This window comes from Erpetoichthys calabaricus, chromosome 2, assembly GCF_900747795.2.
Source record: "Erpetoichthys calabaricus chromosome 2, fErpCal1.3, whole genome shotgun sequence".
NCBI classification, from domain to species: domain Eukaryota; kingdom Metazoa; phylum Chordata; class Cladistia; order Polypteriformes; family Polypteridae; genus Erpetoichthys; species Erpetoichthys calabaricus.
Window position 1 is genome coordinate 136,391,020 of NC_041395.2, and position 131,564 is coordinate 136,522,583.

General features: G+C 38.7%; 3 protein-coding genes across 4 annotated transcripts; 1 reads left to right on the forward strand and 2 right to left on the reverse strand.

Moving 5' to 3' along the window:
- Window positions 1–8,725: 8,725 nt before the first annotated feature.
- Window positions 8,726–28,962, reverse strand: LOC114646370 (thioredoxin reductase-like selenoprotein T1a). The gene is made up of 6 exons (XM_028794544.2): window positions 28,767–28,962; window positions 20,399–20,509; window positions 15,853–15,979; window positions 14,845–14,932; window positions 10,275–10,427; window positions 8,726–9,129 (listed from the first exon to the last, which is right to left on the reverse strand). The coding sequence occupies exons 1-5, from the start codon at window positions 28,904–28,906 to the stop codon at window positions 10,303–10,305; spliced, it is 591 nt and encodes a 196-aa protein (XP_028650377.1). The 5' UTR covers window positions 28,907–28,962; the 3' UTR covers window positions 8,726–9,129; window positions 10,275–10,302.
- A 2,504-nt stretch (window positions 28,963–31,466) lies between these two features.
- eif2a (eukaryotic translation initiation factor 2A) lies at window positions 31,467–102,471 on the reverse strand. The gene is made up of 14 exons (XM_028794545.2): window positions 102,365–102,471; window positions 101,285–101,354; window positions 94,302–94,373; window positions 93,964–94,082; window positions 88,122–88,221; window positions 86,553–86,635; window positions 80,106–80,179; window positions 79,847–79,991; window positions 54,773–54,889; window positions 48,909–49,480; window positions 48,545–48,658; window positions 48,298–48,426; window positions 38,528–38,593; window positions 31,467–31,858 (listed from the first exon to the last, which is right to left on the reverse strand). The coding sequence occupies exons 1-14, from the start codon at window positions 102,390–102,392 to the stop codon at window positions 31,793–31,795; spliced, it is 1,755 nt and encodes a 584-aa protein (XP_028650378.1). The 5' UTR covers window positions 102,393–102,471; the 3' UTR covers window positions 31,467–31,792.
- A 5,064-nt stretch (window positions 102,472–107,535) lies between these two features.
- LOC114646372 (stress-associated endoplasmic reticulum protein 1) lies at window positions 107,536–111,696 on the forward strand. Of its 2 annotated transcripts, XM_028794548.2 has the most exons (4): window positions 107,536–107,672; window positions 107,778–107,870; window positions 108,173–108,248; window positions 110,896–111,696. In XM_028794548.2, the coding sequence occupies exons 2-4, from the start codon at window positions 107,787–107,789 to the stop codon at window positions 110,934–110,936; spliced, it is 201 nt and encodes a 66-aa protein (XP_028650381.1). In that variant the 5' UTR covers window positions 107,536–107,672; window positions 107,778–107,786; the 3' UTR covers window positions 110,937–111,696. The 2 variants fall into 2 exon arrangements, with proteins under 2 accessions (XP_028650381.1, XP_028650380.1); XM_028794547.2 differs by having other exon boundaries at window positions 107,563–107,870.
- Window positions 111,697–131,564: the final 19,868 nt, after the last annotated feature.

The window sequence follows — 131,564 nt, forward strand, 5'->3', positions numbered from 1 at the left end:
GCCTTTCAAATTAAGAATATCTAGCATTCCGTTATTTAGAGTTACAACCCACAAAGACATTTTCTTAATTTAAGAATATCTATCATTAGTGCACTTCATTAGGGAGGCAATTGAAGTATTATTTCGACTAAATGATCAATACAAACCATTGTCATTACCATACAAATTAAACTCCTAAAAGGTAGCAGAAATTAGAATCCTAAAAAAAAAATACTCTCTCATTTCAAAGTCAAAAATGTTTACACTCAAAAATAGACTTCAGCTGTCCGAGGAACAGTGTCCAAAGTTGCACATTTGTGATGACGCCTATGTAATTCAGTAGTAAAGCTTATGGATGGAGCTGCTCTTTTTTACTTTAGAGTAGTCCGCCCTTTATGCCAGCATCCCCATTTGAGATTTCAGACCCTGTGATGTTACTCACTGATAACTGGTTAATTGTTCTAAGGATTGATTGCTTTGCTTAAGATATAAACCATGAAAGTATGCACAGAACATGTTATATTGTCAAGAGTATTTTTGTCTACAATGTATTCAACGTCCCTATGATAGACACATCCCTCCTGCCTTTGGAGTTTCAAACTGACCAGTCATTCTAACCTAAAAAAAATCTGAAGACCTTCCAAATATATCCATTTCTCCAAGTCAAAATGTTACTGTTCATCCACAACTTAAGATAACACACATATTGTAAAACAGAATGTCCAATTTGTTTTAAGAAAAAAAAAAAAGTAAAAAGCAAAACATCACTCTGAAATTCAGTCATTTTAAAAGCTATACCCATGCCACCTGGTGCCACTGTGAGAATCTTGAACCTGACTTCACCAATAATGTTTCTGAGTGAGGAGCCAGCAGATGAGGACAAACATATACTAAGGCAAGGGGATGGTGTAAAAATGAACAGTGCTTTTAATAAACAATCCAAAAAAACAAAAAAAAAAAAACCCCAAGTGTCCAAAAAGTGCAGTGTAAAATAGTCAATAAATAAATACTATTTAAAAAGAAGGTGTCTCTGTGGAGGTTAAAATCCAATAAAATAAATATTCCATTAAAACAAGGTTAAAAACCATGGGGCAGGAAACTGTCCTTAAAAACCTTAAAATCCTGAGCCCCAGTGCAGTCATTTAAAACTCGGCCGTCTCTGTGACTTACCCTAGAGTGGGACCTTGCAGTCAAGGAGGTGCCTATCCAGCAGTTCAGCCCAACTCTATCCCTTCTAGCTCTCTCTGACTGCAGGCGGTGCACCCCATCAAGCATCCGACTCCCACTACCAGGCATGTGTCCTTGTGGTCCACAGCACCACCTGCTGAATACCTCTCTGTCTCTCCTTCTCCTGCAAGTCACTACAACTGAGCAGCGTTGCAGCCACCCTAACTACCCAGGTCACTCAGCTGGATTGACCATCAACCCTGAGCACCGTTTACACACTCCAAGGGACTTCCTCATGAGTGTCTGCCCTTTCCACTTTCCTAACACTCACTTGCACCGGATCTCCACCTACCACATTGCCTTTTTCAATCTTTTAACCTCCTTTCGTTTTCTATCTTTTTCTTTCCTTCTCAAATCGGCCTTTTTCCTTCCCTCCAGTTCTTATGACGGCTCGTTCTTATAAGGCTCCATGGGTGCAGAATCTCAAGTCACATACTGCAGGAAGCCGATGAAGCAATTGAGAAAGACAGCAGCTTCATGTGCAACTGCGTCTCACCCCAATTACTCCACCAACTTCCCTCAGCTGCGTGAGCGCACACCCATGGAGAATGAGTCAGCCAATTGTTTGATTCATTTATTAAAATGGACACTTTTTCCTGGGTCGTGGACCCGCTATACCACAACTTGTCACTTTGCTGCTCATCTCCCTCTACGGCAAACTTGAGGTGCCGAGGCATGGATTCCCATTGGAAAGTCACTGCTGATCTTGAATGTTGATGCCCAGATGAGAATTTGTCTCAGTTCTGTAGACAACTAGACAAGAACAACCAGAGACTTTTGTTATTTTACAAAGATATTGCCTGCTGCTGCTGGATTGAGAGTGCACGTGTGCTTTGTTGAGAGAACATTCAGCATACGAAAGTATATAACCAAGTGACAAGAGCAGAACAGACACTACAGGCATACATCTGTTCATCTTCCTAACCTGCTTATCTAAGGCAGGACCACAGTGTGAAAACAGGGCAAACACACACGCACATGCACACACACACACACACCCCACTTTAGAAACCTAAGTTTAATCAGGTTGAGGTTTAATAATGCAAACAGTTCTGTTACTTCCAACTTGAAAAATACCAAACTTTTCCTTTAAGATAAAAGTTAAATGTTTATAATTTTTTATTAAACTTTAGAGTGAAAATGTAAGTTGAAATTGGTCTAGAATTTAACAGTATTTGGATACCTCATATTTTTGGTTACAAACTAAGCATTACCAAGAGAAGAAGCAAATTAAAGGCAGTCAAATAATGCGAAGTATTAATCCCATTAATTCCAGGGGAATTCTGGGCGTTCCCAGGCCAGCCAAGAGACATAGTCCTTCCAGCATGTCCTGGGTCTTCCCCGGGGCCTCCTCCCAGTTAGACGTGCCCAGAACACCTCACCAAGGAGGCATCCTGATCAGATGTTTGAGCCACCTCATCTGACTCCTCTTGATGCGGAGTAGCAGTGGCTCTATTCGGAGCTCCTTCCCGATGACCGAGCTTCTCACCCTATCATTAAGTGAAAGCCCAGACACCCTGCGGAGGAAACTCATTTCAGCTGCTTATATTCAAGTTCTTTCGGTCACTGCCCATAGCTCATAACCATAGGTGAGGGTAGGAACATAGATTGACTGGTAAATTGAGAGATTGGCCTTTCGGCTCAGTTCCTTTTTCATCACAACAGACCGATGCAGAGTCTGCATCACTGCGGACACTGCACGGATTCGTCTATTGATGACAAGCTCTATTCTTCCCTCACTCGTGAACAAGACCCCGAGATACTTGAACTCCTCCACTTGGGGCAGGATCTCGCTCTCAATCCTGAGAGGGCAACCTACCGTTTTCCGGCTGAGAACCATGGTGTTGGATTTGGAGGTGCCAATTCCCATCCCAGCCGCGAACCGATCCAGAGAGAGCTGAAGATTACAGCAAACGGGACAATATCATCTGCAAAAAGCAGTGACCCAATCCTGAGCCCACCAAACCAGACCCCCTCAATGTCCTGGCTGTGCCTAGAAATTCTGTCCATAAAAGTTATGAACAGAATCGGTGACAAAGGGCAGACCTGGCGGAGTCCAACTCTTACTGGAAACGGGTTCGACTTACTGCTGGCAATGCGGACCAAGCTCTGACACCGGTTGTACAGGGACCAAACAGCCCTCATCAGGGGGTCCGGTACCCCATACTCCCGGAGCACCCCCACAGGATTCCCTGAGGGACACAGTCGAACGCCTTTTCAAAGTCCACAAAACATACAGTTAGGCCCATAAATATTTGGACAGAGACAACTTTTTCTAATTTTGGTTCTGTACATTACCACAATGAATTTTAAATGAAACAACTCCGATGCAGTTGAAGTGCAGACTTTCAGCTTTAATTCAGTGGGGTGAACAAAACGATTGCATAAAAATGTGAGGCAACTAAAGCATTTTTTTTAACACAATCCCTTCATTTCAGGGGCTCAAAAGTAATAGGACAAATTAAATAACTGGAAATAAAATGTTAATTTCTAATACTTGGTTGAAAATCCTTTGCTGGCAATGACAGCCTGAAGTCTTGAACTCATGGACATCACCAGATGCTGGGTTTCTTCCTTTTTAATACTCTGCCAGGCCTTTACTGCAGCGGCTTTCAGTTGCTGTTTGTTTGTGGGCCATTCTGTCTGAAGTTTAATCTTCAACAAGTGAAATGCATGCTCAATTGGGTTAAGATCAGGTGACTGACTTGGCCATTCAAGAATTTTCCACTTCTTTGCTTTAAGAAACTCCTGGGTTGCTTTGGCTGTATGTTTTGGGTCATTGTCCATCTGTATCATGAAACGCCACCCAATCAATTTGATTGCATTTAGCTGGATTTGAGCAGACAGTATGTCTCTGAACACCTCAGAATTCATTCGGCTGCTTCTGTCCTGTGTCACATCATCAATAAACACTAGTGTCCCAGTGCCACTGGCAACCATGCACGCCCAAGCCATCACACTGCCTCCAGCGTGTTTTACAGATGATGTGGTATGCTTTGGATAATAAGCTGTTCCACGCCTTCTCCATACTTTTTTCTTGCCATCATTCTGGTAGAGGTTGATCTTGGTTTCATCTGTCCAAAGAATGTTTTTCCAGAACTGTGCTGGCTTTTTTAGATGTTCTTTAGCAAAGTCCAATCTAGCCTTTCTATTCTTGAGGCTTATGAGTGGCTTGCACCTTGCAGTGCACCCTCTGTATTTACTTTCATGCAGTCTTCTCTTTATGGTAGACTTGGATATCGATACACCTACCCCCCGGAGAGTGTTGTTCACTTGGTTGGCTGTTGTGAAGGGGTTTCTCTTCACCATGGAAATGATTCTGCAATCATCCACCACTGTTGTCTTCCGTGGACGTCCAAATCTTTTTGCGTTGCTGAGTTCACCAGTGCTTGCTTTCTTTCTCAGCATGTACCAAACTGTAGATTTTGCCACTCGTAATATTGTAGCAATTTCTTGGATGGGTTTTTTTCTGTTTTCGCAGCTTAAGGATGGCTTCTTTCACCTGCATGGAGAGCTCCTTTGACCGCATGTTATCTGTTCACAGCAAAATCTTCCACATGCAAGCACCACACCTCAAATCAACTCCAGGCCTTTTATCTGCTTAATTGATAATGACATAACGATGGACTTGCCCACACCTGCCCATGAAATAGCCTTTGAGTCAATTGTCCAATTACTTTTGAGCCCCTGAAATGATGGTATTGTGTTAAAAAAATGCTTTAGTTGCCTCACATTTTTATGCAATCGTTTTGTTCACCCCACTGAATTAAAGCTGAAAGTCTGCACTTCAACTGCATCTGAGTTGTTTCATTTAAATTTCATTGTGGTAATAATGTACAGAACCAAAATTAGAAAAAAGTTGTTTCTGTCCAAATATTTATGGACCTAACTGTATGTAAACTGGTTGTGCAAATTCCCATGCACCATCCAGGACTCTGCCATGGGTGTAGAGCTGGTCCACTGTTCTGCGACTAGGATGAAAACAACACTGTTCCTCCTGAATCTGAGGTTCAACTATCTGACGGACCTTCCTCACCAGGATCCCCGAACAGACTTTTCCAGAGAGGCTGAGGAGTGTCATCCCTCTATAGTTGGAACACACCCTCCGGTCCCCCTTCGTAAAGAGGGGGACCACCATCCCGGTCTGCCAGTCCAGAGGCACTGTCCCCGATGTCCATGCGATGTTGCAGAGGCATGTCAACCAAGACAGTCCTACAACATCCAGAGCCTTGAGGAACTCCGGGCGTATCTCATCAACCCCCGGGGCCCTGCCACCAAGGAGTTTTTTTGACCGCCTCAGTGACCTCAGTCCCAGAGATGGAAGAGCCCACCTCAGAGTCCCCAGGCTCTGCTTCCTCAATGGAAGACATGTTAGTGGGATTGAGCAGGTCTTCGAAGTACTCCCCCCACTACCCACATCATCCTGCGTCCAGGTCAGCAGCACACCATCCCCACCATATACAGTGTTGACACTGCACTGCTTCCCCCTCCTGAGACACCGGATGGTGGAGCAGAATCTCCTTGAAGCCATCCGGAAGTCGTTCTCCATGGCCTCCCCAAACTCCTCCCATGCCAGAGTTTTTGCCTCAGCAACCACCGAAGCTGCATTCCATTTGGCCCGCCGGTACTTATTAGCCGCCTCTGGAGTCCCACAGGACAAAAGGGTCCTGTAGGACTCCTTCAGCTTGACGGCATCCCTCACCGCTGGTGTCCACCAACAGGTTCGGAGATTGCTGCCACGACAGGCACCGACCACCTTACGGCCACAGCTCTGTTCAGCCGTCTCAACAATAGAGGCACGGAACATGGCCCATTCAGACTCGATGTCCCCCACCGCTCTTGGGACGTGGTTGAAGTTCTGCCGGAAGTGGGAGTTGAAGCTACTTCTGACAGAAGACTCGGCCTGACATTCCCAGCAGACCCCTCACAATACGTTTGGGCCTACCAGGCCTAACCGGCATCCTCCCCCACCATCGAAGCCAACTCACCACCAGGTGGTGATTAGTTGACAGCTCCGCCCCTCTCTTCGCTCGAGTGTCCAGGACATGTGGCCGCAAGTCCGATGACATGATCACGAAGTCGATCATCGAACTGAGGCCTAGGGTCCTGGTGCCAGGTGCACATATGGACACCCCTATGCCTGAACATTGTGTTCGTTATGGACAATCCCTTGACGAGCACAAAAGTCCAATAACAAAACACCACTCGGGTTCAGATCAGGGGGGCCATTCCTCCCTATCACACCCTTCCAGGTCTCACTGTCATTACCCATGTGAGCACTGAAGTCTCCCAGCAGGTGCACCCTCTAGCACCCCCTCCCTCCAGGGACTCCAAAAAGGGTGGGTACTCCAGACTGCTGCTCGATGCATACTTGCAAACAGTTAGGACCCATCCCCCAACCCGAAGGTGGAGGGACGCTATCCTCTCATCTACCAGGGTGAACCCCAATGAACAGGATCCAAGTCAGGGGGCAATAAATATGCCCACACTCGCTCGGCACCTCTCACTGGGGGCAACTCCAGAGTGGTAGAGAGTCCAGCCCCCCTCAAGGAGACTGGTTCCAGAGCCCACATTGTGCGTCGAGGCGAGCCTGACTATATCTAGTCGGAACCTCTAAACCTTGCGCACTAGCTCAAGCTCCTTCCCCTTCAGAGAGGTGACATTCCACGTCCCAAGAGCCACCTTCAATAGCCGAGGATCGGACCGCCAAGATCCCCGCCTTCGGCCACTACCCAACTCACACTGTACCCAACCTCCCTTGGCCCCTCCTACAGGTGGTGAGCCCATGGGAAGGGGGACCCACGTTGCCTCTTCGGGCTGTGCGTGGCCGACCCCCATGGGTGCAGGCCTGGCTACCAGGAGCTCGCCATTGTGCCCGACCTCCAAGCCTGGCTCCAGAGGGGGCCCCCAGTGACCTGCATCCGGGCGAGGGAAAATGCCATCCAATGTTTGTATGCATCACAGGTGGTTTTCTGAACCGGTCTTGGTCACGTCCCTTGCCTAGGACCAGTTTGTCGTGGGTGACCCTACCAGGGGCATAAAGCCCCCGACAATCTAATAAATATATTAATAGAATTAATCTAATGGGGAATTCAGTTTTCACATTGGTGAATATTAAAAATCACACAATATGACTGTTCATAATTATTAGTTAATTCAGAAAAAAGGCTGCTAAAAATCAACTAAAAATGTGACATGATGATCAGAAGATCTGCAAGTGAATGTACTTCACACATCACCAAAAAGTAAACATCTTGTATTACAATTTAAAATCACTTCAAGTCTGCCTCATTAGCCTTTAAAAATGTAACTTAAGAAGACGGGCCAAACTATCAGAGGAAAAATTAAAGAAAAGATGTCAAAGTTTCAGTAAGGAAATGGCAGTTTGTGCTCAAAATGTCTAATCCAAACTGCTTTATCTCCTCATTTTTAATAAATACCATTAGAGTATTCAATAAAACTAGTTTTTGAAGTCTTTAATATCTAACAAGTTATTTACATTTCCTCATTTAGTAGAGGTCTAGAGGTCAACACAATTGAGTAAACATCGTGGGGAGACTATTTGAAACAAATGATTCAGGACAAGGTTTTCAAAATTGATTATCACAAGTGGAGAGCTTTAAATCATTTCTCTTAACACAAGTTGTTTTTTTTGGTTTTCAAGCTACAAAAGAACGTAGCATCTAACTTACTATCAATTAAAAAGATACCAACTACAGAAGAAGGTCTTCAAGCACTTCTTAAACACAGTGAGGTGGTTCAGATGCAGGTGGGTATCACATTCCACCAACTAGTGTTGCACCTGGAATCTGGATAGAGGTGTGATGCTACACTGACATTATATTACTTAAAGCCATTTGTTAGCATAGTGTCTACTAATGGAAGATTTGACTTTAACCCAACATTAAAATGTGGCCAGTATCTGGTGGTTTCAATTTATTTGTAACTTATTTGGAAACTACAGCAGAAAGTGATTTCTGACATGCGTAACAACAAAACAGCAGAAAATCCTTTAGGAAGTCAAATTTCAACCTAAGCTATAAACATAATATTTAACTTTCTCAGTAACCACATAAAATAAAAAAAAAGTTTTAACTAAAAAGGATAGTTTGCCCCTTTGAATGGTCAGAATCTACAGCATGTTAAAGCTAGAAAATAAATCTGTTTTATCTTAAAATCTGGCACACAAAATAAAACTGCCTGCCTATGTGCCATCTTTACGTGTCTGTAAGGTAAATGCAAATGCATTTAATGAAATTTTCTCCTCAGGTCCTTTTAACAGTGAAAGTGAAACTGACTGAATATGCTGTTTGAAACTTTATTGAAAAAATTTAGTTTTCTTTATCATAAATAATGCAGACAAGTATGTAAGTTTGACATATTATAGAAGAAACAGTTGTAACAATACATTTAAGAAGCTATTTAAATATATAATAAATTGCACATTTTACTGTAACTATGTACTGAGTAACACGTAGACATACAGTATTAATGGTAACATTTATCAAAGACACAGCTATCTTGTAAGAGTATCCAGTTTATTTCCATAGTTGCACTGCATGTTATTCAGAAACATATACAAAAGTCAACTTATTAGAAATTAAAAATGATCTTTAAATTAAATTCTTACACGATTCTTTAGATTCTGTAAAATGCAAATACAAAATACAATTTAATATCTGTACTGAGTTATCTATATACCATTTTAGATCAGATAAAGACAAAACTATACACTTTATTGCATGTTTAATGAAAATAAAATTAACATTGTAGACAGCACAAGATCTCTGTCTTAAACGGGCAATTCCAAAAGTGTACCATGGGCTGATTAAGAACATCCAGGCCGCACCAGCTATGATGTGCTTTCAGCGCAGTCCTTCATAACAATCAGTTTGCTACCTTTAGGAAAAACCAGTCTAATGCCTGTAATAGACATTAAAAAAAGTTATGAATAAAATGGTAAATAAAAATTAATTATTGCAGTGACAACCCTTGGATGTTTTCACATTTTATCTCCTTCAAGTAAGTATAGCAGAAGTAGTTTTGGTAGCCATTACAGATTTGAATCTGTGTGGTCCAACTAACTGACTTCTGATATCCACTGGCTGCACTAACGATTTAGGTGTGTTGTATTAAATGAGCAAACACTTATGGAATCTTTTTTTTTGTTTTAAATTTGTAATTAATTTTGACCATTTTGCATAAACTCTTTTCACTTTCATATAGAGCCATTCTGTTTATCAGTGTCAAAAAAGCCAAATTAAAGCCACAGTGATTCAATGTTACATAAAAACAAAATGTGAAAAGGTCCAAGGGGTGAACACAAGCCCTGTACTGGAACAAATGTCTCACATTTGGTATCCAAAACCAAAACGCTCAACACATACTAATGTTACCAAGAAACATTACTACCATTTCTAGTGTCTTTCTACTGCATGTGGTGCTTTCTTGATTGACACTACAAATACCTTTACCTGCGGTTCTGAAACAATTATTTATTCTTCAATGCCCATTTTGTTTTTTCCCCCAAAATTTTCAATTTAAAAAAAAAAAACAAAAAAAACCAATTATATATATATATGGAAGGTGAAAATGACACACTTTTTAATGCCTAAACAAGTAAAACATAGGTTAAATCCATAGCAGACTAAGTACTAGGGATACAACTCACATCGAAATGTACCTGGAGTCTAAACATCAATGTCATAAATACATCTCTTCTGAAAGTCTATCAGTAATATATACATAAAAGCAAGTACAATTATTATTTTACATTTAGGTGATAGCGATATGCAAGGCGACATAGAAGTATAAGATACAACTGTTTCATCATCGAAGTGTTCTGTCTTTAGACAGGTCTAAGGAATATAGATTTTTTTTTTTTTTTTTTTAAATAAACAGTTTTTCCCCTAAATAAGTGATTTTCATAAATACAAAAGGTTTCAACGACCATGGCGTTACCCACCTTCCACCGACTTCAGTCATGTATCTTTTAAATTGTAGTTTTCAACATTAGATGGACAAGCTGAAAAGAATAATATTCACTATAATAACATCAAAGAACTTACAGAAGATCTTCTGCATCTGAGGTTTTGGTTATGAACGATGAGGAGGAAGTGAATCCATGTGTACATTAAGTTTCATTTCATTTTCTAGGATTTGCACAAGCTGCTGCATTGAAGGGAGATGACCAGATTCCAGTTTTGACCACACTGGAACATCTAAAGAGAAAAAGATTTCTGAAGTAAAATTCAAGTAGACACAGCAAAAAAGCCAGCCTACACAAAATAAAGGCTTCTTTTCATGAGACTTTTGACTGAACACCAACGCAAAATAAAAGCTTCAGACAAATGAGACTTCAGAAATAAAAACCAAGCTACAGGGGAGTTTGTCAACTACTTCTATACTCTACCGTTATCAATTTCACATCTGATGAGCTGCTATCTTTAGTAAACAAATAACTCTGTTTACGTTACAATGCATTTCTAGTTTAATTTCAAACTTTAGTCTACTTATTGTTCCAATGCAGACCCTGAAAACAAGATGCACAAATAACTTATAACCAGTTGTGTTTTATATTAAAGGAATAAAGAATTTGCTTTTGAACTGAAGACAGGACTCTCGAACAGTGAATGGGGGGGTGGGGGGGAAGGCAGATTTCAATTTAAACACAAAGTGTTATAGGAATGCATTTCCTGTTTGTGTGCTTATTTTTCCAGCAGTAACCATTACTAATTTAGTGGAAAATGCAAGCATTTTGCAACATTTTACACATAAGACAGGATTAAGTGACATGCGACATGAGCAAAGTTTTTCATTTTTCCATGAACGTTTTTCACATCATTTGCTGTTGTACAGTGCTGGTTACAATTGGGTTCTATTACAATCACTTTTCTTTTTCTTGTTTTGTGTGAAAACGTGAGATTAAATTTCTTTCTTAGCCATCACTACAAGCTAACTGGGGTAAGTAACATTTAAAAAAAAGTAATTTTTGGGTGGAGTATTTCTTTAAATAAAGATGTGTCCTTATTTTGATGGAAGAAATGTAAGCAAAGATGGAGAGAAGCAAGTCCATATATAAAACTGAAGCACTAGGACTATGCAAGGCAAAGGTCAGCTGCTTCATCATTACTTTAATCATTTCAGTGTATTTTGTAAAATAAAATTTTAAATGAGAAATTCTTAAATTGAGCTGTTAAAGACAGAACTTCAATGCAATTTTATTGGCATAGTTTACTTCTTGTTTATGAAGTGATCCATCATAAAACAAAAATTGAACTGAGTATGTAAGAGGACAACTATGAGTGTCAAGTTCTTTGTTTTATTAAAAAAACAAGGGGGCTCCGCCCCCTGCTCGCTTCGCTCGCCTACCCCCGGTGTTTTGAACCCGTGCCCGCTGGTCAGCTGTAGTTTCAGACGCGCGTTGTAGGAGCTTGCGTTGTTTTGAACCCGTGCTTGCCCTGCTTCTGCGGTTTGAGACGCGCGTTGTAGGCGTATATCCGTCAGTTGAGCTCGTTCGGTTTGAGCCCGTGCATGTTTTGCCTCCGCAGTTTCAGACGGTGGATAGGAAGTAAAGAACGCATTGTATGGCAAATCACAAAGATTTATTGGAATATCTCTTTATATACAATATTTGTAGTAAAGATGGTTTGTTGTCCTTGAATGATTTTTTCTTGGTATTGGAGTATTTATAACTTTAAGTTTAATGTCAGATGAACGCCGAACTCATGAGAAGGCGACATAAAGTTGTCCATGTCCAAATACGCGCTCAGAGAGGTATATACCAACTTTGTCCATTGTCTGTGCTTGGGATTTGTTGATTGTCATGGCAAATGCAGGTTTACTGGGAAATTGGCGTCGCCCAAGTGTAAATCGCAATTGAAGGGCAGAACTTGTAAGGTGAATTCTAGGAATTAAAACAGTATTGTTAGTATTTGATCCTGTAAGTATTTTTGCTTCAATAACATTGTTTGACATGGTGTTGATGACTAAACTTGTACCGTTGCATAAACCCTGTTTAGTATTAACGTTTTTTAATAGCATGACAATTTTTACGATTTTAAGGTTAAGATTGTGTTGTGGCAATCCGGCTGGGTTAATAGTGTTCAGATATTGTAAAGGGAAATTAAGATGTTCAATGTCGTCTGCAGAATCAATTTTGTCAGTACTTAGAAAGAGGCGGCTTTCTCCAGGTAGTAATGCAATGACTTGGTTAATTATGTGATCCACATCAATATTCTTTGGACATAATATAGCTCGTCGCGTTAACAGTGTTATCTGGTCTATTGTTTTGGAGGCGTGAGCGCAATTACATTAGTTCTTCCTTGTTTAGCGTTAGTAACATGGATAATGGATTGCACTTATTGTTAATACGTAGCGTTTTCTGTGGTTGAATTGTTAAAAATGTATGACTGTAATGTGATGATTAAGTTATGCTATATAGTCTTCACGTGTGAGGATGACGAACCTTTAATACGGAGTGTTCGTTTATTCTTATTGCCCATCAGGTGTTGTGCCTGTGTCTTGTGTGGTTGCACTGTAAATATTGTATCACTGTAATGTGATTCAAATATGTTGTGGAGTCCGTATTAGTGTGGTTTCTGTAGTATATCGTGTTTTTGCTTGTGGGTTATTAGAGGTGCATGGATCATGCATGTGTAGTGTGTTTGCGTACTGTCTGGCGCTTTCCGTATTCCAATTGATTTGTGACCCTTTCTGGACTCCGTAGTCTGTCCCGTTTTGCTTTGGGGTGGCGTATCATGTCGGGTTTGATTTGTGAACCTTTCTCGACTCCGCATTCTGTCCCGTTCTACTCTGGGGTAGGGCGCTGAGTCCTGTTGTTTGTGTGATTGTATTACTGTAATGTGATTCAAATATGTTGTGGAGTCCGTATTTGTGGGGTTTCTGTACTATATCGTGTTTTTGCTTGAGGGTTATTAGAGGTGCGTGGATCATGCATGTGTAGTGTGTTTGCGTACTGTCTGGCGCTTTCCGTACTCCAATTGATTTGTGACCCTTTCTGGACTCCGAAATCTGTCCCGTTTTACTCTGGGGTGGCGTATCATGTCGTGTTTGATTTGCGAACCTTTCTCGACTCCGTATTCTGTCCCGTTTTACACTGGGTTTGGGCGCTGTAATCTCGGGCTTGATGGGTGACACCGTGTGGAGTCCGTAGTCTGTCCCGTTTCACTCTGGGTCGTGTGTGTGACTTGGGCTTTGAGTGGCGCCTGCATCTGACTCCTCCTTTTTGTGTGCTAGTTAGTGGAGGGGGGCTTTGTGTCTCAATTCTTATTTATGTTAGTGTGTGTACTCCGTGGTCTGTCCCGTTTCACTCTTGGGCTTTGTGTGGTGCCTGCGTGTGACTCCTTTTTTTTGTGTGCTATGGGCGCGTTGCATAATTTCTTATGCGTTGCCTCATTTCTTATTTCTGTTAGTGGAGGGTGGCTTTTCGTCTCATTTCTTATTTATGTTAGTGTGTGTACTCCGTAGTCTGTCCCGTTTCACTCTTGGGCGTGGGTGCGATTCCTCTTTTTTGTGTGCTATGGGCTTTGTGTGGCGCCTGCGTCTGACTCCTTTTTTTTTTTGTGTGCTATGGGCATATCCGGTTTACCATTCTTGTTGGGGGTGGGGGGGGCATTGTGTGGCGCCTGCGCACTATGTCTTTTGCGTCCACGGGCAGGTCCCTGCGTCCATATCCGGTTTACCATTCTCGTTTAGTAATATGGATTACACTCCAACCAATTTATTAAAACAGAGTCATTCAAACATGGAGAATGTGGCAAAATTAAAATGAAAACCATTGCGATCTCGCCAATAATAATAAACCTGCATTACATCAGATGTGCCAACAAAACATAAATCAAACTACCTTAATGACAAGTGTCCCAAGTATTTGTAAACTTTAGTTAAGTGAAAAGCTGCACAAGTGAAAGGATCTGTGTTGGATATGCTACCTTACAACATACATTTTAATTACTCCGGCAGCAAGAAGGTTAAGGCTTCTGTGTAATATCTCTTCATGGAGTTTACACATTGTACTTGCAATTTCCTAGAGTGACTTTTAAAGTAACACAGTTTCATAATTTGTCTAATATTTACAAAATAAATAAAATATCCAAATAATATAATGCAGAAAACAATCAGCTGATTTATTGTCATGTGCAGTAAGCAAAGATAATTTTTATTAGTTACAGTCAATTAATAGTTGAGAATGTTGAGTGGTGGTAGAATATATTTGTACCTTAGATGGAAGGAGACCAACATGACAGCCAAAGTCATCACTGAGACTTGGACAGAACTACAAATTGATGATCATTGTAGATAACCATCTCTTCAATAACCTTAGCATACTCCGGCCAGTGTCACAGGGATCTGGTGCCTATCCTGAGAGCACAAGGTGCAAGGCTGGGTCCAGCCTTTAACAGGTACTGGTTTTCTGTGTCTCTTACTGTGCCAAATATGATTGTCAATTAACCCAATAAGCATATCTTGTGACGCTGGGAGGAAATCCCAATAGTACTGGTAATACATGTAAAGAGTAAATGGGCAGTGCCCATACTGATACTCAAACCCAAAATGCTTGAGTAGCATTGAATATAGTCACTCTGTGCTGCGCACAAAATAAAGGCAGAGACTTACCATTCAATGTGATTTCAAATGCACCAGTGGACATACACTGATTTTCAATCATGTTGCTAAGGAAGAAAACCATCATACACGCATAGACCTGCAAATAAACAAAACTTAAAATATAATTCATAAAAAAAACTATTGCAACTAAAAACTAGTATAAAAACAAGATTTTTTTTTTTTTGTCTGTGAAGAAAAATCTGAGAGCCAAGAGATTTTAGGAATAAAGGTAATGATGCATGTGTCAACACTTCTTGGGTAATGCTAGTAGAATGAAAAATCATTAGCTTAGGATTGTAATGCTAATACTAAACAATGAACCTGTTACATAATACATGCTATCAACTATAGTATGTTTGTACAATGTCATTTTGAAATGTTTTTAGATATGGGGGAAATGAGACACTACGTACTAAATAGCATATGTACTAAACGCTATTGTTTACAATTCACACAATCCTCTGCAGAGATTAGATGATGTAATTAATAGAAACAGCATGCTCTCGTGGCTTCATTAGTCTGGCTAAATAAAATGTTTAATTTTAATGTGATTTTAGCTTGAGGAAGCCAACACACACTGTGTAAGTTATCAAAAACTAAAGCAAAATGGACTTTATACATATTTCCTTAAAATATTAAAATTTGGTGTCTCATTTCCTTGTACCTTAAAGTTATTATAAATACACCAGTAACTCCGAAGATTACAAAAAAACTAAATGTTATCAGATTAATGTATCTGAATTTAAACAAAAAAGTTAACATAATAGTTACTTTTATTATTTTCTAGTAAGTTTATACCAAAAAAAGCAACATCAATATATAAGCAATGTTCACCAATATCCATGTTTACCCTAAAAACATATTAAGACTACTGATTAGCAGAGCATTTGGAGGTAGGTTTCTGGCTCAGGTACATAATTTTGGTAAAAACCTTAAACCAGTAAAAATACACATTAGAATGATAACAAAATAATCATTATTTAAAACCAAAATTAAATTGTGTAAACAGCAACCTACCTTATTTTCTTGGCCCCACTGCCAAATTCCAGGGGCTTGCATTCCAAAAAAAGCAAATGGATCTTTCCCAAGAATAATTAGTCCTATTATTGCCAGCTTGAAGACTGATAAGAAGGAAGCAATGTGTCTGAAGGAAATTCAAAAAAAAAAAAAAAAATCAGAAAGATTTGATAACAAAAAGGTGTAACAATGAAACCACGACCACTGACACAAGAAAAGAGGGGAAACAGAACCTTAAGACTACATCCACACTACTGTACTTTCATTTAAAAAAAAAAAATCCATTCACATTGTCATTTTCACATCGTTTATGCAAGTATTTTCATCCATACTAAAGTGATCAAAAATGCATACAACAATTATTCACTTACACTGGTCATGTAGAACAGACATCTTAAACCAGGCATACACGATGCAATTCTGGCATGATTTTAAGCCTGATTTGTAGTTGCAAATTAGTTTTGATACAGCCTGAATTACGGCTTCATCAGACATCATCACAGCTTTATCAGACATCATCATTTCATGTGCAGTATGAAATGGTTGCAATGTCCGATTGCCTGTCACAAAGGGGCTGTCACCCGAATGGTAGAAATTTCAATAGGCTGTCTTGTAGTGTTAAGCAGTGTCACAAGCCTATTTTCTGGTCTTGCCATCAAATTTCACAAAATTCTTTGGGTAGCATGCGCAATGAGTGTGAATTGTACAAGTACATTCTGAGCTCTCACGAAGTGGCATGTCAGTTGGACCGAACATGCTCATGGAGTTTAAGTACATTTATTACGGATTACCAGGATTTCTAAAAATAGCACAAAACAACACAGATGCATACAGGTAAGCAACAAAACAATTGCCATGGACTGCAAATCTCCAATGCTCAATATGTTGGAATATGTTTTTCTTCTATGAAGGGTGACCAATCAGGGAACGAGAGATTGCAATGAGCAGGATCCAATTAGGGAATAGCTACGTAACATGCATGAACCAACAACAGCGTGATGAAATCTGCACTTACAGAAATCTTTGTTTTCGCCTATCCCGAAAAAAATGATGTGCTGGTATTTTGAAGAGTCTTTGGCTCAAGAGTTTTTTCAAAAGTATTCATTATATTCAGTTGAAAACACCATGGTAGTTCAGACAAATGGCGAAAAATGGAAACAAACATCTATGCTTTTAAATAAAAGTGTACTTGGTTTGGACTGGGTCTAAACCACAGATTACTCCAAGAAAGGTTAAATTGGAAATGCAGGTCTGTGGGGCTTTTACAATGTAAAAATCATTGAAACCTACATACAGACTACTTCTACACTACTGAAAATTATGTCTATCAAAGAAATGACACAAAGATATATTTTGTACCACTACGTTTGGCCTATTTTCTTACATAAAAAAATCTTTGCATAACACTAGTTGAATGAACTAATTAGCAAAGTAAAACCACTTCTTTGATATAACTTTCATGAAAGCAGTTCATGGCAAAACTGCCATTTGCCTTTTCATATTAGGATCATTCATATACCACATTTAGTTTACAGTCATATGAAAAAGTTTGGGAACCCCTCTCAGCCTGCATAATAAATTTACTCTACTTTCAACAAAAAAAAGATAATGATATGTCTTCCATTTCCTAGGAACATCTGAGTTTTCCGAACAAAGATTTTTAGTGAAGCAGCATGTAGTTGTATGAAATTAAATCAAATGTGAAAAATTGGCTGTGCAAAAATTTGGGTACCCCTGTAATTTTGCTGATTTGAATGCATGTAACTGCTCAATACTGATTACTTGCAACACCAAATTGGTTGGATTAGCTCTTTAAGCCTTGAACTTCATAGACAGGTGTGTCTAATCATGAGAAAAGGTATTTAAGGTGGTCAATTGCAACTTGTGCTTCCCTTTGACACTCCTCTGAAGAGTGACAGCATGGGATCTTCAAAGCAACTCTCAAAAGATCTGAAAACAAAGATTGTTCAATATCACGGTTTAGGGGAAGGCTACAAAAAACTCTCTCAGAGGTTTAACCTGTCAGTTTCAATTGTAAGGAATGTAATCAGGAAATGGAAGACCACAGGCACAGTTGCTGTTAAACCCAGGTCTGGCAGGCCAAGAAAAATACAGGAGCGGCATATGCGCAGGATTGTGAGAATGGTTACAGACAACCCACAGATCACCTCCAAAGACCTGCAAGAACATCTTGCTGTAGATGGTGTATCTGTACATCATTCTACAATTCAGCGCAATTTGCACAAAGAACATCTGTATGGCAGGGTGATGAGAAAGAAGCCCTTTTTGCACTCACACCACAAACAGAGTCACTTGTTGTATGCAAATGCTCGTTTAGACAAGCCAGATTCATTTTGGAACAAAGTGCTTTGGACTGATGAGACAAAAATTCAGTTATCTGGTCATAACAAAAAGCGCTTTGAATGGCGGAAGAAGAACACCGCATTCCAAGAAAAACACCTGCTACCTACTGTCAAATTTGGTGGAGGTTCCATCATGCTGTGGGGCTGTGTGGTTAGTTCAGGGACTGGGGCCCTTGTTAAAGTTGAGGGTCGGATGAATTCAACCCAATATCAACAAATTCTTCACGATAATGTTCAAGCATCAGTCACAAAGTTGAAGTTATGCAAGGGTTGGATATTCAAACAAGACAATGACCCAAAACACAGTTTGAAATCTACAAAAGGCATTCATACAGAGGGAGAAGCACAATGTTCTGGAATGGCCGTCACAGTCCCCTGACTTGAATATCATCGAAAAATCTATGGGATGATTTGAAGCAGGCTGTCCATGCTCAGCAGCCATCACATTTAACTGAACTGGAGAGATTTTGTATGGAAGAAAATACCTCCATCCAGAATCCAGACGCTCATCAAAGGCTATAGGAGATGTCTAGAGGCTGTTATGTTTGCAAAAGGAGGCTCAACTAAGTATTGATGTAATATCTCTGTTGGGGTGCCCAAATTTATGCACCTGTCTAATTTTGTTATGATGCATATTTTCTGTTAATCCAATCAACTTAATGTCACTGCTGAAATACTACTGTTTACATAAGGCATGTCATATATTAAAAGGAAGTTGCTACTTTGAAAGCTCAGCCAATGATAAACAAAAATCCAAAGAATTAAGAGGGGTTCCACAAACTTTTTCATATGACTGTATATTCAAACGTATAATTTGAAAAACGCTACTACTAGGATTTGGATGTTGCAAGATAACACAATGAGACAGAAGGCGCACTGTCGCTCCAATAGGATCCAAGTGCCTGCTTCGATGTTTGATGAATGGTTTGATGCGGTGAAGCAAACAATAAAACTTAAATGCTGACATAGAAAGTATTTGCGGTGCCTTTCTTCATCCATTTCTCGCATGGGAAATATACAATGCTTATATTGCCTATCATAATGATGCAATACATTTAACTCTTTTAGGGCGGATGTCGACTTTTGTCATCAGCAGGGGTTGAGGGTAGATGTCAGGGGCAGAGTGTGATAATCAGCTGTAAACATTGACAAAACTCACCGTTACATTATAGGCAGACCCTCTTTGCTAGGAGGACTTTTAGACTTTAGATTTTTGAACGGGCGTGTAAGTCGGATTCTGAGTTTATGATTGATTTTTTGGGTTTCAAGACCCTGAATTGTACGCAAGTACATACGGTATGTAAATTTACTTATGGTAGAGGCTCATGGAACATAAAACACAGTGAAATTTGTTATAAATAAATATTTTATGTTGATTTACTGTAGGTGGGAAACTACTGCTTTGTGGGCTCTTTAAAAAACAAAAACAAAACATAAGCTGTTTTTTAAATATATACAGCCCTGGGAGAAAAGAATAAAAATAATTAGCCCTAAAAGAATTAAAGGTCTCACATATCATCTTCTGTGTCACTGTTACCATCTTTTTTGTACCTTCACAATAGCATCAGAATGCAAAGAATTTTAATCTTCAACATCTTTATTCCCCCAACTTACAACACAGCAAAACTGAACATTGTTTTCTCACCGTGAAGATGTCACACACTGCCACGAGGTGGAATCCTCCAAATTTACATAAAGTATGCACACAAGTATAGACAGTACACTATTTGTGTAGGGGTAAGGTTCATAAGTGTACGTGGTGCACAGCTTTAAATATATCCCAGCCCTTTTTAAAAATCACCACAGGTTTATCTGAAAATTACTAAGTATTAATATTTACTAATTTATAAAATGAACAAGAAAAAAAAAAAGAAGCTATAATGCAAAAATTATCTTAATGGAAGCATGAACATCTACAGAAAATAAATTACTATGTATAGTCAAAACATTGTTTGGATTTAAATATGGGAAGAAGTAATGAGGATTTGGTACTGGTAAAACTCTAGATAGACTGGGAAACAAAGAGCCGTGTAAAGCGAAAAGCAAATATCGAAGCAGCCATATTGACAGGAGATTTAAGAACATCACACTTATATCAGTTGAAAGATATAAATGTAATATTAGAAATAAAGGGTAATTTTTAAAATACTGTCAACTGTAATTCAAGAATAAAAACCACTTACCGATAAATGGGTTGTGGAAGATAATTTTCTCCCTCAATGCGGATGTCGGGGTACCGCTGATTAAGTATTCGCGTGTACTCCTCAAACACCCGCTTGTATCCTCAGGAGACACTACAAGAAACCAAAACTTGCTTTTAGTTAGTCACGACTTTGTAATCCCTTTTGTGCACTCACACACGCAAACTGCTTTAATAGGAGGAAGGCACATTCATGTCACATTACATGAATACAGTGGAACCTCGGTTTGCGAGTAACTTGGTTTACGAGTGTTTTGCAAGACGAGCAAAATTTTCACTTGATAAACGAGCGAGGTCTTGCAGTACGAGTAGTTTGTCTGCTGAGCGTCATGTGATCACAACTGAGCTGATGGTTCTTCTCTCTCTCTCACTGCGGGATTGTGGGCAATCGTCTCCTACTCTCCGTCGGCGTGCCTCACTCATATAGTCAACATCCGTACGAGCGTATAGTGTTTACTACAGCATTAGCATTGTGACTGTGCGCGCGCGTGTGTGTGTGTGTGTGTATATGCTGTGACGTGCGAGTCCCCATCTTGCACCCTAAAACACGAAGCTGAGTCTCAGTACTTTAGCAACACAAGCTTTATTCAGCTTGAAACAGCAACAGCACGGTTATTTATACACAGACACAGCAGTCAGGCAGGGCCCTGCACATTTATAATGTTCCTTGTATCACCCATTGACGGCAGGCGCTTATAGCATGTCTGCGATCTTTTCGGATTCGCTTTTACGGAGAACTGCTACAGCGCCGGGAGACTGCGATTGCTTTGGGATGCTCCTCCCGCGTCTTCCCGTTGGGTGGAATCCCACAAGAGTTTAGAAACTCACTCACACCAGCCATGATTCTTTTCAAAGGTAAAGTGCAAGTTAATATAAAGGTAAAATACATAAAACAAGTTTTGTATTAATCATTTTTATATGAATAGTTTTGGGTTGTGGAACAAATCATCTGAGTTTCCATTATTTCTTATGGGGAAATTCACTTTGATATACGAGTGCTTTGGACTATGAGCACGTTTCCGGAACGAATTATGCTCGCAATCTGAGGTTCCACTATATATGATTGGTAAAATAGTTAAATGTGACCATAATTTTATTTGTAGAAGAAAAGCTTAAGAGGATAAAATTAATATATTTCAATTCAGTGTACTCTTAAGAAAGTTATTTCTTCACAATCATATTAGATTTCTACACTGTGAAGAATATTTTATGAAAATAAAAAATAAGCTATTCTTGTATTTTATGATGGAATTTTTTTAATTCAGTGGCACTTGAATCTGCTCTATTGCAAACTCTGCATTTTTTGGTTTTTTAATCATGCACATGCAAGCTACAGACTGTCAGAACTTCACCCATAATGGCCACTTCAAGCAGAAAAATTAACAAGAAACACACCCTTAACTTGAGAAGCTAGGACCAAGAATATGTAATAAAATGTCCTTTTTTTCCCAGTTTACTTTGTTACTATTTGGTAAGTTTTACAGGTATTCTTCACATTGGGAGAGCAGTACTCATTAGCTCCATTATAAAATGCAAGAAGGGCATAATTGTTTTGTACAGTTTATAAAAAATGCTTCAGTTTAGAATGCATTTTCATTAAAGAAACTAACATTAACTATGATTATGAAGAAATAACCTTTGATTTAAAAAACACTCAACTTTACCCTTTAACTTTTTTAAACTGAGAACACAAACAAAAAATATTTATTTATAGTCATCCCTCACCTATCGCGGGGGTTACGTTCCAGAGCCCCCCGCGATAGGTGAAAATCCGCGAAGTAGCGACCTATATTTATTTTATTATTTATACATATTTTAAGGCTTTATAAACCCTTCCCACACTCTTATAGATAGATAGATAGATAGATAGATACTTTATTAAACCTTTCTCACTCTTTTGTTAACCTTTCCCACCCTCTTATAAACACTTCCTATGCTCTTAAACACTTTCTGCATTCTTAAACACAGCAGACCAACACTGCACACTGCACGCAGCGATCAGTCGTCGATGTGTCTGCACTCGCTTTGTGAAGGGGGGCAGCTGAACTCTGAGCAGAGCAGAAATGGACTTTGTGCTGCTTCTGCCAAAATGCCTGCTTGTCGCTCTGCGCGTTCGGAAGGAGGAGGAGGAGTGGGGTTGTGTGAGGGCTGAACGCACGTTCACTCAAACCCCCCCTCCCCGGAGGCGCAGTACGCTCCTGCCACTTCGCATTGTCAAGGGGGTGGGGAGCTGAATGAACGCTAAGGAGAAGTGGACTTGGTGCTGGCTTTGTGCTGCTTGTCGCTCTGCGTGTCAATAATTTAAAAGCCTGTACAGCACCTATTTTCCTGTCTCACTGTCTTGTCTTGCGTGAAGATAAAATGTTTTATAATAGTGAGATGTTACTCATATCTTTAGCCCGACATCCACATATCATATGTGTTAACAAAGTGTGTTTTTTAAGTTTACATGTGTTTAAAGCATGTGGGATGGGTATTTTAAGGCTTAAACTATAAAAACGTTTATTTATATGGTCTTTCTATATCGCTGATTTTCTCCTGTTGCTGATGGGTCTGGAACATAACTTCCGCGATAGGCGGGCAATCACTTGTATTTAAAAACCCGCGAAAAGTGAACCGCAAAGTAGCGAGGGATTACTGTACTCAAAAATATTTTTCCAACACTTCCAATGTTTTAGTCAAATTTAACTGTAAAGTTCACAGCTATAAAATCTTAAACGATGGCACCACAGAACAACTCCTTCTCTAAAATATGTGCAATTGGCCTCCAAAAATGGCATTGTGCGTTGGGTTACCATTATAAAATTTCTTGTGGTTGAAGAAGAACCAGAAAAAACATTCATTGGCAGTTAAAAAAATGAATACTGACACTAGTGCTGGGCAGTATACCGGTTCATACTGAAAACCGTTTTTTATTTTTGTTATGATATGGATTTTTCTTATACCGCAACACCGGTTTAAATTGCCTAAACAACGTTTTGGAACGTGGCACAGCGGGAAACTGTTTAAGGGGGACCTTTTTCACTGCTAAACACATGCAATGGAGTACATACATTAGTGGAGGTGTTGCACGGGGGCTCTTTTTCACTGCTACACCGCTAAACATGCATACAAACGGGAGTACATGCATTAGTTGGAGGTATTGCGCGGTGAAAATGGACAGAGAACATTCCGAAACTGAAGCAGACGATAAAGTTGAACATAATGACACAGAAGAACTTTTGCTGGAAAAAGGAGTCACATCTATTGTCTGGAGATACTTTGGATTTAAAAGGTCGGATGTGGACCATTATGTTCAAATGTGTGAATACTGTTTCTATACTACTGGATAATACTGCAAGCCAAGTTGTACTTGTTTTATTTTTTTCAATACTATGTAATGTACCTGGGTACTGTGTAATAATGTGACGACATGTTGACTTTATTCTCGACATTTCCACTTTAATCTCGACGCTTATGACGAGAATAAAATTGACATTTCTACTTTATTCTCGCCGTTTGTCAAGATTAAAGTCGACACGTTGACTTTATTCTCGTAATTTGTTATTAAAGTAGAACATCGTAAACTTAACTTCATCTTAAAATGAATATTTAATTTACTAGATTTTCTCAAACCCCATCATAAGTTATGTAGCGCATTAAATGCTTTGTGTTGTAGCAATTAACATGGCTCCGGGAACACGTGCTTCTTAAACTGACTTCCTCTTGCACTAAGAGGAGGAGCAGACAGCACACAGAATACATTAATTTCATGATATTCCTGCTCCCTGAACATTTAGAATGCTAAGATAAATACTTGATATAATTTTCATGATGAAATGCATTAAAGCATGTATTCATCATGTGGGGGCACGGCAGCGTGGAGGCTGCACTGCTGCCTCACAGCAAGGTGGTCCTGGGTGTTCCATGCTTTGAATTTGCATGTTTTTCTGGTGGGTTTACTCTGCATGCTTCAGTTTCCTTTCAAAGTCATGTAGGATGGCGGGTTTTGTTATGCTATATTAACCCTGCTAGTGTATGTATTGCTCATATTCACCCTGCAATGTGCAGGCACCAAGTTCAGGATGTCCTCCTGCCTTGCACACAATGCTTGCTGGGATGGGTGCAACCCTGAATGGATGGCATAATTAAACATGTATAACGAAGATTTTTTTGTTTTTTTTTATAAAAGTTCTGAACACTCTGTGGTCTAAGTTTGTAACTAGTTTTAATTTCACAAGGATATTTATCATGTGGTGATTGGTTATGTGGAGAAAGTCAAAGGAAGGATAGGAACTGGGGGTTTGGTACATCAGAAAGAGACAGCACACATGCAATAAACAAAGCCCGCTCAGAAGAACATCCATTGATGTCTTCGACCACCAGATCACAAACCCAACATTTACACAATATTTAAGTTAAACCTGTGCGATACCCATTAATACATCCAGTTTTTTGAAGCCTCGTCACACCTGCCATAAAGTTCTCTACACTGAATGTACACCTGGGGACCTCTTACTGTGAGGGAGCAGCACTACCACCACACTACCATGCATATTTAATACCTGCTTTAATGCATTTCATCATGACAAATTATCTTCGCATTCTACATTTTCAGAGAGCAGGAATACCATGAAGTGAATGTATTCTGTGTGGCGATCGCTGCCTCTTAGTGTAAGAGGAAGTCAGTTTAAGAAGACTGTAGTGATTAACAACTGGGTCGGGGGACACTTAATACAAAGCATTTAATGTGCTACACAACTTATGACGGGGTTTGAGAAAATCTAGTGAATTAAACATTGACTTTTGGATGAAGTTTAGTTTACGACATTCTACTTTAATGACAAAATAAACTACAGGAATAAAGTGTAAATGTCAACTTTAATCTCAACATATAGTTTTTTTTTTTCTTCACCGTGGCCCTAACACGCTTCCGTGGAACTATGCCACCAATAGCATTACAAATGCAAGTTGCAGGTTTATTATTTATGTATATAGCTTAGCTTGAAGCAAGGTCCATATTAATGCAGTTTGCCTTAATGATGGTTCAGTTAGTACAGATGTCATCACAAGTTGCACTCATTTTATTTTAATTTGGTGAATACTATGTAATGCACCTGGGCTTGAAGTCTTGGAAGTAATAGTATTATTACTGGAAGTTGCACTATTATTTATTTTATTGTTATTATTTATTAGTTTAAATATTATGCAGTTTAATGATGGTAAAGCGGTTTAAAAAGTCACTTTAACATGTCAGTGGACAGAGATTGTTAACATTAACAAAGTGTAGATGGTTTACAAAAAATATTTACTATTTATTCCTTTTCTAAGACATGTTCAGTGCAATACAACTTTTGACAAGCACCTCTGGATATTTTACTAAGTCTAAATGCCTCTTTGGATGGTTGAAAATATGTTGTCAAAATTTTAGTTTAAGTTGTTTGCAAACTTTGTTCAATAAAAAGGCTCTATATTTTGACTGCATCTGTCATGCAATGTGATTCCTTCTCTTCATTAGTGCCACCCCCTTGAAAACTATCACTTTATGGGGCCATGCAAACCTGTATTAATACTTGTGTGCACATTAAAATGTTTTTTTGTGCTATGTACAATTCTCATGACAGTGGAATTGGTTACTCTTAGCCATTAACTGCAGTGGAAAATGTGGTTAACATCCACTCATTCATTGGAAAAAAAATAGTCGGTATAATTTTGAAAAATACCATGATATAGAATTTTGGTCATACCGCCCAGCACTAACTGACACCATGTATTTCATAAGTGCTCTTAGGGATTCACAAATTGCATATTCTGAAAAGAATTGCCATATTTTAAAAACAAGTGTAAATAATGTGTTTAGAAACATCACTATAGCATCAAGAGATATGAAATGCATCTTCAGTGATTTCACTTATAAGCAAGTGTCCTACTATGCTATGCATTTTTTTATTCACACCCTTACCATCAATGGTCTGAAAGAGAAAAACAAAAAATTATCAAACATGACAAGTACATTTAGGACTGTAGCCAGAAAGCACTATTTTACTCAAAGAGCCGTGGAACTCTGGAACAAAGTGTACCTGAAACAGAAAACTTGACAACCTTTAAAAGATATTGGTAGAGCTCAGTTATGTTAACAAATGGGCATGACTGACCGAATAGTCTCCTCTCCTTTATCAAATTATGTTTTTATGTAAACATTTCAGACTGGGCAAAACTGGCCAGCAACAAGAAATCAGTACATGGCAGGACACAAAAATCACTGGCCATGTCTAAGTATTTATAGTTTCACTTAATACAATGTGTGTTTGGGATTTAGGAGTGCCTAAAGAAAAGCTAGGTCAACTTGGGGTCACATGCAGGCCTCTCAGGGACAGTGGGATTTATTTCAGGTCTGACCTTGTGCCTGGAGTAGTGCAACAGAACCTAAAACTAGTGCAGCTGAGCATCATACAAGATACAATGTAGGCAATTCCCAATTCACAAACATACTCAGCATGGTTTACATGTCACCTAAATTTCACCTTAATTCAAACATCTTCTCTAATCCTGGAGTCACAGCACCTTTAATAAATATTCTTATGTAGGAACACCGATTACTAATTTAGTTGAAAAGAATTTCTACACCCGTCCAAGATATTAAGAGTCAAACAGGAGACCTAATTAGGAAACAAGTCAATTAAAGGTGTGAAAAAGCACCAGTTTAGATGTGCAGCAAAGATGGTATCTAGCAGGCCCTCTAGATTTGAAGAGACCAGACACTGGATTTAAGGTTTCTTAGTTTATTAGATACAGAGAAACAACAGGCTCACTTGAGTATGCAGTTAGAAGTACAACATAAAATGCAAGCAGTCTGATAGATTAGAGAACATCACTGGCAGTAACTGTAGTCCTGTGGGAATGTTCCTCATCTAAAGCAACCATACTCCATTTTTCCCTCTCTAATATCCTATTTTTACCATTACTAAGTCACAAGAACACAATTTATCCTATCAGCAAATGTAAAAAGAAAGGCACACAAAATATACAAAACACATTGAAAAATTAAAAATTAAACCAACAAGCACGTCTTTGGAGTATGGTGAGAACTGGGACTATGTCAAAGAAAACTGACAGACAACATGCAAATTCAATAGGGCTGGGAATGACACCCGGCTGCCAAGGATTGTAAAGTATCAGCGCTAACCGACTAAAAACACGAAATCCATTGCTCTGCACTAAGACATACTAGGCATCTCTGAAGTTATATGAAGTGTAAAATCTGTAAATTCTGACAAAACAAGCACAGCCAAACGAATGAATTAAAAACTACTAATAAAGACACCGGCAAGAACAAAAGCATGTTTCTAATACGATCGTACACACCTTTAATTTAAGAGTCCTTGCCCGGGGAACTCTGGTCATCACAGGACGAATCCAAGTCAATCTGTTGAATGTGGAGTGTATGAGCGGTGCTACAGAAAGTTTACCGGCATTAAAAAAGAAAAAAATCGAAATTTACTCGTAAAATGATTGTGCTCAGCTGGATCATATTGCTTCAAACGGCTCTGTCGTTTAATACGGAGCAGAAAATGGGCTGGTCAATGATTCTCGTATATTTCGTCTTCTTCCTGTCACTACAATATTCACGTTTTTCTAGGGGTTTACTACAATCTATCTTGATGAAAAATACAGATCACACATTCGGTCTTTTTCATTTACATTTCTGGACGAACAGTGTAGCACCTGACTTCAAGATACCCGACAGGTTTCTACATTTTAGTGTATGTTTTTGGCCAATTAATCTTTTGTGATCGACTTTTATGAAGAATCGGAATTACACTTTGCACTTTAAAATGTTTTGTTAGACAAAATAGCAAGATGCATCGTTTGCCGGTGTTTGCTTAAATCAAAACGTTAAACGAACACTTCAAATAGAGGCCCAAACACGAAAACTCTAACATGTCGACTTGACAGAATTTCATTTGGCCGATAACAACGGACTTCATACTAAAAGAACTGGCTGCGTGGCCGAAGGGGCAAGTTTCGTCTTCAGAGACCCTTGAAATGCACATAAAGGCGGTTTTTAAATCCATGTGTCTCAGAATATTCAAACAAGAGGAAGCTACAGTCTGATTACATAACCCAGTAATTAAATGGTAAATGGTAAACAGCCAAGTGTTTAACAATTTACATTCTAAGTGTTCGCGGAAATGGCATACATCTATTTTAAAAGAATCGTTCAAATTTCAAGATTTCAAAAATTGAGTTACTAAGGCGTTTCGCGTATATGACAAAACGAGACTCGCCGCTTCCGGTGAGCTTTGAGCCTTGGCCTGTTCGTGTTCCTCAAACAAACCGCATGCAGTGCAACATACAGAAACCTTTCTTACCAAATCTGGAATTTCAGGAGTGGTCCCGCAGTGAACTGCATTTTTAGTTTCTTTCCTGTACCGCCGTTTTCCGCGGAGATGGAATGCACGAAAAGCACCCCAAGAAATAGGAGAGAAAAAGGTAACCACCGCTTCTCCATCCTCTTCCAGGGTCAATAAGAAAAATCAGGCGTGATGAGAAACAGAAAGCGGAAAAAAGATGTACCCGAATACCACGCCTCTGGCGCGCCGTACAGCAAAGGCTTCTGGGAAGTGGAGTTCAGCAAGCACGCGGAAAAACGTGTTTACGCGTTAAAATGGTAGTTTGCCATTGACAATCGTAAATCGTTTAAAACGTACGGTTATATTTTACTTTTTTATCCGATTAAGGTGGAAACATGTATTAACCCGACATTAATGTATGTGAATTTCCCCTTGGGATTAATAAAGTATCTATCTATTAATGTGGAGACTGAGTGGTGATTGGTATGTAATGTTTAACCCAATCAAGTATTAAGCATTGCAGTTTCCGTAAGTAAATGATTTGACAACAGTTTTACGTGCAATATGCCATGATATTTTTGTAAAACGTATCCCCTGCTACTCAATATTACACGAGTGATGAGGTTAGTTTCTCTATAAGAAAAGCTGATAATTGAGTATACGATTTGCAAGTTACAACGTGTCGTCCAGTAACTGATTTCATGAACAAAAATAGTGCCGGTCACTGACGTGTCCATAATGTACTTTATACAAATGTAACATCAACAATTTTTTAATCGTTATGTGTGTGTGAATGGGTCCTGCGATGGTTAAATGCTGCTGGGACAGTCTCTGGCCCCACCCCCACCCCCCAGAACCGGATTAAATGGGTTTGAGAATAGTACTTAAATGTTCAACTCCGTTTGGTCTATTTTAAGTTTGTGGTCACATGTACATGGTACAATAGAATCCTTACCTGCATGTTTCCATTATGCTCCTGACAATAGTACATGGCACATTGCTCAGGTGTCTGTGTACTCTCAGGAGGGGAAGGGCCCATGGAGATGTTGGTCATAAATGGAGAAGGGGGGCCTTACAAGGTGCTTCTCCACTCCAAAAGCATTGACCGCAGCATATTTAGGGACCACCTACCACCAGCATTGTCCCAGTGCTAGTTCATTTCTTCATCTACCATCCACACCAACCCCCTACACACTATGGGTGGTGTCAAAATGGACACTGAAACACTCCAAGCTCCTTAGCAGCTGATCATCTTCCAATAAACCTGATTTGACAGCTAGATAATGCTATAGAATAGAAATTAATTTGGGATGTCAAAAAAGATAGTTATTAGTGACAAGGATCAGTTTCAAAAGGTAAAATCCTGAAAACCACATTTTTGTAAACTGGAGATGTAGTTCATGTCTGCAGAACTTTCTACTTCATTAGGCATACAAAGATGACACATGTGACATTACTGTTTCTTTGTTTTTAATTCTAAACATCAATATCAATTTGATACAAGGAATATTCAGTCAAGCTACTTTGAAAATCCTCCATGGCTCCATTTCTCTAAATACAGACCTGGATATTCCAGAAGAATGTGTAACATGAAAGTGCCTTTTTCCTAAAGTTTGGATAAGGTTGCAAATGACTGATAACCAATAAGACATTAACAACTGACAGACAATGAAATCCGCAGAATAAGAAATCAGAAAATTAGGAGGCTTTGCTATTGGCTATCAGCCTAAAAGGAAAACTGACCGAAAGCTTAAAGTGACCAAAACAATCCACAGAATAAGACAGCTGACAGCAAGCAAATTCAAACATTCTACATTGTCAGAAACAACGGTTTAAATAGGGTATGGGTTGAAATCATAGGCAGACTGACAACCCTATTGATTTATATACATTTGTCATTTGGCTATGTTCAGTTTTGTAAGTTAGTTTCTGATCACTGATGCTACTAAAAGTGACATTTTTGTTGTATGTTCTGGTTTTGCAGTTTTTCATTTCAATAAGGATAATAAAGGTTATTTCCTGGATGTTAATGGAGGGTATTGCTAGATATCTGCCAAACCAGTCAAAACACACACCAAGTGAAGACAAAATAAAGACATTTGACATCTGAATGCAATCTTGCCCCTTATTTCGTAATATCAGTTTTCTTGTTGCTGGCTCCCATTTTATATAATCACCTGTATGTGGATCATTTGTCAGAGCCTTCATCCTATTCTTATTATTCTTCCCTCACTACAAATTGAATTCATCTCATATTTTGTAGTAGCTGGTGAATCCTCCTTCACCTTTATCTTTCTACAGGGTTTCAAGCCTGCATTTTTCAAATTACAGTAAAGGAATAAAGAATTAAAGATCTAAATGTAAAAACAAAAAGATAAACTGGAGATTTGTTGTAATCTGTTTTCAATGTTTTACTGTTGTTTTTTATTATTTGTAGTTTTTCTACAACGCTTTTGTCCTTTCAATTTGTTTTTTTCAATATATACTATATATTTCTGCATTAATATCTCTCCTTCCCCACATATTTTATTGGGTTACTTATAGGATTGGTTGATTGATGTTTCATCTTTTTTACTGTACCATATTAGGTAACTATACATAATATAAAGACTAACGAACACTGTTACCAACACTTAGAAAAATAAGACAGATGGTTTGTTCGAGAATATTATTTCTTAGTGCAAGTATATTTCTTTTCAAAGTCATCAAAACTAACAATATAACAGCATTCATGAGGTTTATTTTGGACATTAAAACTAGACAAGATTCACAAAATAATGTGCATTAATAGTTTTACAAAAAACATTCATAGCCCAAGCCTACTGAAATAATTTCACTGCAGTTGCAGTAATCATGCTTTTGGTACACTGCATTTATTTGTACAATACAGCATTTATCAATAGCTCAAACATAAATAAAAAAATGCAAGTTCAATAGTTGTCCAAAAATGCAGATGAATCAATTGCTAGGTAAGAAATATCTCTGCTTTGTCATTTTATTCTTGTATTTCAATAACAATATCAAAACATTCTGTTTGAGCTAACCTACAAACCTAATTCTAAATCTTCCAGCTCTTTTAATAACAATGCCTCCTTCTGTATCTTCTCAATCTGAAAAAAAGAAACGGAATTAAAAAAAAATACCACATAGCAGACACACATAGCAGGTCTGTTATGCATAAAAAAAGTAAAGATATTTATACACAATACAATACCCAAGTATACAATACATGAAATTTTAATTTTGTGAGCACATCTACAAAAATGAATGTTCCATGCAATGTTCTCTCCAAGTGCATATGTGCAAATATTTGTAGTTACATTACCCTATGATGCAATATTATCTTCTATATATCTATATCTACTTATATATGTAGATATAGATAGATATAGACATAGATATAGATTACACAGTCATTTTTATGCCTTGTAGAATGCACTGGAATATGTATTTATTAAAGTGGCATGTTTATTTAAACGGGGGGGGGGGGGTTTAGGGGGGTGCTGGGGGACAGCACACATGGGGTCATCAATAAATTTCCAGAGGAGCTACAAATTGACTGGCAATATATATAAAATAGCCCCAAAATTCTTAAAAATAATAAAAGTCAAGCTACAGCAGCCCTGGGATGTTTTTAAAGTAGTTTGCATGATCTATATTCAAAACATGTATAGCCCACAAAAAGTATTATTTACCCCAAAGACCCAATATATGAAACAGTTTCATATACAGTATTAATTGTAGGGGGTGATTTGTTACTTTTTCAATTTCCAGTTAGTTTGGTTGAAATCCTCACTAGAAACATTCACGCTAACTAAAAAGGACTGGTCTAAGCTAAAGATAGATAAAGAGTGAAAAACATGGGTGAGGAACCTGGACAACAGTAAATGTAAAATTCCAAGTCCAGAGATATCATTAAAGTTATCAACTGCCTCAATACCATGAACTGCTCAGAGTTACAAAGAGGTTTTCTTTTCTTTTCCCCCCTAAGAAACTGCTAGAATATTTATTAAATTACTTAAATAATATAGCCAAAGTGCTGATTTCAAGCAACCAGTTTAGCATCCCAATAAATTACAAGCACAAACATATCAATTATCCAACAGCTATTTCAGTGTGTTATTTTATTAATACATTAAGTTGCAAATCTTAGTGTGTAAACCACTTACTAATAACCCATTCCTTTAGCCTCTGCCCTAGCTCAGCAGACCCCCAACTAACAAGTACAGTAGACCCCCGCGAAGTCGCGGTTTAGGGTTCGCGGACTCAACTGAGTGGGTTTACCACCGCGGAGGGAAATGCGGGTTGGGATGGTGAAAGTAGCCAATCCGAGAGCGTTATTCATTTCTCCTTGCTGCTGATTGACTGCTGCCCTGTGACGCATCTCCAGCTGAATGTCCTCGTGTTTTCCACTTTGTTATTGTATTAATTTTGTTATTAAATGCACAAGATGTTGCCGAAACGCCCTGCACCTTCTAAGGCTTCTTGCACTGCGCATAAGCGCCAGAAGAAGTTTAAAACACTCCAGGAGAAGGTTGAACTACTGGATTTGCTCCGGGAACTAAAAAGTTATGCTGCAGTAGCGTGCCACTATGGCATTAATGAAAGCACCACACGCTACATAAAGAAGAATGAAGCAGCGATCTGGAGTACCGTATCTGTAAGTTTCTGTGATAGTGCCAAAAAGGTAATGACCGTAAGGAATAAAAATATCATCAGGATAGAATCTGCCTTGGCATTGTGGATCACCAACTGCAGGAAGAACAACATCCCCTTGGACGGTAACATCATCCGTGAGAAAGCACGGAAATTGTACCAGCAGTTCGCTACAGGAGAAAAAGTAGCAATTTCCCTTCACAATGTTCCTAAAACCTATAAAGAAAAGAGAGCACGAAACCCCACCAGAAGAAGACCCATCCAAAGATACGACTCCTCTTGAAGCGCCTGAAGAAGGGGCGCCACCTGAGGAGTTTTAAATCCTCTGCATCTTACTGCACAGCTACTTCATCATCATCAATATCATTCTTCATTGGTGAGTACCCATATATTTTACTGTATTTTAATTAAATGAAATTATTATGTATTTACTCTACTTATAACAAAGAAAACGCGCTTGCATGAACTACAGTACATATAGCGGTATTTTACATTCTAGCACCGCAAGAGACATAGCAGTACAGTATACGGGTTTACCTTTACATTCTGTTTTTAGGTACTGTATTAAGGTAATTTTTTAGGTAATGTATTAATGTATTAAGCGGAGTTTGCAACAAAATTTAAGTGTATTTAGGGTTTAAACTATAAAAATAGGCATTTAAAAGGCATTTTTTAAACCACATCCAAAAGTCACGGTTTTTCACAATTCGCGGGTGCTCTAGGAACATAACCCCCGCGAATTTTGGGGGTGTGCTGTATATCTAGGCTAAATCTAGGATTAAAAGGCTTCTCCAGTTTTAAGAATGTACAGCACAGCATACTGCAAAGAGGTAGGAACTGAATGCACAGACTGCCATCCTGACACAGTAATTGTTTCTTTTTTAACATACAGTACAGACTGTTAGTTACAGTTAGGTACAGATCTTAAAATAAACTAACCTCATTGGCTACCTGTGTACAATGGAAAAGGTAAAAAAAAAAAATAGTAAAAGAAAAGAAGACCTGACCTGTCTATATTACACCTAAAAAGAAATGATGTTATGAAATTTTAAATAAGTTTGAGTGAGATCCGCTACAGTTCTTACCTGTCTGTTGGGATCAACCATAAGCTCAAGCCTCCCTAATGGACTCTCTGTCCTCAAGTCAATAGTATTTTGCAGTTTTATCTAATTTTTTGATCTTTTGAACATATTACTAGAGATGTGTTGTCTACCAATACAAACAGTAGGATTATAGAAGGTGGGATTATTGTTGTTCCTAACTGAAGGAAAGAGAGATGTCTCTTAACTTAAAACAAATCTGAACACTATATAGGAAACTAAAAGATTTAAAGAAGGGGACACTACCTTAATTTCAAGAAAATGAAGCGAAGAACAGAGAGATTGAGGAGAGACTAGATTGAGTTCAACAGCAAACGTATACAGTGGGTTAATTGGAGGGTTCACTCTAAACAGTTCCATACTGATCAAAGGGTAAAATGGTTAATGATATAATTAGGCAGGGACATCTTCCACAAACAAGCCCTGTTTCAAGCTATCAGAAATCAGAACAGAGTTGTAAATGGAAGATCTGTTGCCATTCCAAATAAATCCAGAGAGAAGAAATGTAACTTTTGACCAGTGCATGAGTAGAAGGAACATGACAATCACAGAATTAAAACGCAAGACTGTTAATTTTTATAATAACTAATCTGGAAGTAAATAAGTGTCAGAAATGACCATAAGGAAAGTGATTCATTGACACATGTATTCATTGACTGCAGTAATTAGATACTGCAATATCCTGCAGGAAAAGATATATGTTGATGACCAAGTTTTTAAATAAGCTAGCTAAAGTATCAAACAGTGAAAAAACAGGCTGATGACAGATCGAATTTAGGGAAGGAGAGCAGATTTTGACCAGTTAACCTTATATCCAGAGAGGGTCTATAAATTAAGGTTCTGAGGCAGATCAAGGGGAGCATTACTAAGAAAAAGTAAAATGTTGTTATCACAGAGGGAAATTTTATGATAGGAACCATAAGTTGTAATAAGGGTGATCAAGTAAAGATTGTGAAGAGCACATGTTAAATATTTTAAAGTAAGGTGTTGTGGTGGTGATGGTAAGAGGAAAGCCATATATTGCACCCTTTTTGATTAAAAAAAAATGGGTTGTGAAATAGCGGAGATGGTTATAATTGATGCCACTTGGAAGAATTACATATTCTTATCAAGTAAATACAGCTCTCACCAAAACCTAATGAGCACAACACCTTTCAAACAAATTTCCAATTCATGTGTTCCAAGTCCTTCTTAGCATCAAGCGCCAGAAGAGTTGCAGGTTGGAGCCCATTTCTATAATATGTAGTAGATGATAAAACCAATCTGATCGAAGGCAATAAACTAGCCAACTGCATATGGCATAAGGCAAGCCATTAAATTGCATCAAAATTCATCAAAAAGATTAAGCAATAGTTAAAGCAGTCAGAACACTCTTTGCTTTACTTAATACCAACAAAAAAGGCATAAAGGAACTTGGGAGGAAAACCATCAGGCCCTTGCAGTTTTCCATAGTGCAAGGAATTAATAGTCTCCTTAAATTCTTATGAATGGGAATCCACTGTGGTGGCATAATCTGCTGAAAGCATGGGGAAAAACAAGATGTCTTAGAGAAGAAAAAAAAAAAAAAAAAAAAAAGAATTTGCTTCTGGAGGGGAAGAAAAACTGGAGGAGTTTTTAGAGAATAATTTGGAATTAAAATAAAAAATGAATATTGATATCTAAAGGTTGGTTATTTTATTCATTTTAATAGATATTTCAGCAATAATGGTTCATATTTCTGAAGTATTTATTTTAGACACGTAATATTGAGCCCATGTCCAATGAATACCAAATTCTTCTTTTCTGCAGCAGAATTTAATTGACCATTTGTGAATGATCAACACCTCACTCACTCACCACATTAGGGTGGACCTTCTAGATGACAGGTGAAATTCAACTTCAGGAATTTTTTTCCCAGGATATGCATTTGTTAAGTCAGCAATAAAACCTGCCATGGCCAACTACATACATATGCAGGGTCATTAACAGAGTTAGAATTAATATAAATAATATCTTTATGCTTACAGGCAAGCTCAACACAAAACTCTTATCACACAGAAAAAAATAAGATAAACCCACAATAAGTGGCACAATAAAACAAAATCACATTGCATCAACTACATACTTATTTGTCAGACAGACTGGCTGTTTTAAAAAGATACATGAACAAAAAGGGAAGCAAACAACTTACACCACTAAAAATACAGTATAATCTCAAGTACGAATGATGCCAGAAAGAAAAAAAAAATCAAGGTAGTTTAAATAAAAAACACACACAGACAGAGATAGTCAAGCGAGGTATGAGCTGACAAGAAGAAACTTCCCAAAAAGCAAGTCTGTCTACAGAGTTGCCTTAACACTTGTCTATCTGCTGCCAAAAGTCACATGATCTCTCTAGATAGGCTACCACTGAGGTTCTCCTGGATTAGGACTAAGCACAGCCTCTATTACAGATTGCCTATTCGGTAAACAAATGAGCATTGCCTCTTCTTCCATGGTTTCCACCAGCAATATAGCACTCGCAGCTAAAAGAATATAATAATATATGCACTAAGTTTACATCATAATCCTGATGCCCTAATCTTTCCTATTTGTTTGTTCCTTACTTCCAATCTAAATTTCAGATTCCAGTCTGTAACTGGCACAATCTGAACATTATGGAATACGCAGCCTCAAGGCTCAACTTCACAGAAATGGATATTAGATGGATTTTGACAATGAAAATGAAGTAGAGCTCTCCAGGGTCTCAGTGGATAGCTATTCATGTCCATCAAAACATCAAACTCATGTCAACTGCTGCCTGTCTCACACACTAGACATCAAGACTAGCACATACCGTTGCCTCTTCTGAGCATCTTGGACTCTGATTAAAAATTTGAAGGCTTTGCTAATTTGTATTGATCAAACAGCCAAAGTTTTTACAAGTGGACTGTTTTCTAATCACAAGGTTCCAACTAAAACAAGCATGAAGCCTAGGGTGTATAAGGCTCTTCATTTGTCATCAAGATCTGGTTTTGTGCCAGTAATATACTTTAAAAGTTAAGCAAAGACTTGCTCAAAGAGGGGAATCTTAGTGCCAAACTTGAGACAGCCATACCATATGTTTGAGGACACATTCTACCTTCAGTATAAAGTAACAATGTAAAGTCGAACAGTCCGACAAGGTAATAAATTATGTCAAAGTATAATAAAACCAAACATCTATGAGAAATACTGTATTTGTATAAAGTACAAAAAACAATTACTCAAATTAAGTGCCCACTTCATCATAGCAAACATCATTGTTCTTCATTTAACTCAGATCTCATAAAGACAATTTTAGTCCACTGAATGGAAGACTAATGGCTGTGGTATAAAACTTTTTCTGCCAAAATAATTTAAAACTCTTGATATTTAGCAAACAGCTGGTCAAATTTTTACTTTATATTACTCTTTTAGGGTTAAATTTGACAGTACAGCAAATGCCAGTAATACTTGTGTCCATTAACACTTTTAACCCTAAAAGCCGGTCTTTTTTTTTTTTTTTTTACTGCAATGTTCAGTCTCTCCTTCAGTCAGAGCAGTGCATTAGTACTACTAGTGGATTATCAAACAAATGACAACTTCAACATGTTACAACAAGAGCAAGGCAAAAACAGGGGAAGCAGTGTTTCTAAATCTTAACACAGAATCATGGAAAAGCTTATGAAAATTACTTGAAGTCAGTCACACCCTGATGTTCTGTGTTCAAATTGCACTAATGACATTGTGTGACACTTTAGTAACCAGCATCTCAAATGTTGTAAGTCATCTTGGATAAAGACGTCAGCCAAGTAAGTAAATGTAAATGGTTTTCTCTTATACTTGGCACTAGGCAAAAATAACCCTTTATTTGATATTTAGAATCTGGTAGACATATTTTCAGGACAGATACTAGTAGAGCACTTTACTATTAAAAAGGCAACTATATTCTAAAAAAAAACAAATGTATAAAAGCAGGTATATTAGATACTACATTAGGTACATTAGATACTACAAAACAAAGTCTGTGCAATAGTATCTTACCTGGTTTTTCTCCAACTGTTTCCCAGCTGCTTGTTGCTCCTTTAGTTGTTCTATGGCTTTGATTTTCTAAAATAAAATTATGCTTTAAGTATGTAGCTTTGCAGAACAATTTAGAAATTAAGAAAATTCAATTATCAAAGTTTTAGTGTTAATTTTGTACAGGAAAAACATTTTCAGTTAATTCATGAAAAAAGAGATCCTATATTATTGGAAGCTGACATGATTGCACTCTTACACCTCTGCCTAAACAGTAAGACGGTGCTGGCATGAAGCACTAACATATCATAGCTAGCTACAGTATTATATTTTAGGATACAAATGATAAAAATACTTTTAATCCCTCTTGTAGGATAAATTAGAATGGGTTTTCAATATTAGATGATTCTGGATTGAGAGTTATGGTAGCATTTTGTTAGAAAAATAAAGTAAAAAGCAAGAATAACATACTCAAATATATAAACATATTCAAATACTATATAAAAAGCAAGATCCCCAGCAGCATATTAAATCTGTAAAAGTTTATGTCAGTAGATAGCTGATGGTGGTGATGCGTGTGCATCATGACACCCTGCACCTCCCCAGTTTTTGCAAATTAGTAGTAATATTGTTACTATTTTCATTTATTTTTTTCCCCTGATACAGTCAAGCCAATACATTGTACAGCTGACTAGAACTTTTGAACATTATCCAGTGCTTCATTTTTACAAAGGAAGCCAAAGTTCAACAACTGCCGGAGATGGTCAGAATACCATAGTCTAGAGCAGTGGTCCCCAACCTTTTTGACAGCAAGGACCACTTTATTAGATGCAAATTTTTCCACGGACCGGTTTTGCAGTTTTATACACAATTTACATAAAATTTCTATTATTATTAAGCAGTTCGCATACGTTTGCAACCCGAGATTTTTCTTCTTTTTTTGCATATAACAAAGACATATGCTTTGCATTTGCCATTCCAACAGATAGCAGTGTTAATGTTTGTGATGTGCAATCGTTTTTTTCGTGTCTGCCGTTTCTATAGGAGGGTGACAATGAGTTAAATTCCAATGGATGTTTTTCAAATGTTCACAAGCAATAAGCAAAAGGTATCACTGAAAACCACAGAAAACAAAAACAAGAAAAAAAAAAAAACAGTACGAGGAAAGTTCGAAGAAAGAATTTTTTTTACAATGTTTCTGTTTGGGGATCGTTGTGCAAACATGCACATCTAAGCTGCGACCACAGATCTAACTGCTCTGTGGATGATTCATTCAGGCATTTATCAAGGTCACTTCGTTGTAATGAAAGCATCTGCTGAATGTACTTCATAGTAACGCGATTTCTATAGACTCGTGTCATATTGGGAAACTATCGGGACCGTAACAATACTTTGTTGTAATAGTCTCTCACCTCGGTCCCTCTCCTCTCTCTGCGCCGCTGCAAAGCCCCGCCCGCCAAGCGTTCTGAAAAGTCTGAGTGAGTCTCCGTTGCCGGCAGTTCTCTCGCGGCCCGGCTGTCAGACGGCTGCAGACTGGTAGTGGGTCGCGGACCGGGGTTTGGGGACCCCTGGTCTAGAGAATCAGCTCCACAGATAGGAAGAGCTCAGCTGCAGTGTCAAGATCATAAAGGATAAGAAAGCATGGAGGTATTCGGGCACGGATTCAGCAAACTCCCCATCATCTACCTTTGCAGAGCATTTTTCTCACCAACGTTTGGTCTCTGGCAAAGAAATGTGACGAACTATGACTCTGGATCACCTCACGCACATGTATTGTGGACTGTAACATCATGATTTTCACAGAAACATGGCTAAATGACTGTATCCCAGACATCGCTATTGAGCTAGAGGGGCAGACCGTCTTCAGGGCTGACAGAACAATAGAGAACACCAGTAAGATCAAAGGCGGAGGACTGTGCACTTATGTCAACAATGCTTGGTGTGTGGATACTGTTGTAACAGAAAGTCATCGGTCTGCTGATCTGGAATACCCGATAATGTAATGTAATAATTGTAGACCTTGTCACTTACCCTGGGAATTCACGTCTGTTATCACTGCCGTGTATGTTTCACCGAATACCAACACTAAGCTTGCAATGAAAGATCTACACACTGCTATTAGCAAACAACAAACTGCACATCCAGATGGGATTTTCATTGCTGTCAGTGATTTCAATCATTGCAACTTTAAAACTGAACTCTTCAAGTTTCATCAAAATGTCTCCTGCCCCACCCGAGGAGACAGAATTTTAGATCTCATGTATACAAACATTGCTGAAGCCTACAAGGCCTTTCCATTCCCCCAATTTGGAGAAGCAGATGACCTCCCCCTGCTCCACCTCCTTAAATACACACAACTTCTCAGATAAATAAGACCTTCAGTGAATACAGTGAAAGTCTGGCCTGAAGAGGCAAACTCTACTTTATAACAGAAGTTTCAGAACACAGACTGGAGCTTGTTTGCCACCACTCTTGACCCAGAAGTATAGATTGAAAGGTATACCTCTTATGTCCTAGATTTCATTAATACAACACATTAATGAAACCACAATGCACAAACATATTAAGAACTTCTCTAACCAGAAGCCTTAGATGAATAGAGAGATTAGACTCCTGCTGAAAGCATGCAATGCTGCTTTTAGATCTGGTAGCACTGACAGATACTCCTTTTCAGGTTGGCCCTGGATGTGCTGTATCAGGAGAGCCAAACAGAAAATACAAGCAACAAATTGAGGATCATTTCAAAAACTCCAAATCCACACGTTATTTGTCAAGTCATCCAGATCATCACAAAGTACTGGAATGTAAATACAACCTCAACAACTGGTAATGTCTCCCCCTTCCTGGTCAGCAGAACAACTTTTATGCTCACTTTAATCGGGACAATAAAACACTTGCAACCAAAACCACCCCTTCCCCAGATGACCAACCCCTCAGACTTACCACCTCCGCTGTACAATCTGCACTGAGCAAAGAGAATATATGCAGGGCTGCTGGTCCTGATGGCATACACAGGCGTGTGCTGGGCTACCATCTGAACTTTTCAGTAACATTTTCAATCTGTCTTTGGCCCGGGCGGTTGTCCTTGCATGCCTTAAGTCCACAATTGTACCAGTGCCTAAACGATCCTCTCCAGAGAGCCAAAATGACTACCACCCTGATGAAACTGCCTCCATCATCACAAAGTGCTTTCAGAGACTGGATCTCACCCACCTCAAATCCAGTCTACCTATCACACTAGATCCTACCAGTTTGCCTATCGTCCCAAAAGGTCAACAGAGGATGCCATAATCTCCCCTCTTCACTCTGACTTGACACACCAAAGTAACAGCAACTTCTACGTCAAGATGTTTTTTGTTGATTTTAGCTCCACATTTAACACTATCATCCTCTCCAATCTAGTAAAAAAAAAAAAAAAAAAAAAAAACCTCGCCAACCTTGGCATCAGCACCTCTCTTTGTAATTGGACACTGGACTTTCTAACCAACAGACCCCAGTCTGTCAGGTTAAACAACCATACATCCTCTACCCTGATCCTGAATACTGGAGTTCCGCAGGGTTGTGTAGTCAGCCCACTCCTCTAATCCCTCTTCAACTAGGATTACATCCCTTTATATGGCTCCAGCTCCATCACAAAGTTCGCAGACAACACCACGGTAGTAGCATTAATCAGTGACAATGAGGAGTCAACTTATAGAGAGGAGGTCCAATACCTGGCAACATGGTGACAACAACCTCGCACATCACTGGCATTCTGCTGCCGACTATCACTGGCCTACAGCTTACATGGTGTCTGCGATGGGCTCTCAGCATAATCAAGGATGCCTTACACCCCAACCATGGACTATTTAACCTCCTTCCATCAGGGAGGCGCTACAGAAGCCTTCAGTCCAGCACCAGCAGGCTCAGGAACCGTTTCTTTTATAACACTATCATCATTCTGAACTCTCAACCCTTATTACTCAAAAGTTGACCTTTCTAAATATCTATAACTTCTGACTGTACTCTACGTATATTTTCACCTGTTTACATATATCTATTCTGTACATAAAAATATTTCATATCTATATTTATTTATATCATGCATCTGTACTTGCTGATCAGTATTCATATCTATATACTACTACCTGTAAATATCATATAGATATATATATTCTCTTTTGTATGCTGCCTTATTGCACCTTACTGTCTAAGCAACAGTTTTCATTTTGGGCAGATTTATTCGTTGAGTTTTATATTTCAACTAGTCATTAAGCCCGTTACAATAACGGGCACTAGAACAGTAGTGCATAAACATTAGTAGAAACAGTCTATATTAAATGGCAAGGGACTCTGACCTCATTCTTTTTGTTGGTCGTATTTTTTTCTTTCAGCCTTTCTTTTGCTGGTGTTTACTTGCTAAGCTGACCGTTCTTCGTGGGCTGCCGCCGTGTATTGTGTGTCTTTAATTTTCTGTGACAGTAATACTGTCTTGTACGTCCGCTGGCTTGTACGTCCGTAATATACCTTTAATTTTCTCTGGCAGTAATACAGGCGTGCGCGTCGGTAATATGCCTTTAATTTCCTCTGACAGTAATACTGGCTTGTATGTGGCTGTAATATGAGTCACTGTATTGTGTACCTTTAATTTCCTCTCGCAGTAATACTGGTTTGTATTTCCGTAAAACGCCTGTAACTTTCTCTGACAGTAATATCGAGCATCGCACTGTGCCCCGCGCATGCGCACTTCACCAGAAGACACACACACACAGACACCTGGATGCACACAGGGATTTTATTAAAGAGGATCATTTAAAGCTAGACTGATTTCTAACTCAACTGCTGATTTGGCTGTATATGGACTATTTTTCAGCCTATCCCCGCTTTGAAACTTACTTGGCTTTGTTCTCCGGACATCTGAGTTGTCTGCATCTTCACTTAACACATGGACCGGTAGGATATTTATTTGGTTCATGTTTGTTTGGTCCCTCCTGTCGCTCGCTATCCTACCTACGACAGGCCTGCTTCAGTACTCAGCTGCTGAGCTCTTCCGACTGCGCTTCCACCTGTCCGAGCCTCCGCTGACTGGGCTGTATCTCCACCCAGACATCGTATTCCTCCCCCGTTGGAGATACATCCACTGCGGATCCCGCAGGAGTATCCAAGCTGACAGTTTGAAAATAATAAATTCCATCTGGTCCAGTTCTCGATGTCCTCCACATAATTTAGGCAGAGTTGCTGACCACAGTGTGTTTGCCATCCTAGCCCGATTGGCTAACACCGTTGCTAAATGCGATAACACCGTTGTCAACTTCGGTTTGCTGAAAATCCGCTCACTTACGAGCAAGGGGCCGCTCATCCACAATCTCCCCACTGATCGTAAGTTTGACTTTTTCTGTCTAACTGAGACACGGCAACAACCTCATGACTTTTCCCAACTTAACTAACGAATCCACTCCCCTGGGGTTTATTTACATCTCTCAACCCTGTGGCTCTTGCCAGGGAGGAGATCTTGTGTTAATGTATCGGGAGAAGTGGAAAGTCCTGCCATTGTCTGTTCCTGCCTTCAGTTCTTTTGAATCTCTTGTGTGTGAATTAACTGGACCTATCCCTACTATTATTGCAACTGTTTACCGGCCCCCTAAATAAAATAATGACTTTCTGAACGACTTTGCTGTTTTTCTTACCCACTTATCTACTGTTTCATCAAACATAATACTTCTGGGGGATTTCAATATACATATGGATAATAACAATGTCCCTATTACTAGAGACTTTACATCCTGCCTTGAGAGTTTTGGATTACAGCAGCATACTGATGTTCCCACTCATTCCAAAGGACATATCTTGGACTTGATTTGCTGTTCTGGAGTTGCCCCGCTTGATTGTACTACAGATGAACTCCCCATAACTGATCATTTTCTTATATCATTCAATGTTAAACTTGCACTTTCCAATACTAAGCTTTCCTGTCTCATGTCTTTTCGTAATATTAAAAATATTAACTTAGACTCTCTTTCCTCTACTATTGATTCTCTTATGGACATTCATAATTTATCTACTCCTGAAGAACTGGTCTCACACTATAACACTGGACTTAATGGTTGTTGTGATGTGAGATTTTGCATATAACTTGATAAATATTTTGTATGTCTTTATTTGTAATTTAGGCAAAGCAATGTAATTTAGTGTTACTTTGGTAAGAGGCATTTGTGTCTTGCCCACACCCGCCCCCCCCCCCCCCCCCCCCCCCCAACTGTGTCGTAAAAGGGGGGGGGGGGTGCTTTAAACCAGTTTGGCAAGTGTTTCTCTGCTAAAGTCTTTCAACCCCCGCAAGGAAACTTTAGCTCAACAAATGGTTTTGGGGGATGGCAGGTATTAAGATGTTCTATTTCCCCATTGGTCTGAGGTATGCTTGTTTGGAATTGGCTTGTCTCAGAGGCCTTTAAGTACTATGATGCCCTATTAGCTCTAGAGGTTGGACAGAGAATCTATAAATCTGCTTGCTCAACCACATTCTCTCTCTCTTACTAACCAGCAACTGATGAAGACCATCACACCATGAGCTGAAAGGACAACACAATGGAGACCACAGTTTAGCAGCCATATTGGAACAGGCATACGGCCTGTTCTGAAGAAAGCTGAATGATGCTTTAACTAGAGACATTTTAAATAACTACAAGTCTGTGTGCCACCTGAAACTACACATCACCATTTAATCAGGTTGTATAGTTGCAAATATTCAAATGTACTTTGCATATTGTTATTATTTATGATTATTATCAATAATACATTATTTTATGTGTAACTTAACTCCTGCTTGTCTTTTTACTACATCTAATTGCCTGAGGTTATAGATATAGAAGGGAAGGTTGGGATAAGTTATATACTATAATACCTTATAAACAATGGTAAGTCTGTGAGATTAGGCATTCTGACAAAGGCTACATATTAATAATACAATACGGGAAAGTAGAGCAATATATTACTCTACCAAGACAAAACAATGGTATTCTTAACTCTGTCGCTACATTAAAAACTAGATCTGTTTCTTTCTCCTTTTCTGCTCCCTGGTTCACACCTGAACTTTGGCTTTTGAATGCCAAAGGCCGGCAACTTGAACAGTTGTATAAAAAAAAACTGGACTCTTTGTCCACAACGAGATGTACAAAAACCATATACTTTATTACAAGGACTGTATTGCCCAAACTAAATCTAACTATTATACTTGCATTATTTCTTCCAATGAAGGCAACACCAAGTCATTGTTTTCACTGCTTAATAATATCACACAACCCCCGGATTCTTTACCTTCTCACCTTTACTCAACCGATTTTTGCAATTCCCTTATGTCTTTTTTTAATGATCCGGTATGGATTCCTCCAGTACTTCATTTGAGTTTCACCCACCAACTCACTCATTTTCCTCTTTTCAGCTTCCTACTTTTTCAGAAATCTCAGATCTTGTCTGTAAGTCTAAGCCTGTAAACTGGACCCCCTCCCTACAGTTCTGGTCAAAGCCTGCCTCCCCTCCCTGGTCCCTCTTGCTTCAGCTATAATCGACTCTTCTCTCACTACTGGTACTGTTCCTTCATCTTTTAAAACTGCTGCAATAACCCCAATACTGAAAAAACCTGGTGCTGATCCGACTAATTTCAGTAATTTTCATCCTATTTCTAATCTACCCTTCATTTCCAAAATTCTTGAAAAAAAATAGTGGCTATTCAACGTCATTCTCATTTATCTCAAAATAATCTGTATGAACAGTTCCAGTCTGGTTTTTGTCCCCTCCACAGTACAGAAACAGCTCTTATAAAAATTACTAATGACCTCCTAAGGCGGCTGATTCTGGTTTAATTACTATTCTCATCCTCCTTGATCCGAGTGCAGCCTTTAAAACTATTTGTCACACTACTCTTCTCAATAGATTATCTTCGATTGGCATTACCCACACTCCACTAGATTGGTTCAGATCCTACCTCTCAGGCCACACTCAGTTTTTTCAGCTTAAAACTTTCACATCCCAACCCACTGCTGTTACTTCAGGTGTGCCCCTGGGGCCCCTCCTTTTCATTATTTACCTCCTTCCCCTTGGTAATATCTTTCGTAAACATAACACTAGCTTCCACTGTTATGCTGATGACACCCAGCTCTGTCTCACTAGCAAACCTACTGCTTCCTTTCCACCCTCCTCACTATTGATTGCATAGCAGAAATTAAATCCTGGTTTTCTTCAAATTTTCTTAAATAGTGACAAAACTGAGGTTCTCCTCATTGGTACAAAATCAACATTATCCAAAACGGATCATTTTTCATTTGTTATTGATAATTCCTCTGTCTCCCCTTCCCCACAGGTTAAGAGTCTGGGTGTGATCCTTTACAGTACTTTATCCTTTCAGTCCCACATCAATAACATCTCCCGGTCAGCATATTTCCACTTGCGTAACATTAATCGCATTCGCCCCTCCCTCACTCCCCACACCACTGCTATCCTTGTTCATAGCCTTGTCACTTCTCATCTGGGTTATTGCAATTCCCTTTTCTTTGGTCTTTCTCACTAATCTCTTTATAAGCTTCAACTGGTCCAGAATTCACCTGCCTGCATCATTACTAGAACCACCTCTATTCACTATATCACTCCTGTTTTGCAGCAGTTTCACTGGCGTCCAGTTAAGTTCCACATTCAATTCTAAATTCTTCTGTTAACTTTTAAGGCTATCCACAACCTTGCCCCTCCATATCTGTCTGACCTCCTCCATGCTGCCATTCCCTCCCGTACCCTTAGATCCTCTTCCTCCATGCACTTGACTGTCCCCCCTTACCACTATGGGGAGCAGAGCATTCAGTTGCTCTGCTCCCCAGCTCTGGAACTCACTACCATCTGAGCTTAGAAATACTGAATCATTTTCTCTTTCAAATTTAAACTTACAATTAATTTAAGACTGCTTTTTCTCTGACTGCAATTGCTCTGTCTGATTTTAATTTTTGTATTTTAGTTTTGTTTATAATCTGTTTTATCTATTGTTCGGTGTCCTTGAGTGTCTAGAAAGGCGCCTACAAATAAATAAAATGTATTATTTATTATTATTGCACTTTAATGTACTATTTGCACGTTACTCTATTTGCACTTTCTGGTTAGATGCTAAACTGAATTTCATTGTACCTGTAAAATGACAATAAAGTTGAATCTAATATAATCTAATGGAATATAAAGTAACTGAGTTTTTAGGAAATACTTCCTGTGGTCTTCACTCCCACATCAATTTTTGCTCCAAAAATTCCAAAGAGTGTTCTCTTTATCCTATCAGGCAGAATACATGGTGGCTTCAAAGTGTCTGTCTGAGGAATTCTTTTGATTGTGTCCAGCATCAAGAACACCAGTATTAAATGGTATGATTAAAAGGTAAGGTTGAATTCGTTGATCCACATAAAATATAGTGAACTATATAAAGTGCTCTGATGGGGAAAGGTCTACTTGAGATTAAAGCCTTGAAAGCTCTGCTGTAAAAATTCCTTTGCAAAAAAACATTGTAAAACCATTGCTAATAACACTTTTTTGCTGCCCACAAAATGCTGCCCCATCTAATCTGTAACAGTATCTAATCTCACACAAACATTTGATCTAAGGTCTGAGCTATAATCTTCTAAGTACTGAAAAAAGTGGAAACTAATTTATCCTTTAATACATATATTCTGAATTGATAAGGCAGAGCACAATAAATTTTCAGAAAAACAAATCTACAGTATCTTTTCAATATTAAGAAGTCCTCAACAACTAACATACTATACCTTGTTACATTAAAGAACCCTACATACCTTTTTCAAATTTTTTATCTTTTTATCAAGTTCAGGATCACCTGAACTTGATGGTGCAGATGAAACTGTTTGAGTTTGTTTTGGCTCTTCTGCAAAGTGTTTATCTTGACCTTCATCCAACTTTGCCTCCTTACAAATTAAAACAAAAGTTCATTTTTTTTTTCTGACTTAGAATTACAAAATACAAAACAGTAGTCTAACAAAAGTCATATTACAATATTTCACTCATTCTCATATGCAAAATTACCTGTCTGGCAGCTTTTTTTGCTTCACGTTTCTTTTGATTTTTAAGAGCCGATTTTGAAAGTTGTTTGTCGCATTCTACTTGTCCTTTCATATTCTGAGGGGGTTCATCTTCATGCTAATTAAAAAAATACAGATCAACGTTAAAGACTACTAAATCTGCACATCTGAATTCTTGCACTTCTTTAATAAAATCAATCAATCAACCATGACCCCAAACCAACATCTTTTTGCTTACCAGTATTTTTTTTTTTTTTTTTTTTTTTTTTTAAATCAACTCTGGCTGCAGTAAATGTTTAAATAAAAATGATTATACATACTTTTGATTATAAAAAAATATACTTATGAGTGACTAACAGAAAACTCACCAGTTTGGAAAATGAGGAAGGTTTATTCCTGAGTGCAGGAGGCCTATATGCCTGAGCTGGCTTGGTCTCTGTACTGCAAATATCACTTTGTACAACTTGATATTTAATTGGTTTCTCCTGAAACACCTCTTGTAAGAAAGGTTGCCATAAGACTTGCCATAATTCTCCATTCTGAGGGGAATCATATTTATAAAGCACAGCACCAGTGTAATGCCAAATTTTGTAGCCATTCCCAACTTTCAAACGTGGTGAGCATGTTGCAGTTACTATATGTTCACCATCAGGACACCAGTAAAAGTGTGTTGAGTCAGCAGCCTGGGGTTTAGATATCATTTTGTATTTTTTAGTATCCCATACTTCCATATGTCCTCTTAGGTTACCAAAACCAGCCAAAACCAGAATGTGTCCCTGAGGGCTATAATAGACAGCATTCCTGGGCCCAGTTCCAAAATCAAAAACTGGTTCACACTTTATATTAAACACTGTTGCTTTAGCTGGCATGAATCCATAAACAACGCAGAATTCATCAGAGCTGGGATTCCATACAACACTGTAAATCGGACCATTCTTTGCTGTTAAACAAAAAAATGTAGAGAACATAAATCAGGATTATCAATATACCCTTTTCTAACTTCAGAACTTATTTAAAAATGTACTTAGGACAATAACACATTGGTAAATCTAAAACTAAACAATAAAAGCTAAACAGCATCATTAGCCTTTTTCTTTAAATTGCAAAACACTTTAGTGCACAGTCATTCACAGACTGCACATACTTTTAATCTTATTTTATGGCTATGGGAAGCCAGATCATCCCAGCAGCACCATAAACCTTGGCTTGCAATTTAGATTGCATTTATGAAAAACAGACGTGGATTGTAATTTTTCCCCATTTTCTATTTCAGTTTCATCAGTCAAGTTAATTCATAAACGCTCTACGTCAGTGAGAAAGAAGATTACCTTTTCACCTATTTCTTGTAAAAATTGATCTATATGTATGGAATGATTACAATAAAATTAATTACCTTTTGAAATCAAAACAAATCAAAGCCCTACCATCATATTTTGGATCTAGGCTATCCAATATTGCAACTTTACAGTAGCTACAATTAGATAAAACACCACTGTTTACTTTATTAAGGTGCTGCAAAATGTTGACAGTCATGACATCCTACTCTGCTATTTTCTCCAGATTTCCCGGTAATCTGACAGAGGAATGCAGCACTTACTGTACGCACATGCAGATTGTACATTTTGCTTTGGTTGGCACCTTCAGAAGCAATTTCATATACTGTAGTGGAATTTGAGGAATTTATGCAGTATTTTACTGCAGTTGTATATTATATTAATTACCTATTCTGCAAAGCAATTTGCTATATGGAAAATTGATATTTTGAATATTTCCAATTTTGTGCATTTTCAAGGTTTACAATTCATTTTGCAACTAGTTACAGCATTATTCACTTAGAATTTTGTTTATTCATTACCAGTAAATGTTTTTTCCAAATGTTTTATTTCCTCATCCTTGTTGCAGATAATGGATAGCGTATATATTTGTATCATTTATATGCTGACGTACTTCAAGGAGAAAATATTTAAATTCAGTTTTAAAATATTTTCAAAATTGACTAATGACAATTTTATTCTGAATATACTCTTCAAGTATACTCTTCACCCTTCACATTCTCTATTATGGGATTATAAATGCAACAATATTTCATAGGATGTGTTATACATCGGCCATATCTGTCACATTCGGTCTGTCTTCTTTGCATTTGACATCTACAACAGCAAAATGTGATGGGGTAGCAAAAACAGCAGAACACAGGCATTACAATAGATGACTTTCCAGTATTTTTCATTTTTGGCTCTCTTTTCTGATGCTGTTCTTCAGCCATTTATTGGTTTTAAACTGAGGCTAGGAAAAAACAATCCACCTAGAAGTGGTTCACGTTATAGCTGTTTTGACAGCAAATCATTTAGTGAATGAACAACCACTGATTTACAGTGAACTACAATGTATCCTTTTGAAAAGGATATGTTAACTGCTCAGAAAATCTACATTTCATATATTCATATAAACACATACCCACATATTTACACATAAAGATACAGTATGAAAATATACACAAATATATGCACACTGTATTCTTCAAATTTTTGCCATCAAACATTTAAACATTTTTAAAGATATGAACAGAAACAGGGGTCGCCAGCTCCGGTCCTGGAGGACCACTGTGGCTGCAGGTTTTCATTCTAAGCCTTTTTTTTATATTATATATATTGTGACAGATTTAGGGTCCCAGTGACCCTTTGAACCCTCAGATCACACGTTAGACACCAGGTAAAAGTCCAAATATTATATTTATTAGGACAAAACGTGCACAAAGCACCCTCTTCTCCACAATCTTCAAATAACACAATAAACAATAAATCAATAATCCTCCTCACTCCCAGACGCGTTGCCACCCTTCCACCCAGCTCAGCGTCTGGGATTTCCCATAGTCCTTTTATAGTCCTTGACCTGGAAGTGTTTCGCCCTCTCTGTCCACGTGACTAGGAGCACTTCCAGGTCACATAAAAACTCCAGTTCTTCACCCTGGAAGCACGTTGTTCCTTCCAGTCATGTGTTCATGATGCACTTCCGGGTTATAGGGCACATAGCACTCTGTGAGCCTCCCTCCAGCGGCTCCTAGTGGTCCTCATGGTATCCAGCAAGGCTGTTTATAAAAACTACAATGTCCATATGGCCCTGCTATAATTTGGGGCACTTCCATGTTGTTGGGAGAGGTCCATCTAGCGGCTTGGAGGTGTGGACCGGAATATTTGGCCGGCCATCCCTCACAATATTTATATATATATATATATATATATATATATATATATATATATATACTAGCAAAATACCCGCGCTTCGCAGCGGAGAAGTAGTGTGTTAAAGAGGTTATGAAAAAAAAGGAAACATTTTAAAAATAACGTAACATGATTGTCAATGTAATTGTGTTGTCATTGTTATGAGTGTTGCTGTGTTTTATATATATAAAATACACACACACACATAAACATATATATACATATACATATACACATATATATACATATCCACATATCAACATATATATATACACATATATACACACACACGCTTTATGGGTGATGATTGTTTTACTCTTTTTATCTTTATTTTATTTTATTGTAGAATCAACTCCTATCTGCGCACAGCAGGGCAGCCGTGGGCGGATGCGTATGGTGTATTCACTCCATGTTATCGTGCATTGCGCTGTCAGTGGTATTTTGATAAAAGAATTTGAACAACATATAATAAGCGTATAAATTATTAAACAGTAAAACATTAACATTTAAGAAGTAAAGTTACATTAAGTACTACTGCAGTGCCTTCGGGTATACCTCATTTTTTGTTTGCCCATTACATGCTTAAATGTATACATTTTTTGGTGCACCTACCCGAGAACACACGACATATAACCGAGCGTGGGAGAAGCATGGATTTTAAACACGCGTTGAGTTCATCTGCTGGTCTCCCTCGTGGAATAACTGGTAATGTTTGACTAAAATCTACAGCGAGTAAAACGACATTACCTCCTTTTTTTTTTTTTACGATCTCTGAGATCTTGCTTTTTTCGGTTCAAGGCTTCATAAGCTCTTTTATGTTGTATGGTGTACTTATCCCAAACCATCATCTTTGAATGTTGCAAGACTTTCACCTTGTATGTAGATCGGGGTAATTACATTCATTGCATTCCTAGTCTGAATCACAGATTGTATGGGTGGTTACCTGGCACTGTAGGGTTGCCACCCGTCCTTTAAAATACGGAATCGTGCCGCGTTTGAGAATGAAATTGCGCGTCCCGTTTTGAATCAATACTGGACGGGATTTATCCCGTATTTTTTTTATCATTTTTTTTTTAAAGCAGCGTCTCATGCAAATCATCCCACACGCATTTTATGAAGATGCCTCCTTTCCTACTTTTGATTGGGTAATACTTGATGTCATCGTTAGTTTGATTGGTGTTTTTAACTGTCCAGTGAGGAGGGCGTGTCTTTTAAGTAGAGTCTGCAAAGTGTTGGCACTGAGATGTGGCGTCAGCGCCATAGTTGAAGCCCCTAACGTTGCGGTCAGCAAGTCGGCTAACATCCGCCATGTGCCGTCTTTCAGTTGCGAGAAGCAGATCATAGAATGGTTGAAACTGTTGCCCCTAACGTTGCGCCACGGCGTGTGGTTCGTTTATACCTCGTGTCTTCTCATTAAACTTTTATCTCGCGAATATGTTATTGCAATCCGCAGCGGGAGCGTTTCTATAAACTTAATTTAAACTTACGTTTTACACCGTGCTTTGTTTCCCTTATGAACATGCTTGTATGCTTAACTCGCTCTGTTCTCAATTGTTTAATTAATTTTTTGCTCTTCACTGTTTGCGGCTGTTCCTCCATTTCCCCCTACTTCGTTCTTTTATCTCGCAAATATGTTATTGCAATCCTTAACGGGAGCGTTTCAATAAACTGATTGAAAATAGTTTTGCATTTACCTTTTTAGTAAAGGCGAGCTTTTAAGCCTGAGAAATCACCCCGTAAATGCACACGTTTAATTGCACATGTGTTAATATGTATGGTTACACAGTATTAAAAGACAGTGAACAACGTCAGTTACCTTTCTTCCCGCGTTTGATAAAAGGTGAGCTTTTAAGCCTGAGAAATCACCCTGTAAATGCACACGTTTAATTGCACATGTGTTAATATGTATGCTTACACAGTATTAAAAGACAGTCAAAAATTAACGTCATTTACCTTCGTTCCCGCGTGTGACTCGTGCTGTAAATGTCTTCCTTGTTTTTAGTTCACGTGATTACGTAGGAGGCATGATGACGCGATACGTGACTCCGCCTCCTCCATTACAGTGTATGGACAAAAAATATGTTCCAGTTATGACCATTACGCTTTGAATTTCGAAATGAAACCTGCCTAACTTTTGTAAGTAAGCTGTAAGGAATGAGCCTGCCAAATTTCAGCCTTCCACCTACATGGGAAGTTGGAGAATTAGTGATGAGTGAGTCAGTCAGTCAGTGAGTGAGTGAGTGAGTGAGTCAGTCAGTGAGGGCTTTGCCTTTTATTATTATAGATATATATATATATATAGTGCCCTATTTGAGCTGCTAATTAACCTGTTGTGAATTCATTTTAATTAAATTGCTTTTTTAAGATTTGTTCACCTGAATTTCTTCATCATTCCTCTGAATTGCTTAATTTCTTTCCTTATATGGCACCCAAACAGAAATGAAATGTGGAGTGAGCCAACAGAAGACCAACTAAGTCAGGGCCTGAAACGCTAATCAATTTCACTCCAACCAGTTGCTTAATGAGGTGCCGATTCTTGTCATTAATTAAACCCGTTCTTTAATTCCATGGCTTGTTGCTGCTCTCATGGTGCATTAGCAGACATTTCCGAAATTATCGATTTTTCTCTTTTCTAAGAGCACTGTTCAAATGTTTTGGGGACCTGAGCAGATCGTCATTCTTGAGACTTTTGTCTTTCTTTATTTTCAGACATTGTATGATGGACACCAGTTGATTTGGCTCATTTTGTATCTCATTATTGTTTGGCTGCTAATTAAGAAAAAATAAACAATTAAGGGGTCTGAGTCTTCATGAGCAAGTCAATTAAAATTAGTTCAAAAGAAGTTAATTAGCAGCAAAAACAGGTCACTCATTAAGAAAAGGGTTAGAATGAAAACCTGTAGCCATGGTGGTCCATCAGGACCGGAGTTTGGTGACCCCTGAACAGAAAGATGTTTTATATCAATAACTAGTGCTTATTAAAATAGTCATCCATAATCTAATATACTTACGAAGCTGTACAACTGCACTTTCACCATTAGTAGCAACATAATGTAGAGTTTGCTCTCCATAATATGAAGCACCCGTTTTGTCAACTTCTGTACTTGCAGTGATCAATACAGCAGTACCTGTAAATATTTTTTCAAAAAAGCAAGTTAATCTCATATCCTGTAGAACTCTGTAGCAACAGAATGTAAGATACAGTACAGAGATTAATTTAATTGTTTGTAAAACCTAAACATTTATACGCAAAAGAACAACTTTTAACATTTCTTGTACTTCTTGATCTCAGCTCTGCATTTGACACTATAACCCATCAGATACTTTTGAAATATCTAGAAAGTTTTGGAGTCTGTGGCCTTGTACACCAATGGTTTTCTTCTTACTTTACGGACATGAGACATTTTGTTCAAGTGAAGGGCTTTAGGTCAGAGAATATAGTAGTTACACTGAGGGAATTCCGCAGGGCTTTGTGTTGTGGACGCTTCTTTTTCTCTTCTACGTCTTTCTAACAGGCAACAACTTTCAGAACCATGGCATTCAATTTCACTGTTATGCGGATGACACACAGCGTTATCTACCCACAAAATCTACATATTTTCCCCACAAATATTTTCACTGCATGTTGCCATGACATAAACTAATTGATGACTCATATTTTTCTCCAAATAAATAGCAATAGAACCAAGGTGCTCCTCGTTGGTTCTAAATCTATACTTGCGAAGGCTAACAATTCCTTCATTCAATAGTAATAACAATACTATTGCAAACATCTCTGCCCAGGTTTGAACCTGGGCATCATTCCAGACAGTACCCTCTCTTTTTCATCCCATATAAACAATGTTTCTCACTCCGTCCTGCTCTCACAAAACATAGCATTGAAGTATTGGTCAATGCCTTAGTCACTTCACATATAAATTATTGTAATTCCATTCTATCTGGCATCCCCAAAAATTGTATCCATCGTCTACAACTTATACTGTATAAAACTCTGCTACTAGGATAAATACCTGTTTTAAATCCACTGAACATATCACACCTGTTCTATCCCAACTCCACTGGTTCTATGTCTACTACCAAATACAATACAAAATACTCCACAGTCTTGCTCATCCTTAACTCACTTACAGTATCTCCTACAGACTTGCACTTCATCTTGCTCCCTCAGATCCTCATCAGCAGCTCTACTTTCTGTACCACACATTAAACTCTGTTCTATGGGAGCTAGAGCATTCTCTAATAGTGTCACTCAACTCTGGAATTTTCTCACAATTGGACTGAAAACTATTCTCAAAACATATCTCTTCAAACTGGCATACCAAATATGATCTTACTATTGTTAAAAGCCAGTTATTTTCTTTTATTTTTGGTACTACTTTTTGCCTTTATTGATATTTGATTTAATCTTTTATTTGCTTTTATTTTTATATTTTTAAAGTTGTATAATTTCTTTGTAAGGTGACCTTGAGTGCTGATAAAGGTGCCTATTAAATAAAATGTAGTTTTATTATTAAAAATAATTGTGCTATAAATGTGACCCAACTGTTCAAATTAAAGTCACAACTGATAACCTCCTGTGTATACTTTTTGCCTTGAAAAATTGTGCTGCTACCGCCATTGTTAATTGTTGATACCCAGATGATTATTGCTATCTCTATTATTTGTCTACAGAACAAAAACTAAAAAAAAAAAGTCACATGATCACTCAGTCTTTACGCTTCCATATATAAGCTGTACACCCGGAAAAAGGGAATAATAAAGTTTAATTGACAGAAAAAGAAAGACTGCATTTTTTTTCACAATCAACAAGTATTACTGACATATTTCTAGTATTTAATATATGCCTTGAACATTTTCTATTCTTGACAATTGGTTACATTCTATGTGCATGCTTGACCTCTCTCCCAGTAACTGTCACATGAAACTCCTCTGTGAATGATAATACCTGCAACATATTTATGAAATAACTCCAAAATTATTGTGTAATAATTTTTTTTAGTGGCAGGAATAAGCCTCCAGATGATTCAATACATGTGCCATCACTAGTGGTACATCTGGGGTAAACGTCAAAACTCCACACACAACAGCCACTCCAAGCAGTAAAGCCAACAGGAAATGTATCCTTACCTCAAGAAAATAGGACCAATAATCTTTGATAAAATGTATTTCTCACTGTTTACTTTTATGGTCTTCTTAAATTGAAATCTCTGCTGCTTCCAAGTGGACATATTTAAGGCTTTTGTTTCAATATATGTGCCCCAGTACTCTAAGCTTCCATTTGGAAGAACAAGAGCTAGGCTGGCATACTGAGCATTAAAATTGAAACTATGAACAAGTATTTATTAGTGTGTTAATAATACATGCTGCTTCCATTCCCAGCTGTTCAGCCCCTGTGCTAGCAAATATGAGTGTGTGAGGCTGCACAGCACAGCACAACCTAACGGAACAGCGTTCCGTTTGAAGGCTTTTTACATTAGCATGCATATACTGTATATTTTAGACAGTATTTAAGCTTATATGTCAATGCCTCTTTGAGAATCACTAGAATAATAAATCAAGTTACAGCAAAATGTATTAAACTAGCTAGCTTTAAGCTTTGCAAGAGTTAATCATTAAAGGCTTGTATTTTTTCTTTCTTCCAAGCAGTCGGGAAACACCATGCTTGTCTGCTCAAGGCTGTCCACAGCTCATCCCTTATCAGTGAAGCTGCGCACTGTAGCTTACCAGCACAACTGCCTTCAATTTTAGCCTTAAGGGATGTTGGAGCAAAAAGAAATTATTAAATGAGCAGTCCAGTTTTCACATGTCGGCGCTCCTGATTCTAACTTAATAATGAGAACTGATTAACTAAAAGGCCATCAATCTTTAACAGCCCAAGATTAGGGAGGGGTAAGTTGGGTGATGCTCACCTCGAGGTGGCAAATGAGAAGGTCTACTGGGAAGGAGATTGTTAGGGGAAGTCTGCGGGGCAAGGTTATTGTTATGATAAAGCCCACAAGATTGGGTGATTGTTATGAGAAAAGGTATGGAGGGAGGTCATGATCATGAGAAACCATGTGAAGCAGATGATGAGGAATGGTGTGAAGCAGGCATATTCTGAGATAAGGATTGTAATAAATATGAGGCTCACCCAGAGCACGGGGCTTACTTCATTGAACCGAGACAGGCTTTATTTATGTGCTCTGCAATGATTTTCTTTGTTGTGTAATAAAGTCTATTCGGACTGCTTATCCAGAGATTCTGCATGTTTTTTGAAGAAGTTCTCTCCATGACACTTGTAAATACATTTTTTTTCAAGAAGTAGAGGCATCCAAATTATGATATGTCCATCTTAACTACTAGACATATTGTTCATAATGTTGTGCTATAAATTGCACAGTACTGTTACCCTTTTAATTACAATAGCTAAGTTTCCATCCAGTTTTTTGCGACGTTTTGTTATCGACAAACAGAATATACGTAAAAAAAATGTGCGAAATTTGCTGTCTCCAGCCTGTTTCCATCAAACTGGCTTTTTATCGATAAAATGGTGTGTGTGATGACGTCATCCCCCCCAAAACGAACTGTCGCATAACTTTTGTTGTATCGCGAAAAAAATCTGCCCTTGAGCCGTTTCCATACATAATTTTGTGTATGTCGCAAATTATCTACCTTTTGTTTTCCACGTTACACCCCCTCCACTAAACAAAGAAACAAAGAAATGGAGAGATTATTCAGACAGTTTTTTTGAAATTTGCCAGCTTACTGTTATTTCAGTTTCACAAATAATTGGAATTGTACATAATATCCGAAGACGACAGCAGAATGAAGCAGTTGCTTGTCTGATAGCCCTAGAGCTCGAAGAAAGTACCCCAGTGCGACGAAACCCACGGGTATGGGAGAGACGACGGAATAAGACCTTCTGGGAGGAGGTGGTGGAGAGACACTTCACAGAAAATCTCTGGCTGCAACATTTTATAATGACACGGCCGACGTTTGAGATGTTGTGTGGATTCATCAGTCCTGATGTTGCGCCCATCACAGGTTGCCACCGACCACCGGTTCCAACCCACAAGCGGATTGCCATCGCCCTTTACAAGCTGGCAACCTGCGCCGAGTATAGAGTAGTTGGAGAAACTTTCGGGGTTAGTAAAACTACCGTCCATCGATGTGTATATGCTGTGTGCACCGCTATTAAAGAAAAATTAATGCGGCGTTATATCAGACTTCCGACTGTAGCGGAGGCCAATGAAATTGCATACCGCAATTCCTTGGTGCATCTTGTGCCACAGATTTACGGTGCGCTGGATGGCACGCATGTGCCTATTCTTCCCCCGACGGAAGGCTACCGCGATTACATTAATCGCAAAGGGTGGCCATCTATTGTTCTCCAGACCCTTGTTGATGACAGGTGCATGATACGAGACATTTGCGTTGGCACTCCTGGAAGTGCCCATGATGCAGCTGTGTTTGCAGCATCGGATCTGTACAGGTGAGCCTACCTTTCAACATCCCTTCTCAGTGCGATAACAACTGAATTAACCTGCTTCCCTTAAGGTTTTTAATTAAAACTGAAATTTGAATTAATACAAAATAACGACGTTTAATCAAAAAAAAACGCTCTTCATCAGACCATGAGAACCGCTCCGCCATTCTCGTTTTGATTGCACGTGATGAAAATGTGACATTTATTTGCGCTAAAGCCCTTTTTTCCGACAAAAAGTGTTTCCAATGTAGTTTTTGCGACATCTGAAGTATCGATATGGAATTTATGCTCTAAAGTTAAACGGAAAAATATTATGTCGACATGTACAACATTTTATCGATAATTAGCATTTCCATCAGCTATATCGGTAAACAAATTTGAAGCGCTAAATATTTTTTCGCAAAAACTCCTTGGATGGAAACCTGTCAATAGTTTTGTGCTTTCTCTCCAATTGTGTATAGCACTTGTTATATGTTTCATCTTGACACATTTTGTTAATTTAATTTTTTAAATCTGTATAATAACCAATTTCTTTTCCCACAAATAAAGCAACCTTTTCAGTGGTAAAATCACAATACATAACAGGATTACATATAATTACTGAAATTTTATGAATACTAGCTATGTTACCTAGCTTTGACCGAGAAATTTCATAAGACAATGCACTTTGGTTATAGTGCTGTTATTTGGAGGTATCAAAAGTACAATATAACTAACCAAATACTTTTCTGTATACGATATTTGTGGTTTTTATTTTATTTTATTTTTTTTAATTAAACCGGGAATTAATATTATTAGTTATAAAGTTTGACCATAACCTTCCTGGACCTGTACTTTAACAGAATGTATATTATATAGCACGGTGTGTAGACTTCTTAATGGCTCCTGAACACTGTCTGGGAAGCTGATACAGTCCACTACGACTCCTAAATCCTTCTCATAACATGTACTTTTGATTTTCAGACCTCCCATTATGTATTCAAACCCAACATTATTACTTTCTACATGTAATATTTTACATTTACTGATATTAAATTTCATCTGCCAGAAATCTGCCCAAGCCTGTATGCTGTCCAAGTTTCCCTTTAATGATTCAACAGATTCCAGATTATCTGCCAATGCACCTATCTTGGTACCATCTGCATAGTTAACCAGTTTGTTACTTATAATAATATATATATATATTTATATTAATACATACATACATACATACATACATACACTTATACACAGTGCACCCCCAAAAATCGTGGGGCTTATGTTCCTAGAGCACCAGCCAATTCTGAAAAAACGCGAATTTTGGACGTGGTTAAAAAATGCCTATTTTTATAGTTTAAACCCTAAATATGCCTCCAAAACTTTAATTTCAAACTCAGCTTAATACATTACCTAAAAAAAAGAATTAAAGGTAAACCCGCATACTGTACAGTACTGATATGTCACCCGCAGTGCTAGAATGTAAAATACCGATGTACCGCTATACGTACTGTAATTCATGCAAGCACGTTTTCATTGCCAGAAGCCTTAGAACAGGGGTGGGCAATCTACGGCCCGCGGGCCACATCTGACCTGTTGGTCTTTTTAATCCGGCCTGCCGAAGATTGGTACAAAATTGCCCAAATCAAATCATATCATAATTATGACTGCATTCATTTGACCTTGTCCTGTAATGCCTAGCGTTCCACCAGGTGGCGCAGTGATACATTGACTTGATTTTGTGGAGCCCGGGTTGCTCTCCGTTATTACTCTGCTACTGCTCTGAACCCATCTGCAACAATGAGTGGGCCAAAGAAAAGAAAACTTGACAGTGAGTGCCGAGTGTTTAATAAGGAATGGACAACTAAATACTTTTTCACTGAAGTCCGGTCAAAGGCTGTATGTCTTATTTGCCAAGAAACCGTTGCAATTTTAAAGGAATACAACATCAGCGGTCACTTTTCCACCAAGCATGCTAATTACGCTAACAACCAGTCAACGCAAGAACGGACGGCTACCGCTCAGAGGTTGGCAGCTAGTTTGCAGGCTCAGCAAAACACCTTTATCCGACAAACTGCCAACCAAGAAACAAGCACGAAGGCAAGTTATGTACTGGCATTCAAATTAGCAAAGACCAGCAAGCCTTTCTCCAAAGGGGAGTTTCTCAAAGAGTGCAAGGTAGAGACAGCAGGTATCTTGTGTCCTGAGAGCAAGAACAAATTTGAAAAAATTAGCTTATCACGCAGGACAGTGAATCGCCGTGTTGAGCTAATTGATGAAGACTTAGCTAGCAAGTTAAACAAAAAAGCGGAGTCATTTACATTATGTTCCTTGGCACTGGACAAAAGTAATGACAAAGGACACCGCTCAGCTTTTAATTTTTATCAGAGGGATTAATGACAATTTTGAGATAACGGAGGAGTTTTTGGCCATGGAATCCCTAAAGGGGAAAACGCGGGGAGAGGACTTGTATGACAGCATGTCGGGGGTCATAAATAGGCACAAGCTAAATTGGAGTATGCTCGCCAACGTTACCACAGATGGATCGCCAAATCTGACTGGAAAAAACATTGGGTTGCTCAAAAGAATCCAGGATAGGGTGAAAGAGGACAACCCTGAGCAGGAGGTAATTTTCTTACACTGCCTAATCCACCAGGAATCACTGTAAAGCCATATTGCAGCTTGACTATGTAGTGAAGCCAGTTGTAAAACTTGTTAACTCTCCAATGTGACACCATCTTAAAGGAGAAGTTCAACTCTCTTAAACTGGATGAGTTTTATGCTTCATTAAGCGCAGCCAAATTTCCAAACATCCAGAAGATGGCACAGAGGATGCTGGTGTTGTTTGACTTTACATATGTGTGTGAACAGACTTTTAGTGTTATGAACATCAACAAAGCACCCCACAGATCTCAGTTGAGCAATGAACACCTCAGATCTGTTCTGAGAATTGCCACAACAAAACTAACACCAGACTTTGATGCACTGTCAAAAAAGGGTGATCAACAACACTGTTCCCACTAAAAGTGAATGTAAATATTAACAATGTAATGCCTTTTTTATGTTTATGTTTAATATGTATGCATCTAGTGCTGGCCCGGCCCATCTGTCAAATTTTAAAAGTCAATGTGGCCCCTGAGCCAAAAGGTTTGCCCACCCCTGCCTTAGAAGGTGCAGGGCGTTTCGGCAGGATCTTGGGGCTTTAACCCTTAAACTGCCACATACTTGGGGGTTAATGCATCCCTGGACGCCAAATACTTTTTTGCTGCACTTTAAGTAAACTTCACAATTCACAAAGAAAAAGTGAAATTTTAACAGAACACATTTTTTTCATGCAAAGTGCGTCACAATTACTGCAACACTAATCATTTTACACACCGCTAGTGAACTGTAAAAACTATTTAAAAAGCTACTGGAACAATATGTACAAAGTGCAACTGACGCCATGGATGAAACTCAGTAAATCACTGGCTGCACTCAAGCACACAGAGGTAAGCGCAGACACTGGCAGGCTAGTCTAGTGCAGCGGCTGAATCCCAGAGACAGTGAGGCTGCAGTGCTGCAGGGTGTCACGCTTGGGTCACAGAATTGCACAGAAACACAGGAGATTGTAGAGACAGGAACTTTATTCAAACACTTCAAACAAATATGTCTCTTTCAAAAGTAAAAATGAGCTCAGCATGCAGTTAGTTCTTGATTAAAGAATAGATAAACATCATAGGGGAGCACAACGGCAGCGGGACCCCCAACAGGAGCAGAGGATGTCTGGGGGAGGAGAGAAAAACAAAGCAATCAGCCAAAAAGGACAGGTGCTGTTCAGGCTTTTACAGTAAGTATGCGTAGCATCGCGCAAGAAGGATATCACGCGACAGAGCAACCGCAAGTAAGCCCGGCAAGTAAGGGAGCAATGTGAAAGTAGTCTATCAGTGTTTAAGTGAGTTTTTTTGAGGAGCATCCATGTCTTCTAGGGGTGCGTTCAGCCCCCCTACTCACAAGGAGCTGGCAGTGGTCATGAGCTGGCTGCTCAATGAATGTACAGCACTGACTGATCAGCTCCTGCGTGCTTACAAATGGCACTGGGAAACGGGGTTAAGAGGAACAAAATGGAAAACACAAGAACACTCAGCTGGGGATGCATCACAGTCAATCACCAGCAATGAGAAACAAATAACGCTGTAGCGGTCCAGTGCTGCTAAGATTCACACCGTCGAGAAGACGGCAATTTATTTATTTTTATGGTGGAGACAAAAACAAAGCAAACCGGTAATCAAACAGCAAATAAAGAATGTAATGAAAACAACGATACCACCCCTATTCCCCTTATGGCAATTACATATCAAATACAAAAAAGCACAAACAAAACACACAGTAAATCGTGAAAAACGTTCATGAAAAACAGCAACGGATGAAATGTTAAGATGAAAATAGATAGTCCAGAGATCCGCACGTTGAATGGGAATGTAAAGATAGTCCTACCGCTGGTCCCTGAAATGGTGAAGACAGGTGGATGTGTTCAGGAGCGCTCCTTTCTTTGCAGGATGGCCATGAATCCAGTTACAGTCCTCATGTACACAGGCAGACGGCAGACAATCCAGACTCACAAAATGATCCACGACAAAATGAATAAGTACAGGTAACCCAACAGAAAGCAGACAGACAGGAATTTGTAACACAAATTACAAAAACTTTTTTTTTTTTGCTTTTGGTCACTGGCCCCGTTTTTAAAAGCCACGCTGACATCCTTTGACCTCAACAGCCCCAGCACCCTCAGCAGAAGACCAATCATAGCCACTGCAGGGACTGCTGGGAGTTGCAGTTTCAAATTCTATTGGCTACTTTCACCATTCCAAGCCGTGTTTTCCTCTACAGTTGCTTCCTGTTCTCTCTACAGTGCAGTATTGCCACGATAAAAGCCATAAAAATTGCAGAGGATATTTGCGGTTTCCACTAACAATTATTAGATAGGTTCTAAGGAAAAATCCGCGAATGACTGAGGCCGCGAACTCTGAACCGTGACTCGCGGGGGTCTACTGTATTAGAAATAGTAGCGGCCCTAGCACAGACCCCTGTGGAACACCATTCTTAACATCAGCCAATTCTGATAAGGTTCCTCGCACCATCTTCTTCTTTTTCTGAACCAATTTTGCACCCATCTACAACCATCAACCTGAACTCAACCTGAATCAACCTGTTTTTAGTTTGAAGCCTAACCTCTCATGTGGCACCTTATCAAATGCTTTCTGAAAGCACTGATTATACACTTTGATCATACCCTTTTGTTGCTTCCTCATAGAATTTCAGCATGTTAGTAAAACATGACCTTCCTCTTCTGAACCTATGCTGAATGTTTAGTAAAACTCCTGTTCTTGCCATGTGTTGCTCAATCTTTCCCTTAATAATTCCTTCCATTAATTTTCCTGTGTTGCATTTTAAGCATAGTGGCATAAAATAATAACATAAAATAATTAAAATAATGGGCATAAAATAATCTGCCCAATTACCCTTTTTATATAACAGGATAATTTTTTGTCATTTTTTAGTCCTTTGGAATTCCCACAGTGTGAGTGACTTCAAACAGTGTGCATCAAGGGTTTATATATGTACTTGCTAACCTTCTTTAGAACTTAAGGGTAAATATTATCTGGTCCTGGAGATGTGTTTCACTTCAGCCTATTTATTCTAAGCAGTACTTCTCCCTTTACAATTTCCAAATCACTCAGCACCTCCTTAATAGTCCTTTTTACTGCTGGGAGGTTATCCAAGTCCTCACATGTAAAGACCTCAGTAAAAAGCAAGTTTAGAGCATCCACCATTTCACTATCTGTATTTTTAAATTTCCCTTTACTATTCCTGATACACTTCACCTCCACCTTGACTGTTCTTTTACTACTGAAATACTAAAAGAATCTCTTTGGGTCATCTTTCGCCTCATCTGCTACATTCCTCTCTAACTGTCGTGTAGCCTCCTTAATATCCTTCTTAATGGTTGCACTCATGTTCTCATACACCCTACGATTCACACTAGAGTTATTAGTCTTATATGCATTATATGGCTTTTTTTTCCTTTGCTGCTTCTTATTTTAACTCTATTCACCAACTGCTGAGATTTTTTTAAATGTCCTATTAACTCCAAATTTAGCTATGTACCTGTCCTGCATTATATGTAAAATGTTTTTAAACCTACTCCACTGCTCCTCAGCTGTCTCCCCACTTAAGTTTTCCCCAGTCTTTCCTCCTTAGGTCAGGGACATAACGCTGTGTGATGCAAGCAGCACACTGTATATACTTGCCTGTGTACTTTAAGTAAATCTGGAGGGGATTCCACTGGGGACAAAACAACATCCGGTTTCACTGTGTTGTGAATTTAGGGAAGAAAAATATTAAAGACCGCAACAGCGACACAGAATGTCGAGACAGTATGCAATACCTTTAAATGTACCAAGTCATTATGATGGGAAATGTGTGGTGCTTCTACTGCATATATGAGAAATGGGTGAAGAAAATCACCATGAAGATAGTTGCATATCATCGGTTAAGTCTGATGATTTGCTTCACCACACTGAACCATTCATCAAACATTGAAGCATGAAGATTGATCCTATTGGAGCTGCAAGCCTAATGTCATATGTTGATAGTAAACAATGAGGCTGACGGCCAAAACTTGCACACACACGCCACCCATATTTTTGCTGGTGCTGAAACTAGTGCACGTATCACGTTAAATTTCAGAGGATGTGTCATAAGAATATTGGGAATGCATGGCAGTCATGATGTGTGCACGTACATGTTCTGAGTGTCAAGCATAAACCAGCCCTTAGACTCTACCAAAGTTAATCTTAAAAGTTTTAGTCTTTGCATCTGCACTCTTCCAAACACTAAGAACTATATCATATCATGTTCACTTGACCCTAGTGGTTCAATCACCTCTACACCCTCAATTCTATCCTAATTATTACAAAATATTAAATCTAAACAGGCTTCACCCTGCATTGGTGCTTTAACATACATAAATGCTGTAGGAATGCCTCCTTTTCACACACATGCAGGAAAGAACTGGCAGTCAACATTAAGAAATGCGGAATTATCTTAATAAAAATCATAATGCCATTATATTTACTTTTTTTGTCCATCAGATATTCAAAACATATTTAGAAAATGGAATGCGTAGATGTGTAAAGCGGAATCTAAACCAATCAGTATAATACAAAAAAAAGTTATCCATTTGAAGCAGTCTTTTACTGGTTTCAGATCCAGATGGAAAGGAGTTCAACAGTCTAAGCACTGTTTAATCTTCCACAGCCATGTGGAAAAGCGAGGTCTGCTCCTGTTTGTCATTTTAACTCTTTTAGGGCGGATGTCGACTTTTGTCGACAGGAGGGGTTGAGGGCGCATGTCGACAAAAGTCGACATCCAGGGATAGAGGGCGACAATCAGCTGTTAATGGCGACAAAACTCACTGTCACGTCACAGGCATTCCCTCTGTGCTTGGAGGAATGCTAGACTTGTTGACTCAGCAAATGATCCTTGCGTGTGCGTGAGTTGCGAAATGTAAACAAATACAAACAAAGACAAGATGGCATCAACATCTCACAAGGGAGCGAAGCGAGTCGAGAAAAGAAAATACTCGGCAGATGACATTTTGCACATTATCGCGGAGTCGGACTCTGATTTTTCAGAGTCGGATTTCATAGACAGTGATCAAGAGATTGAGCAAGAGATTGAGAAGCCGGCATCAGCCGATCGGAGACCAGCCGATGCCGCCCCAGCTGCTCAGCGGGCAGCTGAGCGCATTCGCGCTGCCAGTACACCTACGGCAAGGTTCGCATGGGAGGAATACCCAGAAATTGATCCATGGGAGCCGATCTGGCTACCTGACTTCACAAGAAGGCACGGCTTGCTGCTGGACACAATGGATTACAAGCCGCTGGACTATTTCAATCTGTTTTTTCCTGAGGCAGTTTTTCAGCTGATATCTGACGAGACAAACAGGTATGCAGAACAATTTTTTGAATCGCGGGATGCGCTCGCTCCGCGTTCTCGTTTTTCGAAGTGGAAACCCACGACAAAAGACGAGATGAAGGGCTTTGTGGCATTGCAGATAGAGATGGGACTGGACTGGCGATATAATTTCAGGGAGCATTGGTCCACACGTACTTTGTCACCTGTTGGCTTTGGACAGGTTATGCCACGTGATAGGTACGTGCTGCTGCAAAGCTTCATTCACTTCTGTGATAACAAGAAGCAAATCCCAAGGGGTGAGCCAGGCTATAATCCCATGTACAAAGTTCAGCCCCTGCTTGACATTGTGGAGCCGACATACAAACAATTTTATCAGCCTGGCCGTGATTTGTCTGTGGATGAATCTATGATAAAATATAAGGGACGGCTTTTTTTCCGACAATATATGCCAGACAAGCCCACCAAGTATGGCATAAAGGATTTTGTACTGGCAGAAGCAAACACTGGTTTCTGCCTGAAAGTAATTACTTACACCGGAAAGCATTCTTTTCAAAGAGAGAACTGTCCTTTGACAAGTCAGGTTGTGCTGGAGCTGCTTCAGGGATATGAACATTTGGGACATGTTGTGTACATGGACAATTTTTATACATCACCAGAATTGTTCATGGAGCTACAGAGCAGGGGAATTGGAGCTTGTGGCACAGTCAGGGTGAATAGGAGACACATGCCTTTACAGTTGAAGCCAGACAGGCTGAAGATGAAAAGAGGGGACAATCCTGTTTTCATGCGGGCGGATAACTTGGTGGCATTGGCATGGCATGATGTCAAACTGGTCACTTGTCTTAGTGCAGTTCACACCAACAATTTATGTGAGAAAACAATTCGTTCTAAGGGAAACCCAGAAGGTAGGAAGCTGGACAAGCCTGTTGCGCTTGAAGAATATAATTGTAAGATGGCTGGAGTTGATCGACTGGATCAGATGCTGGGGTCATATGCTTACGGCCATAAGTCCACCAAGTGGTACCACACTGTGTACCATCGCCTGCGTGAGATTGCACTCACAAATGGATATATATTATTCAAGCAGGCAAACAGTGACAGCACTATGACTGCAGCAGATTTCCGCAAGAAGGTGGTTGACAGCTTGCTGGCAGAATATGTTGGAGTGCCTTTGGCAAAGCGAGGAAGGCCAGCACAAAGAGCAGTGCCAGACAGGCTGACTGAGCGCCACTTTCCTGCCACATATGAGGACAAAAAGTACAAGCCTGACTGTGTTATGTGCAGCAATAGACAACTCAAAAAGAGGCACCAGTGCAACACGTATTGTAAGCAGTGTAACGTGGCAATGCATGCAATTGGCTGCTTTGAGCGTTATCATACTTTGCAGGACTTTGCTTTGTAACATGTACAGTATGTGCAATAATAATATGTTAAATTATATAGTATGCAGGCTCATACAAAATGCAAAACAGTTATATTAGTCAAAAATAAATATTTTTTGTTGATTTGATATGTTAAACAATTGTTTTGTGTTCTTTTTTTAAAAAAGCTAGTTTCTGGAAAAATATTCAGCCCTGGGAGAAAAGAAAAAAAAAAAAATTAGCCATAAAAGAGTTAAATAAGTAATCGCCGCATTTGTGTCTTCGCGCGGGATGGCATGGTAGTGTGGCAGTTTACTCGAGCCAGTTAAAGTGTAAAGATGTCGGCTTTGGCAAATTCAAGTCCTTTGGAGTATCTTGCCGTTGTTATTCATGGAGTTTCTCAGTTTCTAGTATTATCCATGTATAGACCTCCTAAATACAATGCGTCTTTCTTTGAGGAATTCTCAGACTTGGTGTCAATTGTAATTACGAACTATGACACACTCCTAATAGTCGGTGACTAACTTTCATATCGATGATCAGTGTGACCCGAAAGTAAAAGAATTCATGAACCTCCTGGACTCTTTTGATTTAAGCCAGCACATTAGTCAGCCTACACATAAAGCAGGTCATACGTTAGACTTAGTAATTACTAAAGGACTAAAAGTTGATGTGAAGCAGATCATTGATTTTGGTCTATCAGACCATTTTCTGTTACTATTTAATGTAGAAATAATGATAGAAAATATTCACGAGAAGCATATTGTTAAAAAACGCTTCTTTGATTCATCAGCAGCTTCAAAATTTACAAACATTCTAAGCAACCAGTCCCTTTGTAGTGCTTACTACAATAGTGAAAATAATGTAAATAGTAAGGTGGAAAATTTTAATATTAAAGTGAGAGCTGCTGCTGACATAGCCACACCTGAAAAGATAGTTAAAAAATCTTCTAGTACTGTTATACCGTTGAAGACCCAAAGAGTGTCTCATCTTAAGAGAATATGCCGGAGAGTGGAGCGTAAATGGAGAAAAACTAAACTGACTGTCCATTATGAAATATTGAAGGTTAAAATAACAGAATACAACAACATAGTCCATCTTGAGAGGCACTGTTATTTCTCTAGAATTATAAATAATAATGCTAGTAATCCCAGAGTCTTATTCTCTACGATTGATTGTCTGTTAAATCCAGGTCACTCAATGGAATGCCTCCAAAAAACTTCCAGTGAAACTTGTGAGGCTTTTGCTGTATTTTTTAATCAAAAAATTAATAATATTAGAAATAATATAGTACATCTCCCCAATACTAAACCACTTAAACCCCGGTACTCCATTTTAAACAAATTAAATTCTTTCATCAGGATAGATTTACTTGATTTATATAAAATAATTTCTCAACTGAGACCCTCCACCTGCATCCTCGACCCAATACCAACAAGTTTTTTCAAAGAAGTATCAGGCGTACTAATTGACAGTATTCTTGACATAGTAAACTTGTCATTAGATACGGGGGTCTTCCCGGACTGTCTTAAGAATGCTGTAGTTAAACCCCTGCTCAAGAAAAATAATCTTGACTCCTCTGCTTTTGAAAATTTTAGACCTATTTCTAATCTGCCTTTCTAGAATTAAGTAAAATTCTAGAGAAGGCAGTCATTATGCAGCTTAACGATCACCTCAATAAACATGCTATTCTTGTTAAGTTTCAGTTGGGTTTCAGAATAAATCACAGTATAGAAACTGCACTCGTTAAAGTAGTAAATGACTTGCAGGTAAATGCAGACAGAGGCCGTTTATCTGTTCTCATCCTCTTAGATCTGAGTGCCGCATTCAATACCATTGATCACAATATTCATAGAAATTGCCTTAGTCAATGGGTGGGTCTCTCTGGCAGTGTCTTAAATTGATTTGAGTCCTACCTGGCAGGTAGAAAATTCTTTGTAAGTTGTGATAATTATACTTCAAAGACCCATGATATTCTATATGGTGTCCCACAAGGCTCTATCCTGGGTCCGCTGCTCTTTTCAATTTACATGCTTCAGTTAGATCAGATTATCTCGGGGCATAATATGAGCTACCACAGCTATGCTGATGACACACAGCGGTATTTATCAATAGCGTCTGACGACCCCGACTCTCTTGATTCACTGATACAATGTCTTACTTGTGTTTCTGAGTGGATTAGTAGTAATTTTCTCAAACTAAATAAAGAGAAAACAGAAATTTTAGTGATTGGCAATAATGGATATAATGAGGTTATTCGAAATAAACTAGATGCGTTAGGATTAAAAGTCAGGACAGACGTAAAGAATTTAGGGGTAACTATTCACTCTGACCTGAATTTTAAATTTTAAATCACTTATTAATCAGATAATCGGACAGAGATGCAAGTACTTGTGGTAAGCACAAAGGAGGAGGACTCGCTCTCTATGTTAATACACGGTGGTGTCACTCTGGACATGTTAACGTCAAAATCTCCACTTGCTGCAGGGATATCGAACTGTTGGCCGTAAGTTTACGTCCCTACTATTTGCCCAGAGAGTTTGGACACGTCATTGCTGTTATCGGGCAGACGTGGAGTCAGCGAGTGACATCATCCATTCCGCTGTTGCTAAGTTACAAACGCAGCACCCTGAGGCACTTGTGCTAATCGCTGGAGACTTTAACCATGTGACGCTGGACAAAACATTGCCTGCATACTCCCAGTATGTGGACTGTAACACCCGGGGAAATAAGACTATTGATTTACTGTATGCAAACGTTAAAGACGCATACAGCGCCACCCCGCTGCCTGCGCTTGGGAAAGGAGATCATAACCTGGTTCAGCTTCAGCCTCACTATAAACCAAAAGTTAGAGTCCTACCTGTAACCACACGATCATTCAGGAAGTGGACCCCGGAGGCTGAGAATACTCTGAGAGAACTTTTTGGAACTACAGACTGGGATATCCTGCAGGGATCTCATAATGAGAACATTGAGGAAGTTGTTGACTGCACTACTGACTACATCAACTTCTGTATGGACATTGTAGTTCCAGTAAGAACAGTACGCTGCTATGCTAACAACAAGCCATGGATTACAAGTGACATCAAGGGCCTTTTGAATCAGAAGAAAAGGGCTTTTAAAGACGGTGATCAGCATGAGCTCAAGCGCGTGCAGAAGGAACTCCGAGTCCAACTCAGGGCGGCGAAGGAGCAGTACAGGAGAAAGCTGGAGCAGAAGTTGCAGAATAACAGCATGAAGGAAGTGTGGGATGGGATGAAGATCATCACTGGCTGCAGCTCGAAGCGGGGTACCACCATTGAGAGAGACGTGAAGAGAGCAAACCAAATGAACAACTTTTTTAACAGGTTTGACCACCCTAACCCACTCTCACTCTCACCTCGGATTACTGCACCCTCCACACATCCTTCTGCTGATACCAGCATAGGAAAAACATCCCCACCCATAATAACAACAGCGCAAGTGAGCAGAGAGCTGAGGAGACTTCGTGCCAGCAAAGCAGCGGGTCCAGATGGAGTATCGCCACGACTGCTGAAGGTCTGTGCATCGGAGCTGGGGGGTCCTCTACAGCGCATCTTCAACCTGAGCCTGGAACAGGGGAGAGTCCCGAGGCTTTGGAAAACATCTTGTATCACCCCAGTCCCAAAGGTATCACGTCCTAGTGAGCTGAATGACTTTCGGCCTGTTGCTCTGACATCACATGTGATGAAGACCATGGAGAGGCTGCTGCTTCACCACCTTAGGCCACAGGTTCAACACGCCCTTGACCCTCTGCAGTTTGCATATCAGGAGAAGGTGGGAGCGGAAGATGCCATCATCTATATGCTACACCGATCCCTCTCTCACTTGGACAGAGGCAGTGGTGCTGTAAGAATTATGTTTCTAGACTTCTCTAGCGCCTTCAACACAATCCAACCTCTGCTCCTTAGGGACAAGCTGACAGAGATGGGATTAGATTCATACCTAGTGGCATGGATCGTGGACTATCTTAAAGACAGACCTCAGTATGTGCGTCTTGGGAACTGCACGTCTGACATTGTGGTCAGCAACACAGGAGCGCCACAAGGGACTGTACTTTCTCCGGTCCTGTTCAGCCTATATACATCGGACTTCCAATACAACTCGGAGTCCTGCCATGTGCAAAAGTTCGCTGATGACACTGCTATCGTGGGCTGTATCAGGAATGGGCTGGAGGAGGAGTATAGGGACCTAATCAATGACTTTGTTAAATGGTCCGACTCAAACCACCTACACCTGAACACCAGCAAAACTAAGGAGCTGGTGGTGGATTTTAGGAGGCCCAGACCCCTCATAGACCCAGTGATCATCAAAGGTGACTGTGTGCAGATGGTGCAGACCTATAAATATCTGGGAGTGCAGCTGGATGATAAATTAGACTGGACTGCCAATACTGATGCGCTGTGCAAGAAAGGACAAAGCCGGTTATACTTCCTTAGAAGGCTGGCTTCCTTCAACATCTGCAATAAGATGCTGCAGATGTTCTATCAAACAGTTGTGGCGAGCGCCCTCTTCTACGCAGTGGTGTGCTGGGGAGGCAGCATTAAGAGGAAAGACGCCTCACGCCTGGACAAACTGGTGAGGAAGGCAGGCTCTATTGTTGGCATGGAGCTGGACAGTTTAACATCTGTGGCAGAGCGAAGGGCGCTCAGCAGGCTCCTATCAATAATGGAGAATCCACTGCATCCACTAAATAATGTCATCTCCAGACAGAAAAGCAGCTTCAGCGAGAGACTGCTGTCACTGTCCTGCTCCACAGACAGATTGAGGAGATCGTTCCTCCCCCAAACTATGCGACTCTTTAATTCCACCAGGGGGGGGGGTAAACGTTAATATTTAACATTATACATAGTTATTGTCTGTTTTTTTCACCTGTATTATTATCATTCTTTAATTTAGTATTATTTATTGTATCAGTATGCTGCTGCTGAAGAATGTGAATTTCCCATTGGGATTAATAAAGTATCTATCTATCTATCTATCGATTACTAGGACAGCATTTTTCCACTTAAGAAATATAGCAAAAGTTAGACCCCTTATAACATTGCAAGATGCTGAGAAATTAATCCACGCTTTTGTTTTCAGTAGACTAGATTACTGTAACGTTCTCCTCTCAGGACTACCCAAAAAAGACATAGTGCAGAATGCAGCTGCTAGAATCTTAACTAGGGGAAAAAAAATCCGAGCACATCTCTCCAGTTTTGATGTCACTACATTGGTTACTTGTGTCATTTAGAATTGACTTTAAAATCCTGCTTATAGTTTACAAAGCCTTAAATAATTTCGCTCCATCTTATATTTCGGAATGTCTTGCACCTTACACTCCAAATCGTAACCTTAGATCTTCAAATGAGTATCTGCTTAGAATTCCAAGAGCTAAACTTAAAAGAAGTGGTGAGGCTGCTGTTATGCACCTAAAATCTGGAATAGCTTGCCAATAGGAATCCGTTAGGCTAATACGGTGGAGCACTTTAAAAAACTGCTGAAAACACATTACTTTAATATGGCTTTCTCATAGCTTCATCTTAGTTTAATCCTGATGCTCTATATATTCAATTAATTATTATTATTCATGGTATTCATATTCAAAATTCATACTAACCCCTACTTTCTCTTCTGTTCTTTTTCTGGTTTTCTGGGGTGGCGACCTACGCCACCACCACCGATCAAAGCACCGTGATGTCCCTACATTGATGGATTAAAGGCCAGAAGTCCACATGACCATCATCATCAAGTTCTTCCATGAGAACCCTGAATACAATGAGGACTGATTGAGGTCATTTATGTTAGGTAGAATGCCTAGAGGGGGCTGGGTGGTCTCGTGGCCTGGAAACCCTGCAGATTTTTTTTTTCTCCGGCCATCTGGAGTTTTTTTTTTTGTTTTTTTCTGTCCTCCCTGGCCATCAGACCTTACCTTTTATTCTATGTTAATTAGTGATCCCTTATTTTAATTCTGATTTATTTTGTCTTTTTTCTCTTTCTTCATCATGTAAAGCACTTAGAGCTGCATTATTTGTATGATTAATGTGCTATATAAATAAATGTTGTTGTTGTTGCAAGAGCGGTTCCAGTGCGCGATGCGGGCACGGATGGCCCTGCACTTAGTGCACAGGTGTAGGATCGCCCACTACCCTAACTGATGCCGGGAGCTGCCAATTGCCACAGATTTGCCTCGTCCCCATTTTAAAAGGGAAGCACAAGTGCCAAAGAGGGGAGAATCGCATAAGAAAAAGTTGAACGCAAGTTAAAAGGAACAAGAGAGGAGAAGGTAGGAGGTGGAAAGAGCCGGTGCGAGCGAGCTGAAGGGAGCAGGTTCGAGGGAGAGAGAAGGCAGGCAGCTGGGAAGAGAGTCCTGGATAGGAGTATGTGGCCGACACTCGGGGCAGTTGAAATGGGTCACTACGACTGAACATGACTGAGGAGTGGGAGTGACCAGGAGTAGCAGCGACTCGTTGCAGAAGACCAAGAAGGCAGTGGGGGTCGAAAAGGCTTGAGAGGAGAGCTCCAACGTGAGTGCCATAGCCATTAGGCTAGTTAAAAGAAGTCAGACTTTTTAGTAAGGACAGTTTCCTGCCTGAATTTTAACCTCATTTTTAATGGATTTATTTATTTTGATTTTAACCTCCACCTCACCTTTGTTTTAATTGGATTATTTATTTATGGAACATCTTGAGGCATTGCACTTTTTAAATGCTTTTTTTTTTTTTTTTTTTTTTTTTTTTTTTTTTTTTTTTTTAATAAAAAGTACTGATCACTTTTATAACCTATACCCTTGCTCCAAGTGTGGTTTGTCCTTATCTGCCAAGCTTATCTCGGTTACAGTACTGCCGGTGTCAGGTTCAAGAGGCTCACATAATAAAAGAGGGAGCAAGGAGCCGACCTGCACCATCACAAGCCACAGAAGTAATTATGTGCTGTCTGCTAGCATCAAGCAATGGCAAAACAGCAAATTTTGTTGATTTGCATGTTTATTTGAATTTGTAGCTGCTAAATGCCAAGTGTAGCTTGTCAATACTTCATTTACAAAGTAGTGAAAAATGGCAGAAATTATATCTGCATAAGAATAATGCTTCTAAAAAACAATTCTAACCCAAAGCATAGCCAGGCATATTGTCTTTTCTTATTTCATTCCAAAAAGCTCTGAAACACATATTTTCAACCAAGGGACACTGTGATACTACTTTGAAGCATGTGTGTTCATTATCAACGAAACATTTTTACAAGGGACACAGTATAAATATAACAAGGTAATTACAAAGGCAGGCTGTTATGGGACACACTCTCCATCCACTGCAAGTAGTAGCAGAGGAGATAAAGACAAAACTGACTACCATTATGAATATTCCTGCACATCCTCTGTTTTACTAGCATTGAGTACTTTCAATCAACTAAAAATATTCAGCAAAAGCATGTAAGGAAATGCTACCTGGGCTCCTTTATGCCAACATGAATATACTTTTATAATGCCTCACTGGTCTCCTCTCCCCCAACCCCCCCCCAAATCTATAGGCAAGCCAAAAGTTTTTCTTTTCTCAATTTTTTCTTGTGGTATTTGTTTGTTACAATATTTATATAAGCATATATCTATTTACTGAGTGTCTGAAAAGAAAAGAAAAAAAATCCTCATGGGAGGAACAAAGTTCTATCTAAACACAAAGTAAATAAAAATGGAACTTTGCGTCTGAGGCCAAACAAGCACATCACAAGTTAATGAAAACTTGTATGTCAAAAGGGTATGCCTTCATTAAAAATCTTAATTTAACATGGGTAAACAATAGCAAAACAGCTTTTAAATTATTGTGCAGAGAACCCGTGGGAATGGGATTAAGAAACCGTCTGATGCACAGCACACACACAGTGGTGCTGTATTACCAGGGACACCCGGAGTGCTTCCGGGTGCTCATGCGGCACTTTCGCCACACCAGGAAGTGCCACAAGAAGCTCAACAAGAGGCACCTGGAGCACGTCCAGGTGGGCATAAAAGAGGCCGCCTCCCTCCAGTCATCAGCTGGAGTCGGGTGGAAGAGGACAAAGCTCGGAGGAGAGGAGTGGAGGCGGCGAAGACAGGACTTTGGAGAAGCCTGGACTTGACGGTGTGTGGTGCAGTGGCACTGGGTTGTGTGCGGGACTGATCATTTGTAAATAGTGTAAACAAATGTGTTGTGGGTTTTGAACCATTGGTGTCTGCGCCGAGACTGATCTTCCACAATGGCATCCCAGATGGGACTTCCTGCCCATTAATCGGTGGGGAGCCCTTCCAAAAAAATAATTTTTTACCGACACAGCAGGACAACCCACACATGTATCGTGGTAGAACGGAATGCACACAACCCCACGGTTAGAGCGAGTCACCCAAAGACCGCCGAGGGTCCATGGAACCGGCATCTGTGCCGATGGCGAGGAAAAAGAACGTGAGAGACGTGCAAGCAACGGACTCTCCAATGCACGCTGTGGCCAGGGACAAACAGGTCGGTGCTGTGGCAGGAGGGGACGGGTTTCGAGAGGCTAGTCCTTTCCCCAGCGGCAGTCGGCTCTGGGGAGCCGGCGTGACCGGACTATCTTTGTGTCTTGTAGTTGGAGTCTACCTGGATCCGCATCGGTGGCCAAAACTGGGGAGAAGGAGCTGCTGCGCGTCAGAAGGCCACAGCGGCATAAGAGTTGCCGGCAGGCTTGCCTCTCCATCGGACACCGGAACAGCAGGATAATGGAGGACCGGAAGTCCATCCCTGAGGCTGGCGAGGGATTGGACGGTGTGTGTTGCGTGCCTGCAGACGATTGGTTAGAGGCGGGACTAACGAATGTCCGTCCTGAGCCAGGGGAGGACCCGACTGAGCCAAGGAGAAGGCTCTGGTCCTACCCGCCGGCTATGCACCGCAATCAATCAGTAAGTCCATCACCAGCTGACGTTCTGTGTTTACTTGCAGCTCTGCGCGAGCTGGAGGATTGCCTTCAGCCCGCAGAGTTGCTACTCCAGGTAGTGCGCGTCCTCCGTGAGGTAATGAAGAAGCTGGAGGGGAAGGCGATCGCGTCACTGAAGACTCTACAGCAGTGGACGAAGCGCCTCAACGGCGGATTCTCCGGTTGGAAGGACTCAGCGGTACAGGTAAGTGACACCTGTACCGTAAAGGGAAAAGGGGGGTCGTGCCAAGGGGGCCCAGTATCAGTCAGTTCCGGGTAATGAGTAGCCGTACCCCCGACAGTAGACGCGGAGGTGAGGGCCGATCGTGAGGTAAGGGGAGAAAGAACAAGAGGGCAGTCAGGACACTGGCTGATGTGTGCCGGGTGTAAAAGGGCCTTATGCCCAGAGCCAGCGTCGGTCTCACGCCGCTCTACAGGGACGCAGACGGCAGGAGGTCTCTTCCTTTCCCATTGGGAGAACCAAACCGTCAGGGCGCCCCAGAGAAAGAGGAGGACCTGGAGAAAGAAAGCCGGCTCCTCCGATAAGGGAGGACCCTCTACGGTGTCAGAGAGAAGCACTGAAGGCAGTTGAGAAGACGGGGGTGTGAGCGGTCCCATCAGATGTCCCGGTCTGGGGGGCATGGAAACCTTGGAGGGGGTGCAGAACTAGCGAGTGTTGCAGGACTGGGTCCTGGACAGGAGTGTGTCGGTTCCCCGCCGTGGTAGACCTGCCATCGCAGGATGGGCCGCTGGCCCCGATGGGTTTCAGCTGACGGAGGGGCAGTGTGGCAGGTGGCTGTGCCCAGCCGGGATGCCAAGAAGGACCGAGAGAGGAACTTCTGCCTTCCCCAGACCACGAGAGGGCAGCCTCCCTGGTTTGTATGGCGGCCACGGTAACGGAGCTTGGAGGCTCAACCCTATAGGGGTCCATGTTCACTAACAGGGGGTGTCCGGAAGACTGTGAAGCCCTGGACGTCAGCACTTCCGCCACATCCGGAGGTGCTGGAGGAAGTCTTAACAGGGATACCCGGAGTGCTTCCTGGTGTGGCGGAAGTGCCGCAGGAAGCTCATCAGGAGGCACCTGAAGCATGTCCGGATGGGCATAAAAGAGGCTGCCTCCCTCTAGTCATCAGCTGCAGTCAGGTAGAAGAGGACGAAGCTCGGAGGAGAGGAGTGGAGGCAGTAAAGACAGAACTTTGGAGAAGCCCGGACTTGAGGGTGTGTGGTGCAGGGGCACTGGGTTGTGTGCGGGACTGATCATTTGTAAATAGTGTAAATAAATGTGTTGTGGGTTTTGAACCATTCGTGTCTGCCTGTCTGTACCGAGGCTGATCTTCCAATAATATATTACATATATAAAATATATATTATTTTGTATATACAGTATCTCACAAAAGTGAGTACACTCCTCACATTTTTGTAAATATTTTATTATATCTTTTCATGGGACAACACTGAAGATATGACACTTTGACACAATGTAAAGTAGTCAGTGTACAGCTTGTATAATAGTGTAAATTTGCTGTCCCCTCAAAATAACTCAACACAGCCATTAATGTGTAAACCGCTGGCAACAAAAGCGAGTACACCCCTAAGTGAAAAATGTCCAAATTGGGCCCAAAGTGTTGCCAGCAGATGATCCGACTGCTTCTCCTTATTGTGCGTTCAGCACAACCCCAAACCCACCCCTAACAACTTCCTTCACAATGCAAGCGGCAGAGACGCGAATTGGCAAAAGGACAGATGCTGTACAGGCTTTTAAATGATCGATGCACAGCACAACTAGCAGAACACGGAGCTCGCCAGCAGCAGCAGCAAGACAACATGATCCAATGGCATCTCCTTAGCATGCGTTAAGCCACCCCCCTTTCACAATGCGAGCAGTGTTATAAGTCCTGCAAGAAAGAGATTTAACCACGCCCGGGGCCGGAAATAAAGGACAAGTATTGTTTTTACTAAAGTTTTAAAGTAAAAGTGAAAACAATGCATATGTAACAATTCCCATGAAAACAATCTCTTTAAATTGTATATCCAGTAAAACAAACCCAGGGGTGGGCAAGCGAAGCGAGTAGGGGGCGAAGCCCCCTAGTATACTATATATAAACTATTAAGACATAATCAGTGGTCAGATACTGCAAATGTGCTTGAAATGATAATACTCAATAATATAATGTTGCATGGTCTTGCACACAAAAGCAAAAAACATTTTTTCACCCTTTAAGGAATAAATTCATCAATAACACTTATTATACTGTAAAGATTTGGCACCAACATTACTACAAGGTATATAGAAACTGTACTGTTCATTAAAATATGTACAAAAAGCAGAACTATCAACAGGAAGACTGAAGAATTCAAATTTCCCAAATGAGACATGTCTCTCTCATGAAATTAAGTGACAAGCGTACCCTTCTTGTTCCATAGCATCTCCACACTGTCTGCTTTAAAGAAGCTTTTGTTAGCCAAAGCATTTGTTGGCCCTCCAAAATTTGGATACTGGTACAATCGAACAAAGGAAGGGCCACCTTTGCTCCCTGGCACATAGACTGCCACCTTCAGAAAAGGATAAAACATATAAAACAAAGAAAATAAAATGGAAAAAATTACCTTTGGAAATATTAGGAAATCTTTAAGGCAAATTAATCTATAGCAAAAGGAAATACAAACTTTGCTTGGTTGTGATCCAGGAGAAAGTACAAACCCTGAAACTTTCTGCAAATGAAGCTTATTTGCAATAGTATCTGCAGAAAAAGAACAGCAAAAAACAAGTGTTAATTCAAAACCAAAAGTAGATTGAAGACATGGATAAAGATGTAGATATATTACAGTATCAATTAATATTGACTTATTTGATCAGTCATAAGTCATCAGCATCATTTAATATATGAAGCTCTTTGAATCAGACCTATGAATGTAATACTCCGATCTTCACCCTGTCAAGTAAACAAACCAGCAGCCATGGCGCAACGTCAGAGGCTTTGCCTCAGGCGCCGACATCTGTGGTTTGATCACAATGAAGGGACGCAAATTAGGGCGAAATATGTGTCGTGTACTCTTTGCATTATATGGCAGGTACTGTATAAGGTAGTGTTACATGTCAAAGTAACACTCCAGGACCCAAGGTTCCCCAGCAGAACACTGCCAAGAGCATCACATTGCCTCAGCTGGCTTGCCTTCTTTGAAAAGTACATCCTGCTGCCATCTCTTTTACAGATAAACAACATAGATGTTTCCAGCCATCTACATGTTCTAAAAGAAAACCTTATTCATTGGACCAAGCCATCTTTTTCAATTGCTACATTCGACATCTGTGTTCTGACACCTTTTTCTCAAGGCAAACATAACTTTTTCAACAATTTGTGCTATAGTTTCTCTTCTGTGGGATTTTACCAAATAGACTAGCTCCCCATAAGCATCAATGAGCCTTGGGAGGATATTATCCAATTTTCCTTCCTTGGACTACGTTTAGTCATTACTAACCACTGCATACTGGGAACACCACACATTTGAGGAATATTCCGACCCATTTGTCTAGCTATCAGAATTTGAATCTTGTCAAAGTTGCTTAGGTCCTAGTGCGTTACACTTTTTCCTGCTTTTTACACATCACCTTCAAGAACTTACCATTCATTTGCTGCCTAAAATATACAATCATATGAAAAAGTTTGGGAACCCCTCTTAATTCTTTGGATTTTTGACATTAAGTTAATTGGATTAACAGAAAATATGCAATATGCATCATAACAAAATAAACAGGTGCATAAATTTGGGCTGGGTTTAACAGCAACTGTGCCTGTGGCCTTCCATTTCCTGATTACATTCCTTACAGTTGAAACTGACAGTTTAAACCTCTGAGATAGCTTTTTGTAGCCTTCCCCTAAACCATGATACCGAACAATCTTTGTTTTCAGATCTTTTGAGAGTTGCTTTGAGGATCCCATGCTGTCACTCTTCAGAGGAGTGTAAAAGGGAAGCACAACTTGCAATTGACCACCTTAAATACCTTTTCTCATGATTGGACACACCTGTCTATGAAGTTCAAGGCTTAATGAGCCAATTCAACCAATTTGGTGTTATAAGTAATCCATATTGAGCAGTTACATGCATTCAAATCAGCAAAATTACAAGGGTACCCAAATTTTTGCACAGCCAGTTTTTCATATTTTATTTAAATTTTATACAATTAAATACCATTTCACTAAAAATCTTTGTTTGGAAAACACCCCAGTACTCAGATGTTCCTAGGAAATGAAAGACATACCATTGTTATCTTTTTTGTTGAAAGTAGAGTGAATTATTATGCAGGCTGACATTATATATATATATATATATATATATATATATATAAGAGAGAGAGAGGTTGGTTTTCTCACAAAGTCAATTAATTGATATAAGCAATTAAATGCTGATTAAATGTGAATATATATGCATTTATACATTTTAATCATTTTAAATGAATAATTGCACTATACCTTTATGGTGTTAAAATACTGTACATATTTGCTATATTTATACAGGTGTGTTTTTTTTCCTTCAATGTACAGTGTAGGGCCATTAAGCCGCGGCTTAGGTGGTCCGCGGCTTAAATATTTTTTGATAATGCATAAATTACAATAAATAATGAAAAAAGAAATGTTTTTTGATCACAATCCTTTCTCACGTGTTGACCTGCGAGTCGCCATTTTGAAAGTAGCGCCATAGTCTCACGATCACGATATTGCGTGCTGCATATTAAATGCATATTTCGATGACATCCAGCTTTTGCTGAACATCATATGAAGCGTGTTTACGTTTATTACTCATGGTGTAAAAATTTTTTTTAAAGCAAATATGATGTGCTTGCTATAGATTCAGAAACTGAAGTGATTTACGTTGGGTTTGTGACTCATATTTATACAATTTCAAGTTTTATCAGATTATCAAATTAAAAATAATATTTTAAATACATGTCGATTTTTTGCGGATTTACCGCGGATTAACTTTGTAGCATTGTAAGGTGTGAATCAGTTACAATGGCGGCCTCCATAACGCTGACACTCAGCGTGGATAAAACAGATTAATATTTGAATTTCATTGTAAGTTATTTTATTGTTTATTGATAAATAAAAGACTAATCTTCTATAAATACCTCTTTGAAGTTATAAGCCAGCATTTAAATATTTAATCTGCAATCGTGATTGACATGCTATGCACGGACATTCGAAATGCCAAAATGACAGCTGTCAACACCTGTCTCGAGTGTTTGAGAGGCCATGTTTAGGTCTGTACGATCCATAGTGTCAAAAAATTGGGATCCAAGCTTTTTGCACGGCTTAAGCAAATTCGCGGATTACTGGCCCGCAGCTTAATGGCCTACACTGTATCAACTAGACATTCATAATTACTGAGGTGTAATTATAAAATATGCATTACCATTTTAATCATGTAGTACTTTCTTCTTACCCAAACTTATGCTGTACGACACAAAGCAACAAATAAACAGTACAAATCTTTAAAAGAGAGCCTGCTGTTTACTAAGCAGCCATCTGAAATTCATCTTTATCTTTTCTTTATCTAATTAAAAGTGTAAGCTTCTGCATTTTAAATAAGCTCGCTGTCCAAACTCAAATAGTGCCCATTTTAATTTAAAAGATAAAATAAAGCTCTGAGTTCCTTAAAGTAGCTTTCCTTGCCATTTTTCCAGTTGTAATGGATGGACTTCTCCGATTACTTTTTTTCAGTTTATTACTCCAGTTTCTTTAATGTAAAGGCTAATATACCAATCACCTCTCGTTCACTGTTAAAACAGGCTTCCACTCACTGCTTTGTTTACACTGAGGAAGTTTGCTGCAAAAGGAAAAAAACAAATGCACACTGGCTCAACGACTACAATACCTTGCATAAAAGGAGCATCAGCAAATTTTACCAATCAGCAAACCTTTCTTTTTTGAAAATCACAAAGTCTTTTAATTGTCGGCCAATTGAACGTAGCATTCCCTACCCTGATATTCACAGCAAAATGTATTGACCCCTCTTAAAACGTAGGTACACACAGCTAAACCTCTTTGAAGCTCTATCTTGAGAAGTCTATCTCCCATAAGAGATCTTGATATTAGAGATTCTAAAATCTCTCTTTACACCCAAGTCAAGTTGTGAACAGAAGCTGAACCCAATCTATTAAAAGAAGCAATACCTCAAGATAGGAATCTCAATATTTAAACCTTTGTCTCAGAAAGGGTTACATTTTCCCCATGAAGTTGCAGAGAATATAGCAAAGCACCTAATATCAAAACTAAGCTGAGAAAGACTATACCAAATCCCAAAAAAGGAAAAAGGATCACATGGCAAAAACGTGTACACTCCCCCTCAGTGAAACAAATGTCTTCACTTGAACCTGGACAACCACAAAGCATCAGATATCTTCGTAAAGGCTTGGTATAAATAGCTCTATATTTGTGGCAAGATAAATTAGAACTGTAAATATTTGGTAAACAGGCTACATTCTGTTGTTCAAGTGTTAATGAGAAATAGGCTCACAAAATAACCCCTTTTCTCACGTTTGGCTGTACATTCAAGCATGGAAAAGAAACTGACTATAGCATCACACAAAAGATCTTGCAGAATAAAAACACTTGTAAAAATCGTGAAACCCTACAGAACCTCTCTATATGAATTAAGAGCAGCCACTACTGTGTTGTACATGTTTCTGTCTTGTCTCTTTTGTCTAGTTTTTCATGTTGATATATAAGCAATTACATTCTGCTGCAGCCCTTAAATTTATCACATAACTGCATTACTCTGATTCTTAAAACAAGCGTGGTTTGGTTGCCTTGATTTAACTGTAAATCTCTAGCTACTGACATTAATAAGACAAATAAAGTGTAAGCTTTACCAAAATATCTCAAAGAAAAAACAAACAATCAATGGACTAACATGAATCAATCCGTTTCTCTTAACCAGAGAGCGTCAAACAGGTAATCCAAAACATAAAGCATTATTTGTATTCAGCCCACTGATGTTTATTAATGAAGTTAACAAATAAATGTAGCAGCATAATGACTACAGAAGTTTATCAATAATATCTCATCTGCCATGAAGTACACTGCTCACAAAATTAAGGGAACACTTAATCATCACAGTCAACTCTAAGTCAATTAAGCTTCAGGGATATCAGTCTGTCCAGTTAAGAAGCATAAGCAATTGTGAATCAACGTCACCCTTCTTTGGTGCAAATGAAAGTGACAACAGGTACAGTGGAGAGGCAACAGCAAGACAACCCCCAAAAAGGGAATGGTTTTTGCAGGTGGTGGCTACAGACAATTGCTCCCTCCTTATCCTTCCCGACTGATTCTTCTCTATTTTTGTATTTTGCTTGTGGCCAAGTCAGTACTTGGTAGCATGAGGCAGTATCTGCAGCCGATTCAGGTTACACAGCTCCTTCATTATGGCACATCTACCTATGCCATCACAAGAAGGTTTGCCGAGTCTCCCAGCACAGTCTCAAGAGCATGGAGGGGATACCAGGAGACGGGCCGTTAATACACACTAGGAGAGCTGGACAAGGCCTTATAAAGGCATCAACCCAGCAGAAATACCAGTATCTGCTCCTTTATGCAAGGAGGAACAGGAGGAGCAGTGCCAAAGCCCTATCAAATGACCTCCAGTTGGCTACAGGTGTGCATGTTTCTAACCAAACTGTCAGAAACAGATTCCATGAGGGTGTCACTGTGTAGCTTGATTGGCATTTGCCAGAAAATACCACAATTGGAGGCTCCAACATTGGCATCCCATTCTCTTCACAGATGAGAGCAGGATCACACTGAGCACATGGGACAGATGTGAAAGAGGCTGGATATACCATGGTGAACATTATGCAGCCTGCAACATCATCCAGCATGACCAATTTGGCACTAACACTACACTAACTGCTATTAGGTACTGGGATTACATCCTCAAAGCTATTGTCAGACTTTATGCTGATGCAGTGGGCCCTGGACTCATCCTGGTGCAGGACAATACCCATCCCCATGAATCCACGGTGTGTGGGCAGTTCCTGGATGACAAAGGCACTTATGTTATTTACTGGCCCACATGTTCCCCAGACCTGACTCCAACGGACAACCTCTGGGACGTTTATCGGTGCATCTGATGTCACCAAGTAGCGCCACAGACTGCCCAGGAGCTCACTCATGTCCTGATCCAGGTCTTGGAGGAGATCCCCCAGGAAACCATCTGCCTTCTCATCAGGAGCATGCCCAGACATTGCCAGGAATGCATGCAGGCATGTGGGGGCATACACACTACTGAGCCACATTATGAGCTGCAGTGATGAAATTCAGAAAAGTTAGATTAGGCTGCGATTACAACTTTTGACTTTGCATTTTGGTGTGATGTTGAATCTAGCCCGGAATGAGTTGGTGATTTTGGTTTCCATTGACTGTTGCTGCGTCACTTTTTCTCAACTAGTATATACAGTATTACTCAGTAAAGATTTTTCCATTGAATTCTTTGTTCATCGAGATCTGATATGTGATTTAAGTGTTCCCTTAATATTTTTAGCAGAATAAGAAATTGCTTCCTAAATCAAATTTATGCCTTGTTTATAATGCAATAAGAAAACAACTTAAAAACACATTGCTATCTACATAATCTAGTTAAAAGACAATCAAGCACCATGTCTATGAAAAGTCTCAAAAAATAAACCAAGAGTTTTGGGGACATCAAAGTCTGCAGGCTTGATTCTGTGATTTGCAACCAAACAAAATTTACTTTAACTTCATCTCATTATGTATGGTAACATGCATGCTTACAAAAATATTCATATTCCAAACTCAAGTATACAGCAAAAATTGGAATTTTGCCTTCAAAAGGTCAGCCCCCAATATCACAATTTAAGTGACTTCTTTGAATGTACACTTGGCTGTACAAAATGTTGTATAAACCCAAAAAATAATAATGTGCATTTCTTTCAGCTACTTAATTACTTAAATAAAAGGCTGTTTTATGGTTATGCTATTAGAAACAAAAATGAATTTGTCAAATAAAAAAAAACCCAAAGAAAAAAAACACTGATCCTATAACTAAACAATTAAATTTAATGGAAAAACGAATACTACATGAAATAATACTACTTACCAAACTGGTTATTCTCAAAGAAGTGTAATTCATTATTTACATTTCTAACACTAATGCTTTCATCATCTGACCAAACAGGACACCTAAAACAAATAAAAAGAAACCGCTGTTCAGAAGCATTTACAACCTATTTTACATTACAATTAAAAAATAATTAGATAATGAAACCATTTATTTGAAATGTTTAAAAAAAAAAAAACAGCAGGGGAAAAAATGAATAAAGCACATTAACTTGGGTATCATCGAGTATATTCTTATGCACTTAAGTATACTAGAAATGTTGGGGAAAAATATTAACTTGGTCACTTATTATTATATAAATGCCTAAAATTTGAAAGATATGGCGGTAGCTAGCAGATGTGCAACATGGTCAACATGACCATGGAGGTATGATGTTTGCTTCTTTAAAAATGATGAAAATAGATAGCAAGTGATTCAATTTGGGATAATGATCTTCCTCCTGAATATTTAAACACAGTCACTGCAACCATGCTTGTCTGTGGCTGCAGGACATAATTTAGGAATGAACAATTCAAACTTAACATACTATATCTGCTTTAAAGTTCCGAATCACCAATCTCATAGCTATTCAGTAAGAGCAAGCACTCTAAAGTTCACATCCCAGGAACAATGAGAAATTCTTTCTATAACCATAAAGACTGTCATGGCCCAAGCCACACCGCCACCTTTTAAAGACATTAAAAGCAACAGGCCTTCATTTACTTTGTTTGGACAACAACAATTTTTTTTTTTTTTTGCCTAAATGATTACAGAAGGATCAAAACTCTGCAGTCAGAGCCCTTATTGACACCAAAAATATAAAGCCTTCCCTGGTTTTACATCCTAAGATAAAGCATCAGTGACTGACAAAAGTTGTACGTTTCACTTTAAAAGATGGTGAAAAATATCATTTCTTCACTATTCTTTAACCGGTTTGATTTCTTAGATTATTAATTGCCAGCCTTTTATCATTTTAAAGCCCATTATGAGCCTCTTAGAAATTGCTCATTTGACTCTGTAAAACTCTGACAGATCAATTCATAAGGCCCCCTGTTAATGCTCAAATTTCCCAAAAGCCCATTTAATACAGGTATCTTTTTTTGACCACAGTTGATTTTTGTTTCACCCAACCATCTAATTTATACCTGCCTTACTGACGCTTACTATTCAGGGATATTTATTGACCACTACCTTCATTCTTTTACTATGTACATTTAGAACTTTTTTTTTTTTTTTTTTTAAAAACATTGGGAGTCTCTTATAAGATTTCCCTTATTGTCTATTAGACATATCTAGTTGCCATAATTTTTATTATGTACCTTATAAAGTGTGTTATAATTGTGTTCTCTTTGCAAAGTGCTACATACAATAAAGGTCAACTGTCAAAATCAGATGTAAATAAGTTTCAGGTAAAAGTCACAAAATTGCATGGAACACCACCACCTCAGTAAGGAACGTTTTCAAATGTAAATGGATTAAGCAGGCTTCCATTGGAATTCTTAAACATTTTACTATTATAAAGTAAGTTTTCCTTATAACAAGCATCATTCAGTAGATAGTGATATTTACCAGTTTTCACGATTCTTTTGATAAAAAGACTTAACACAAGCTCCTGTCTGAACATTCCACAAGCGAAGGTTTTGATCTCCTTGTGCAGTTTCTTTTGATTCTAGACGAGAAAAAAAGTACTATATATTACTAAGACAAGCATATTACTTATCCCAGAGTTCACTCACAAAAATGTAAAGCGTCATCCTTCTTTAATGCATTTGTATACATTCTATGATATGCATTCCTATTATGATTTTCTCTCTCATCATATTATTTTTTCTAAATTTTTTCCAACATTCAGGAAAAATTAAAATTGAGTGCATATCAAGCGAAGTCCTTAGCCATTTACATGTTTATCTAAAACAATAGTTGGAACTGAACAGAGCAAGGTAAACCAAGTCTTCATATATACTTTTAGATTACTGTAACTATACATAAAATGCTCCTGAAAAAATTCCTGTCATTTTGACACTTGTATTAATAGTACTTCACCTTATCTCTTTTGTATTTTTAACTATGAAGTACTAGAAAAAAAATAAGAAAAACTAATAGGAAACAGAAAAAAAATATTCTTTTAGCACATTTGATTTTTTTTTTTTTTTTTTCGAGTAATGCCTTAGACAAGAGCACTACAAGAGAGTTTTTCCACACATATACTCTATGAGATACATAACAGTTCACACCACTATTCAAAAAATCAAACTGCAGTCCTTTAATGTGTACTGATAAACAAACAAACACTACGACACTTTATACTATGCACTACATGATTATTTCGGTCATCCCAAAATAATTTGTCACTTTTATAAATGCTTCAATTTTTTGCTTCTTGGCATTTAGTATATAGGCTTTCCTACAAAATTAGCCTGTTTAGAAGTATGAAAATATTTTAGATAAAAGTATTTCTCACTGTAGAATATAACTTATTTTCCCACAAGATCGTTTTATCTGCTTACATCATTACCCTATTTACACCTCCAATTACAGTATATGCAATCAGATAATATGAAAGCATTACACTCTTCATAAATTATGAAATGTATGAAAATAGCTACAGTTCTGTTTACTTCTCTTTGGAGTATTTTCATAAAATTAAAATCCTTTCTGATTACATAATATTTAATTTCATGGAACATATATCTATTATACTGCAAAATAGAACACCTGGGAAACTGAGTATATTTGAAAAAAAATTAACTCAACACACAGTATCCAGAAAAGAGAAGTGTAAATAAAACAATGACACCATAGCTGTACAGAAAATCTCTTTTAGGATACAATAATGTTCTAATCGCTGCACTACAGAAAATGACAGTAAAGAAAACATCATCTTTAGGAAAACGAAAGACTAATAGCAAATACTTGGATTAGAAGACTTAACCATAAGTTGTAACAAAATATGCCTTGTTATCACAAAAAATCACTGCAATCAGACAGACTCTGGAAGGAAGTTTATATAAAAAAAACCCTCATCATTCAACACATGCAGAGAGATTTTGAGCAAATGATAGACGCAAGAAATGTGAGAAGAATCCCCCAGCACATGTGTTTCAAAACATTTTTTATCAGTCACAGATTTTATATTTTTACGAAAAGATAGGTAGAATTGCAATCTTTACTTACAACATTATAAGAACAACTACTTTATTGTTTTGCTGAATTTTAATTATACTGTCAAAGTTATTTATTGCAAAAAAATTAACTACAAACTAGCAAACATCTCTTCAAAATATAATCCTGGCCTGCCGATAAGCTGATTTCTCAAGCCACAATTAAATTTACTCTCTTCAACCAAAAAACAAAAGGTCAAGACATGTAAACATTTAACAAATAAAAAACTAACTTAATATGAATTAACACTTATTTTAGCGTCTATAAAGGGTACTCTGTACATCCTGGAACTGGAAAGACCTTTTCTTCCCTTAATTTTCTTAAATACAAAATACCAGGAAAAATTAGTAATAGTTTTAATGGGTATTGAAGAAAATTAAATACCTTCTTCATACAGAAGGTTATTACCTGGGAATGTATGGCACCGCAAAGAACTTACTGCAAACTTCAAGAAATGTTTAAGTCTTGGGTATTGCATATTATTTAAGTTAAAAGCATGACAAAGCAAAAAACATTGTGTAGTTTTCCATTTCAAATGGGAACAAGACACAGGAAATTACTATAAATCTTGACATTTGCAAGCAAGTTTATACAGTATGAGGGTGGAACAGTTCATGACATCAGTCATTAATGTATACAAAAGTACTGTATTAAGCAAAAATGAGCATCAGTTCACCATACAAAAAAAAAATTATCCCATCCACCACATTTTCTTTCTACCACTCACACCTTCATTTCACTAATTTCTGAGCAAATATAATTTTGCTAGAATAATTAAATATGAATCCTGTACAGCACCTAATGTTCCAATGATCAGCAAAACAGAAGAAAAACAGTGGCATCATGGTGTTATGTACCTTAAAGATGTTGTCACACAACATACTGGTATACCAGTTTGATATCTATGGACAGCCTGTACTGGCCATTTGATAAAGCCAATATTCACATTCACTGGAATTTTATTAATTTCATTGGTACTGTTTGTTCTATGCCATTTCTTGGTACCTCTTTTACACAACACACTATTGCAGTCCATAACACTCCAGATTCCAGTTTCTTCACATATTATTTAGTGTTCAGTACCTGATTTAGAAAAGTAAAAATGCATGATATTCACTATCAAGGAGTACAATTAATGTGTCTATTTTTTTTTTTCTTCCCGAGAGAAGAAAGGCAGGAGTTTTAAAGTAATGTAGTAATTTAACCTTCTTGGCACTAACCCTGAACAAGACTCAGGCTCAGAATTTTATGTGACTATGGTTAAACCCGGTTCAGGGTGATGTACTGTATAATTATACGCTTTATAGTGTTAAGACTGAATAACTCTCAGGACAATATTCTGCTGCAATCTAGTGGATGAAATAACATCATGCTGTGGGAAAAAAAGGAATATTTATATGCTTTCTGTCACTTTATGGCGACTCTAAAGTAACTCATCAATATTCATGATGTAGGTTTGAGCCTTCAACAAAAAACGCATAGGCAAACGAAAAGCCTTAAAGGCAGTTTTAGAATGAACTAAAAAAGTGAATCATTACTCATATCAAGCATGATGGTGTGAACTGGTCATCAGACATTGACACAAAAAGTGAAACCAATGCACGATATTGCACTGTACAACTGAACCGTCATGACATGCCCAAGGAATTCTGTCATGTGAGTCTTCATCAAGGCATTAGAGTACCTACGTGACAAAAGGCAAAATAATTGCGATAAATTGCAATGACAACCAAGACATTAGCTCCCTAAGTACTGTTCACAATGTAGCAACTGTCATATGTTCATGTCACAGGAAATATGGAAGTCACCAAGCCTTGCGCTGTGGTAGCCTGCAATAACACTAGGGGTGCACTGATTATGCAGGTCAGGCAATGACATTTTAACCTCTTAAGTGCAAGCAACAGAACAAATATAAGGAAACCAGTAACGGCGCATTGCACGTATACACCTGACTTGAGCATTTATAGTTTTCATCCTCTTTCTCTGTACATTTAGCATTCGTTTGCTCAGAGAGCGATGCGCTTGCTGCTTCCTGAGCAGCTCTTCTTTTCTCCACCCTACAGGCCCACTTCTCTTCTTTCGTCGGCATCTTTTCGCGTTAATACTGATTAAGTCAGTGTTTGTGTTGCAATTACTTAGTACGTTTTGTTTAATTTTTCACTTAAGCTGGCACTTAAGTCTTCAATCTGCCTCAAGAATGTTTTAAGATATAAAAGAGGTAGGAGAAGTGACGGTGAAGGTGGTAGGGATGAGAACGGCCACCCTGCTGGACACTGCCGAGAGTTGATTCTACAATAAAATAAAATAAAAAGATAAATAACCTTGGAGGTTAATCATTACCCCAAAAGCGGATAGTAGATGTCACATAGTATATGTGTACCAAAGTTCAGGTCAATAGGTAAAATGGTTTGCGAGCTACAGGTGATTTAAAATCCTGGACAGACAAACAGACAGCCATGGTAGCGTATCATATATAAAGATTGTGCAAAGAAACATGCTTCCACTATCCCAAATGTAACATTGAGATGTTCGCTGGGAACGGTTTCAAAACATATAATGCAAAGGACGTGAACTAAATCTACATTAGCACAGCAGTGGACATCAGATGCAACTTTTCTACTGAATTTATTTTTTGGCATTTACAGGTGTGTTATGTGACACAACTTTTTCCTGTTGAAAATAATTCAACATTTTGGCTCATTTTTACTGGGGTAAACATAACACTAAGATGGCTACAGTAAGGAAGACAAAAGGTTTGAGGTACGGTAGTCCATACTACATGCAAGTAAGAATTTCACAGTACCCTGTACATGTGACTAGAATGACCCTATAAATCAATTATGGTACTTGTTTTATCAAATTAATATGATCTTTAGCAGCAAAATACCTATATTCATTGCCTATATCTTTCACGATGAGCAGTATTCTTATCCATTATGCATTTTACTGTCATGCAAGCAATACCAAAATGTATATATTTATATATATATATATATATATATATATATATATATATATATATATATAAATAAAAAAGACTGGCTACTTCAGTAATTTTTGTGATACCCTGACACCCACCCCAAAATTTTCTGCTTGCAAAGCCTTCCACTACAGTATTTCTACTGTACTTACAATATATAATACAGTAACATATCTGGGGGAAACAAAAACACCTTTATAAATGTTTTCCATAAACTGGTGATTAGGGTGAGGGTTAGACATGACAGGGTACAAGCCAAAAGGGCACCGTCCAAGGGAAAATTAAGAATCACCAGACAAGTCTATTATATCACCAATCCAGCACACTTTTTAATAAGTATATAGTTAATTAAGTATTTATTGTTGGGTGCAATAGTGGTACTCTCCGTGTGGAAGCAGCGGGATCCTGCCTCATTATTTCTGTGTATAATCTGATTGTTCTTCTCATATCTGCACAAGGGTTTTCTGCCACATCAGAAAAGCATGCACTATGTGAGCGGTTACTTGTAAGTGGCCTAAAGTGGGCATGTATCTCCCTATGATTCTTAGATAGGTTGCTCCCTCGTTCTATTTGATGCTGCTGACACGAGCCCTACTTTTAGCAACCTTACAACTAGAAGGTTAGGGAAAATGGTTGAATTAAAAACCATTTTTGATTTTTGCTAGATGTCATGTATTTCACAGTAGTTGAATGTTTATACCTATAAAGGGAAAAATACTTGGTCCTGTCTGTGTATTGCTGAACACAATAGTGTACTGGTGTAGAGGATGGGAGAAACACAAACACACACCCATTTAAAATGTAGAAATGTTTTCAACTCTTTTGCTTTCAACAAAAACAGTACTTAAAGCCTCTGCCATTATTTATCATGATTATGAACATATTTACCCTGTTCATAAACTGCATACATATAAAACAGGTGGTGGAAAGTACGTTAATAACCAGCATTGACTTTTTTGTTTGTTTAGCATGGTGGTGCCACACACTTAGCCCTAGCACAATCTCAAAATCAGCAACTACTGAAGCACTTCAGATAGGTAAAATGATTGGTATAGGAGAATGGATTTTTCAATATGAAAACTCAAAGGTAAAAGATGTGAAATCAAAATCATTTAAGATGTAAATAGAATGCCACAGGTTTTAACAAACATGCAATTCTGAACACAAATATCAAAATCCTTGGTGTTTTTAACAAACAAGGAAGCAATTTTAAAAAATACAATGAAAATGAATAGGAGATCACAAAAAATACACAAGTTAAATGCTTACTTGAATACAAATTCCATGTTGCGAGGGTTGTGCCTTTAGGAGAAAATTCTACAGCAGCTACCTTTGGCACGTCTATCGACCATAGCATTCTCCCATCTGCTACTTTAAAAACATGTAACCTGGGAATGATAGTAAAATGCTAGAAAACAATGTTTTTTATGTTAAGTAATATGCATGAACGGAATAGAACACATCCAAGAGAAAGATAGATACTGAAAAGAGTATTATTAAATGTTCAGTATATGCCATATGCATGCATTAAAAATATTTTGGGATATATTACAAAAAGGAGCAATGAAACAAATGCTTGCCAACTTTTTAATAAAAATTCAACTTACTTCTCAGTAGTGCCCCAAGAAAATAGGGACCCATCTCTGCTAAAGGTGAAACAAGTGCATACTTGCTTATCTCTGTAATTTAAATAAAGAAATTTATTCTAATATAATTCAACACAAGAAACATTTTTCACATTCTAGTTGTTAAAAAATATAAAAGGTAACAGGTGAACAACATAACTTTTTCTTATTTCGTTATTAGACAAAGAATTATTGTTAAAACATATATGGAAGGTTTAATTTTCGTTGCCCATGATTAATACCAAGGAGAAAAATCCAAAGAAACCTAATAAAAAGCTGTTAACTAATGAGATGGGTCAATACATTACTTGAATGAAAAAAGGGAAAACAACTGTAATCATTTCTTAATCTTTAACAAGGTGTCAGTTTTTAAACCCTACCTTAAAGAAGAAGTTTTGTACTTTTCAAGTCTAAGTTTTTTCATCATAATCATGATAAAGCTGAAGTCATAAATTTACATAAACTTAAAGTGAGTTTTAAAGAATTCACCCTATTACTCCTCCACAGATTTTATGCAGGACAAAAGTAATTTTTTCCAACAGTATTCACAGACAGATTATTTCACTTTTTATTGACTATACAGTATATCACAATCACAGTGGGACACAAGTTTAAATACACTTTGTTAACTGTGTTCTTAAACAGCTTGGAAAATTCCAGAAAAATGATGTCAAGCCTTCAGAAAATTAGACAATTAGCTTCTGATTGCCAAATAGCCTACTTTGATTCAACATGTGGATGTATGTTAAGGCCTACCATCAAACTTACTGCCTTTACTTGACATAATGGGAAAATCAAAAGAAATCAGCCAAGACTTCAAAAAAAAAAAAAAAAAAAAATTGTGGACCTCCGCAAATCTGGTTCATCCATGGGAACAATTTTCAAACATCTGAAGGTTCCACGTTCATCTATGCAAGCAATAATACACAAGTATAAACATGGGACCACACAGCTGTCATAAAGCTCAGGAAGGAGATACATTCTGTCTCCTGGGGAATAACATTTTGAAATGAAAAGTGCAAATCAATCCCAGAACAGCAGCAAAGGACCTTGTGAAGATGCTGGAGGAAACAGGTGGATAACCATCTATATTCACAGTAAATTAAGTCCTATATCGACATAACCTGAGTGGCTGCTCAGCAAGGAAAAAGCCACTGGTCCAAAGCTGCCATAAAAAAAAAGACAGACTGCACTTTGAAATGGCACATGGGGACAAAGATCTTACTTTTCTGGAGAAATGTCCTCTGGTCTGATGAATCCAGGATCAAACCATCTGGCCATAATGACCATCGTTATGTTTGGAGGAAAAAGGTGGGTCTTGCGAGCCAAAGAACACCATCCCAGCCGTCAAGAATCGGGGTGGGAGCATCATGTTGTAGGGGTGCTTTGCTGAAGGAAGGATTGGGGCACTTCACAAAACAGATGGCATTATGAGGAAGGAAAATTATGTAGATACACTGCAGCAACATCTGAAGAGCTCAACAAGGACTATGAAACTCTTTTGCAAAAGGGTCTTCCAAATGGACAATGACCCCAAGCATACCTCCAAAGTTGTGGCAAAATGGCTTAAGTACAACAAAGTCAAGGTACTGGTGTGGCCATCACAAAGCAGAACCAAAAAAGTGTGTGCAAGCAAGGAGGCCCACTAATCTGTCCCAGTTTCAACAGTTCTGTCTGAAGGAATGGGTAAAAATTCCAGCAACTTATTGTAAGGACCTCGTTGAAGACCACCCAAAATGTTTGGCTCAAGTTCAACAATTTAAAAGCAATGCTACCAAATATTAACAGAGTGTATGTAAACTTGTGAGTCACTGGAATTGTGATATAATTAATAAAAAGTGAAATAATCTGTCTGTGAACATTGTTTGAAAAGATTACTTTGCCCTGCATAAAGTAGATGTATTAAATGATACACTAAATTTATAGTTTGTTAGTATAAAATTTGTGCAGGGGTTATTAAGCTGAGTTTTAAAGAATTCACCCAAAGTGTATGCAAACTTCTGACTTCAACTGTATATATTTGTTTCCACATGATTTTGTGTTCTAAAGTGAAGCAAACTTTACAGATTTTAAAAAATAACTAGCCCGCTCTTGTATATTATAATGGACCTAAAAAATACCATAGTCTCAATGTGACAAAAAGCTTTAAAACATAACAAAAATGCCCACTTTCAAGCAAAAACTGTTGAGTACTAATCTGCATCTTGAGATTCCACAAATATTGCCAAACAGCATATGCATGCTGTTTTAAGAAAGAGGGGAAAAAAGCAAAAAGTAAATCACTGTTGAGAAATTCAGCCATTTTAAATGGAAATCAGCTGTGTGCCTCACTTTATGAGGTTCATCTTCCTCTTTGGCAGTGCGGCATCTTTCACGCCAGGGCCTGGATTCACTTCAGAAAATCATCGCCAAGCACCGTTATTGACAATGAGGGTTGATGCTCAGATGTGAATTGCTGCCTCTGTTCTGTAGACAATCTATATATATAATTCTCTAAGCCGCCGCCAGAGCGGGCAAGACACCCATGAAAGCATGCAGGAAGGAGCCACGCCCACACCCATGAAAGCACGCAGGAAGGAGCCACGCCCACCAACTCTAAGACCATTGGATACGACGAAAACTCGCAGAGCCACACCCACCAACTCGGATGCGACGCCTCGGAAAACACGGCGTCATTTCTGTTTGTCTGTGCTACAGTCCACATACAGCTCTGAGCCACGTTGACTTTTCGGTTACGACACACGACCGCATGCAACATTGCAAACTGTTTTACGCGCTACATACAGCAATTCGCATCCGCGACAAACATGCGTCTTCTTAGATGGTCCTGCAGGAACACGGAAAACGTTTCCCCGCCCACCAACACTCTTTATTCCCCAGCCCGCGTCCACGACAAACATGCGTCTTCTTAGATGGTCCTGCAGGAACACGGAAAATGTTTCCCCGCCCACCAACACTCCTTATTCCTCAGCCCGCGTCTAAAACTGTTTGCGAGAGGTATCCCATGGGATCCTTAAAACAATCTTTTCAAACTGAGGTTAAAACACAATGAAGGAAGCAGTCTTTAAAAACCAATAAGCCCTGTGCCTTTGTTTCATTAGCGTCTCACCTGCTTCACCGAGAGGCTCTCTCAGCAGCTGACCTTCTCTGTGCCCGACTCCACTATAGGCTGCAACAAAATTATGAAAGTATGGGCGCATTTGTTTCACACAAGCTGTGTGTGTGGGTGGGTTGGTGTTAGTTAATTAGTTACTCGAAGGATTTCAAGATTTAATATGCACAAGTGGTAACACTGCAAAAGCAGCCCAAACCAGAAAAGACGGCTGGCAAAAAGTGGCCGACAAATTAAACGCATGTGCATTGTACTTACTGAAAGCAGCTTTACAGATTTTGCAAATGTTCATTTTTTTTCCCTCTGCTTAAAAAACATTTAAAAAGCGCGGGTTGGTATGCAGCGTGTAAAACAGTTTGTCACAGATAATTTGCCTTTTACTATTACACGAACACAATTTCCTGTTAATACTTCGTTACATTGATATAGCGGTGTTCTCAGTATTCAAAGCGCTATCCACACAGGGAGGAACCGGGAAGTGAAACCACAATCTTCCACAGTCTCCTTACTGCAAAGCAGCAGCACTACTACAGCGCCACAAGGCAGTTAAAGAATACACCGGGCTCGATTTTGTTTTCACTTCTGTTTACAGAGATCGGGTCGTAGATAGCATTGTTGCAATGTTACTTTTCTTGGTGGCTTATTACATTACGGATGTTTCACATGTTCATTTTTTCCCCTGTGCTTACAAGACATTAAAAAAGTGTTTCTCAACTGTGACTCCGGAACATCTCAGTACGCAAGCTATATTAAGCGTCAACAACTCAGACTCGCTACACCTTAATCTACAAGTACAGTAATCCCTCGCTGTATCGCGCTTCGCCTTTCTCGGCTTCACTCTATCGCGGATTTTATATGTAAGCATATTTAAATATATATCGCGGATTTTTTGCTGGTTCGCTGATTTCTACGGACAATGGGTCTTTTAATTTCTTGTACATGCTTCCGCAGTTGGTTTGCCCAGTTGATTTCATACAAGGGACGCTACTGGCAGATGGCTGAGAAGCTACCCAACTTACTTTTCTCTCTCTCTCTCGTGCGCGCGCTGACTTTCTCTGATCCTGACGTAGGGGGATTGAGCAGGGGGGCTGTTCGCACACCTAGACGATAGGGACGCTCGTCTAAAAATGCTGAAAGATTATCTTCACGTTGCTACCTTCTGTGCAGCTGCTTCGTGAAGCAACATGCTGCACGGTGCTTCGCATACTTAAAAGCACGAAGGGCACGTATTGATTTTCGATTGTTTGTTTTTCTCTGTCTCTCTCTATCTCTCTCTGCTCCTGACAGAGGGGGTGTGAGCTGCTGCTTTCATTGTAACTGCTTTGTGCCGCTGTGCTTCGCATACTTAAAAGCCAAACAGCCCTATTGATTTGTTTGCTTTTCTCTATCTCTCTGACGTGCTCTGCTCCTGACGCGCACTCCTTTGAAGAGGAAGATATGTTTGCATTCTTTTAATTGTGAGACGGAACTGTCATCGCTGTCTTGTCATGGAGCACAGTTTAAACTTTTGAAAAAGAGACAAATGTTTGTTTGCAGTGTTTGAATAACGTTCCTGTCTCTCTACAACCTCCTGTGTTTCTGCGCAAATCTGTGACCCAAGCATGACAATATAAAAATAACCATATAAACATATGGTTTCTACTTCGCGGATTTTCTTATTTCGCGGGTGGCTCTGGAACGCAACCCCCGCGATGGAGGAGGGATTACTGTACTGACACTTATCCCTACCGACGAAGTAACTTTCACCAGTGTGGCCTTCTTCATCACAGACGATCCCGCTTTTAGACACGGACAATTATATGTTGCTCTCTCCAGAGGTCTATCTTTTCATTCACTCACAGTGGTATCCACAAACCCACGCCATTTGGACAACTGTGTCGTTCAGGAAATGTTCACCCATCAATACATAATTATGCGGCGTATGCTATGCCGCGGATTGGCTAGTCATACAATAATAACTGAAAAAATTCACTATTGCTTGCATTCTTTCAACTATATGAATGCATTTTTCTTTACTTCACAAAGATACTGCCTGCTGCCACTGAACTGAAAATTTATGGGTGTGCTTCAGTGAGAGAGAGAGAGAGAGAATATTCAGTAAGCACATAGGCAGGGCTTAAAGTGCTGTGGTATGCCGTACCTTCATTTTTGTGTTTCAGTGGCAGAGTACTTTCTACCAGCGCTCTCAAAACTGCGAGGGCTCCAAGTGTAAAATTTGTAACACATCGCAAGGAGGATCAAGCAGGCTAAGCAGACTGTACTGGCAGTTATATACTAACTCTTCAAACACTCCATGTAGCATGTAATCAAGGGACAGAAGCTTAACAGATATGACAGCTATCCACCAATCTATCTATCCATCCATCCATCTTCCTAACCCGTTTTTTCAGGGCAGGCTTACAGTGCAGCTGGTGATTTTCCTAGGAAGTAACAGATGCAAGGCAGGCACAGTTCCCAGACAGGGAGCCAAACCATCACAGGGTGATCATGTACTCTATAGCAGGGGTGGGCAAAGTCATTCCTGGTGGGCCGCAGTGGCTGCAGGTTTTTGTTCCAACCCAAGTGCTTAATAAGAAGCACTTATTGCTCAAGTAACACTATTGCTTCACTTTAGTTGTCTTGCTCATTAAGATTTTGAACCCTTATTGCTTTTTTTAGTCTAAAACAGCTGTATTCTTGGTTTTTAATTGTTCCTTATTAGCAATAAGATGCTAATGACAAAAGAAACCAGCATTTCTCCATTTAACTTGTTTTCATTTACACCCGTGTGTATTTATTGTGCACTGTTTGGTTTAATTAAATACTTGGAAGGAAAGTGAAGAGACAAAAGTGAAACACTGAAAATTACTCAACTGTTTTAGACTTCAGATCATTTGGAAGATATCCTTAGAAAGGAAAAAAAAAATGTAGGATATGAGAATGACCTGACATGGCAGAGTTAAAGCACTAACAAGCTATGAAATTGAATAATTGACAAGAATTGTTTTCTGATTAAGCAACTGGGTTTGAAAAAAAACCTGTAGCCACTGTGGCCCTCCAGGAATGACTTTGCCCACCCCTGCTCTATAGGGTCATTTAAGCAATGCCACTCCACCTAATAATCCATTTGTTTGGACTATGGACTGTGGAAGGAAACTGGAGAACATGCAAACTCCACACTGGGAACACCCAGGACACAACACCAATCTACTTCACTGCAAGAGGGCAGCACTATCAGTGTGTCTCCTAATAATAACAATAATCTATAAGTCCATCCATTCTCCTAAACTACCTATCCATGGCAGGGTTCACAGGGCAGCTGGAGCCTATCCTAGCAAACATAGGGTGCAAGGCACCTGTATAATTATAATGTTCTAACAAATATTAACTACATTCTAATAACAATAATATAATTATTGTCCTCAATATCTTCAACCCATTAATCTATTAATACATTTTCTGCTTGCTGTAAGTGGGGAAACTGGAGCAATTGGAGGAAAGCAAAGCGCACAAAGGAAGAACGTGCAAACTAAATTCAGTTAAGACCCAGTATACAAACTTCTTTGGGTCATCCTAACAGCATATTCGGCCCCGGGCAAAGTAGTCAGATGGGGCCCCTGTTTTGATAACCAAACAGCAACATACCTAGGCATCAGAAACATCATGGACCCCTGGCCAGTGCCCATACATCTAGTTGGCCTGCATAGTGCAAGGCAGCAGCACAACCACTGCACGACCATGCCACCTTTGATTAAATGTAACAGGCCTATTTAGTAATACAAACATAATTAATGTATCAGGCCTATTTAGTAATAAAAAAATTATTAATGATCTCTCTAGCTACAAAACACTTAAGAGAAAAAAGGATGATTACCTCTGGAAAGTAGTGTTTTCAGAACATAGTGGAGGACCATTTTGCATAAATATTCCTTCTGTACCCCTGACTGATATAAAAAAAAAATGGGAAAAGAGTTATAAGTATAAGTACACGTTTTAAAAAATACAAAGTCCTTTCAAGCAAATCTGTTAAAAAACACTAGACGTTTCAAATGTTGTGATACTTGAAGTCTTAACAAACCCTAGTGTAAAGAAATCGTTAAATATCTTGCTCTTTATATAGTCTTAAGTGCCGACACTAAAAATAAAGCCTTGTTTTAGTGCATACATTAGTAACACGGTGCGTTCTTCCCCTTTCATAAATACACGTGTAAGAGGTTCTAGTTAAAAACTTTGTAAACATTCGGTATACTGGGCAGCTCTAAAATGTAGTATCTGACATTCATGATGTAATCTTCGGTACCCTCGCTTTACCCAAGCCACTTGCTTAAAAGTGTGGTTCAGGTCTAAAAAATTAAAATACGTAATATGCATATATTAATGGCAAGTCGACGCTAACATGAGTATTTAAAAGACCCAGTCCAGCCTACAAGGTCTTATTCCAGTCTCAGACTCGGAATAAAAACAGTGAAGATGACAGCAATCCACAGTGTATGTAATCAAAAGCGGCTGGCATAAGAGTTGCAATTTTGCAATGTTAGTAGCAAATGCTACTACTAGCGTTGAAGTGATTTTATGAGTCTATTACGATAAATAAATAATCATTCGTGATGCATTGAACCGTTTATGTTCCTTAAATAAATCTAACAATCGCAATGAGCTCTAGGTTCCAAGTAGTTAGCACTACAGCTTAATGAGTAACAAGAATATCGTAAGTCGTAAAAGTAAGCAAAGCTAAGGGCAAGTTCAGCATCACGCAAACTGCCAGATTTTCCACGTGTGCAAGCACCCCAGCAAAAGTGAACTGAAACAGTTCTAAAACCCTGTAGACCAAATAGGACACTATCCGTTTCTACAATAAAGAATCTGCCAGTCTGCCCATTTAAACAATTTGTTGATTTTTTTTCTGTTAGCAATGTCAAAAGATAACCACAGTTCATTTGCAAGTAAATCCCACCTGCCAAAAGTGGAACGGGAGGCGCCATCTTGTAGCGGAAGTGTCGTCACGGACCGCGTGACGACTTTAGGGAAGAAACACGTCGGCAAAGGCGAGGTCGCGTTACGTCTTGCGGGTGGGCAGATTAATGCGCGTCTGGCGCTCGATTAGGTGACGTGCCGCAACTGAAGACCTGTGGTGGTTTAAGTGCTTCGTGTCCTTTTATTTCATTAAATAACATGGGCGGAAGCGATGGCGCTGTACACACATCTATTTATACTTGCGTAATATACTTTCTCATTTACACCTAGAAGCCATATTACCTGTAAAAGAAAAGACCAATTAAAACATTTTCTTTAAAAATCATTTGTAAATATTTTTTCAAAGTCAGTTATGTTCCTAATATGCAACACATTAGTTGACCTATATTTGAGAAACCTGCTTAATCCAAATTATTAATAAAGAGCTGAAAATAGAAGAAAAACGTGATTCTGAGCCAGTTGTTTTTAACTCCAAATCGTGTTTCCGAAGACCGAAACGAAGATTTTTTTAAAATTCTTCTTTTAATCCTTAGTTTCTTTATTTGAGTTGTGCCATTAACTGAACTTACCCGAGGTTTGTTTCACATTGATTCAATTTTGTTTGTTTATTTTACACCACGTCCCCTGTTACAGTGAAGTACAAATAACGTGAAGTGTGATGGGCCGAGTAAATACTGTACTGTATATATTACAGGGGTGGGCAATAGTAGTTCAACAGTTGTTTGTATGGAAAAAGACATGCAGGTTATTATTATTACAATAACTTTAAGAAGAAGAAGACAAATAATAAAAATAAATAATACAATAATGAATAAATAATAACACATGAATAAACTCTGTTTACATACTCACAACTGTAAACTTAGTTTTGCCCACTCCTGTATATACAGACAGGCTTTGTGCAATGAGAAATAATATGATGGAGACAGTATTAAAAGATTTAACAATGAATATAGCAAAAAATGAGTAGAAATGAGACACATTTCACAGTAGACACAGGTGAAATTAAGCATTAAAACATTAGACAGTTAACAGAGAGTGCAAGAATATTTCATGACATGCAGCAAAATGTAATTGAAATCAAACACATCAATAATATGGAGAGAAGATTACTATTATTTGGCTGATGCCTTTATCCAAGGCAACTTACAATGTTTGAGAGATGCAAATGGTTACATTTATTTTGTTTTTTTTCCTGCTGGAACACAGGGAGATAAAGTAACTTCCTTATGGTCACACATTGTCAGTAGCATGATTTAAACCCACAACCTCAGGGATTGAAATTCAAAGCACTAACCACAGTGCCACACAATATAAAACATGGACTTTCAGGAATACTTGGTTAATAAGCTGTCAAAATAACAATGACAAATGGATAAAAAAAGAAAGCTGGAGAGAAATAGGACATGCTTTGTGTCACATGTTGGAGGGAACAGGAAAAAAGAAGGAGACTGAAAGGGCAAACAAAATAGTTAAATGAAAGGAAGGGACTAATATAAGAAACCAAAGAAAACTTCATGAATTGAAGGCACTGGAGAGATGTGGTGGGTTTTAAGCTGCATTTGGACAGAACACTATTTTATTGCTCCACAATAATGATAAAAATACTTCCAATGGATAAAATGGACTATTAAGAGTTATTCCATCTAAATGTCTACATTATTTGTTATGGGATGAAGGTAAAATTGCACCATTCCTAAATTGATTTTAGTGATCTCTTGGATAGTCTTTGTTTGATTGTGGCATATTCAAAAATATGCTGCTCATGTATCTTTTAATGGGTATTGGGTGCAGCTTTAGGGCTAAAATGATCAGGGTGAAGGGGATAACCATTTACTGGAAGTAATAAGTGTACATTTTTGAAGGTCATCTGATTAGATCTATGGCCACATATGTTATAAAACTGCATGATGATCGAGTCAAGTCAAGTTGGGGAGCATGCACTGGTACAGTGCGTTGCTGTACCCACTACACGACGAAACAACTTGGGATCCCAGTTGGCAACCCCCCATGCGGTCCAATCCCACCCTCCGGAAATGACCCTCTATCTGCCGTAGCCAGGTGTTACATGGGCGACTCCTTTGCCTGGTCCAGCCACTCAGGTCACCCTCAGGATCACCCTCGGGGAAATGCATCACATGGCCGTAGTGACATAACCGACGCTCCCTCACAATGCAGGTAATGTGCCTCATTTGGGACTCCATGAGCAACCACTCATTCAACACAAAGTCAAACCAACAGTACCCAAGGATTTTCCGGAGAGACACAGTACCAAAGGAGTCCAGTTTTCATCTCAGGTCACTGGATTGTGTCCATGTCTCTTAACCATATAGCAAGACAGGAAGCACCAGGACTCTAAAGACTTGGACCTTCGTCCTTTTGCATAGATATCAGTAGCACCACACACTCCTTTCCAGGGACTTCATGACCCCCGATGCTCTCCCAATCTGTCTTGTGACTTCATAGGAAGAGTCACCAGAGACATGAATGTCACTGCCAAGGTAAGTAAACCTCTCAACAAGGTCGACACTCTCTCCTCAAACAGACACACTGCTGATGACTGTGCCCAAGAGGTCATTAAAGGCCTGAATCTTGTTTTTTTATCCAGAACACTCACAAGCCCAGAAACTCAGACTCCTCGCTCAGTCTCTCGTGCACCCCAATCAGAGCCTCCATTGACTCCACGAAGATCACTGCATCGTCAGCAAAGTCAAGATCCGTGAATCTTTCTTCACTAACAAATGCCCCACAGCCACTGGATCCCACAACATTGGCCAACACCCAGTCCATACAAGCATTGAATAGAGTAGGAGCACACCCCTGACGAATCCCAGAATCAACTGAGAAAAACATAGAGGATCTGCCTCTACTCTGCACAGCACTCACAGTACCAGTGTACAGGCCGGCCATGATATCCAGCAACTTTGAGGGGATCCCGCAAGCCCTCAGGATGTCCCACAGGGCAGCTCGATCAACATCAATTTTCCTTATGATAATTTCATGGATGTAAACATTTATTGTTACAGTAAAAATATCAGAAACATGTTAAAGTCAACAAGGGTTTAAAGAGCATGTTATTTTACAAGTGAATGGAATGTTATGTTATAAAGTATACAGCTGCTTCACTGGAAGAAATTATTAGAACCTTAGAACAATTTTGGAGAGAACAGGCCATTCAGCCCAACAAAGTTTGGCAATCTTATCCGCTTAATTACTCCAAAATAATTTCAAGCTGAGTTTTGAAGGTGCATAAAACCATACTGTCTACTGTACTACTTGATGGCTTATTCCATGTGTCTATGTTTCTCTGTGTGAAGAAAAACACTGTAATGTTTATTTGAAATTTACAATGAACAAATTTCCAAATGTGCCCTCATGCTTTAAAGTAACAGTCTCAATACATTGTACTATTTCCTTTTATAATTTTAAACACTTCAATCATGTCACTTCTTAATCTCTGGTAGCTTAAAATTAAAAGTGCTGGTAGGGAGCTGATGATAATGGTGTGAACTACAAAAATAAAGTATTGACAGTAAACTCCCATTAAAGGTCAATCAAAAACATACTTTTTAGACTTTGGTTCATTCCTTTGGAGACAAAATGTACAGAGAAATGCAACCCCCACCAATTTTCTGAACTCATTTTTTGTTTACAGGATCACCAGGGGCCAGAGCCTTTTCTAGTAGCATCAGGTGCAAAGCAAGAATCTATTCTGAACACACATTGACACATTTACGCTAGCTCATATACTTCCACAGTTAAGATTAACTTAAAAGCATGACTTTATGATGTAAGAGGGAAATATGGTATGCATGGAGAGAGCAAAAAATAAGAAACCAAAAAAATGTATAATTGTATACAGACTAGGAGAAGTATAGTTTGTGTGAGACACACAAATGTGAAACTCAGGAACATATAAAGGAAGAACATTTTTAAGTGAGGGATAGCAATGGCATGGTTTAAACAAAAGTAAAATGCTGCAACATGTGTGTTTTTTATAATGTACTATAATTCTTATTAAATTAATGATAGATAGATAGATAGATAGATAGATAGATAGATAGATAGATAGATAGATAGATAGATAGATAGATAGATAGATAGATAGATAGATACTTTATTAATCCTGTAGGAAATCGCATGGTTACAACAAAAAAGCACAAATATATATAAAACAAGAATTACAATAATCTTAAGTATGCTAATAAGACACAAATACACATATAACAAGAACTGTCAATAAGTAAATTAACGAAGTATTGGAATTTACTAAGTGTAAAGTGATTAGAATTGCACATACTTAGAAGTTACAGTTTCACAGTATAGGATGTCAGTCATTGGCACAGTATATCGCACATGATGCCATTGTCTGTTAAGATGTCCTCTAGACCATCTCAGTATAATTTTAATCAATAAGGAAATAATTCCTTCTCAGATGAGATGGTGAGTTATCATAGAGCCTGCTGGTTGAGGATAGAAATTACTTCACATAGCACTCCTTGGAGTAACACGTTTGACTCAAGTCTGTTACTAATGGTGCTCCTCTATTTAGCCAAAACCTCTTACAGGTGGTGAGAGTCACTGTCCAATGTAATGTAATGCTCCTTTTAATACTACTACCTTCTAAGCTTGTTTTTGAAACTGCACACTTATGTATTCTTGACACAACAGTCTCATTTAAAACTTAGAGGAGACATAAGCACTTCAACTTTATCATGGAACACGCATCTGCAAGAAGGAATCAGTTTTCTGAGTTAAATATGTTTCTGAGTAAGCGTTCTTACCGGTGTTCTCTGCCTCTTTATTTAAAAAGCATTATGTAGTAACTGATGACGATCTAGTATAATTCCATTTAAGTTCATTATAATGACTGCATTATTTGGGCTTCTGTGGATGTTTTGCATATTTGTTGACTACCAACTGGTCAGCATCCCCAAAGTCTACCGTTACAGGGTAATTTGCAGAATGGCATACAGTGGTAACTCAGGCTTTGTAAAGACAGCTGTTGTGCTGGCCTTTCATAATAAATAAATATATTATTTCTTAACGGTATTTATTTTCTGAACATAGGCCTCGTGTCGCTCAGAACTATTGGCCAAACTCTGACGTGTAACAAGGCGATCACATGAGTTTTCTGAGTGGGCGGCCGCGCACTATATATGTCTGCGGATGCAGTTGTGGACGACGTGTCCTCCGGGAGTGGGCGGAGCGCAGATTGTGTCTACGCAGGCAGTCGCTTGTAGTTTCGAGTATATCACATCTGTCGTGGAAAGAAGGGCCTGGAGAAGGTGCAGATTTCCCACTGGAGTTCCGTTTCAATAATAGAAGCAGTGCCGGAAAGGAATAATCTTTATAAGAGTTGACTATTTTCTTTAATACTTCCTCTTCATTAGGAAAGCAAGATGGTGGCAAAACAGAGGATTCGCATGGCCAACGAGAAACACAGTAAAAACATCACACAGAGGGGCAACGTGGCAAAAAGCACCGTAAGTCTGTCGCATTGCGCCGTTGTGGTTGTCACTGTATTTTGAATAGACACGTAGCGCATCTGGAGGTGCTGGCCCTAAGCGAAAGGTCTCCCCTTAGCTTGTGGACGTGCCTGCCTACGTGGTTTACTATCCTGCCGACCGGCTTCTGTATTAGAGGCTGTATGAAGTACATTACCAACACGCCCTTCTCTTCCCCAAGGAAACGGCGTGGAATTGACTTGCATATCTGTGGGGTTTGCTCTGTACCACGTTGGCCGCTCCGGATATCCGAGTTTACATGTACGTCTTATTTGTTTCAGAGAAACAGCCAAGATGACAAGGTGTCAGTTGGACCCTGGCTGTTGGCGCTCTTTATTTTTGTCGTTTGTGGATCAGGTGAGTTATTTTTATGTTCTGGGATGTGTGCTTGTTTTCAGTGCTATGTACAGTGTAGCTTTCTGCTTTGTCTAAACAAATCGTGCCATTTACGTTACGAACCATTATAGTGATTGGCGAAAAGTCCACGTTTATAAGCCGTCAGTATTGCAGTATGGCTTGCTCATTCTAAATTCTCATCGCCCTGCAATATTTAACATGAGTGGATCGTGAGTGTACATTGGCATAGCCTGGGCACCCGTTCAGTTTAAGATATATACACATTTAATATAGGTGACATCTCACTATGATGGCATCTGTTTCCAAATTTCATAGGAACCATCCATTATCAAAATTGCACAGTTCAATCGAGATCCCAGAAATCATTCCTGGTTAAGATGACCGCCCACCTTATTTTGTGCATGCTGGCTTACTGAAAAAGTGCAGAAACGTAATTTAGCAGCTAACAACCCATCATGCTGGAGAACCGTTCCAAGAATATACAAACCACCTCGGTGCCAGGAAATGAATGTTTCTTTTGGTCATTGGGAGTTGGCAATGACTATAATACTAAAATTCATGTAATATCTAATATGGTGATTAAAATGAGAGGCAAATATGTATAACGAATATGTTTGAAAGTTTTTTTTTTATTTGATTGTGCTTATTAAAACAGTCAAAGGAATTCTGTTCAGGAAAAGTAATGTCTTTTAAGCAGGAGGATATGGAGTCAGATTTTAAAAGTATGACACTACTGAAAGACAACTTTAAATATTTAGATGTTTCTGACAAAGCCCTGTTGACTGCACCACAAATGGTTTTTGTGCTGAAAACATGTTTGTTGGAATGTAACCCTTTATTGTAAGTTGGGGCATCTGCCAAAACCCTTTCTCGTGCAGTGGAACATTGTAGTTTTTGTTCTGGATGCATAGAGCTATTGCACAAGTCCTGGAATACCAGGAAAGGAGTAATAGTAGCAAACCAGCACTAAAGGGAAAATGAAGTACATGTACAGTCCTGGCTTTATGTTAAGTACTTGCCTAAATTAAATGCCATACACTCAATTATCAAACTGAAGATTGTCAGTCCCCTAAATATACTGAACAAGCACAAGATGCACTTGGAGTTCCTTAAATACTCACTCTCTAAAACCCTCCTGACTTGTGTGGCAAAAGCATATATGCACATTTTTCCCTCAAGTTAAACATAATAACATACAGATGTTGCTTTTCCCACCAGGTTTGGATTCAAGGTTACCTTTTTGATACAGGTACTGTTCTAAGATGGGGGCATGTCATAATGACCTTGCTAACACAACATTGCACAATCTGTAAACAGCCAGTTTTGAAATTTAACAGAACTGAAGCATGTGTGTGCATTTGTTTTATTTATATTTCAAGATGGATGCATTTATTGCACTTAACATCAAATCTATTTCATATGTAAAGCATTTGCTGTTTTTCCATGTGTGTGCAGTTTGTATGTTCTTTGTCTGCATGGATTTCCTCCCACAGTCCAAAGACCTGCAGCTTAGATAGTGGTGTTAAATAATGGCATGTGTCCATATTCACCCTGTCCAGGTTGTGTTCCTGCCTTGTGCAGGATGATTGCTGAGATAGGCAGGCTGTCTCATGACTCAACTCTGATAAGCATGTTATGAAAGTGGATGGATAAATGTTTCTTAAAACAAAGGTGGCTATGTGCTGAAAAATGGACACCACTGTTTACATTAAATCACTGAAGGCACATTCAGGCACACTGGAGCAGTTGATTGCACTGTCAATACAATTTGATATATTTAGAGCAGTTTGTCCATTTTTGGGTTTAATATGACACTAAATTGTAATCTAAAATGGATTGCTTTGCCAAAATGACCATGGGTTTACTAAACCTAAACTATCTGGAGACTGCAACATGCCAGCTTCCTTCCTTTTACAGTCCGGTTAATGAAATGTCTGAGCCGTAAGGTATTAAAACTGGCCTGTTCTTCTTTCCTAAACATCTTTTGTAGTCCCATTTGGAAATTTCATATAATATTATTAATTCATTACATTTATATAGCGCTTTTCTCCGTACTCAAAGTGCTATTACACCCCCCCCCAACCCAAATCCCCTCACAATCTGATCTGTATTGCTGCACACTACCTCCAGTCTTCAGTTATGGCCTATTTTCACATACTTTGTTTGTCCCTGTTAAAGTTCAGTTAGTAATTCCGCATCTTTTGTAATAAATATCTCTGTGACCCTTCTTAACCTTTTTGTCAACCTATCTGGTGTATATTTTAAAAGGGCATAAAATGTATCCACTGTGACCTCTAGTGGCGCAGAAATGCTTCAGCCAGGCACTACAATTGAGATGAAAGTAAACCTGCCTGTGCAGTTTGCACTGAAAGTACAACAGGAGTCCTGGAGATGGTGTTTAGGCTGCTACTAGTCTTTAACCGTCATGTGCTGAAAATGGTTCCAAGCTATTAACCATGCACTTGCCCTCTGAAATGTATTGTCAAGTTTGGTTTTCATAACAATCCAATATTTGGTACATAATTAACATCTCACTAATTTGGTAAATAATGCATTTTTTTTCTTTGCTATAGTTTTATATCCTTCTGAATAGCATATCTTAATGTGTAATACTAAGTACTGTGTTTTTTCTCCCCTCTCTGTGCAGCGATCTTCCAGATTATTCAGAGCATTAGAATGGGCATGTAATGCGGCACAGAAAGCAAGCAACCCAGTGATGCTTACCACCTGTTACAATGTACCTGTTTGAGAACCATACTGTGCTTAAGAATGCAGATATATTTTTGGAATATTCTAGAATTTTTCATATGCTATACATCTGTATATAAAATACAGAATTATCCTTGAGTGCCTTATCTAAAAGCCATGCAAATGTATTTTCCCATTCCAGCCTGGGACCCGTTAAATATAATGTACTGTACATTCCTGTTCACTTTGTAATTATTATAAAATGTATGTTCCATTCTAATTGTTTGGTATAGCTTGTGATTTTATTTTAATTCTTTCTTACTGTAATTATTTCCTCTTTATTTTAAAAGAAGGATAATTTTCTTTAGAATGTGTTTTGGGCTCATCCCAAAAGCAACATGCTTTGTCAATATAAATAGGCTTCAGACATTAATTATGCTTCAGATTGTTTAGAAATATACTGCCTAAAGCTTTTGTGTAGGATTTATGCAAAAACACTTTCAAAGAACAAGTGTACTTTAGTTCATAGATGCAGATTTGTATATTTAAGCCTCAAGCACCGTTTCAATCTTGTAATTCTTGTGATATTTATTCAAAAATTGCCACTGATGTGTTCTGTATTTGGGGGAGTGGGATGATTACATAAATTGAAAGAGTGTGAGAAAGTATGATTGATTACTGTCGGCTTACACAAACAATTGCTGATTGTGAAAGAATTTGCCATGAATGCCCACCAAATAAACAGAATTTGTAAAACTTTTTTGTTGTGGTGTGGTTTTTTTTTTTTTTTTTTTTTATATTTATATATATATATATATATATATATAACAGAGGCAAGAACACTGGAAAGCAAGGCATTTACAACAAAACCTAAAAATGTACTCTCGGAACTAAACCATTAAGATTTTAATGGTGAAGGTTGGGGGGGTAACTATAAGAGGATGGTAACATTTATGCCTCAGTCACTTGTATAGTATGTGAAATTGCTTTTCCTGCTACCTAATATCGCAGTTACAGCCTAGGCATAAATGTTTGCATTGAATTTTGTATATACTGCCCAATACGTTTAAGCAAATAGCTAACATTTTTGGAGCATTCATCGTAATAAACAAAATAGTTGCCGATTACTTTTCTGTCCACTATGTAGAAGTGGCAATTCATTCATTTTTTTAAATCTGCTTTAGCTAACTCGAGCAGCAAGTGCAGTGGCACAGGGCTGAACTTAGAGCTGGACAGGATCTGCAACTAATGTGTACTTGTCCAAGTTACTGGTTCCAATTAAATTAACATGTAAATCTTTGGGGTGCAGAGGTGATGGACGTGGAAAGATTCAGTAATTCACCTGGGCAGAATAATTTAAAAATTTTGTATCCTAGCATCAAACCCTGTCTCACAGAAATAAGCTTAAAAAAAGGCAAATTCCTTTACTTTTACTCCTAGAAAAGGGACACCTGTCAATGTGGTGTTTTTTTTTTTTTTTTTTTTTTTTTTTTTTTTTTTTAACTTTCTAGGTGTGTAGGTATCAATGAGTGCGTGCAGATGAAGCTACTCACGTGGAGACTTTCTGGACTCCCCCCCAAATTAATCCAACTGTTTAGGCTCTGATGTGTCACAGACCCCAATCGTAGGGCTAGAGTCTGTGATGAAGCTGTTCAGCCCATCTCTGTTGTGTGTCTCCTATATGTTTGTGCATCTGGGTATTCCAAGAAGCTTCGTTTCAGTGGTTCACACCATCCTCTACGCACCAATGCCATACTCTCATCACTGTCTTTGCATTATATGCAACACAAGTACGGATGCCCCAGAAAGATAATATACCTTCCTGCATTCCCACAATACTCCCTCACTCAAAGTCCAAGAGGCGAATATATGGCTTTTGTCCTCTTCAAACTGGCATATTTGGTCCCCGAGAGTACACTAACTGCCAGAAGTTACTCAGTGAGGTTCCCTTTTCAGGAACCTTTTATACATACTGTAAACACACCGTAACACACACATCATTTGCACATGTGCTGTGTTTGTAGTGATTTTCGCACTCTACTGTAACTTATCCATCCTACAGGTTTTGGACTAATGTGACACTTTTTTCCCAGCTTGCTACTTTAATGACCAGCAGTGCATTTTTTGAGAGTGAAATAACATTACAGCTGATAGTTTTTTTTTATATTGGTTTGCATGTGTATTATATGCATGTATCCATCCCTTCTTTTTTATTTTCAAAGCTGATCCAATTAGGGCCAAGTAGGGTATGTGTACAAAATTAAATTACATCATATCTTCCAACCAGCCTAATCCACGTTAACGTCTTGGGGTTTTGAAGACTGTCTCAACAGCACTAAGAGCAAAATGGGGCCCACTCAACAAACACCCACACTCACACTGGTCCAATGAATCTAACATGGACATCTGGGATGTGGGAGGAAAATTACAGAAGCCAGAGAAAAAAAAACAGCAAGAACAGACAGCACCTGAACATGAGGTTCAAATCCAGAGTGCTGGATCCTTGTATGTATATTATGAGAATGCTTGGCCGGAAAGAATCTTCCAGAGGCATTGGTTAGTACACAAGGAAGGGAGAGTCACACTGGCAGTAGGAACAGGGTCATACGGACCAATTCAGGACCTCAGAGGCAGCTAATGAGATGAGATTTCCCTGTAAGTTCATTAGGCAAAGATGAAAGTACAAATGGGAGACAGGGACGGCCTGGTGTAAGCATACATTGTTATCTAGAATGCTGGGGCAGCTACTGGCATGAATGCCTGACCTTCTCCTTATAAGGAGACCAAGGACGGGGAGGAAACATCACAGATGACAGTATCTCATCACTGTGGCTGAAGACACCACTTCAAATGCTGTTAAACAATGGTGAATTGAACTGATATTAGGATTTGAGACATCAGCCTATACTGCTATCTTAAAGGACTCACTGGGAGAGCAAGGAATGTTCAGGCCCTGCTATTTGCACCTAAGATGAAGAAGCAGAGGCTCCAAAGACAGAAAAAATAATATTCTGGGCAAGGAACAGCCCTGCCAAATGTCCCTACACACTTGAAAGGGGAGGCTAGCCCACCACTAAATACATTTGAATATAACAGGCCTATACAACTCAAAAAAGATTGCCTAAACCCAAAAGCTGTTATAACTTTAAAAAGATACTGGTGATGTACTCTGTCTCAAGTTTTCTCCTGACTGAGAGAAACACAACAGCCTTGAAACCAAAAATCTTAGAAGCAGCAAGCAGGTCATAAACGAAGATAATGTTATCATTGCTGGATCATCCAGGTATGCAGTATGTTCATGTGAAACAAGACAATTCACATCAGTTTGGAAATGGTTAAAAATTTAGAGAAAATGTTGTAATCCACACATAAAAGACTGACTGAATGCCAGTTATTGAGGCAGCAGAGGTCTCCTTTTTTGGCAGCAGTGTTAAAACTGCTATGCAGCAACTAATTGGTAGTTTGTTTTTTTATGCTATCCAATAAAATGTCCACCCAGCTAGCTTCAGAAAATCTTACAGAACTGGACAGGGAACTCATCAATCCTTGGACCTTTACCAGGATTAAAGCTTTTAAGGGCTGAAGTAAATTAATCAAGAGACAAGGGAGAATTTGAAAAGTCTCTTTCAAAGTCCAAAAGTTTAGACAAATCCTGAAAAAAATATGATAAATTGGTTTCTTCAGCGGAGAACAACCACTGATAAAATCTGAAAATAGTCTCTAATGTCTTAACAACTGTATTGTGCCTTAAAATGGTCATTTTTAAGCAGTGGATAACTTTAATTTGAGCAATCTTTTTTTTCCCCCAGAGCAAAAAAAAAAAAAAAAAGCTAGTAGGGTCTCAACCTACGATATATTCAAAAACTAGAGTGCCACGTACCTTTAGTCCACGAGGGTCAATTAGTGAAATCTTTTTGGACGGTAGACTTTCAAAAAGAGCAAGATGAAGAGACTCCCCTAATGCAGTATAAATCGAGGCAATGGCATTCTCTTGCCCTTTAGCCATGCTGGGTAGGGTGGGCAACATAATGCTGGCAGAACATCTCAATCTGGAATTTGGAGATGCCCCACCACTGCTGCAAAGCAGAGAAATTCATTTTGCTACTTCTTCAGATTTCCCAAAAAACAGAAAAACTGCTGCACAAAAAGTGAATCTGTCAGTAATCTTCAGTCCGTGTGCCAATAAGATTTGAAATTGACTTTGATGGAACTTCAAATAACTAAACTATGGTTAGAAAAACAAGTGGGAGAAATTGAGCATAATTCTATCTATCTATCTAATTAGTTTGAAATTTAAGGCCATAAACCCAATTTAACCTGGCCATCAACACCGTAAACCTTACACATTCATACCCACATATACTGTCTGGTCACAGCATGTAAATTCCTCTGCTATTTGGTGTTTCAATAACACCAACTGTAATGTCTTCACTGACCATGGATTAGGTTCAGCCCTGTTTCTGTCTAACCTGGTATGTTTTGTACAATTGAAGGTTCCAGCTACATACTGTATACAATGTTTTCCCCACTACACTGAAGCAGTAACTAATTTAAAGTTTACATAAAAATCATTCTGTCTCTTCCCTTGTTGGGGGAATACACATTAATGATGAGTAAGGACGGGCTACCCATCTACACACTGATTTTTAATGAGTGTCTATTAATAATGTCTCTGGAGAATGCAGGATTCATAATAAAAGATTGTCTGAAGAGAACTGCAATCTATCCACTGACACTCGAGCAAACACAAAAAACTCAGTGCCACTCTTTGCCACTTTTCTTCATTCTTTCCATTTGTGTGTTTTTCGTAAAAAATAAAAAATAAAAAAAATAAATAAAAACAATATATTCAGGTTGTTCTGAACTAAATATTCAAATAGGGTGGCTCCTTTCATTGTATTTCTACACTCATTAATGTTTAAAGAACCCAAAGAAATGACTGACTTAGGAAGAAAAATCAAAGGAATGGAGCATAGTGACCATTTGTCATACATTTTATGGGAACTTTAAACATTACTGATGACATTTTTAATCTCACTTTTACTTTTTTCCTCCATTCCTAGCACAATTGTGCCACACATAGCTGTCTTAGGTGAGCTCAAAAACAACTGCAAATCGGGAAGGTCACCAATATTGTATTGAAGTCCGTCAAGCCACACTGCCCTACTAGTAGAATACTGCCAGAATTCTTTTTTTCTTCTTTTGGATTGATTCTTAAAATGTTATTTCATATTAGAAACAAGTTTCCATTTTCATTTTAAGAACAAACTGAGTTTTTTAAGGAATCTTTTGAACATGTTGATCCATTTTCCTGTGAAGTAAGATTTAAGTATAAGAGGGATAGTATGGATTAGGCAGGCTTAAGCATGTTATGTTAATAGAATCCAGAAATGAAAAAAACAAACAGATGACACTGGCATCACAGTTCTCCATTTTGCCTGGTCTATATCCATAGAAACATGTGCTGTTGCTCCAGTACTATGTGTTTTTATACTAAGTTACGTTTTGTGAAATTACTCAAAAATAAACCCTTTGAATTGATTGCTAACATTCTACAGTTACAAGAAAGAGGCTTATTCATACAGATCTCTTAAGACTCCAATTTGAAGAACTAATACCTTATTATTGCCTTTCCTTCCTAATCCTTCATTCTGGGGTATGTCTATATTTGTTTGTTTGTCTTATAAACCACTGATTTATTTTATCACTTCGAATTCATTTGCACTTCCTAACAGACAGTCCACCATCCTTGCTCTATTTTAATAAGTATTTTTTGTGCAGTAATTGTACACGGGTTTTGGACTTTTGAACTCACCAATATTACTAGTTTCTTGCATATATTGAATTATTTCTCATTGGTCTCAAGGGGGCGCTGAATCTTATGTAATGGATATGAAGGACAGTTCTTAAAAAGTTAAGAGGATTTAGTGAAGCATAATCATTAACCTGAAGTGCTAAAACAGAGTTCTTCTGGTATTACTGGAAAATGTGAAATATATGCCACAGATGTTATTTTGCTTTGAGATTTATGCAGATATACTTTGATAATAAAGCATACTCCTGTCTGAATAAGTAAGTACATCACTTACTTGTTTAATATAATGAGCTGCATACAACGTCCTCTACTGTTTAGTGTATAACATCACTCCATGCTGAAATGGTAGTTAGTGTTGCCACTTTACAACTTCAGGGACCTGGGTACAATCCTGCCCGGGCACTTCAATGTGGCCACTTCTCTTATTGTTGTGGGGTCTTCTCAAAGTACTCTGATTTCCCCCTAAAGGTGCATATGGACGTCAGGCACATTAGAAACCCTAACTTTGTCCAGTATAAGTGAGTATGCCCTATGACAGTCTAATGTCCCGAACAGGCCTACTTTTTGCTTTAGGCAGTTCTGTATTGAAGCTAGCCCCAACAACAAATAGAATCTGGAAATAATCTGGATCACCACAACTGATTTTTGCATTGCATCACTTAACCTTCTGTTGTACCACAGCTCTGGTTTTCTGAGACCTTAGATATAGCTTCAACTTACATCATCTCAGTTTAAACAATGTAATTTTTTCTTACCAATGATTTAGAAGCTCATTTAATAATTTATGTTGTGCAGAGTTTAATGTGCTGCGTAACCACATTATATAATCTACTTTACTGGCATCTACACACAGAGTCACTTTCATAGTTGGGGGAGCGCTGTAAAATACTGAGGCTATCTTGGCTATATGATCTGTGTTGGCCCCTGAGACCTGGCTTACAGTATATCTAAAGTGTCAGTCACCCAGAACATATAGGCTCTTTACGGGTGTGACAGAGCAAGATGTAGAGGACAGGAAGATATGGAACCAGATAATCCGATGTGGCGACCTCTAACGGGAGCAGCCGAATGAAGAAGCAGAAGAAGACTGGGAGCTCTACAGTATGTGTCATCTAGTCATTTCAGAGATTTACACTGGCTCCGAAATCCGTACTAACCCCTACTTTCTCTGCTTTTTGTTTCCATTTTTCTGTGGTGGCAATCTGCGCTACCACCACCCGATCAAAGCACAGTGATTTCCCTACATTGATGGATTAAAGGCCAGAAGTCCACATGACCGTCATCATCAAGTTCTTCCATGTGAACCCTGAATACAATGAGAAGTGATTGAGGTCATTTATGTTAGGTTGAATGCTTAGAGGCGGCTGGGCGGTCCCATGGCCTCGGAACCCCAGCTCCAACTGGAGTTTTTATTTTTTTTTTTTCTGTCCTCACTGGCTATCAAGCCTTACTTTTATTCTATGTTAATTAGTATTACCTAATTTTGTTTTCTTATATATTTGATCTTTTTTCTCTTTCTTCATCCTGTAAAGCACTTTGAGCTACATCATTTGTATGAAAATGTGCTATAGAAATAAATGTTGTTGTTGTTGTCATACAGTGTACCATTGGTTCAAGGAGATCAACTATATATATTGTGGTTGCCGTTATCTAACTGGTTTGCCAAAATAACTACACCTTTCACATTTTTGACCTTGAGAGATGCTCTGGACGCAGTGGCTCTCCTTAAAACTAAAGTGATCAAAGCACATAGAAACTCTCCCTGGTTTAATGAGAACACTCGAGCTTATGAATTAGAGTGTTGAAAACTGGAGTGCAGATGGAGAACAACAAAGCTGCAGGTCTTTCAAATTGCATGGGCAGAGAGTGTTAAAAATATAAGCTCACTCGGACTGCTATTCTAAAATAATAGATACAATAATAATAATCTTCGGGTACTGTTTAGAACAGTGGCTAATTCAACATATGGGAATTCAGATCTACAGTGCAAAATACTAACAGACATTAGCAGTACAGACTTTATAAACTTCTTTAATGAAAAAAATAAAAATATAAGATCCCAGATCTCAGCCTCACAGTGCAAACCTCATACTAGCTTGGCAGAACCCGTCTCATATTGCATTCAACACTTTAGAAATTGTAATTCTGTAACATGCCAGGACGTCTTGACTTTAATTTTTAAAATTAAATCAAATACTTGTTCCCCAGATCCTGTGCCAACAAAACTAGTAAAAAGCTCAATGGACTCTAACCCTACCCTTAATCCTATTCTTAACATTATTAATAGTTTACTATTCCATGGTACAGTACCTGATGCACTAAAAGTGTCAGTCATCAAACTGTTACTTAAAAAGTCAGACCTAGACCCATATATACTTAATAACTATAGACCCATTTCAAATCTACCCTTTCTCTTTAAAATACTTTAACAAACAGTCGCCAATCAGCTTCACTAATACCTTGCGCATCATAATTTATTTGAGAAATTCCAGTCTAGTTTCTGCACTGGTCATAGTATAGCAACGGCACTAACGTGTGTTGTAAATGATATTCTGATATCCTCTGATGAAGGAAACTCTACTGTAATTATGTTGTTAGACTTAAGCGCTGTGTTTGACACCACTGACCATTCTATTTTACTGCACAGACTAGAAAATTATGTTGGGTTTACAGGCACTGCCCTTGCCTGGTTTAGTTCTGATTTATCAAATCGATTCCAGTATGTAAAGAAATGTGCTGACAGTACTCCACCATTATACACAGAACTGAGATATGGTGTCCTGTAAGGCTCAGTACTGGAACCTTTACTGTTTTCACTTTACTTGCTTCCACTGGGATCTGTCATTAGAAAACATAACATTAATTTACACTCGTATACAGATGACACCCAGTTATACCTTTCTTTCAGACCAAATGAAGTTTCTCCAATGTTGTCTTTATTTAGTTGTGTTAGTGAAATAAATGAGTGGCTGGATGAGTACTTGTCTTTAAACACAGACAAACAGAGATGTTAATTATTGGAGTGAATGATGCTGATTGCAACAATATTTTGTCATTATTTAACTCAGTTGGAATCACTATTAATTTTACTGAATCAGCCCGCAATCAAGGAGTTATCTTTGACTCTACCATGTCATTTAAAGCGCACATTACAAAATTGTCTCTAAATCATGTTTCCATCTTAAAAATGTTGGGAAATTGAGGTGTTTTCTAAATAAGCAGGATTCTGAGAAATTAATTCATGCATTTATTTCTAGTAGGATTGACTACTGCAATCGGTGTTCACTGGATGTTCAAACTGTTCTTTAGACAGCTTCAAGTTAATCCAAAATATGCTGCAAGATATATTACAAGAACAAGAAAATACAAACATATGACTCCAGTTCTTACACTGGCTCCCAGTTAAGTTTAGGGCAGATTTCAAAAACCTCCTTTTAACATATAAAGACTTAAATGGCCAAGGTCCAGCTCACTTATCTGAACTTACCATGACTTACAAACCAGAACGTAAATTAAGATCTCAAGATGCCAGTCTGCTTATGATTCCAAGGATTAATAAAATAACAGTGGGAGGTCGTAGTTTTAGCCCCTAAATTGTGGAATGGCCTGTCTGCTGCTATAAGAGATACTCCTTCACTCTCAGCTTTCAAATCCCGGCTGAAGACTCACTACTTCAGTTTAGCATATTCTGAGTAAAGCTGCTGATTAACTGTAAATACTAAATTTCTGTTGTTAGTCATTATAATTTGTTACTAACCCTCACCTATTCTGTTTCTCTTCTTGGTACTCAAATATGGCACTTGGTGCCACTGCCCTACTGCCAAGTTGTTCTGCCTGCCTAAGATAAAGTCACCTCTGATGGAGGATTGGAGGATTCATTGGGTAGAGGGGTCCTTTCATCGGATTGGCTGGCCCTGCGCTGATTCAGCTGTGGCATGGCCAACAGGGGAGGCAGCTTGATGGCCGAGGTCTCCAGGACTCTGAACAAATCCAAATCGTATTATGTGATATCATCTACTGCTGAATTCTGCTCTGTACTTGTAATATTTCTATTGCACTATTATATTGTATGTCATGCACGCGCGCATGGGGAGCAGTTTAAGGACCCAGGAGTTCAAGTATATTACACAAGTATATATAATGAAAATTTAATTTGGATATTTTGAGTGCAGTGGGCAAAATGTTAACTTCAGTGACCTAAAGGAAGTTATTAACATTTGTTGTATATTGTGTATGTTTCTTGTTTCAGAATCAAGTCAGCATGGCTGCTAAAAAAGACAAAAAACATGTCAGATTCACAGATGAGCCTGAGAAAGTGTTTATAGTGAACACTCTTTGGCGGGTGGAGGAAATCGGAGTTCTAAAAGAAAGATAGATGGGACAGTTTAGGCAGTACTGCAGAAATGGGCAAATATGTAGTCAGAGGTTCAAGAGCTCTGATCATTAGGTGCTATGACAAAGCTAGGGGTTTACATTTTCTCCACTTTACTTGTATTACTTTGGGTATACCTAATGTTTCTAACGTTGTGTTCTTTAGCTTTAATAAATGCATCATTTTTGGTGTCTGTGGCTACCTTGCTATTATTCTGAGCTTAGAGAATCATCAAAAGGACACCCTCTCCTCCACACATATGCTGCAGACATGATAACACCACGTGAAAGCTGATGTGCCCTCCATAATTAACATTTTAAAAAACAAAGTGGCGTCACATATATCTTCTGTAATGTCACCACAAGGCTTAGCATGGAACTCAGAAAAATGCTTCCCACAGGACAGCAAATGTTTAATGTCTATTTTTAACTTAAAGAGGAAAAAATCTCAGTTGTGTATATTAGCCATAAAAAAACTCTTAAGGCTCATTTCATCCGCCCTGCTGTCTGTCGCTACCAACACAGCTATGCAAAGAGGGTTAAGCAATCAGACAACAAAGAGATAAAAAAACTGGACTTGAACCTATGAGGTCACCAGTCAAACATCATAACTGACACACTGGATGGCCCACAGAAAATGTGCACAGTGTATGGTGTAAATTCACATTATACGAAATGCACAGGACACCACTTGGATGCAGTGAAATGAAAACTGCTTGATGATAATGGAAGGCACTATACAAGCTCAATTGTCCACCTCTCTTGCTTATACTTTCTCAGTGCAGCTGTCTCCCTTTCTTACCATTGCTAAAGAACTTAGTCAATACTGTAGACATAAAGCCACATTTTTCCTTTAAGATACAACTGATATAAATGAGTTTCAAATAACACCTTTCACTTATTTATTAACAGATTACAAAGAACAAGTTGCACAGTGGCTGAGCATTTAGGGTTGATTCCACACTGCACTGGACACTGATCAACTAAACAGCGCTGGTCTGAGTCTGAATATCTTCCCCACAGTATAGCCTTAATTTGTTATTCTGACTAACGTCCTGGCCAGGACTGCTTTCAGACTTATGCTATGGCTTCCAATGTTGGAATTGCAACTATAGACAGATGAAGAGTTGTTTTTTAGTGCCTTACAAAGTAGTAAGTATTTGGGGGCTGCTGGCTTGAGTTTGTTATGTTTGACTGATTCTTTGACTCAATTCCGCATTTAAATTTCCACTGACTAATCAGGAAGTGACTCCATGCTTATGTTTTAGCAAGCATGGCTACAAAACTTTTGCAGATGCGCGTGAAGAAGGACAGATTAGTCAAGTTGTGGCAGGAAAGCCATATCCTATATTATATTTCTTCTGAAGTACATCATGGCTGGGTCTTCAAAGAAGAAATATAGAGGGACATTGCCCAGCATGTACAAATTCCTGGTACCACTGCATAATTGTGCAATAAGGGGTGGGTATGAGGTTGTAGCTGACTCTAGTACTCCTGCTTTATTTTTAGCATAACAAATGTAGTTCAGTAGTCAAAATATACATGCCAATCAAGCAAATACTGATAGCACATTTAAATAGCAAACATAGCTACATTTGGTCTACCATGAAGACAAGGATACAGAAAAATATCACATCCATTCTTCACAGTGTCAGAACACTTTCCAGGTACCACAAAAGTCTCACCCAATGGCCTTGCCAAGCAGTTACACAAGATTATGTAAAAGGCTTTCACCCGTTCATGAGATTGTAAAACTGCATAGTGTATGCCTGCTCCTAATCGGCTATCAGTAAAATAAGTCATTAAATGTGAAAAGCTGATCTTCCGATGTTGGATCACATGAGAAAAATCACATACTATAGTGTGCATCCACTCTAAAGAAATGAAAAAAGACACTAAAGAAGATGGAATCTGAGGCAATATGCATCAAGACAATAAGGTGAAGGTCAGTGGCATCTGTAAGGTAGTTATGCCCAAATCAAAACAAAATCAGAGTTGAATATTATTTATCAGTTTAGAAAAAGTACACCAAGGGACAAAAATAATGAGATTTAGAAGAATATTTTTTTCTTTTAAAAATCAATTGAGATAACTGGGCTAATCATGTAATTGGATCAAAGTCGGTAAAGTATGTCATAAAAGCACTGGATACAAGACATGGACCAATCCAGAACTGGACACCAGTCCATCGCTGAGGTCACTCACACATACATAGAGTTGACAACTAACCTAAATAGCACCCCCTTGAGGATGTGTAAGGAAAATCACAGCAACTAGAGGAAAGCCAAACAGACACCACAAAGATATACAAACTGTAAAAGGAAAACAATAGGGCATATGAGTTGAACTCAGGACACTGAGATGTGGAGAAAATCAGCTAAACAAGAATCAAAATGCATTATTAAGTAATATCTAAAGCAAGTTAACCAGACACTCAAAATATTTCAAATTTAAAGTGAAGTCATTGGCAATAAAAAGGAAGAGGATAAATGGATAACAGAGAAGCCATCCATTTAGTTATACATTCATTGAAGCCAATTAATTTATTTGCAGGGTCAGAGTGAGACACAAACTCTTCTAGTGGCATCAAGCACAAAACATGATGCAATCATAGACAGTGGGCCAGTCCATGACTGGGACAGGAGATAATAATATTTTAAAAAGCAGTCTACAAGACATGGACAATCAAAAAATCAAATGTTCACTACTTAAAGTACTAGTTAGAATTAGACAATATATGAAAATAAAGGGGCGGCACAGTGGCGCAGTCGGTAGCACTGCTGCCTTGCAGTTAGGAGATGGTTCCTGGGTCCTCCCTGCGAGGAGTTTGCATATTCTCCCCGTGTCTATGTAGGTTTCCTCCAGGTACTCCAGTTTCCTCCCACAGTCCAAAGACATGCAGGTTAGGTGCATTGATTGGCGATTCTAAATTGACCCTAGTGTGTGCTTAGTGTTTGTGTGTGTGTGTGTGTGTGTGTGCGTGTGTGTGTGTGTGTGTGTGTGCCCTGTGGTGGGCTGGCGCCCTGCCCAGGGTTTGTTTCCTGCCTTGCGCCCTGTGTTGGCTGGGATTGGCTCCCTGACCCTGTAGTTAGGATATAGCGGGTTGGATAATGGATGGATGGGTGAAAATAAAGCAAAATATGTTTTCAAAAGATTTAAATGGAGATGAAAAATAAAAGGAAAAAATGTGAATATGTTTAAGATTGAAATAAAAATAATTTTTGATGTGAATTGACAACTAGCCTTATTATTAATAGAAATATTCTCTAAACACAACTAAAATCAATATAAGATTAGATCATACAGATATGTGATATGAAAGGACTTTAGAGCCTTTGTGGATACATTGTGAATGCAAAAATACAAATGATATTTACAATTAAATTAAAGATCTATTACACTACTACATAATGACACAAATCTCAAATCTACTAATTGTTATGCCTGAGATGAATAAACAACACTCTTGTAGTACAAAGTGGGCATTGCCTACTTTGCTAGGATTTTAGTGGACACAAGGCCTGTTAACACAGAAGATTTAACAGGGAAAGCAGACAGCCGTTTGCACCCAAATCTGCATTCTAGAATGAATGGTTGAACTGCAGCTCTATCAACACTTTGGTCAGCTTTGTACTTCATCTCATAGCAAAGGTGTAAATAAGAGTTGAGCTGACATCTTCCCAGATACTATTTTAGACAAAAAGGCACCCAAATGGACATTCATTTTAGGATTATAACAACAAACAGAACTCTAGTTGGGTGTGATGGACAAAATAAGGCAACTATAAGCAGGCAATGGATCTGCAATTGCATGTGGCTTTGATCCAATCACCAGAGGTTATTCCTTTAAAACAAGCTGCATTTGGCGCTTTTGGGGAGCTTCCCTTGAGATGAGTAGCCACCCACTCTCTGTGGGTGAAAAATCTCACAAACTTTCATTGGCCTGGAAGCTGCACTTCATAGAGCATTGGAGCTGGACACCCTGAACTAGCTCTAAGGTCCACTTTGCCAAGCTAAGCTCTGTGGCAGTGACTGAGCCCTGTCTGAGAAACAGAAAAGCAGCATTACTTCAAGATGGGTACACGTACTTCAGCACCAACACTCTTATGCATAAAAGAGTAAAGTTTTTCCCAATGAAGTTACAGAGGTCACAGTACATAGCTTAACAGTGAACTGACATAGGCAACATCATACCACACCACAGACAAAGAACTATGTAACAAAAATCAAGAATGCACTCCAACACGAGAAGAGTCCCCCAGTTGAATCTAGAGAATCAATTCGCAAATCCACACAGCATCGGACAACATCCTTATAAAGGCTGGTTATCGTAAAACTGTCTGTACTAAGATACATTAGAACTCTAAATATGTAGCAGACAGCCAGCCTCTTCTGTTTTGCATGTCTATCTGTCTGACCTGTTTTTGCTTTCTTGTCGCCTATGTTGATATACATGCAGTTTAATTTCTCTAATCCTTGTGTTTATTAGTAAAATGTACATTACTTTTTCTTAAAACGAGTGTGCTTCAATTACTTTCATATAAGTGTAATGGCCAGAAACCCCAATTACAGAGAAAGGTAAGGAAAGTAAAGTGGGAGTCCTCTCTATGCTTGACACACTGTAAATTATTTGGTTTGAAACCAGAAAATTTAAAGCTTGTGATAGCAGACCTGCATTTTTAAATGGTGGTGATGTCATGTCATCACATGTTACATTGCTAGTAATCACATGGTAGCAATGGTGCAATGTTGCTAACAGTAATATAGCTGTGAATTGAAAACCAGATGGTGACATAATAACAAGACTGAACAAAAAAACTAAAAATTACAACTGAGTCAAAGTTAACATAAATGGCAAAACTGGAAAAAAAACATGAAAATGAATTCCAAACAAAACAAAGCAAAATCATAACATTAATATCAATGTCACTAACAACTATTGAATTAAAAAAGAACTTATTAAAATAAATTAAATACTAAAGAAACTATATACTTAAAAAAACTATAAAAGAAACTGAATTACAAAGAGAAAAAGAAGTATGAGAAAGAGAAGAATGAAACTGAAGCTCAGAAATAAATGAACAACAAAGAAAACAGAGTAAACACCAAAGCCCAAAATTCAAAACTCAAAATTCTCAAAGACAAAATTATACTTTGTAACTAAAGAATCTCAAACAAAAAGTCTAACAGACTACATACATTACCAATAAAGGAAATCACAGAAGGGAGCCTAATAACAAAGTTGCAAATGCAAACACATATCACAACAAAGTAGGGGGTGGTAGTTAAAGTCTTCAACAGCCCTCTCAGGAAACTGCGGCCATAATAAGTATCGCATCTCATGTAATTCATTTGAAAAGAGGCCTCATTCCTGCAGATATTTTAGAGGCAACTGAGTGAAAAGGATCAAGCAAAAAAAAAAAATATTAAACAAAATGAAGACAACGATGAAGATTAAAAATACAAAATAAAATGAAAACAGAGTGAAGCATTGATGCAGTCCTGACAGTTGCTGTCTCAATTCCAAAGGAAGTTACTGTGCACAGTACCTATAAAAAACATCCACACTCTTGGAAATTCTCACATTTTATTGTTATACAACACTGAATCAAAGTGAATTTAATGATAATTTAGATGTGTCACATTAAAAGGCACGGTGGCGCAGTGGGTAGCGCTGCTGCCTCGCAGTTGGGAGATCTGGGGACCTGGGTTCGCTTCCTGGGTCCTCCCTGCGTGGAGTTTGCATGTTCTCCCCGTGTCTGCGTGGGTTTCCTCCGGGCGCTCCGGTTTCCTCCCACAGTCCAAAGACATGCTGGTTAGGTGGATTGGCGATTCTAAATTGGCCCTAGTGTGTGCTTGGTGTGTGGGTGTGTTTGTGTGTGTCCTGCGGTGGGTTGGCACCCTGCCCGGGATTGATTCCTGCCTTGTGCCCTGTGTTGGCTGGGATTGGCTCCAGCAGACCCCCGTGACCCTGTGTTCGGATTCAGCGGGTTGGAAAATGGATGGATGGATGGACATTAAAAGGGGTGAAAATATATGCAGTTATTTTGTATTCTAGTATCAAATTGCGTTAGCATGCATCTGCAAATAAAAAAAGTACAATATTATTTCCACACTGAAAAACTTTCATCAAGTGTGCAACTGAAAAGGAATGAGCAGGTAACATGTACAGTATAAGGGGATTTGGAGGTAGGACTGAGCCGATGGTCGATGATATCATCAACTGCCAATTGGCTGGACACATCGTCAATTGGCTTGAAACATTTGTAAAAATTTCCTCAAAATGCCAAAGTACATTTATAAATTTTTTTTTAAACTTGCACCTCTCACAAGAAAACTGTCATGCACTTATATTCGTAGTAAGAGGTGCATGGGATTACTAAGCTTAGCTTGGTTAGTAGGAGTGCACTGTAACTGAGGGAAGGCAACCTGATCAGTGCGTCACACAGAAAGTTAGAATGACAAGAGCGCCCGCATATTTGTAGCACCGTGCCATTGTGGTGCTCACAGACTCCGAGTGCTTGAAGCTTCAAGTGATGCATTTTGATATCATATACTAATATTACATGCTTTGAGCACCAAAGGGGAGCCCCCCCCCCCACCACCATGTCATGTAAAGTAATAACAAAGTGGGATGAGGAACAAGACACTGACTAAACAGAGTACAGCCAGTAATTAGGTTCCACTCAAGCACTGGTTGTGGGAGAACAGTGTAGTGTCTCAGCTGTGAAGTGGCACCTCTATAAGCTTTGGTGGCTGATTCAGGTTTTTTTTTTTTTGGCTTCGGCCAGTACGAAGGTCAGTGGCCAGTGGACTTTAGCCTATGTAAATTAAAACCACTGAAAGAAGCAGGGGGCTGAGCTCACCAGGCTCCTGGCAAACAATGACATTCACAGGAGAGAACCCTATGTGGCTCTCTATGGAAAGAGACAAAAGGGTTAAAAACGGGAGCAGGAGCAGGCTTCTGGTGTTGGAAAACGTCAATGAGTAACAAAAGAGACTGAAAGGAGTAAACTTCGCAACTCACAATAGCAAGACAGCGGGCGTGAAGCAGTTAGGGAGTTCTCCATGGCCATAACAATGGAGAAGTGATAGTCAAGGATGTTAATAGTTATAGCTTATTTCTTTTCTTACTGCAACATTGTATGTCCTGGAAAGCTTATAGAAAGACATATCTAAAAATGGTTGAGTTGTGGAGGAAATGTTAAATGTAAACCTCAGAGATAGATGGAAACTAGTACAGTCATTTATGGATTTGTATTGCTGGCTTCTTGAGAAAGAGGCAGTACCAAAACTTTTCGTTTTTATATTTAGTGCACCTTCTCACTGTTGTTCCTATGTAAAAAGACTTCTCTTGGATTGCATAGGAAGGGAGATAGTGATATCTTCAAATAAATGGTCTAAAGACTGGCTTTGATAAAAAATGACCCTGGGTTGCATCACAATTTGAGCATCCCAAAAAAAGGAAAAAAACAGTCAACTTTCTCATGAATATAAAAAAATTAAATGAACCCAAATTTTCAGCACATCCACCTTCTTGTGTGAAAAATAACTTGATCAATAAATATACAAAAATACAAAGTTGTCATTCATTATTCAGCAGGCATTCCATTCTTAAATCTAGACCCAAAAAGCAACATCATATTATACTAGTAAAGTGACTGGAGTCTTTAAAGCTTGAGGTATCTACCTATCGTTGCTGTGTGTTGGAGCTCAGACGAAATGAAAAAAGAAAAAAAAAAAAAAAGAAAATCCTTTACTAACAGTCTTATTGTTTCCAACAAGCTGCATATAGACGAAGAATATAAAGATGCAGTATTTTTAGTAGCACTTTAAACTCCATAAAGCCCTCTGCCCAGACTTGAATATTCCTGGTCTGTTTAAGAAGTTCTTCTCTTGCTTGACTCTAGCAGAGCATGCCAACCGCCACTTCATCCAGGTTCACGTTAGCTCACAACCTTGATGTCAAACCCCCAATTCATCTTCAAACTGGTTCACCAAACACATTCAAATCTATCCCGTCCTTCTGTCAACTTTTATTTCCTTAATCACGTTTTACTATTATTCTACTTGTTCTATTTCATTCACCCTCCATTCAAAAACAAATGGCCCACATGCCTTCTCTCCATGCCAGCACGTCTCCTCCTTGCCTGCCCATCCTTTTTTTTTTCTTTCCAATTTTTGCTACTTTCTTTTCTGCCTTATCAATCAACCAAATCCCAACCATAACTGCCCTGAGGAACAGAAATTAATCTACTAATAAACATCCCCCCCCCTCATTTTAACAGTAAATTGAGTTTCCTTGGAGTTGATGCAAATATAAATCAAGAAATGAGTTATCTACAGTTAGGTCCATAAATATTTGGACAGAGACAACTTTTTTCTAATTTTGGTTCTGTACATTACCACAATGAATTTTAAATGAAACAACTCAGATGCAGTTGAAGTGCAGACTTTCAGCTTTAATTCAGTGGGGTGAACAAAACGATTGCATAAAAATGTGAGGCAACTAATGCATTTTTTTAACACAATCCCTTCATTTCAAGGGCTCAACAATAACCTCATTCATTTGGAACTCAAAACACCCACGTATCCGAAGAGCGACCCTACAAAGACCTCAGGCAGAAGGTGGCATGGCTTTACCTAACTTTCAGTTTTATTACTGGGCAATAAACATACAAGCCATAAAAACCTGGACACAAATAAATGCACATACACAGGCTTGGTCCGCAATAGAAGTAAAATCCTGTAGTACTTCTTTATATTCCCTGCTCTGCTCTCCAATAAATGCAAGTTATCGCAAATATACTAATAACCCAATTGTGCTTTACTCACTCAGAATATAGAACCAAATTAGAAAGCATTTTAAGATGGAAAATCTTTTATCAGTGGCACCTCTGCAAGAGAACCACCTCTTTCAACCTTCGCAAGTATATCCAGTTTTTAATACCTGGAAAAGTTTTGGGATTAAAATGCTCAGAGATCTTTATATAGACAACATATTTACATCTTTTGAACAATTACGTTCAAAATTCAACCTCCCAGCTACACATTTCTTTTACTATCTTCAAATTAGAAATTTTGTTAAACAGAAATTGTCTGATTTCCCCCACCTTGCACCCTCCACAATGCCGGAAAAAATACTGCTCAATTTCGAGGAATTAAACACTATTTCCGCAATATATAAAATCTTATTAGAGTCCCTACCTTTCAAAGATCCAAGAGGACATTGGGAAGAAGATCTCTTAATCAATATATCAGAAAAGGAGTGGAAGGTAGCAAAGCAGAGAATTCACTCGAGTTCTATATGCGCAAAGCATAGAATTATTCAACTAAAAATTATATATCGAGCTCATCTGTCTCGCTTAAAACTGTCCAAAATGTTTCCAGGGCAGGATCCAACCTGCGAACGCTGCAACCAAGCTCCTGCCTCATTGGGTCACATGTTCTGGGCCTGCACCAAACTAACATCATTTTGGACAAAAATTTTTAAGTGCCTTTCAGACAGCCTTGGTATCACAATCCCTCCTAATCCATTAACAGCTGTGCTCGGTGTTCTTCCAGATGGACTTGAATTGGAGAAGGACAAGCAAACTGTGATTGCCTTCACTACAGTATTGGCACGCAGACTTATTTTGTTAAATTGGAAGAATCCTAATTCTCCTGTTATAAGTCAGTAGGAAACCGATGTTTTATATTATTTGAAATTGGAAAAAATCAAATTCTCAGTTAGTGGATCTGTACAAACTTTTTTCAAAACCTGGCAGGATTTAATCAATATTATTTTAGAATAAGAGAAATAACTTTTACCGCATTTAACTCCCTTCTCCATCTCTTATTTACATATATATTTACTTCTCCCTTTCCTTTGTTTAATGTTGCCTTATTAAAAAGCCTTAAGCAATTTTCCTTTAGCTAAGCTCTCCTTCTCAGGGGTGGGGTTTGATTTGTCTTCAGTTTTGTTGGGTTATAAATTGATCTGTTTGTATGGAATGATTACAATGAAAATTAATAAAATAAAAATATATATACAGCTGAAAGTCTGCACTTCAACTGCATCGGAGTTGTTTAATTTAAAATTCATTGTGGTAATGTACAGAACCAAAATTAGAAAAAAGTTGTCTCTGTCCAAATATTTATGGACCTAACTGTATATGTAGAATAAATAAATAGTAGAATAAATAATGTTTGAACAAACATTTTGAACATGAAAAAAGTATTTTTCGTAATAAGGATTCAAATAATGTTCTAGGTTGCTACTTTTGTAATTAATTTAGATCACTTTGCAGAGATCTGTTTTTTTATCTTGACATGTCTTTTTTTCTGCTGCCAAATTAAATCCACTCCATTTCAATGTTGGATAATAATTAAATGTAAGCACTTTTTATAGGTTCTTTATGTGGAGTTTTCATGCTCTCCCCATGTCTGCCTAAGTTTTTACG

Coding starts and splice junctions, on each gene's coding strand:
- LOC114646372 (XM_028794548.2), top strand. CDS start 107,787: ATGGTGGCAAAACAGAGGATTCGCATGGCCAACGAGAAACACAGTAAA. Junction 107,871..108,172: donor GCAACGTGGCAAAAAGCACC/GTAAGTCTGTCG, acceptor TATTTGTTTCAG/AGAAACAGCCAAGATGACAA. Junction 108,249..110,895: donor TTTTGTCGTTTGTGGATCAG/GTGAGTTATTTT, acceptor CTCTCTGTGCAG/CGATCTTCCAGATTATTCAG.
- eif2a (XM_028794545.2), bottom strand. CDS start 102,392: ATGGCGCCTCCCGTTCCACTTTTGGCAG. Junction 54,890..79,846: donor GATGCTATGGAACAAGAAGG/GTACGCTTGTCA, acceptor AAATATTTACAG/GTACTGCTGTATTGATCACT. Junction 48,659..48,908: donor CTTCCTCATTTTCCAAACTG/GTGAGTTTTCTG, acceptor TTTTTTAATTAG/CATGAAGATGAACCCCCTCA.